The 144,179-nt window shown below is 29.3% G+C and overlaps 2 protein-coding genes across 4 annotated transcripts; one reads left to right on the top strand and one right to left on the bottom strand.

Moving 5' to 3' along the window:
* Positions 1 to 39,641: 39,641 nt before the first annotated feature.
* LOC129958713 (hyccin-like) lies at positions 39,642 to 56,863 on the bottom strand. The gene is made up of 12 exons (XM_056071367.1): positions 56,730 to 56,863; positions 56,286 to 56,371; positions 54,688 to 54,795; positions 54,160 to 54,294; positions 52,492 to 52,536; positions 52,325 to 52,405; positions 49,483 to 49,604; positions 49,306 to 49,401; positions 48,044 to 48,196; positions 46,889 to 46,976; positions 45,689 to 45,845; positions 39,642 to 41,804 (listed from the first exon to the last, which is right to left on the bottom strand). The coding sequence occupies exons 2-12, from the start codon at positions 56,325 to 56,327 to the stop codon at positions 41,257 to 41,259; spliced, it is 1,575 nt and encodes a 524-aa protein (XP_055927342.1). The 5' UTR covers positions 56,328 to 56,371; positions 56,730 to 56,863; the 3' UTR covers positions 39,642 to 41,256.
* A 15,788-nt stretch (positions 56,864 to 72,651) lies between these two features.
* Positions 72,652 to 142,126, top strand: LOC129961758 (coiled-coil domain-containing protein 13-like). Of its 3 annotated transcripts, XM_056075312.1 has the most exons (9): positions 85,267 to 85,383; positions 85,713 to 85,843; positions 88,840 to 89,016; positions 102,598 to 102,774; positions 104,566 to 104,769; positions 109,557 to 109,624; positions 122,314 to 122,508; positions 139,659 to 139,829; positions 141,904 to 142,126. In XM_056075312.1, the coding sequence occupies exons 2-9, from the start codon at positions 85,814 to 85,816 to the stop codon at positions 142,112 to 142,114; spliced, it is 1,233 nt and encodes a 410-aa protein (XP_055931287.1). In that variant the 5' UTR covers positions 85,267 to 85,383; positions 85,713 to 85,813; the 3' UTR covers positions 142,115 to 142,126. The 3 variants fall into 3 exon arrangements, with proteins under 3 accessions (XP_055931288.1, XP_055931287.1, XP_055931286.1); XM_056075313.1 differs by lacking the exons at positions 85,267 to 85,383; positions 85,713 to 85,843 and adding an exon at positions 72,652 to 72,724; XM_056075311.1 differs by lacking the exon at positions 85,267 to 85,383 and having other exon boundaries at positions 85,602 to 85,843.
* Positions 142,127 to 144,179: the final 2,053 nt, after the last annotated feature.

The following is a 144,179-nucleotide window of genomic DNA, read 5'->3' as shown; positions in this document are numbered from 1 at the left end:
TATATACGCATTTCTGAGCTGCTGCCAACCACATGTGATCTTTCCACAGAAAATGAAAAATTCATAATTCATTAGAGTTAAGCTGTATATCATAATGCACCTGTATGTAAAAACTGGCTTCAAGCATTCGCATTTCATTGGAATTGCCTGGAAATAACCCAAACTTTAAACCAATCAAAAATCTATGAAGCAGACTAAAGAAACTTGTTACACAGAATCGATCCAGCAATGAATACCAATTAAATGGAGTAATAATTCAATCATATATTTTAACAGCTGAGTAACTAAACACATTGGTGTATTACATAGAAAGACGTTGCCAGACTGTAACTGATACTAAAAATTATCCAAATAAATAAAATATTAACTACCACAATTGGGAATTTTTGTATATGCAATCATTTTTATGTTTCGTTTTACATCTTTTTAACAGCTGTTCTAATAATAATATCCACTATAAGAATTATTTTATTAAATTCTTGACTAAATTATCATGAAAAAGATGAATAACTTAATGATATTTCAATTAATAAAATTGCTGTTATTTGTTTTCCTAAAAGATTTCCATAATTTTAGCCACTACTGTGTGTATCTATACGTTTATATATTCCCATAACAAACACAAAAAACACGATTGCAAATACGAAACGGTAAACAACTTGCTTTCGTCAGTATGTCTATTGTGTTCTTAATTTATTTATTTGCATTTCAGATTCTTAGATGAATGTCGAGTCTCTAATGGCTTTACATTATTTAAATGAATTGCAAAACGTTATGCCCGTATTTAAATTGTCTGTCTTGGTGGGTGATCGAGATGGGTGGTAACTTTTAACATATCCCAAACAGGATTGAAATCCGATAAAACACTATTGTGCATTGTTGTCTTATTCAGGAATCTCTTGACTTTTCAAATTAAGTAGCATTTACAACATCAACTATGACCACAGTACTATTACAAGTAGGCTGGAAATGGTGATAAATTAAACCTGTTTTAAAACTTGCTGTAAAATTATTCAAACGACTTTATTATTGTTTTTGCAAATCGTTTGTGATGACTGATTTGTGATGTATAGAATTGCATCTAAATATACTCAAAATTCATATATAAATATCGTTTGATAATAATACCAATTTTTTTCAAAAATAAGGAAGATCATGAGTATATAATATTCTTCAAACTAAACGAGCTCAGTTCCAAAATATTAACATATATAACGAAATATTAAAATAGCATGAAAATTCCTGCTCCAAATTTGATAAAATTCATTTTTGTAATCATAAGAGGACACATTTCAATAAGTCATCTTAATTTTATACTAATCAATATATCCAGATCGAATTAAAATCCTTCCATTAATAATAATTTTAACGAAATCTTTTTTTTAAATATGTTTTATATACAAAATCTTTTGACTTACTGAAATAGTTTTTTTATATTAAAATAGGTTAATTTTTTGTATTAAAATTATAAGTTTAAAGTGAATTTACGCTCTCTTTTAAGCATTGTTAAGCCGCTATTCCAAATTTCTTATTACTCAAAATATATATTCTTCTCAAATATAGTATTATTTATTTGTCATATCTTAAAAAACGCAAACAAAGATAATAGATAAATTTTAGTCATAAAAATTGTTTAATCTAATTACATCGACAGAGTATCTTTTTAAATCTATAGATATATTTTAAATCTATATATCTTGTATAAAATGTCGATAAAATTACTTTAAAAATGAAACAGAAGCAATCAAAAAATTAAGGCAGAAGAATTCAAATTCTCACAATGGCATAGAAGTGGGGTATTTTTCAATTTACTTATTTCAAAATTGTCTGGAGTTATTCAATTATCTATATATTGTGAAAAAAATAATGTAAATTCAATAAAATATCAAACGGAAAGGAATTTACTGTAATTAGAAGAGCTCTCGCATTTATTGTAGATGAAAGTTTCATTGGTTTTCTCGATGTCTCCACTTGGAATGTTTTGACACAATCCCATCATAGTCCAAGGCCATTGCTATCGTATATAAAAACAGACAGCAAAGCCCAGGTGAAGTATGTACAATTTCGTAATAAACAAAACAACAAACTATCGGAACAGCACAAAAAAGTTCAAGGAGAAGTAGTAGGAAGAACACTTCAAGAGAGAGTTTACTTGACCTCTCATATCTTTTGACTAGTCTTGTCCAAGTGACTCCATCTCTCCGGGTTCAAAAGCCTTCCACCTTGAATGTTCTAATGCAAACACCGAAACTAGAATCTTATTGGAGCTATCCCCAAGATTCTCGAATGTTCTAAGTTCCTTTTCATTGCCAAATTCGCCACGAAGTCACCAAGGCTGGGTGTCATTAACTTGACATCCATTCAGTAATCATTACTGTATCAGTAGAATTATATTTTTGACCAAGAGATTTACTCCGCATAGAAGCAATATTATAAATTCGTAACAGTATCAAATCTGTTGATATAATTCAAGCTCCTGTTAATGTAGGAAATTTGGATATTGTTTATGAAGTCAAGACGAAATTTGTTCCAAACTAGCTTTCATATAATTTCAAAATGAATATTAATCCTGCTATCAAAGCTAAGTTCGTTTGTTGTTGTTTTTTTGCTAAGCAAATATTATTTCATACGTGACAATAATCATCACTAAAACAATAAATAGATTTTGGGGATAATTACTTTTATTAAATTTATGCCACTGGTTAAACCTAAAATTTAAATGCATATCACTAGGGACTAAGTTCTCTGGTGAAAAACTTTAACAATTACTTGTGCTAAAAATCTTCTTAACAATTATTTGTACCTAGATATCTTTATTTTCGAAATTCAATAATAGCAATTGGCTACTAAATCATTCAGAAAAATAATACCATACGTTTTGTATAACGTTTTCCATTAGGGAAAATACCTATAAAACTTATTCTAAATTAAAATTAGAAAAATCATTAAACAAATTTTTAGACTGGAACAATAAAATTAGAAACATATTGGTAATCTTCAATATATTGATGTAATTTGTAAAAACTCTGAAAAAAAAGGGAACGGCTAAATTATCAGATCATGCTGTATCTTAACATTAGTTTTATTTTCTGATTAATATGAATTGTAAAAGATTTTTCCATCATAAAAATAAACAATTTTAAAAAAATGTCTGCTATAAAAAAAAAAATATTATTTTGGTAAAAATAAATCTTAAAAAAATACATTTGACAAAAAAATTCCCGACATCTTGACTATAACTGGATTTAAATCTTATTATTCCTCCACTGTGATTGGTTCTCGTCACCCTAGTGGGTACAGAAATGGTTGGGGGTCGACTACCTCTTACCGATAACGGAACGGGCTTCCCAAGGGAAGTTTTGAACCGAGACCGGTTGCTGTCATGGCGATCCAGTCAATCATATTTAATCCGAATGCCTTTAATTAAGCGGTGTGGAGTAGACTAGTAAGGTTTTTATTCCTCCTTAATATCATGAATTTAACGTGAGGGGCAAACATGCAAAGGGAAGAGCCAGCACAAAATACTAAGACTCAGTAACGTGTAACGGAGGTTTGTTGGTTAATCTGTCTATTCGCGCACTTGATGATGATGATGATGTCGTGTCCGCGTTTGAGGGTAAAGACCCCCTGAGCACCCGAGGGCAGAAGTCTGACTTCTAGGTGATATGAAGATGAAACTCACACATTCGCTTGCACAACCCCTTTTTACAGGGGGGGACACATGCACACACCTCACAGATAGAACACAGATGAAGAACAACCATGCCCGAACCGGGACTCGAACCCAGAACGGGCAGGTCACGGGGAAGACGTGCTACCCCTATGCCAGGACGCCGACCTTTCATGCACTTGTAAAAGCGATAAGCAAACTCGTAAGTATCCTTGTTACAATTTGGACTTCTTTTATCTAAGTGAAAGGCTATCCTACTAAATTTCTTTAATATATTGTATGAAACAAGTTCTCAAATATTTAAACAATGCGATCTACTTCATCATTGGAGCACTGAAATCTTTTCTCCGTGTATGTGCAACACAGGTTTTTTTAAGAAGTTTTATAGGCCAAAATGAAACTTCCGTGGGAAAAAAAAACATTAATTATTTAAAATAATAAATCCTTACACGAATTACTCTGAAATTGAAATGCATGTAAACAGAATTTGTCGTTCATAATGAAAAGAAATGTCTGATTAGGTAGCGGAGTCTGAAGCACTACGTGGAAACATAGTTTGAAGAGAAACCTTAGAATCACAGGCACGCAACTTGTATCTTGTATAAAAGCATGTTCTTCCCATATATTCATCATACTTTAAAAAGGCACACATTTGATTAATTTATAATTCGACACAAGTCACTTGATTACATATTGCGCTGTTTCTTATCATATTATTATCATGTGGCTTGAAGAATATCTCAAAGCCAGATTATATTTTTTGCAAATTATGAGAAAATACATATAAATTCAAGATTGTGTCCCAATCTATTAAAAATAGACTGCTGGCCTACAATTTTTGAACTACTGATATAATTGATTTTTATAACATCTTCTCATCTAATTTGCATATATGCATAAAATTTAAGATTAAAATGATTTAATAAAAAAATTCAAAAATATATAATTCTTCAGTTTCCATGTACTATTATAATAAACGCAAAATATAAGTAAATGCTTTACATGGTGTAAGATGTAAGAAAGTCAAAGAAAGGACACTTCCTCTAAGTTTTTATTCTTTTGACCCTTAAGGAACTAAGGAAAATCAGTACAGTTATATCTGGAATTGGTCAATGCTGTTACAATGGACACGATTCGGGATTCAACTACCGCGTGGTGCTGCACACGCGTTGCCTCGAATATGCGTTAATTTACCAAACCACTTAATCACCAAGATCTAAAGAAGCATTTTCGACAAATGAATTAGCATGTGCGCTTTTTAAGCAGATTTTTTTTTTTATTGTTATTATTATCCTCTGTGAAAAAAAATTAATTAGAAACACAAGTGCTCTCTTTCTTCAGTGTTTGTGAAACAAATAAAAAAAATTATTATAATTATTTTAGCTTAAGGGTTGGGAGGAGTGTAACAAAACTTATGAGACAAGTTTTTCAAAAGAATAATAAAATTATCGGATTAGAGCGCTTAATACGACATCCCGAGGCAAATATTGCCAGGGATTGATTGTGATTCGATGAATCAAATAATGAACCTTTTATTATGAGAGCAAAATAATAATAAAAAATATCAGTTTATTATTATTCAGTCGATGGAACATGTTTATTTAATGCCTCGAGACCAAACTGTCAATGGAAGAACAATGGATTTCGGCAAAAATGAATGAAAATGAATAATAAAAGCAAGCTCCTTTAAAATAAGCAATTGTTTATAAAGGCTCGTTCAAACGTTTTAATTAGTCCTGTTCTTAAAAATAATAAATAATTTATAAGCATAATAAGAAGACATTTTTCGAAAAAATAGAGATTTTAATAATGTTATAACAATAAAATATCCCAATATTTCCATTTTTGACCTATCTCACGTTTGTTTTCACGTTCAATTATTGAATATAGTGTATATTTTAATTCAGATAGAAATGAAAACATTTCAAGCATACCCTGACTTTGATATTCCACAAAAATATGATTATTTACATTTTAAAACTTTTTCCACAAATTATTTATTTCTCGAAGTTCTGAATCATAAATATATTATTTTACCGATACAGAGCCTTGAAACAACATAAATTATGATTGTACAAATAAATAAAATATGCTTTTCCGTGGTATATTTTATTACTTCTGTATCACAAATATATTTTTCTATCAATCAAAAACTTTTTTCAATCATCATTTTCTTTTTTCGTAGATTTTTAGTTTAATAAAGCATTTTAATTCATTTCAAACCACAAGCATTAGATCGAATAAAGTCACTCTAATAACATTCAAGGGCTTCGTAACTAGAGTTTATTTTGAATTGAATCTCAAAATCTATTCTATATTCTAAATCTTGCATTTCTGTTTTGTTATTTTATATTATTTTCCAAATTTACTTGTCTTTTGAAATGCTATATAAATTAAAAAGGTTTGAAGTTGAATTTTTGAGTTAAAAATTAAATAACCAAGTGTCCGCTATAACAGTTATCAAACTATAAACAATCAAAAAAATTATATAAACATATATAGTTTTAAATACTCGGTCTTCATTTGTCATATAAACTAATTACAATTTCATTTCATTAAGGAAATCATTAATATGACTAAGTACTTCTAAATAAATACTTCATAGTTAGAAATGGCATTTGTGAATCATTATTTATCTATTTTTGTTATTATGAATTGCATTTTCTTACATTTCTGTCGGATTTTCAAACTTTTAAATAAGTTGAGTAATCAATACACACCCTTATAATGCATCAGAAAGTAATTAATGTATTAACTATGAATTCCTTTCCTATTGTTGAAACATTTTAATGAATTTTATGATAAATTTAATATTAATCAACAGTTGCAAACATTATTATGTAATTTAAACGACCATGATCATTTCTCTGTTTTCCAATTGTGTTAGGGCAGTGTTGCCCTGGTGGCAAGGTCTCGACTTCAGAGCCAGTGAATTTTAGATTTGGGACCTGTTTCCATCAGAGAACCGTCTTGTAATCGGGTTTGGTGCACGTTAAATTCGTCGGGGTCAAACGTCCTTCCGCTGGTGTGTTGTGGAAGTTTGAAAAGGGGATGTCAGCTCAGATGTCGTTCTCGTCATCTGACCACGGTTCAAAATTGAGAGGTCCATCCAAAATGGGCCAAGTGTTGCTTTAAAATCTGCACGTTAATGCAACTAAGGTAAACCAATTGCGTTTGAAATCCCCAAATCATAGAAGCATGATTAATTCGTGATAAAATTTTGATTGCAACCAATTCTGAAAGGAATAGATATGAAAAGATTTAATTTTCAATCATGCATCTACATTTGATTCGTGAAACACAAAATAAATAATCTTCAAGTATCCAATTGCAAATAAAAAGAATTGAAACAAAAACTTGTTTTTCTTGCTTGTCTTAAATCATTATCATTGCAAGGTGTTACAAAAAAACACATTACATTTCAACGTTTGATTTTTTTTTTAATTTTTGCAACAACCCTAATTTGAATGAATCAGTCATAAATAGATTTTCATCAAAGCTAATCTCGAAGCAGGCGCTCGCTTTCTAATAATCAGCTGTGACATAATTTTAAGGAACGCACCCACCTGCTCAGAACATCTGCATAAAAGGCAATGTCGCGTGAATCAATCAGATGTGTTCCAGACATGATTAGAGGCTTATTAGAACGCATGCTCAATTTAATTCCCGGGAAGTCCCAAGAAACTTGTCCGAAGGAATTCAGATGAATTGATATTTTATGATAATTGAAATATCTTTTTTGGCGAATAAATGGCTAATTTTGTCAGCCTAAGGTCATTTTAACATATTACTTTTGATGCCTTTGCTATCTCAATTAGCATGGCGACAAATTAATCTCGACATCAGATAAATATCCTCGACCTCAGCAGCTCAGATTGGTCGATAACTCTAATCAAATTAAGTAAGTTAAAGCCTAATCTCCAATAAATTATAATGAAAACTTTTACTACCATGCATATAGTCTTAATTTGATATTTTAATGTTTTTCGCATTTTTTTCAATCAAAAAATAAATTAATAAAAAGAAAATTAGTTTTAAATGCCCTTTCAATCGGATACAATATTTCGAAGCTGTTAATTTATATTGAATTCAAACGTTCTTGAAATATGTACGTAGGATTGTAAATTGAATAAAAATATATTATATTAATAATTGGGGTCAAATGGAAAAATGTTAATGATTATATAGTATATATCTATATAGTAATATCTATATAGTATATAGTAATATAGTTGTATATCTAGAAAGCCCCGGATATAAAGACATTTAGCGCAAAATCTGCATGCTAAATTAAAATCGTCCATCTTTTAATAATAATGTTCATGTAACAGATATGTGGATATTCCAAAAATGCCTTTCTCGAATTCAGAGAAGTTCAGATCATTAAAATTCTAACATATTCGAAGGAATTTTTTTTCTCTCCCATAAAGATATCCTTGTTGTTATCAATGAGCAAAATTTAAATTAAATGTAAAAAAGGAGAAGAAAGGTATTCATGATTTGTACAACTATTATTTAAAAAATAAATAATCTGGAAAAAGACTATGAGGTACAGAATACTATTTCTCTAAGAAAAGAAATAAGATTCCTTTTTGTCTGTTTATAAAATATATTAACACTTTAACAACTAAATAAACACTTTGCCTTAGCCAAACGGCCAAATTCTTATTAGTTTAAAATAACGTTGGTTCGCCATGATTTGAAATGAAATTTGCAAGATTGTCCGCTTTTTACTTATATGTATGTAGTTGAAATTAAAAATCATACATTGTCTACATCATCTGACCTCAATTCAAAATAACGAGGTTTGTCCCGAAATAGCCCTCTTTTCGCTTCAAAACGGGGTATTAATCTAGCTAAATTAAATTTGAAATTTTTAAAAAACTAATGAAACGTTAAGAAAAATTTTAAATTCTCCATTGTTAACTTTTACAATATTTAAAATATGGTCACTTTATATAAGATAACAGTGTACACTATTTCGATACCACATTTCATTTGAAAATTATTATTTCTGAATGGATACCAGTGGGGTATTAATGAATTATTAGAAGTTTACTGTTCTAGACAGTTTATAGTACAAATCCCCCGTTTTTTAATAATTTGGTCAATATAATTTTACATTTCAAAGTGTTAATTATTGATCATTTTTCTTTTCTTTTATTAACTTTTTGAAAAATTTATTTGTTTTCATTTCTTTGTATCCACTTTCTCACACATTATTATTGAAAAAATTCAGTTTTAATATTTTAATAAATAAGCGAATGTAATGAGATATACGGGGATCTAATTGATTATAATTTGTAACGTGTTAGTATTATCCTAATATCTCAATTTTTATTTTTTACATACATATTTAGCAACGAAAAAATAAAGTTTTTTTTAAGTGTCCTGATTTTAATCTAGTCTTCAAAGTCAGAGATCCATCATTGGTAAGTTTATGACGTCATTCGTAACAATGGTAAAAAAATTTGACATTTCAGTTTTTAATGCTTGTAGTCATTGATAATTATTTTAATTTATTCGTTTATTTCTAAATATAAAAAAGTTTCTTTTTTCTACTTTACTTTACTATATAAAGAGACAAATATACATTTTTTTAATTTCAATCACCATCAAGTTTTAAGAAAAATGTATTATGGTACAAAGAGTTTTCGAATTTAGGCATCGATTATCAGAGTGAATTAACTCACAAATTTCGTTAAATTCTGCTAGACATCATATTTTATAACTGTTGAAAAAGAGCCAATTCACAAAAGCTTCAATTTAATGTAAAGCAAAAAAAATCTATTTTAATCTATGCGAATTTGAAAGGAAACATTTTTTTTTCCTCATTCCAGTAAGAACCCTAACTCAATTCATCGAAAACTGTGGAATTATACACTCAGATTCTCGAAATTTCATTTGCTCTTCAAAAAAACTGAGGGCATACTTAGTTATTTTCATTTAAAATGATTTCCGCCGACTTAAAAATTATTTATAAAATTAAAAAGCATTTCCTAATTTATATTACATGCCTGAAAATAAAAACAAATTCGAAAATCCAAATGGAAAGTCCCTTTTTTTTTCCCTCAAAATTTTGTACTTTAAATAGAATCTGTAATTTAAGACAGAATTTTCCAACATGTGGTAAGCATATCCTGGAGATTTGCGAAGGTATTGACTTCAATGTGGGAGAAAGGATTAAAATTGAAATAATTAAAATTAAAGAAGAGGTTATTGAATTTTTTCCTCACACTCGACGAAAAGCTGAAGTTATGTAAGTCCTATGTATTGAGAGAAGATTATATAGAGGCCATCTTGTCATTTTTCTTTCACTGGTTTCAATTTATTGTTTTAATCTTATAATTTAATTATAATGTTAAAATAATTCCAATACTCTTTTATTTCCTGAAAATGGAGCTTTTAGGAAGAATGATTTTGCCTTTTGTGTATGGTATTAGCAAATAATACAATACGTTCGACTTTTCTCAGTGCATGGAATTATAACATCTGGTTTCAATTGATACCATAAAATTCTGCTCGTTGAAATAAGACCAGGAATTATATTAAAGTTGTCTTCCATTTGAATAACAGATTATTACAATGAATAATAATTAATATTAATCTAAGTTCTTTGAAACTATTTCAATGCTATCTTCAATTATTTTGACGCTGATTTATTACTATGATAAACTATTAAGAGGGATAAGACATTCGAAAAATTTTTTCACCTTCTTTCTTACACAGATTTTATCTCCCCTTCCCTCAGGTCTAAGTAAAATTTTAGACTTTAGGTAGTACCGCGAATGCCTTGTATAAAATTGACGAACAAAAGTAACGAAATACGGATCTTAGTATGAATCTAGCATTTTTACTTAATCTACTGTACGATCTTTGTCGTTGAATCCCTGGCGATATACAAATGCTCAAATATCGAATACATATTTTGAAAGCTTTTTTTTTATCTTTTGATCGATTTGAAATCAAAATTTGACATAAAGGTATAATCGTAGTCATAAGATCACATAAGGAATTTATTGTTTTAAAGTCATTGTGTTTTTGAATTATTGAGTTCATATGTATTCGAAAACACAAACCAACATATTGGTTAATTTTTTGAGATTTCGTAAAAATTGATAAAAGGAACTGCAATGCAAATGTAAATCCTGTGCACCAAATTTTATCTATCTTTGCATTCTGTAGATCTCATGTTTACCTGCACTCTGATAATCGGACTAACAGATTTCCTCTCAATGGATCTCGTTCAAAATTTGATAGAAATCTACAAATTTAATTGTAAATCTACATATCAAATTGTATCTATCTTTACATTCTGTAATTATCATGTTTACCTGCACTCTTATATTTGGACTAACAGATTTCCTCTGAATAGATCTCGTTTAAAATTTGATAAAAATCTACAGATTTAGTTGTATATCTACATATCAAATTGTATATATCTTTAGATTCTGTAGTTATCATGTTTGCCTGCACTCTGATAATCGGACTAACAGATTTCCTCTCAATGGATCTCGTTCAAAATTTTATAGAAATCTGCAAATTTAATTGTAAATCTACATATCAAATTTCATTTGACAACTCAAAGCGTTTCGTGCTTACAGACAAACTGACTGACAAAGAGGAACAATTGATTTACCGAAACCAAAAATGTTTTTTACTCTTAGGTATCTTTGAAATGTTGAGTTCGAATTTTTTGACGATTACTATTGATATATTTATACCAAAAAGACATAAGAAAATTAAAATGGAATAAAATGTGAAATCCAAAACCAGCATTTTCTCACCTTTTCTTTATAAATATTTTATCTCTTCCTTCTTAAGGTCGGAGAGAGAATTTTTTTCAGAACATTTTAGATCTTACATAGTGCCATGAATACCTTGCATAAACATTGGTGAATATCGGGCATGAAATACAGATTTTTTTTGTATAAATCTAGCATTTTTACGAAAACTATCATACGATTTTTGTCTATTAATCCTTTGCAATACGCAAATGCCTGAAAATCGATTATATATTTTTAGCGCTTTTTTTTTTAAATTCGAGTAGTTTGTGTCTTAACCTAATCCAAACTATTAATAACTTCTCTAATGAATAAAACATTTTTTTGAGAATTTTATTAACAATATTACAGAAATAGCTGAAGAGAGATATGACAGAAGGTGGCACTCAAAATTAAATAAGTAATAGAAAAAAAAATTTAAAAGTCATTTCCTACTTTCTCAACAATTGAACTTGCATTCTTCACCTTCACGTGAAAAATACTGAAATCCTTGCATTTTACCGATTGAGCTACTGCCTGTTGATTTCAATTCTCATTACAAACTGTTAAAACTCTATTTAAAGTATTAAAAATTAATTAAATTTAATAATTAATGAATTAATATTTGTAAAAATGTATTAACATCAAGTATCATCCACTACAAGTTTTAAAAAATGTATTTGAACTTGACTGGATGAATAAAAAGTATTTTATTAACGATTGAAAATTTGAACCAGGTATATAAATATATATAGGGGGAGTGTGAACTAATAGTAGGAATTGAAAAAGACAAACCGGGGAGATAGGGGAAGAAAAAAGTTGCTAACCACTGAAGGAAATGGCTTCTTATAGAATTTCCGCTCTTTAAAATAAAGAAATTAAAGGCTTATAGCGATATTCGCAATCAATTATTAACAATATTAGAGGAATAGTTGAAGGGAGATATGAAAGAAGGTGACACTCAAAAGTGACTCGTGACTTATCATTTCAAAAAGATAAGTTGAGGAGATAGGGGAAGAAAAAAGTTACTAACCACTGAAGGAAATGGCTGCTTATAAAATTCCCGTTTTTTAAAATAAAGAATATAAATCCTTACCGCGATATCAATTATTTTTACAACATAAGGATTGGGGGGGGGAGGATCCTTTTTATCATATCCTCAACTGCTGTAATAAACCTGCATTTTAGAATGTTCTACATCACCAAATGTGAACATCTCACAAATCAAATAGCTAGGCATCCCAGCCCAGTAAATACGATCAAATTATTACAATGCGATTAACTCGCCCATCAATTTGTAAACATTACGCTTACAACATGTATTTCAGCAATTGTTCCTCCTTTCCTGATATCAGCCCATAAATCAGCTTCCGCCACGCTAATACAAACCTGTTCTGATGCACGTAGCAGAGCCTTTTATCACTCCATACTTAAGTAGGTGACTTCTGGAGCTCAAAGCAATACCTGCCTCTTTTTTCCCTCTTTGTTTAAACGCAACTAATTTAAGTTTCGCATGTCAAACGCCCGCACAAAACATTTTCTTAAATCCGCAAGCAGAAAATATCGCCTTGGTATGAATCACTGTCAACCAGAACAGACTCGAACTACCATTATGCTGTTCCATAATTCAAATCCGAGATCTTCGCTCCAGTTTTTGAAGCCTGATCACGTAGATCGCCTCGTACAGCCCATCGATAGCATCATAAATTGTGTCTTCAGACAAACGCTAACGACTTTAGGTAGAAAAGAGAACCTCGTGGCACGATGTCCAATTTGGAGCACGCCGACAGATATCAATTGCTCTTTTATGCCTGGAGATTGCCGCATGAATACCTCTGGTGCAAAATGGAAAGGAATGTAAGATTTAGTTAATCCTGAATTTAGAACGACATAAATTTTAAACTTGCTTTCAATGCAGAAGAAACCAAGCTTCTGGAAAGATTACATGCCAATTTAAAAAGTATTTTAAACGAAAGAACAAACGATATATTCTTAATAGGTAGATTTATATATGTAATAAATATACTTTTTAGTCACCAAATTATAATATATTAACACTTTATAATAAATAAATATTTTTTTTTCTAAAACAAACAAATTTAACCCTTTACATTCTGAAAAGTAATCCGATGCATAATTATTCACCTAATAGAAAGATTTCTTCATTACACTAAGAAATAAATATATACAATTGTTTTAAATTGAATTTCCCTGAAAATTTAATATATATATATATATATATATATATATATTTACCATTATGTATGCATTTTTAACAATTAAAATTGAAAAATAAATAAATATAACGTCAAAATGATGCACCGTCTTGAATGGTAAGAGGCACCATCTGAGTGCGAAGGCTTAATAACAAGGAATTTTTATTAACTGTCGATTGATCATTAATAGTAGATAATCGGAAGAGATTGCATAAACAAATTATTTAGTACTACAGAAGCAAATTTAAACCATTAAGCAAAATTATGACGCAATTGCATCAAACATATAATACTAATACAATAACCAAACTTCAGTTATTTAATGCCGGCGTCCTGGTAGAGGGGTAGCGCGTCTTCCCCGTGATCTGGGCGTCCCGGGTTCGAGTCCCAGTTTGGGCATGGTTGTTCTTCCTGTTCTATCTGTGAGATGTGTGAATGTGCCCTCCTGAAAAAAGGGGTTGTGCAAGCGAATGAGTGATGCGTGAGTGGCAAAGTCGTACTCTTGGCCCTAGTTGGCGCTACTATAAAAAATAAGAGACGCTCCCCTCAGGCTTAAATCGCTGTCTTCGTAACAGCGGGCTTGTCAGTGGCAAGTGCCATAAGAAACAAACAAACAAACAAGTTATTTAATTCTTCGCCATCTGAATATGAGATTTTCCATTTATCTGTTTAAAATTTCATTAATTTAAACTAATCTTTAGCATATTACGATGTTTTTATTATCATATAAGACTTATCATGATAATTATATATATAAAAAAAACAGATTTAAAGGTTTCATAAATTTCTTGCTCCCATCAACGTACTAGATATAAAAATTAAGTACGTAGGTCACTATTTCCGTCGCATTTTATGGATATCTATCAGTACTATTTTCATTGAATGTTTTGTTCTTTGCTCGAAATATTTTGATTTACAATTTCTGTATTATAAAAACTTTTTTAAAAATTAGAAATTGGAGCATAAAAATGTTATTCATGTAAAATAAACCTACAGTTTTGTAAAATAAAGCACTTCTACACCTGAAAGCTTAGAATTTATTTCTAAGAAAAGTGCCTTGTTCTACTTAACTCCAGGAACTCGCCTCTGGGCATCCAAAGTTCGAGGGCTTTCATACACCTCCACTGTCACTTACACCAAAGAGTTAGGGAATTATTAACTAATGATTATTAATTAGGGTTAGGACTTTAAACCTTTTATATAAGAATTCGAAACGATTTTGCCGAAATTTGATGTACTTTGCTTTTACGCTCATACATATCGAACAAATAAACTCAGGCGAAGTTGCAGGTATAGTTTATATAATCTTATGGAAATAACAAATGTTCTAAATTCGCTCTTTTTTCATTCCTGTGTTGAATATTTTTAAATTTTAATGCTTTGAAATAACAGCTTCTTTTTTTTCGATAGACTTTGTTTAGAAAATAAATTATTTTCAACCATAAATTAAATTTGAAAATAATATACTAGAATGGTAAATTATTTCCATTATACCTGACAATGAAAACTTCTATCGAAAACGTTTTTCAAAATTTTTTTAGAAGGTATATTTAATATGATAAAAGTAGTAGTCGGAAAGTAGTCTCTTGGAAAAAATGCAAATAAATCTTTCTTTGTCATAGTAATTAACGTTAAATGCAATTTTGTGTTATTGTATAATTTCAATTTAACTGCATTGTCGAAGCATTTATTTGATATTAATTTTAAGAAATAAAATAATTTATGGACACTTTTTTTTTGTTAAGAGTGTATCTATGATTTATTTATATGATCATAACCCATTTTTATCTCTATTTCCTATGGAAATTCCTTAATAGCATATAGAACTACAGAAAAGTATCAAAATTTTGTGTTTCCATTTCAAAAAATTATCTATGAATTGGTGCTTGAATTTCTCAATAGTAAGTTTTGTCATTTTCAGACGAATGATAAATCATGAAAGATTCTTCAAAAAAGGTTTGGGAGGGTGGCATTTGGAAACTTAAATTTCACGTTGTGGTGGAATGTAGTTTATTATGATCCATGCAGGAAGCAACAGGATGTACGTTTTCAGGAACATTTCTTTAAAATCACATCCACACTTAACAAACACAAAGACAAAATAAGACACTTAAGCGCAGCATAACAGAACAGCATATTTAATTACAATTAATTTTCTAATTACAATCGCAATGCACTATGGGATGCGTACCTAATCAGGCATCGCCATCTATTATCCAAAAGAGAAGATAAAGTAATGCAACTGCTACAACGTTTATATAATTATATATATTTTTTTTCTGTTTTATTTTTATAGCATAAATGTAAATTCAGAATAATATAGCATAAATATAAATATTATTCAGAATGTAATTATTATATTTCATCAAAGCCATTTTGATTATTTTTTTTCCAATTGATGTCTCATCTCATTCTTTGGATAAACTCCACTGCGCATGTCTTTACTTTGCATAGCAATTTATTTAGCCATTTAAGTAATTTATTAAGCCATTAAGTCATTTTATTAGCCATTTAACTTTTATATATGTTTGTATATTTCGCATAAAATATTTTTTTTCTTTTTTTAAGTGACTCTGAATAGTAAGGGAGCAACGAATGCGGATCAAAATCTGAATTTTCGTCATAAAAATTATCCAGATTAGGTAATTTGCTTTTTTGTAATGGTATAACAGATCATTATCCTCATTTAAACATTATAAAAGAGACTTTTAAATTATATGTCCGAAATTCAGATATCACAAACAACATTTTTATTATAATTACTATGATGGTCCTAAACCCACTGTTTACAATGTCCGCCTCTATGTCTCAAAATTGTCTGGAAACTCTAATAGCACTCTCCCAATAGCCAAATTAAAATTCTTTTGGGCACAGTTGAAAGGAAGTGAATTTTAATTTAGCTACATTAATGTCTCGTTTTAAAGCAGCACTAAGGCTATTTTGGGACGAATCTCTGAATTTTGAACCGCGGTCAGATGAGGAAGACGACACATGAGCTGGCAACGCCTCTCTAAACTTTCACACCACACCAGGAGGAGGACGTTTGGCAGCGGCGGATTTAGCGTGCACCGGGCTCACTTACACGACGGTTCTTCGATGAATTTAGGTTAGGTCTCCTAAAGCCTCTGGTTCCGAAGCTGAGACCTTACCACAAGGCCACCGCGGCGCTGGAAGGAAATGAAGATTAGAATTCGAAAATTCGACATTAAAACGAAAAGGGATTTAAAAAAAAAAAAAACTTATGCTTAATAGAAAATCGTGGATTGTGTATTTGAGGATGAGAAGTTCCGTCATGGTAGTCGGTTCTCGCCACGAAAGTGAAGGTCTGACTCCACCCATCTATGACGGGACGTACTTCCTTAGGGAAGGGCTGTACCGTGGCTGGTGATGGTCGTTAGGACTCAACCACAGTTCCCGCCAGTGTTGTTGTTGTGGCAATCCGGCCATTCATGTTTTTCCATGTATCTTCCGGCGGGTCGGAGTAGTCAGTTTGTGGTTAAAATCGAATAAAAATACTATTAAAAAATCCCCTTGGGAAGTATTGCGTTTTATTTGTAAACCACCATTTTGACGAACTTTGAAAATATCACTTTTGGAAGACACTGTATAAACAGCCAATTAATATTATCGGTTTTTAAATCACAAATGGTAGGTTTTTCTGGAATAAATATTTTTGATTTAAATAAACAGTTTTTTTCTCACATTTGTCTTCAAATCTGAGTAATTCTTAACAAATTTCTGCGTTTTCCGTTTTATCTTGTTATTCATGCTTGCCACTTTCCGCAATCATCTCAAGTCGTGGATACTCGTTATATTTCATTTTAATCAAATTTATTTTGCATAACTTCATGTCCATGATACTGTCAATAAACTATTTTTAAGCATCAAATTGTCTTATAAGGGAAACTCAAACTGAAGTTAACGCAAGATTTGAATTTCCAACGACGTGTTTTTATTGTTGAAAAATATTTCAAAAATAATGAAAGCCTGGCGGCCACAGTTCGAAAATTTGAGAATTGGTCCCCTAGATCGTATGATTTAACACCACTGGATTTCTTTCTATGTAGTTATTTGATGTCAAATGTTTATGCCAACAAGCACGCGTGCATTGAAGGGGGAAATTCAACTCTGCATCAATGAAATTTAGCCGTACATACGCAAAATCGTCATGGAAAATTTCAACAAAAGAGCTCGTATGTGCCTACGAAGAGGTGGAGACCATTTACCCTATGTGTTATTCCATACATAACCCTATCCTGTGTATTTTCCTATTCAATAAAAATATTACAATTTAAAGGGGGAAAATGCGTTTTTTATTTCATTCAAGTCTAACGTTAACACGTTGCTTAATCGTGTAACGCACCATTTTTACTAAGCCTAAACTATCAGCTGCCAAAATTATTTTTAGTAATGTTGCTAACACTTTTCTGCACGATTGATGGCAAATTCAAACCTTCCGTTAATTTTTGGATACTCTTTATATGTTATGTTTATTATATACATGAATCTTTGTGATAATAACTCTTATCATGAGATCACAACGTTATTAATAACGTAATTCTACAATTCATCTATCATAATTTACTATAACATCTAATAAAGCGGCACTATAATTTCACTTTTTTTATTTATTATTATTATTTGTCACGTAAACTGCGTAGGTATTAAACAGAATCCTCCTTTCTTAGCTTTCATCAACGGAAGAAACTCACGCAGTTTAATATTTAATGAAGCAATAAAAATGGTTTGGTTTCAGAGAAACATTGTAATCTATTATTAGAAATTATGCAAGAAAAAATATTTTTAAAAAAATTAACAAATATTTAAACAACTATTACAGGCTATAAATTAACAATTATTAAAATAGTTCCAATAAAAAGAATTTTTTTTTAATTTGATTATGCAAAATTCCTTCTTGTACAGTAATATTTTCAGAAGTTATCACAGTAAAACACAAAAATTCAGCTTAATTTTTAGTCAATTAAAATTCTAACTAAAATTTTGCTCCAGTCTCTCCGATGAGCACGTATCTATCCTCTCAATAATATATATAACAAATTTTATGGCTCAAGAACAAATAATCTACCCAATATACATACATATTCATCTGTATTAATAGTAGAGTTAAGACACTTAATGAACATTCTCTAAGTGTTGAAGTCTGCATATTCTATTCTTTCAAATTTCAATGTATATGTTCCAGAATTTGAAAGTTTAAACAATGAACTAAGAAATTAAATCATTTATTATGTTACGAGGTTTTAATAAATTAACTGAGATTAATTCAAATTTCATTTATATTAATTATTTCATTCATTTATATTAAAGTGAATTAATCAAACTTCTATTAAAATTTGATTTTCCAACTATTTTTGCAAAAATATTTGTATATTTAGATTTCCATGTTTATAAATCAAAAAATTCATACGTGATATATATCGCAATAATTTGTAAAGACATAAATTCAAAATTTCATAAAATTAATGTCATTTTTTCCCGGTATATCTTTTTGTTAATCTTATTTAATTATTATATCTGGGGAATTTATATCAAATAACTTTCCTATTCATTCATTCCAAGTTTTTCTATTAGATTTGATTTAACTTTTTTTTAATATTTTAGAAATCTTCGAAACAGTATCAAATTAAAATTAAAAAGCAATATCTGCATTATTATATACATTAACCTCAATAAATCTGTACATGTTCATATTATATTAATTTATCCATCATTTCTTTTATATGTGAATTTATATTACGGTAAAACGTCATCATATATATATATATATATGTAATGATATTTTAACCTCTTAATTTAATCCAAATTAATTTCTAAAACTTTATCTTAATCCCATATTCTCTTATTTCGTGATCCAATTCCACTTTCGGTTTAATTAATCCCTCTGTAAAACTAATGCGCCATCAGTACTACGTCTCAAATGAAAGTGATCCCTTTATTGAAAAGGTGTTAAAGGTCACCACGTGTATTGAATTGACGCGTGACCGGAAATCCTAAGTTATATAAGACTAGTGATCATTTGTTCGCCCCTTCGTTTCCCTTCCTTCTTACTTCTGCTTTTGTGTCACACTGCATCTGCTTGTAAATAAATTATGCTTTCCTGGATGGTGGTAGAAAATAAAACGAAATTAAAAATACAATGTCTTCATTATTAAAATACTTCGAAATTAAAAATACAATGTCCATGTCTTCAAACCTGCCTTCTGCTTCAACCAAAATAATGTTACACACACACACACACACACACACACACACATATATATATATATATATATATATATATATATATATATCGAAGTTAAAATACCCTTGAAAACTATTTCATGTTTGCACATTCTATACATAGTTATTTTTGTTTTTTATACTGTAAATATTTTGGTATTGAATAAGATTGGTATTAATAAAATATAAATATGATAAAAGAACCTGTCCCATACCCCCGTATCCGTAACCATTCTGAGGATGACATGTTACGGATACGAGGGTATGAGACGACATTCCGTTATCATATTTATATTTTGTTGATGACTTTCTTATTTAACTAGTAATTACAAAAAGATATTTTTGTAATAATAAATTTTGTTAAATATAATTTTAATAGTATAAATACTTTAATAAAAGTTGTCTTTTACACTTATACTATGTTATAAGTATGCAATAAGTATCATGTTGCAAGCATAATATTTTTATTCATATAAATAAATGACAACCCGACAAAATCAATAACTGAAATACTGTTTTTGATTTTTTTTTTTTTAAATGGGATTGCGACTTAAAACAGTACCGACAAATATGAATTCATGGTAACATTTTAATATTAATATATGTAGGACTCAGAATCACTACTATTTTAGAACGCACATTTAATTACATTTAGGACGATTTATTTCCTGTCTCAACGGTTTTTTTACATGACTTATGTCGATTTCATCATAGTTTATCGAATCCGTTAAATGAATGAAGTATGGGAGAGGATGTGTATTTATTTTATTGCTAGTCTCAGCAAAAATAGGTGCCTGACTGTCTCTTTTCAGCTCCGAGGAACGTAGTGATACGACCTTGACCTCGTTTCTCACCAGCCCGGTGTAATTTATTTGGGCTCTTTTTTCATGAATGATAATTTGATTTTCTTGGAATGAAAAGCTTAGGTTATTTAATACGTCCATACCAATGATTATTTCGTTCGGCATTATTTCTAACACATACACATTAGTTGATATTACATATTCATCAATTAATATATCACAATAAAAAAAACCTAGAGTAGTAATGCTATCTCCACTTATACCAGCTAATTTAACATTATCAGTCGTTAAATTAGGTTTACCAATTTTCAAATAAAAATCATAATTAATCATAGTAATATCACTTCCAGTATCAATTAATGCATCACAATTTACACCATTTATTTCAACATTTTTACTAAGCTTATTTACAGTTTTTGGAGAGTTACGAGTATATACTTTATTAGAGAGAGACACTTTAAAATCTCTTTGCGGGCAGTTACTGGCTTTGTGGCCAAAGTTACCACATTGGAAACATTTCAATCCTTTGTTTTTAAACTTGCAATTAGTTGATTTATGGCCAGTCTCATTACAATTAAAACATTTATTATTACTCTTGTTATAGTAATTATCATCAGCATAATTCTTTTGAGCACGAACGAACGGCAATGGTGAATTTTTAGCTTCTTTCGCGATATCAAATTTACTTCTGTTTTCGGAAACACGCCAATTTCTGTTTGTTTCCTTTTTAAGGTGACTTCGTGCAGCTTCATATTCGTCCAGTTTATTAACCAAATCTTCTACTTTCTTTATTTTGGGCCAATCGTCGAGAAAATGATCGCGTACGTCATTTGGTATTTTACTCTTTAACTGGTCAACGACCATTAGCTGCTTTAAATCTTCAAAATCGGTTATTTCTAAACAATTTATCCATTCCTCAAAAAAGTTATTCAGTTCAAAACCGAAATCCCGCCATGATGAAGAAGAATCTCGTTTGTGAGTAAAGAACTTCTGCCTGAGTTGTTCGGAAGTTAATTTAAATCTTTTAAGCAACAGTTTTTTTATGTAATCATAGTCATTAGCTGATGGATCAGGTTCGCGAGCAATTAAATTGACTATATCCAATGGTAATAACCCGAGTAAATAAGAAATCCAGTTTTCTTTTGCAATGTTAGCCCTACTTATTTGTTTCTCAAATAACGAAAGGTAAACACTTATGTCTCCGCTATTATCATAATTCTTTAGCAATTTTAATATATCATACTTAGGCATATCTGATACAGTTAAAGTATTTTCTCTACTTTTTAACTCAAGTTCTAACTTTTTCAAAGTATATTCACGCTCATTCTTTTCGGCTTCTGCCTTAGCCTTTTCGGCTTTGGCCTTTTCAGCATCTAACCTTTCGCGCTCCTGAGTGATAGTTAAAAGTAAATCTTTTACGAACTTTTCGTCATAGTCTTTCGACTTTGTTATCTTTGTAACTAACTGTCGCACTTTGGCATCCTGTGGTGCCGTTAGTTCTAATTCGTCTACTAAAGTTAGTAAGTCGCTCTTTCGTGCTCGTGTAAGAAATGCCATACTTGAGAATAAATCAAAATTGTACTCACAATTTCTTCAACGTCGATCCACACTGCGTCAGTCCACAAGGAGTTGGTATCCAAAAGGTTTATTGTAGCACGTCAAATTGCTCTACGTCAAATTTCACTCCTGTTTGGCTCTTCATTAATATCTCGGCCGAACCCCCATATATGAAAAAAATTCAAAACTAAACAGAACTTTCAAAATAAAAATTGTTTGCTTTAATAAAAATCAAAAAAAAAAAAAATGTTCGAAACACTTTTCTTTATTTTCTCACTCCTTAAGAAGAAAAAAAATTGAGGGAGAAAGAATTTTCAACACCTGTTTTTCTTTAATACATCTGCAGAAACGCGGGAAAAAGAAAAGAAAACTACTTTTTTCATTTCTACCAAAAACAAGCAGAAGTACTTTCATTTTAAAACCTCATCACGTTCCATTTAAAAAGAGGGAAGAAACAATTTCTCGTTACTTCTAGCCTTCTATTGTAAAGACCTACATAGTTTCCAATTAAAAAAAAAAAGAGAGCTCCAAAAAACATTCTTTATCCTTATTTATTTGTTTTATTTCCGATTTTGGTAAGAGTCGCAAACTTGGCGTCTCGAAGGGTGTAATTTCAGATCGGTTCCTGCCCTCCTTAAGTCAATTAAGTCTTTTAAAACATTCGACTTAATATTTAATCGCATAAATATGTACTTAATAATAATGAGGGGCATAACTGGAATTTAATGTTTGAGGAAGGCCACGTCTCATCGTGTTTTGACATAAATTATTAATACTGTGTGTGCATTAATTAAAAATTGATTCGTTAAACTTAAGGAAATAAGTAACAAAGTTTAATCATTTACTATCAATTTAAATTGAGATATGCCGGACTTTAACTGATCACATTAATGACAATATTAAATTATTTATAACTTGAACAAATTATATAGCAAGTGAGCTCGTATTTTAGAATATTTATAAGCATCATCTAAGAGTTACGGATAATATATCTAAAAATAACTTAATCGCTAATTGATATTTTACGTTTTTACTTTTTTGCTATTGCTGATAAAAAGAAAAAAAACTCGCTTTGATTCTTTTTTTTTTTATAGTTTGGGGGAAATCCAGCACTCCCAACTTTTCTCAGTGCATAAATGTGTTGTTGTTTCTTATGGCACTTGCCATGGACAAGCCCGCTGTTACGAAAACAGCGGCTTTTAAGCCGGTGTGGGAGCGTCTCTTGTTTTTTCAGTAGCGTCAACTAGGGCCAAGAGTACGAGTTTGCTACTCACGCATCACTCATTCGCTTGCACAATCCCTTTTTACAGGAAGGTACACTCACGCATCTCACAGAGAGAACAACGGAAGTACAACCATGCCCAAACCGGAACTCGAACCCAGAACGCCCAGAACACGGGGAAGACGCGCTACCCCTGTGCTAGGACGACGGCATGCATAAATGTAATCATTTTTACTTTCTGATATACGAAATATAGAGAAAGTGTAATCGTCAAAAAATTCGAACTAAGATTTTGATGTATTTTCATGTTTTAGATTTCCTAAGTCCAAAAAACACATTTCTAGAAAATGCCTGTCTATCTGTCTGCCTGCCTATGACAAAAATAAATGAAAAACTCTTTGAGCTAGACGGACGAAATTTCGTCCACAGTCTTTACCCCAAATTTCCTGATTTCTATCACATTTTGAGTAAAATCCGATCAATAGAAGTTTGCTTTCCGACTATTCGACAATGAAGACTAGAAAATGAAAAGAGCTAGATGAATAAAATTTGGTACACAGATTTAACATCTATAGAGTAATCATATCACTGACTCATTAATCCGCCCGAAGGCACACGGATAAAGTATACTGAATGACCGGACCGCCACAACAGCAACATTGGCGGGAACTGTGGTTGATTCCTAAGGGCAATCACCGGCCACGGTACAATCCTTCCCGATGGAAGTACGTTCTGTCATCGATGGAAGAAGCCAGATCCCCCACCTATTTATGTACCCACCAGGGTGGCGAGATCCAACCACCATACCTGAAGTATTTCATCCTCAATTCGAGATGCCCCAGGGGGGGTCAATATCTAAAGAGTAGACAAATTTTGAGCCAAATCCAACAAAAACCTGACAGTTTGTCGGTCTGTACTTTCAGAAAAACGTGAACATGATAATTCAAAAGCGCAATGACTTAAGTATTTCAAATCGGATATGTGATTTTATGACTAAACGAGTAGTTCTTGTCAAATATTGGTTTCAATCGATTGGGGGGGGGGAGGGCTTCTAAAATGCAAAGTAAATTTTCGAATACTATTAATCACCAAATGACTCCCGAGGGCAAAACGATAGATTCAGTAAAAATGCAAAATTCAGGCAAAAAGTTAATATTTCGTAATTATTGTACGCCAATGACAAGCAAGACGTTCTCTGTCGTTTAAAGTTTATTAGAATTTATTGTATGCGAGAAAGTTTTGGGAAGAGACACACCTGCCTGTTATTTCAGTGCATAAATGGAATAAGTTTTTTTTTTTTTTTTGGTTTTGCTTAATTAATAAATAATATAAACTTTCGGCATTTCATTGTCATCCAAAAAGCAGGAATAAACTAAAATCAAGTGGGAGAATTTTCTGTATTCACAGATGACACATGGGAAAAATCCAGGAGGGACTTAGGAATCAATAAAAAGATCAAATCAGCCGCAAATAAGATGACTAAACAATGCCATTATCTGCCGTATGATTTCATTTGAAAGGTTAACACAGTGCTCATATAATTAAAAACATAAGTTGACTTCGTGGGAAATAAAAAGACTTATTGAAAATCATTACTTTAAGCTTCCATGACAGCCGATCGCCAAGATTACATTTACTACAAGCTTCGATCATATATATAATATGCTGAGTATGTTGCAACCTCTTTGGTAATATATAACATATAAACTCAATTATAGGCTGTTTAGAATATATTACATCTAGAGTTCTTAATAGTGACTTCACATTATAGTCCTTCACAGTTAATTGATCGGTCATGAATGAAATTTTTTACAATTATTTTTAAAAGATTGCATCTTTACAGCCACAAAAAAATGGATTATAAAGATAAACCATTTAATTCTTTTCTTTGATTAACAGGGCCTGAGTGGCCTGCTGTTAAGGTCTCGGCCTTGGAACCGGAGAGCTCACAGAAGAATCGCCGTGTAAGTGGTCTGGTGTACGATAAATTCATCGGGACCAAACGTCCTCCAGCTGGTGTAGTGTGGAAGTTTGGAGAGGTGAGTGCCAGTTCAGGTGTCGCCCTCGTCATCTGACCGTGGCTCAAAATGACGAGGTCCGCCCCAAAAATAGCACTAGTATTGCTTTAAAACGGGACGTTAATATAACTAAATTAGACCTAATTAGTTTCGGCCAGCCTTTTTTTAAATCAAACAATCTTCAATAACTCGACAAACTGCTCAAATGTGATTAGTTTTAAGGAAACTGTTCTTCTGGACTACAAAATGTCATCTAAAGTTTGGCAAAGGGGTCTGATCCTTCTATTGTGATCGCTCCTGATAGGCTCACAGAAAGAAGATGCATTAATGACATCAGATTAGGAGCTACTTCAATCTTCTTGACAAAATTTCGCTATGGAATTAATGAACTACTTGAAATATCTTCCAATAACAGGAATATATCTTAATATATATAAATTACGTGTCACGTTGTTCGTCCGCGATGGACTCCTAAACAACTTAACCGATTTTAATCAAATTTGCATACCGTATGCAGTTTGATCTAACTTAAAAGATATGATAGCCCTTTTTTTGAATTTTTAATTAGAATTTTAATTATTAATTAAAAACTAACTTTCCCCCCAAAAATCTTTCCATTTTCCCCACCGCCAAATGAGTACGGATTCAGTTTTTTTTTCTCAACAGTCATGAGGCTAGGCTTAAGATTTTTTGGCTGATTATTTGAAACAATTCTATTTATTTTCTTAATGTTTGATGCATTTAAAATTAAAAATTGTTAATTAATCGATCTTTCAGATTCATTCTGAAGTACTTTTGAATTAAAATAAAACAGAATAAAGGAAATTAAAAATTTCTAATCTGCGTAGCGTCACCCCAACTGGCGTAGAAAAACTCATGCATTTGCGTTACCGTAACTGGCGTTGAAAATTCACGCATGTGCATTGTGTTCTGATTGTTAACATGACAACCATTATCAACGGATGATTTAAATTATTTGTAGGTTATTTGCATGTTATATATTTTTATGTTAGTTATATATTTTTTGTATACGCTTATAGTTTTAAGTACATCGTTTTTTTTAGTTTTTTTTTTACCTGTTTTCAACCGATTATTTTAAACGATTCATTTTATTTTCTTAGTGTGTGATACATTTAAAATTAAACATTGTTAATTAATCTTTCTGGTCATAATGATTCTGAGAATATTTTGTTGACAAATTCTTGAAATATTACATAAATTAGGAAAGATATTCTTTAGTGCCCATAAAGTTTAAACGCTCAGTGACTGTTTTCAGTAATCATATTACAAAAAAATACTTTGTTTCAGTAAAAAATATTATTATATTAATTGCAGATTAATCCTTTCCACTTTAATTTATAAATTGTACGGGAACTAACAGAAAATTAGAGAGATACATATTACGTTATGACTGAAGGCGTTTATAATATTATGAGAGAATTATATGACTATCAAAATTTGAAGTTTTAAAATATTTTGATGAAGAAGCTATTAAAGTAGGAATTGCATAAAATATTTAATTATTAAAATTTTAACAAACAGTAAGATTGGCGAACCGGCTGGTCGCCAAAGGCGGCTAGTATATATATATATATATATATACACACCAGAATATTCTGTTGAAATGTTGTTAAAGAGTTACATATAATGATATAAGAAAAATTTGGAATATAAAACTCAAAAACTTAATAAAAAGTCTCAAATAAATCTCGGTGATCTATTTTTCCAATATGGTCTCCATGTAAAAAAAAGGATGAAATAATTACATATATATATCTTTTATATTATCTTTACTCTGAAATTTTATAATAAAAAAAGGCTTAAATTTTTTCATCAAAAACTTTATTATTTGTATATAGAAATGATTTTAAATTTAAGAGTAAAAATCATCTCTAGTTTAAACAGGGGACATTTTATTAAAAACTAAAAAAGTTAGGAATAATATAACTTACTATTAATGAATATATTTGTTCAAATAACAATATTTCACTTACTTCATCAAAATAAAAAACAAAATCAGTTGTATATGAAAATTTCTTTAAACAAATTTACGATTTTGAATAAATTTGAACAAAAATACCTCATTTTTAAATACCTGCTTTTATCTCACAATTGGGGATTGCAATACCGGACCAAAAGTTCAATACCGGTATTCGGTATTTTTTAGATCTTAATACCGGGATACCGGTTTTAATACCAGTATTAGAAATTTTAGAAAAAGAAAGAAAACGCAGGTGTTTCTTTGTTTTATTTGCCAGTTTTATTAGAGAGTGTAATATCATAAAAATTAATTTGTAACTTATAAATTATAACAGTATATAAAGATCACAAAAAAGTAAAGGAACATCTTATTTATTTAAATCACAAAACAGTGTAAATATCAGTATTCGGTCTGTGGTACTATTACAAATTTTTGAAATATGATCTTAAAAAACATAATCAATTGTATTGTCATTAAGCCTGAAAAGTAATTGTGTAAAAATTAACAGCTGTCGAAAACGCTCTTTCGGTATCTACGCTAGTTGGTGGTACTGTTAGCAATGCTCGATATACTTTTTCCTTCTTTCGGCATCTACGGTCGAATGGCTTGAATATAGCTGATTTCTGTATTGTATTTTGGTTTGTTGAAATTTTTTTTATTTATCGTTAATTCTAATTTTTGTTCAAGAGACAATTCCTTTTCACTATCAACATTAGTGTCATAATCTTCGATAACTGTGCCGAATTCTGAATGTGGATGGGTTTGTGGGTAAAACATTTTAAGAGAATTTACTATAAATTTGATCAGATTTGAATTGGTTAGTCTCTTTTCTTTTTCATTTTTAAAATCATTATAATTATGTAAATACTGTAAGACATTCTGTATTACTAATTTTCTGTAATGTTTACGTCTCATAAAACCGCGAGTCTTCATTGTTAAATGTAAACATCTCCTCCTTTCATATTTCCTCTCACCCCTATTTTGTCGAATTAAACCCATCTTAATGCATGAGCAAATGCGCATGTTTACTGTTTGACAATCCGTTGTTAAACAGTATTTTATCACTTCGCTTGATTGTACGATGTAACTTTGTATTCACAGTCTAATTAATTTCGCCCGTTAGGGAGACATAAAAACAAAAACGTATACTATTTTGTTATGTTGGCGATCCCTGAACAAATAGTGGAGACAATTTTAAAAATTTCTAGTAAATACCGAAAAAACGGTATTTAAATTTGTGAATACCGGTATTACAAAATTGTACAAAAGGCTCAAAATACCGGTATTACAATCTCTACTCACAGTTGATTTATACACACATATATCACATACATAATTCATAAATATATTTTCATACACATATATATATGTATGTATAGAGTGCCCTGAAATAAACGGACGATTTTCAAAATCGCATAATAGGAAAACGGTTAAGGTTTAAAAAAACAATTCTGGCATTAAATTCATGTGACAAAAAATACGTTTTTCTTCCCACAGTTTTTAATTTCAATACAAAAATGGTCGATAGATGGCACTGCAAACAGTAAACACGCAAATAAAGAAATAATTAAAAAAAACGTAATATTTTTTCAAAATTTTTTAATAAATAAAAATTATAGTATAATATCTTCAAAATTGTTCATCAGCCGCAATCGCAAGTCGTAATCGGAAGACGAAACAGCTACCAAATAAGCTGTCATCTGAAAATATGCTAAAATAAAAATAAATAAAATCCTATTATTTTTCTGAAGAAGTTCTGGCAATTTATCTGCGAATTTAACCAAAAAAACAAAATATGTCTGTAAGAACTCCATCATTACATACAACTAAATTATTTATCATGATGATATCATAACTGCTAAAAATAAGTGCCATTTTTATTATTCCAGCAGAATAATAAAAGAGTTTCTGAAATAAGATGTCAAGATTTTGTTTATGAACTAAAAAAAAAAAAGACTTTGCTTTGTATAAAGTCGAGCTATTATGTATCTCCATGAATCAAGTGATTAAAATGAAGGCAATGCTGTCTTTGTATCTGAATTGGTTGTAATGAAAATAACCGCCACAAAGAATATCTCAGCAAATGATAATAATTATTAATTGAACAACAAAATATACAATTATTGAAAAGTGAATGTGTAAAATCTCTTTAAGTTTAGAATGTTATTGCTAATGATGACTACCACATACGATTCTGAATTTTCATGCATTGAGGATTCAGACTTTTTAAGTGACTGCATATTAACTTAAATTTTAATTATCTGGAACATGATATTAGTTATGTTTTCTAAAGATTAAATATTGTTACGAACCTGTGATGCTGCTTCCCAGCGTAGCTGGTTCCATAGGAGGTCCCAGAGCTTGGCGACGAATCTGGCGACTTTGGCGCCAAAATAGATTATACCCGAAACATCGAGAATTTTCCCGATCCATCCAGTAGGAACCGAGTTACGCCTCGAACGTTCCTGATTGGTTGAGAGGCTCCTAGCCCCGCCTTCTGAGACCTATAAAAGGAAGCAGCCGCAGCTGCCGGGCAGTCGTGACCCAGTAGTGGTAGAGTAGTCGTGGACCAGTGGAATTGAAGAGTCGTCGTGAACCAGTGGAATTGAAGAGTCGTCGTGAACCAGTGGAGTCGAAGAGTAGTCGGAACCGACGAAAAGAACTGGCCTTCCAGAGATAAGCGGAGCAGTGACGGAGTGAAGCTATTGCTGAACTAAGCTGTGTGCTACTGTCTGCAGTAGAATCTGTTGTATGCTGCACGTCTCAGCTGAAGATAATCATCTTCTGTGCTGTATATAGTTGTCGTCTTTGTGCTGTCCTGTGTGTCTTCGTATAAATAAACGTCGTTGTTTTATTTTCTACTGCCGTGTGCTGATTGAACGTTCTTCACACCATATAACTTCCACTATCCAAACGAACCTCGGAAATTTCGTAACAATATTTTAATATTGTAAATATTCCAAGAGTCACCTCTTATCATGGTATAATAAATAATTCATAAACCGTTAAAGATAGACATATAGCTCTTCTATTTTCACAATATGTCCAACAACATCATAACGATATTGGGCGGCATTCAGAATATTCAACAATACCGTGGAGATATCTTGCAATATCTTCAGCTAATAGGGTTTAATTGGAAAAATGTTTTCAATGGCAGGAAGAATTATATTTTATGTTGTTTGAATCAATAGATATATTTCTCAGAAAACTTATGAAATCTAACTTTTTATACTGTCCCCTGGTCATATTTAAAAAATTATTCTTGATATTGTAACATTTTAAGAAAAAAAAAAAAATTGTTATTCTGTAACTGAAAGTGCTGATTTACGATTGAAAATCATCCTCTTAGAACAATTTTTCAGATAATATCGGAGCCTCGTAACTGATTTTAAGAAAATGTTTACAAATAGAAATTATAAACAGTTTTATTTTTTCATTTTTTTATCAATTAAATTTACATATGGCCCCTATTTAGGTTAAACTTCTACAATTCGATCAATTTTAATCTTAAAACGATGAGATTTTTTTTTTATCGCTCATTTTAGAGTGTCGACAGTTAATCACTAAATATGACTAGGAAAGAGGATCAGGATAAAACGTTAAATTTCGAACTATTTGAAAAATATTGACTCAAAGAATGTAAAATATATTTCTTCAAATCGTTCAAAGCATTATTTTGGAACTATATGCCTATATCTAACGGTTTAGAAATTAATTAATGGGGAAGAGAAAATTTGGGCTATTATTCTAACACGTAAAATCGTTAAAATTGATTGGATTTCCTTTTTCCTTGCGCAATAATTTATAGTAAATAATCAGAAAATATGAATTTAGACTCGTTTCGATCCGTTACTGAATCACTAGTAATATCGACATGCAAAATGAAATATTATATTTAATTATATTTTTTTATTGTTTTGCCGACTGATAACCGAAACTCAGATTCGATAAAATAAAAAATCTGGGGGCTGGAGGGAGATTGTCCCTTTTCCCCTTCGCCATTAGTCATATATGATACCGTCGATATTTCTTCTTTCAGTAGTGGTGGGATAGGCGGCTGTACACAAGAAATCCATATACGATTGGAACTTGCTTCAATATTTCAGAAATTTGAATGAATGAATAACATGACTGCTTGAAATGCTACAGGCAGTCCGTTTTATGACACCGTTATCACATGACAAAGAAATTCTACTCATTCAATTGTTTTTTAACGCATAACGGCACTTTTTTTCTGTAAAGATTATTATTTGACGTCATATCTTATTTGACGTGTATTGACTGTATTCAATTGCCACGTATAATTTGAATCAAGTATATAATAGGAAAATTTTCAAAAATAGTTTTATTAGTTTGCTAAAGCACTTAAATTCATTATCATTTTTATTGTCAACATTCATTTTCCTCAATTAATGCAAAGGCCTGAATTGAATATGGTAGTCTAATGTGAAGATAATTTACGATAATTCCACGATGCTATTCGATATTCTGAATGCTATATAATATTGCGAAAATATCGCAATATTATTAGGTCTTTTCTGTTGACTAAACAAATTAGAGGATTTTGTCGCCTTCTGAAATACATACTCAAATTAACTTATGACATAGCGTTTGTTTAAAATAATTAAAACAGACATTGTCTCATCATAAATGCGCGGACCTTTCTTTCACTTAGTCTATTTTACAATGATAATCGATATGAATCGTTTATAATTTCAACAACCCAATAAGTGTATATATATAAAGGAGAAGGGGTTAAAATGTGAAGTTTCACGCCAAGAAATCAATTTTTTCCTATAATCATTACCAGATGGCGCCACGATAACGGAATCAAAGTTTTAAGGTAGTTAATCAATTTAATTTAAATTCCCTGAAAATAATATGCTAGCGTATAATATATTAGTGTATAAATTTTCAAAGATCTAGCTCAAAATAGAGTGTAAAATCGAATAAAAAATTCAATTTTTGCAAACATGAAACCAGTGAAATAAAAAATTACAAAAATAAAAAAATTTGGCCCAATTACGGAAAGCTAAATATGGCATAGATAAAAAAAAAAAAAAAAAGGAACTTTAAATATAATTTTTCTTATTACTGAAAAATTCCTCTTATAAAAATAGTATTAAAAATCTTTTAGTAAATTTATTATTATATTTGCTAAGAATAAGAAAGTCAAAAACATGTGTGTAATTCCTTATTTTATTTATTTTTCCAATCCAACATACCGAACTTTTTCTAAGGAAAACATCCTTAGAAGAAACATTATCCTTTTGTTTTTTCCCTCATCAGAATGCACATCAAAAATTCACAAGACAAGAAAAACAATAAAATCAAAGCCTCCATGGGTTACGAATCAATAAGATTGACATTTAATTCGTACCAAATATAGCATTGCTGAAAGAATTTCTTTTAAATATCTGTAATATAAAGAAAGTTATGGACGTAATTCGTGTTCTGGTGAATTATGTTTGAAATTTCATTCATTGACATTCGCTCATAACAGCTATAAACCAAATATTTCATTATAGCGTTACGAACTGATAAACGCATAGAGTACTCAAAATGAATTAGAATTTTATAGATATGTAAAATGTTAAATCAATTTACGGTGTTAAAAAATCCTCATACCAAATGAACTTGAAATAAATATTTACATTTGCCGAGAACCACTGTACCACACAAATCTTTAGAAAATTTCCCAAGAACTTTAGATGAATAATTTCAACAGTTGCATTACTATTCCAATAAATTTGCTTTAGTTTATTTGTATTAACGTCCTGTTTTTTTAAGCAACTCTAGGGCTATTTTTGGACGGATCTCATAATTTTGAACCGCGATCAGATGACGAGGCCGACATCCGAGTTAGAACCCTCCTCTAAAAACTTCCACACCACACCAGCGGGCTCTATTCCAAGAAAATACGGTCTTTGTTCATTGCAGACACGCCATTTGTAACCACTGAACTTGATGTTCCTGCATGGCGGCCAACATAATCCCTGAACTTATTTGATTTGTATTGTTTGCTTGTCTGAGCTTTGACGAATTGCACTCTTGTTGAAAATTGTGGAGATATCGTAGCATGCATCTCTGCATCCATTGCAGTCCCAGTTAAGGCAGGAATCTTCCCGAACGAATTACGTTTGAAAAATATTACTTTGCATATCTCTAACCGATTTTGAAAATGAACCTATTGTTTTAAATAAAAATTAAGGTCTCCATTTCTGGCGTTCTATGCACATTAACACATAATTATAAGAATGTTGTTAGATTATATTAGTTTATGAGAATATGCACCTTTTTAACGACTGGAACCATTGTAAATTAAAAAACATAAAATTCTTAACAGCAAGGGGAGGAGAAAATCACCATGCATTTTTTCCCTACAAATATTGAATAACTATTTTATGACACTTAAATTGCTTATCTATATGAACTGTTAAATATAGTTAAAGAATAGTAGATTAGGATCAGAATTAAGAAAATAAATTAAAGCATTTTGTTCATAATTGCTAAATAGATTAAGGCACGTAAAACTGATGACAATCCATTAATATAGAAAGTCATGAGTTCAATCAACGAACTGTGCTGATAACAGGATTATTCAAAAACTGATAGAGCAACATGCGCTGTAATGACAAATTGCTCGTTGGGATCTGAATGCTGTTAGATGTTTACGGCAAAGATAAATGTAAGCCATTCATCTTAAAAGTTCTTTAGAAATGCACCCAACCACCATAAACACAGAAGCCAAATACTTCTATTTTAATTACTGCTTAGATATATACGATGCCACTAGGTCAATACAATTTGTCCATTAATGATAAGTCCTTGATTTATAAAATTGAGTAATCATCATAAACAAGCAAAAATTCATCAACAAAAAAAAAATGTTCACTGCTAATGTGGGTTTTTAAATCATTAGGATTTTAAATTAATAAAATAATTAAAGACAGTAAAATTTAAATAAGTATAAAAGTTTAAAAGAGCTACAGACAAACATATTGAAATAATCTTTATCTAGAAGTTTTATAAATTACACTATAACAGATAAAATCTCTCATAAGTATATTATCTTTCTATACAATCAATACAATATAAAGAACACCTGTACATTTGTCATTTATAATTAACTACACATTCAACATACAATTTTTAACATTTTTATAATATACATTTATAGATTTTTTTTGTATATTTTTACACCAGATACAAGATGATATTTACATAATTCTAAGCTACACTATTTTGCTTGATATAATTTAAATCACAAATATTAAGAGTTAAGGCATATGAATGTGAATGACAAACACAAAGAAGAAATTAGAAACCACCGAGTTCAGCAACACAAATTTTTCAAAATATCCATAGTAATGATATTTCCCATCAAATCGAGATCTGAGTAAAATAACACAGTAAACTGAGTAAAATAATTATTTAAATAGATGTAACTGATTTTTAAACATTTTATATAATCTTTTCCACAGTAACAATAAAATAACATGGCTGAGTAATCTAAGCACCAATAACAATATCGAGTATTATCTATTATAAACATCATTCATAAAACATGTTTTTTTTTCTTCTTTTATACTTGAGCATTCATTATTATTAACAAAAACAAAAAAATACCACACAAAAAATGTTAAAATATTCAATAATAGCATGGTTTAATTTACAGATATTTGCAATTATAATGACAAGGAACATGAAGTTAATCAAGTTCTAAGAATTAATAATTGAAACTACTACAATTCAAGAAATGAATAAATGTGATAGCAATGATTTTTTTTCCTTCCATAAAAGACAAAATTGCTATATACTGTATATTTCATTCATTTTTAATACATTACACTATGCATTTAAAGATATATATATATTACTTCATGATTTGTAAAAGACTGTGTGCCAATCTGTTTTCAAAAACAATATTTACATATATGTGTAAATTGTCCAACAAATACTTTGATCCATACTTTTTCAAACTTACGTGTTTAAACATTCAGTAATGTTTTCATAGCAGTTAATTAAACTATGATTTTAAAACAAATGATTATCTTGTTATTATAATTTAATAATTTTGCTTTACATCGTAAATATAAAACATTTTGCTCAAATGTGATTTTTACATAAAAAATATATTATTTTTGCTATTATATGTTAATTGCATAGCTAAGTAAAGTTAAGATAAAAGAAATGAAATTAGATGGCTCCAATGAGTAGAAATTGATAACCTTGATTTTTGTCTATATAGAAGTTAAGAAATCTTTAAAAGTTGCAACAAATAAAAACTGATTATAAATTTATATTACATGATCAATCGTCCTATAAAAACATGTTTTATGACCATTTCATGAACAAGATTAACAGCTAAATACACATACAATCATGAGCATTAAAATTAATTTGATAAGGATCTTTAAGAGGAGAGGTTCAAAAATTTACTATAAACCAGAATGAAATATTTCTACATAAACATTAAGCCTGTTACCCAAATCTTATTCCATAATATTGTGCTGTTACTTCACACAAGATCTGAATGAACAACAATATGAATGGTCAGACAAATATGATAGTACATCTATATCAATAAGAAAGTTAACAGTGGATAGAAAAATGTGCAATTTCTTTTGCACATTTTTATAAGTACATATACACTTGAAATATGTGAATACTTTAAAGATTAAATTTTAAAAAAGTTCCTCCTTCGAATCTAGAAAAAAAAAATCGTAATTTATAAGCTGCAAAATTTGATTTCCCTTGACTGGAAAAAGCAAAGTACAAATGTCAATCACTGAAAAAGGATTAATATTAACATTATATAAGAAATATATAAAGTTTGCTTATAAATAGTGGCCTATCAAATTTATACTTTTTGCTCAAATTTTTATGCACTTGCCATTTAAAGCAATTAAAGTTTTGATTTATAAAATTAATGTGTATTCATAAGAATTTTTTTGCCTGCTTCAAATTTAATTTCTCTTGCAATGAAATATATTTTACACTTTAAAGAATAGCAAGAATTGGTAAAAATGCACGATTAAGAATTTACAGAAATTTATTAATTTTAATGCGAATTGATCTCCATTCTAAAACGAATTTTTAAACATGCTCAAAAATACAAACAGTAAAATTGGGAGATCAATTACAATGCTAAACAGCAATAAAAAGACATTTCAAAATAGAAAAATGGAAGGATTTTGATAATTTTATCTAAAAAAATTAGACTGCATTGTATTATTATTTCTTCAATTACTGCATTTCAATATGAGAAATTGAAAATGAAATAGCACCACTTATAATAATATTTTGTACAAACACTTGTGATGTCATATCATGAATTTGTTTCAAAAAGATTTACATTGTAATAACTAAAATAGGATTTTTTTTTTTTTTTTGTCATAAAAAAAAGTAAAAGAAGAAACATTAGAAAATGATAAAAAAAAAATCTCTAATATATGTACAGTTGAAATTAAGAAAGTTAATCTTTTTTTCTATAAAAATATTTTGAACTGAGAAAAACCTTATGCACAATAAATGATTCTTGAAATTATATTTAAAGAGATTTAAACAAAAGAAGTATACTAAAAAAATTATTTATAAGATATCTTTTGTTAACATTATATTATATATTTCAAATTTAAGAAATGCTGCAGTTTAATAAAAAAAACTTTGTTCTCTTCAAAAAATGCATTAAAAATTAATTTCATGCATAGTAAAATTTAAAGAAAGTTGTTCATTTCATAAAAGAACACTTTCATAGCAATTATTCCTAATGGTTAATTCAAGAACATAATGCAAAATTAGCCAATAAATACAAAAAATTACATTTCATTCCCTTTTTCAACACAAACTGATCATTTGCAACTTCTTGAAATGCACTAATTTCACAATAAGGGGGAAGTAGTCATGTAATCAAAAGTGAAAATTACAAGAAAATAAATGTCAAACACATTTCTAATAAACATAAAAACTTTGAAACCAGCAATTTGTTATAGTATACAGTAACATCCATCATACATATCTTATGTACTAAAATTTGAATATCATACACAAAGTGACTATTAAAAAAAAACACATAAGACTTTTGAAGTTACAAAAATTTACAAGATTGTACTTAAAACAAAAATCGTATAAATGAACTTGGAAAGAAAATGTATTAATATATAAAGAAGGCACTAGTTTAGAAAAACTTCTTATTTTTCTCAACTATTTTGAAGTAAGTTTCAACTTCATATTTCTAAAGAAATGAAAAAAATATATATTCATAAAGTTGCACTTACATACATATTCAATAACAAATACCTTTCAGGACTGTTTTTTAACACTGGAATGAAAAATCAAAAAGATGCAAAATAATAAATACGTAGAATTAATTGTCTCAAAATTTACTAACACAGCACCATAATTATTGTTTTCAAATTCTAATATACATTGATATGATCTGAAATGAATTTTAAAAAATTCTGCTAAAATATCCTATGCCACGGAATTTAATGCTTGATATTCTTTGAGTTGCCATAAAATAGCCAATAAGGAAATTTAAAATACTTAAAGAAAGGCATATACAACTACAACATAAACTAAATATGATTAAAAAAATGAACAAAACCAAATTTCATTCACAGTAATTAATATTTTTTTTAACTCAAAATAATGAAAAACTTTTAATGCAAGGATTTGGGAAAAAAATTAATATATTATAATTTTTTTATATTAAATTATACTAAATGAATATTAAGTTACATTTATTCAGAATAAGAAGTATTTAAAAAGTTCCAAGCTTGAAAAAAAAATAGATTTAAAATATAAATAATTAAAAGTGAATTATATAGTTAAAACTCCTTTCATAAATTTTTGCAATAAAAAAGAATACAAAGAATTTTTGAATAATGAAACAGATAAATCAAATAATTAGTATTTTTGTTGAGCATTATTTTTTTAAGTGAGCATTTATAGATGAGTTTTAAACATAAAGTCATTTTGTATAAATAATCACTGCTTTAATTATAATGCAAAATAATAATAATAAAATTCATTATATCCAATGTATCATATAGAGCAATTCAAATTACACCTATAATTTATTTAATCTTAAATGAAATATTTTTGTGCAGAGTGCTATTATAATATCTTAATCAAAACATTTAGTTTCATGTAAGACACAAAGTACTGTTGCATTATAAGATGCATAAAAATTAATTAGCTACAAATTTATACAACTGTTTTATAAGATATTAAAATGAAATGTTTAAATATACAAATATTATTAAAGAAACGGCCTACAACCCTAAAATTAATAAATCTACATGGAGACTTGAGGCAGAGAATGCAATATTTTGTCAAATACAGATTTACATTATGGAAATACAACTTATTTTTAGTTTTGACATTTGACTTTTAACAAAGTTATTTAGTCCAAATAAAAGCCATACTTTTTTAATGAAAAATATAAGAAACTGCTTATTATCTTTCACTCATTATTAAAAAAAATTAATTTTTTTTCCCATGAAAGAAATATTATTACCGAGCCATACATATAAAGGGAAATTAATATTAATGCAAATAAAATATAAATTAAATTGCCCAAACAGATCCTACCGTCATTGAGAAGAAGATGGGGAGTTCATTGGTTGGTAAGCAAAAATAAAATAAAAGAGAAATTTGGCAATCTTATTTTTATATCTTCAAAAAAAAAAAAAAAATGGTGTTTATAGAATAAGTATGCCCAAGAATGAACATAAATCTGAGGTAGTTCATGTTGAATTAAATTGAAGATACAGAACTTTATTGATTGCTTGATTGGCCAGAGAAATGATAAATGGAAATTGTCCATTTTAAATATATTTAAAATGAACTGAAAAATGAAATGTGTGATGTCAAATCAACTGCGAGTATTCACTGAATATAGGAAGTTCATTAAAAATAATATCAAGTTAAAAATTAAACTTCATCAGCATAAAAATACTTTAATTCTTCATATTACCTTCATTCAAAATCATTTTGCTCAAATAATAAGAAATGTGCTGCTTAGAAAAGTTTTTATATTAAATAATTATAGAAATAGTTAAAACAAAGTTTCTCTAAACAATGTAAAATATGAAAGCCATCTTCAAGCTGAAAAATAATCTTCATTTCTTTAAAAGTATTAGCTCAAAATGCAAAATTGAATATTATGCCAAAAAGTAAAAAATTATATTTTTTATTCATTTCCTAGTTTTTTTCTAATTTGTTTTCTTTTAATAATATTAAATAATGCTAAATTATCTCCTAATATTATTCAAAAAGATTTTTCATAAAGCAAATCGGAAAGTGGAACTTTATAAAATAATAGTAATGCAGAAAGAACTAAAAGAAATTTTATCACTAATATTCATTCCCAAATGTGAAATGAAAATTTTTTTTCTAACAGAAGAAAAAAATATTTAGACTGAAAACCATTACATAAATCATAGAATGCTCATTTAGGCAGTGATGATTTAACTGGCATTTAGATTAACAATATTTGCAAAATATACAAGTTTTTATTAGAGTTAATAAAAAATATAATCTAATTTTTGTACTTAAGTATACAAAGCTCAATGTTTTATCTAGTTTTAATAATTGTAACATTCTGCCATATATTCTTAAGTATTTTAAGCACTTATCAAAGAGAGTAGGTAATTTTTATATTTGGCTCACTCTTATGTCAAAGAACATTATAATACATTATTTGATTTCTTTGCTTTTACACACTTAATTACTTATAATATAAAAAGAAACACTAATAGGTATACTGACAAATAAGTATGCACAAAAAAAAATGAATGCATGAAACAAACTTAAAATAGAAAGGTTTACAAATTAAATATTCCCCAAAAGAAATTGACAACAAAAGTTGATAAACCTGCCATGCAATATTAATATCATAATCTAACATATGTTATGGAAAATACATTATAGTAAATACGACTTGAAAAAAAAATAGATAAAATAATAACCATTCTTAAAGCACTTTTTTTTTTGTTAAACTCATACAAAATCTAAAATACGAAAAAAAAAATTAAAAAAATTAAAGGAAATCAACATATTAAATCATATTAAAGGTTAAATAAGACAATTACTTTGAACACCATCACAAACTTCTAGTAAAAAAAAAATTATCAATCATTTATAAAACTTTTCACAAACTGAAAGAAATGGATTTAAAAAGAAAGCTAATGCAGCATTTAATAGAAATGGTACAAAGAAAGCGAATAAAATATTACAAAAGTGAAAAATAAACAACACAGCATATAAATCTTAAATTATCAACACATTACATGTACAACAAGACATTTCAAGTCTTTGGATGAATTCTTAATTCAAAAAATTGCACAGCAGAAAGACCTTTCAGTCAAAGAAGACATAATTAGCCCAAACGGTTCATTAAAAAAATTACACAAAAGCTTCAAATAAAGCTAAAAGTAATATTTCAATTGAATCTAGCTCAGTTATTTGTTTTGTCAAAAAATTGCAAGTTTTAACTAAAAACTCAACTACTATACATATCTGTTGCTAATGCAAATGGCAAAAACAAAGTCAACAAATATAAAAAATAAATATCACTCTCATCAAACAATTACACCACTAACAGCATACAAACTTTTAATAACAAAATGCAGATTTAAAAATAAAATCTGCAGAAGATATCTTTTTATAATAAAGAAAATGTAAAGATACATTAAAAATAATTAAATCACACTCATCACACAAAATTATACATGCAAGATAAAATATGTAAACCTTATTGAAAATCTAGAACTTTTCAAACTGCAGTTTGCAGCGATGAATTTTGAATACCATTTGATGATTCAGACCGATGTAAAATTGATTTGAGGACACATCCTTCATTTGTTATAACAACTTCAGAGCCTGGATTTGAATGATTGACATATTTGGCATTATTTAGATCTTTGTAATCAAAACCATCTTCGCCTGGAATGCTACTTCCTAATGGGCTCTTGGGAGTTGGCAAATCAGTTCTGCATGGATATGAATTGCGGTATGATACTTGATCACCATTAGAAAACCGCACTTCCAGATCATCTGCACTATTGGATGCAAGTGATTCATTTGTTTTACCATTAACTTTACCATTATCAACAATATCGCCATTAACAGAATCCCTGTCTTTCTTTTTATCTTTTCCTTTTCTTAGCTGCAGAACACCAACTTTAGTCATAACTGAAGAACTACTGTTTCCATGCTTCTTGGGTTTTGGATTGGACTGTTGATTTTCAGTGTCTTCAGCTTCTTCGTTGATGGATGAGAGATGATTTTCATTAGTTTCGTGTTCTTGAATAGGGATATCATCTGCAAAAGAACACGGATTTTCAATTGTTAAGAAGAAAAAAAAATCATTAGCCAACAGATCATTCACTATTTTTGATTATAACAGCATTTTTATGTTAAAAGAAAAGCTTTTACTTTTTGTCACATGCAATACAGGCGTAGCTGTACAAGCAGATTCCCCCCCCCCATTTATAAACAGTCAGCATTGCTTGGAATCAGTATATCAGTAGGGCTTCCATCTCTAGATTCCCTGCTGTTACTGATGTAATTTCAAAGTTTAGTTGATTGTCATATACTATGTTTCCAAATTTAATACATCTATTTAAAAAATTTTTACTTAGTTGAAATGTATAATTATATATTAAATATATTGCAAATAATCAAAATACTCGTTGCCAGATTAAATAAGAAATTACATAAAATACAATTGTGTTTATTTGCTTTCACTACTAAAGCTGTTCAGCTAATACTTTATGATTTTTAAATTCACCAAATAATGAATCCAATTCTGCCATACATATAGACATAATGACTTCAGATATTACATTAAATTATGGACACAGGTATTTGAGTAATTTCACTGAGAATTTAATCAAAGAAATCAACAAGCTATGCATGACATTTCAATTAGGCTTAGTCAGACTGCAATATGTGCTTAGAAAGACTAACTATTAAAAATCAGCTAAGTGAAATAGTTTAAAACTCATATTAAAAAGACCTGTGAAAACTTCCAAATGGAATAAATAGAAAGAGAATAATAGATGGACAAATTGAGCTTTTGTTGCATCATCACATTCATGATATCAAAACTGGTGATCACAAGTATTTTATTTTACCAACTGTGGGTACAATTGAAATGACTACTTATTAACTTATAAGCCGAGATTAGTTTATGAGAAGAAGCAGAAAGATTTTGTCAACGATGACTACTCAAGTCTAATTTGAGTGGGCAAAATGAACAATTGCACTATAGAGCCGACAGAAATATACAACAGTGCTAAAAGTGTATGGAAGAAGTTTTGCTAAGTTAATGAACAGAACCAGTGATTTTTTTATAGAAAGAAAAAATTGGAAGATGACATAGTAAATTATATATTATATTGCAAAATTGCAAAGAAATTTCGGGGAATTAAAATATGCTACCAAATCATAGTCAGATCTCCTGTTGATGAGTGGAATAATGTCTATTCTACCATCAGAATATTTTGAATTCAAGAGAAGGTGTAAAATTCTTTCAATTGAAAAGTGACAGTGAATAAATTGACTGAGAAGCTTCAATTCATAGAAATGAGTACCTTTCTTCAAAATCAACAGATTGTTTAGTGCTGGTTAATATCAAGAAGAAAATGATCACAAAACTTGAGAAGAAACATTACATTTGTTGGAAATCAAGTTATATAGCTAAGAAAGTAGGTGAAAAGAAAACAAAGGCAAAAGTAATGCTCTTGAATGTACTGTAGAAAAAGTTCCAAACATTTTACTAAATTCACCTCAGCAGTGGTGGAATTATGACATATGGTTATGGAATGTGTATGTGGAAGTAAAAATCAAAGGTAAGTGGAATAGAACCATTTAATAAAAAAGTGGCAGCAACATCCTTTAGTTTGTGCTAGGCATGTTTCAATAATGATTTCACCAAGTACTGTAAGATGTTTTTAATCCATTCTAAGAATAAAGTGCCATGAAACTTCTTAATGAAGCAGAAAATGCTGATCATACCATTAAGCGAATCAGTAAGTAAAATTATTTCCTACAAAACTTAAAAGTGATAAGTGTAGCCAACTATTTTCTAGGTGTATTAATCGAGGAAAAATTTTATAATTCAGGGGACTTAATATATGAAGAACCTGAATCATTTTAATATGAGTTTTTCAAATCCAGTCAATAAACTCATTGAAAAGAGTACAATTACAGTAGATGATATTGCATCCTCTTCTGCTAAGATATTCTAGCATGAAGCTGTAGAAAACCTCATGTTCCTTCTACAGTCACAGGGTCTGATATATCTTATGCAGGTTTTGGATAAAGCTCAGCCAATGCATTGGAACAAGGAACAAACTGGATGCAATAGAATAAAGGAATCTTAAGGCATCTAAAAGGAACCAAAAATTATAGTATTTTGTTTCAATTTCAACCCAATGAGACCTTGAAAATTCTAGTGACTCAGACTGTGCTGGTGTTCCTTCAAGCAGGAAATCCATCACTGGAATAGAGTTTATATATAATGATAGTGTTATTACGAGAAGAAATCAACATCAAAATTATATTGCTCTCTCCACAACTGTAGCAGAATTTATTGCAGCAAGCCAAATAGCAAAAAGGCAATTTAATTGAACCATCTTTAAAAAGAATTATGCTGTGTGACTGTTATAGCGGCTCTAAAAATATATAACCAAAGTACCATCTGCTTAATTTAAAATCATGAGTGCTACAATGGACAAAATATATTGATATTTAATATAAATTTATGTTGTTATTGTTGTGGCTTATCTCACCTGGTCGACAGTAACATCAAACCAGATCCATGAGCCCAAACGCCTTCAAACAATGTAGCACAGCCTCACAGTGTGCTCATTGTCTCCTAATTGATGAGTCATGATAAAAGGGCTTAAAATGCAGCTTCAAGAAGTCAAAGACCTAGAGGCACCAAAGTCTGAAGTCTGACTTTGCCTCATGCCTGTATTGCATTTAACTGAGCATAATGGAATGGTCTTCACACCTTGGGTGACCCTACCAAGAGAATACTCTCCCTCGAGAGTATACCTACCAAGAGAACCTACCGAGGGACCCTACCAAGAGAATACTCTCGTACTTCACCCATTCCGAACAGGAGCACTCCCCCGCCCTACAAATTTATTCAGCAACAAGATGAAAGTAAATAATTTGAAGTCATAATGAAATTCAAGCTGCTGATATATTTTCAAAACCTATTTTTAAAGACATGTTTTTAAAACTCGGATCAATTAGAAAAATATGTAATCTATATGATTAATTTTGTCAGTGCATGATGATAAATATTTTTTTTTTTAACTTTGTGTTTCATGGTATTCTGTATATGACTTTTTATTTAATTCTGTATTATTCTAGAAAGCAGTTGGGATTATTTTGATTTAAAGAAGATATTTTAAATAATAAAATCATTTATAATCATTTTATATAATTTCTTGTTTAATTCGGCAATAAACCTGTGTATCTACTTTATTGTACAGCTGATAATTTTTTATTTTTATATTCATCAAATAATATATCTAATTATGCTGTACATATTGTCTTACTGACTTCAGATATTATGTAGTTGAATTAAAAGGAAATCCTGTTTCCTGCAGAAACTAAAAGAGTGGGAATTTAAATGAAATCCATCAAATTACATTGAATAACAGTATTTAAATAAAAACTGCAACTGAAATTAAGAGTAGCAAATTAAAAGATAAATTTTGTGCAATGCAATAATAATAAACATTTTACTTAAATTAACTGATAATTTTACAAAACTGGTATGCATTTTGCCACAATCGAATTATGAAATAAAGTTTTAAAAAATGCATTCATAATTAAAAAGACCATTTTCTATCTTTCTAGAAGATAGATTGGAGTATCTTAAACTATTCTTAAAGAAGGGAAAACAAATACTTTATTTTCAAAAAATTCGATATAATTCTAAATTTAAAAGAATAAATCATTTTTAAATTATTGCTTAAATTAAAGCAAAAGTTAACAAGCTATAAAAGAAGAATTTTTACATGTTATTGCCTTAGAAATTAACACATTTATTATTTATTAATTTTAATATTAATAACCTTAATGCTGTTATTTTTTTAAACTTTTTTAATGCATTTTGGGAAATTAAGAGCTTTGTTCTAAAATACAAATGTTAAAAAAATAATGTTAAAGGGCATAAAATTTACCTGGAAGTTTCTTTGCTCTGAATGAAGCATTTGTGATTGCCCTTGAAACACTGCTTACAACTGTAGTCGGAGACAAAGCAACACTAATGCCCATAGGACCATCGCTTGGCTGACCAGACTGGTTTGTCTTTAAAGAGTTTCGAATGGCATTTGTAACCTAAAAAAATATTAAGGGAAATTTAAATGCAGCAAGGATATAATTGATGATTTTATGGGGAAAAATATCCATCTTGATGAAATACTTTGATCCTAAATTTAGAAACAAATTTTATTAAATGTCTTCTAATACAGGGTTCCATTCTTACTGATAAAAAAAAGATTAAAAGAGCTTTACAAGGACCCTACTTAAAAACTTAATCATAAAATAACATATTTACTGCTATTATTTGTTTAAAATTTGAGTTGTTGCAACTTTTATTATAGTACATTATGATTAAAAAACAAACTGAGCATTATACACTGAAATGGAAGAATGGAAATCAATCAATCAGGAAAGTTCTCACTACAAAAAATCATGCAATTCTTTTTTGTTAGAAATGACATACCTGCAGTGTATTTTTTTTTTTATTTATTTATTTTTTTAATTTTATGCATGCCAAGAAAGTAATTTGTCGAACAGTTTAGGTAAAAGTGTTATAACTACAAAAAAATCTTGATAAGTGTACGTCACTGCTCATAAATAAAATCTAATAATTCTGTTTTCACTTTTTTTTTTTTTTTGCAGCAAATGAAATATTTACAAGACAGAGGGTTGGGGGAAGCGTCTGTAAGGGAAACACATGAAAATTGAATGGAACAAAGTGGCAATCTTTAAAAAATAATAAATGCAATGCCATTCTCATATTCTATATATTGGTAATATAATTCTATCATGTAAACATTAAATAATTAGTGAATTTCATGCTTCATTTTGTTTTAGTCGCTCTATATAATACTTAAATAAATTTAAAATAACAAGAAGAACAAAGCTAGGAAAATCATATAAGTGCTACATTATTAATAATAAAATAAAGTGAAACAATTTTATTGGTATTGCGTATTAAGAATTTTTTTAAAATAAAAGTGATGTTTGAAAAAAATTTACATATTGCAAAACCCCACAAACAGATATTTAAAATAGGAATGAATTTAATATCTTATTTTACAAATACTGCTTTGTGAATAATGTTGTTAGCATAATATATAAAATAAAAAAACTACCAGCAACACATCTGGCATCATTTCTTGCATGGCCCTATTATGAAGCTCCTCTAGTGACTGCATACCTACAGATCCAAAACCATTAAACCTATAAAGTATCCAAAAAGGGGGGAAAAAAGTAAAATTCATACATATTATCCACATATGTGATACATTATTTATGATACAATTGTTATTCAATGTTTTATTTCTGCAGTTCATATAGATTTTCTTTAAAATTGAATAGACAAGAAATTTCAAAATTCTTATGGTGGTGTACAATGAAAAACAATCAAATAATTATGATCCAATTATTATTTGATTATGCTTATCCAATTTATAGAAATACAAACAATCCACGATCATGGCTCTTTATATTACAATTTAGTTTAATCCAATTAGATTAACAACCTGTTGAAACTCCAAGGCTATTTTGAATTTCGATCATAATTATATGAAAAGGATGATATACGAGCCATCATCTCAAAATTTTTATAATGGATAAAAGGTGTCTGGCCCCAAAAAATTAATAAAAAAAATCTCTTCTATAGAATCAACTCTCTCTAGTCTTGAAGGACTCTACTATAATTCTTTAATAGCCTACAGGCATTAGAAATACTAATTTTATTTCTTGCTATTACAAGACTTCCAAGTTATGGAACTAAAACTTTCAAGACTTGCTCCTCAGTACTGACAGTTTCATAGCAGTAAGAATACAAGATTTAAGATTTATTCAGACAAAAATATTTTAAGCTTTAATGACATGCATAGTAACTATATTTAGTAATGCATTTGTTTCATTATAACTTTGAAATTCTAATCATAGTTTAATTTTTGATATAGGAACAATAATACTATATAGAACATTCAATGGAATTTTTTTTAATAATCTAAATACTGTATATATTTCATAAATAATATACAAAGTTAAATATTTTAAAACTTGAATTGCATGCATAATAATAAAATTCAGTCCATATAATCTACTCAATAGAAAGAATATTTGTTAAGAGTTTATAATATACAAAAATAATTTTAAAAATTGAAAAATTTTATATTTAATAACAACAAGGAAAAAAAGAAAATGTAACCAAAACTTGATAATTTCACGGCATGTAAATTTTCTAAGAAGTAAACTTCAAAAAAAATTAATGGAAAATAAATATTTTGACTTACATAGCAAAGTAGACAGCATGAATTACTTCCAAAAGAAAGGGCGAAGAAAGAGGTATTCTAGGAATAGGACGTGGATGAGGATTGTTATATCCACTTGAACACTCACTTCCATAATTAGGTCTATTAGTTCTATTGAAACCTTGTTTAACTATCCTAGAAAGGAAATGTTATAAAAATAAAATGACTGAAATCCCCATTGCTTTAACTTTAAAGCCTTAATAAGTTCATGATTTTTAAAACAAATGTGTTGTAAAATTATTACAAACTAGACCCTAATATGTTTCTGTATAAGAAATCAGAATTAAAAATTTTAATGCATTATTGGAAGCAAGAACAAGATGTTTTAACACAATCGATGATACCTTTACATAATTTCTCAAAATGAAATTCATCAGATAAGCTTTCTAATTCTGATAACAAAAATTTAATCAAAAGCATAAGATAAATAAATTATATTATAAACCAAGGAAGATTTCTTTAAATAAATAAGCCTTAAAATTTAAACAGAATTTCAATGAAAAAAAGCAATCAAAATTATCAGCTACAATAAACTATCAATAAGCAGCACATATTGAAAAAAGGCTTAGATTTAAAAAACTTCAATTTCATTTTTTTTTCTTTTATTTTAGAAAATGAGAAATTAGACAATCGTCCAATAACATACTATGACTAAAGAAATAGAAACAACTTTTAAGTCCAGTTAAGTCAGTAGAATGGAAATTTTTGACAGTAAAACTTGCTAATTACTTTATAAAAATGTTTTTTATTAATAAATATTTAAACAATTTTGTATATCTCTATGAATTAGGAAAAATTAAGCATCAAACTTGATCTTTGATTATTAAATTTGTTGAACTTACATATTTGTTTTTAAAGTCTTAAATAATAAGCACACTTCTTTGTAAATATGAAATATTGTGAAATATATTTCACTAGCAATAATTTATTTTTCCATTACAGCTTAATATCAAAATTCTAATGTTTACAAAATGTAAATTTTTGAAACTTTTTATTTAATAATAAATAAATTTATAGAAACAAAAATTGACATTAAATTATGTGAGTAAGTTTATACATAGAAGATTAATTTCATGAAAGAAAAAGATGGAAAATATGCATTTCTAGAATGTTAAGAAACTAAGAATACAAACAGAAGCACAGCATTTCATTATTTACATGCAATTTAAATAATCCTGACTATAAATTAAATTTGTAGAATATAAAAAAGAAATTAAATTAACAATTAAAAGAAATTATTTTACCTAGAACACATCTTGCAAATGGACATATGAGAAAATGTAGGCATACTCCCTATATTCTGATTATATAGCCACATCAATACTGTCATTACGAGCAACCTAAGAGAAAGAACATACAGCAATAAGTACAGGAATATATTTTAAAAGCACACAACAAATTTAGAGAAGATAAAGCATTACCTATTACTAGCATTAATTTTTTCAACTTCTGCATAAGGACCAACTGTAATAGTGCGAGTATCTGCATATTCTAGAGTTGATACTGCTCGCTCTGATAAAATGGTATGTGACAAGCTCATTGGCTGAAAATAACAATTATCAATATTCATTTCATATACAGAATCTTGTTAAAAATATAATTTGCAATGCAAATATACTGTGCCAATGGATATCAAAAATATATCATACAAATATGTTTTAAAAAGGAAAAGAATGACGTTTTTGAATTCATGTCATATTTTATTTATTTATTTCTGTCCTAAAACTATTCAGCAAAAACCAATATTTGTATTTGGCATTTCTAAAAGTTTTTCAAGGGAACAATCACAAAAACAATTTTCCCTTTTAAGCCATAGTGTGCTTCTTTTTATTAAAATGCAAAAGATTTTTTAATTCTTGAAAACAAAGTTCAGTTTATTTTAGAAATTCTGCCTATGAAGAAGTCAACAATAAATTTTATGACCCATTGAAAATTATTAAATCATTAAAGAATTGGAAGATTTTACTTCAAATTACAGACAAGAATTTTTATCTTAAAATTGTGAGGTGTAACAAAACATGAATAAGAATGAAAAAGTGAAATTCGGTTTACAGAAATAACAAAATGATGCCATTTAGAATAATAGTTATATCAGTTGAATGGTAATTTTAAGATGAAATAGTAACTAACACAGAATTTACTTCTGCAAAAATTGAATTTTGTTTTTTAAAAAGTTCTATATGCTTTTGATTTTTTTTTTTTTTTTTTTTTTTAAGAATTAAATATTTTCAGAAAGATTTTAGTCTCAAATCTGCATCAATCTTTAGACGAAAAAAAAAGAAAGTTCCCAGTGTAAATAAAAGCTTCCATAATTATTTGCAATTAAAAATTAATCAGAATTTTGTGAAAGATATAAGTTTAAGGAGATATGATCTCTAAATGAAATTTTAAAATAAAATAAATGTGAACCAAATGAACATTTTTATTGCAGTGCAGTTACAAATACATACTTTCCTAGCATAAAAGATAAAACAGTAGGCATCTTAAAGCATCATTTTCAACATATTTAAGCAATTTTTTTCATCACACAAAGAAAAGTTTTTTGTTGTTGTTTAACATAATGGGCTTTATACATAAAATGTAACTAACGACCAGAAATGAAAAATAATTGTGAAGAAAGTTTTCCTCCAAACAAACTTCAATAATCAGAAATAATATAAGAATGCACCACACTCAATATAAATGAAAATTATTGGTAGATCTCACTAGTGCTATAAAGACAATGAGACAAATATAAAGAATACAGTAAAAGCCGTAATTGCTTTTAGAGCCATTATCATTTAATGAGATTTTTTATATATATTATAATCCATTAATGCATTTTGAAATAACAACACTACAAATTCCACATTAATCTTATCAGAAGAATTTTATTATAATGCATATTTTTTTTTTAATTTAAAGGGGGGGGAGAAGAAAGAAAAAGTAAATAAAACTGAAGAAAAAGAATTACCGTTATTTATTTAAAATTTATTTTTTACTCTCCTGTAAAAATTATAATATGACACTTTAATGCATTTTCCCATTTTTCAGTCTTTAATTACACACACAAGATTTGTACTTCAAAAAAACTGTCATCAATAAGAGAATCAATTTTGACATAATATGATTCATTACATTTTTGCCTTGATTTAATATAAATGGTGTTTCAGCTATTTATCACAGATGCGATTCTTACATTTCATATATAAAGTTAGAAAAGTTTTACGTGAATTCTTAATATATGCTAATAGACAACAAACATTTTTTATGAATATTTTTTTTTTATCAAGCTTGGTTACACTAATTAACAGAAAATTATACAAAAATAAATAAAAAATATGTACAATCATATGTTCAAAAAAGATGAAAATTTTATTCTCCCATTTGAGTAAATCAGAATTTAAGTGAAATTATGTATTTTCACTGAAAAAATACATGAGAAGTTTTGGGTTCAGAAAATCTAACATAAAATCCTATAAATAAGAACTTTAGAGACAGTTAAATAAAATTCTTCATATTCAATGAATTGTTTTCTTTCTGTTAACAATTCTAACACTAAAATCTGATATCTGCACAGTGAAGTCATGGTCTCCTACAAAATTTTTGTCCTGTACTCAAATCTCAATTGTCACTAAGACAAATAAACAACAATTCCCCGAACTTAAACCCATAAAAGAAATAGAATGAGCACTATATTTTTAAAAAATTATGGGAAAGAAGACATTGCAATGAAATAATACACAGAAATGGGAATTAATGTTTAGTACATTTTTTTATTACCCTTTTATTACTACTGAGAGTTTCAAAACATACATTCGAATTTATATTAGAGGTTTCCTGTCATTGCAGTTTTTTGAATTTTTGAAATGGAGTTAAAATAAATTCCAATAATAATAATCATACATATTAGCACAAATTAAGAGTTTTCTCACATTAACATGTACAGAAAAAAAAAAAAAATGAAAGGATTCTTATAGAATATCTCAATAAAATTAGAAATATCCTAATTTTAAAAACAGTTTCATTTTATAATTTTCTGATCATTCAATAATTTATACTTTTTTCCCACAAAAATAAATAAGTAACACCTAAATACAAAACAAAATGTAATAAAGTATATAAATTGACATTAAGACAGTAGAAATTTAATGTCATTGATATTGTCTACGGTTTTTTGTTTGTTTGTTTTAAAGAAAATCTACAGACACTGAAATAATATCTACTAAAAAAATCTATTTCTTACAAAGAGAAAAAAGATACACAGTTGCCAAGCATTCTTACCTCATGATAAATGGAAGGTTTTGATAACAATGGAATACGGAAAGATAAGCAGGCTGATTTACCTGAAGAATCTATTACTTCCTGAAATTAAGACAAGGATATAGTTTAAAAATAAAATAATTCTCAAAAAATAAATAACAGAATGCACTAAGGAATAGGATTCTTACTAAATTATAAATTCCCAGTAAGACTATTTCAATACAATGAACATTCTGAAATAAAAAAAAAAAAACATCTGTTAGATTCAATTGACATTTTCAAGATAGGCAAAAATTATTGAATATAAAAAGAATGAACAGGAGCAAAAAATACTGCATATTATAAAAATTACTCGGAATGTATACATAAATTGCCATATATATATATATATTTAAAAAAAAAGAAACTTTATATATTACATAACATTCCAGTGGCCAGTTTGTTTTATGAAGAATATAGGTTTATTTAAACCCAGTTAAATTGCTTAAATATATTTTCTATTTCCATAATATTTTGCCAGTCAAGCATTAAAGTGATTACTTTATTTTCCTTACATATGTTCATTACATGCATGAACCTTTCTAAAGGATATTGGTCCAATGATTATTGAACATAAAAACGAAATTCACTGCTTCTAAATTTCACGGTACTGTTTTTTAATCATTATAAACATCATAAATTTGTCTTATATGTGACTTTTTATTAAATTGTTGCATTGATCTCACAAATGATTTACATCCCAGATTTAATACATTTGTGCAGCATATATACTGCTACTGAAATTTAATTTGATACTATAGTGATGACATTATTCTGAAGATAATATAATCTCTACCTCGAAACTGAAGTTAATCTTAGAGCAATGGCAAATTCAGAAGAAACACAAAATTGACTTAAAAACACTAATATATCATTAACAATAAAAATGAGCAGTCTTATTTTTAATTAAGGTCATCACTTACATAAATAGATACAGAAATTTTAAGATGGCCTTCACATGAATAAACTATTAAAGTATAATTAAACTGCTTAATTTGGAAAGATGTGATATAAATTATAAAAAAGATTTAGAATGTCATTATAATTTGATATCATTACTGTCAATAGAACAATTTCTTAAATGTGTACAATTAGAGTGGACAAAAAAAAAATAAAGGTGGAATTATTTATTTGAAATTTGTTAAGACAAGATTCATGAAAACATTAAAAAACTAATAGGAAAAACCAAGGAAGTGTTGAATTACAGAAAATAAAATCATTACAATGATTCTCTAGCAAAAATTATTACAAATTCAAAGTGGAATAATAAAACTTGCTGAAATAATTTATGTATTAATTTAAGTTATGCACAGAAAGTATGATTTTTCAGAATTACAAATATTTATTGACATGATTATGTCTATTCTATTAAAATAGGAGTGTGGAAGTTGAAGATTGTGTATTGGCTTCTGTTAAAATAGCCATGTAGAAGTTCATATAACACATTTGATTAAATTCATTTTAATGATTTTCATAATAATGGCCATTTTAATTATTTTTCATTTATTAAAATAGAATATCTTAAATGGGGTTAAACAGTGCATTTTAGGATTGAAAAATTTTTTTGTGATATTTTTCAGATTCTTCAACAATTATCAACAAAAATAATTATGGATAAAAGATTATAATGAAATTTGCTTAGTAGCCTTCTCAATTGAATTACCATTTAGTTAACATTAATTAATATTTCATTTTCTTATTTACCAATTTTAAGATCATGAAATTTGATATTCAATAAAGGGAGTTGTAAAAAAAAAATTTTTTAAACCCTTAATTACAAAAGATTTTTTTTCTTTTTTAATAAGTGTTGAACTTACTTTTCTATTTCCTTTGGCTACCGAACTTAAGTACAATCCAATGAGTGTAGGGATATATTGTCGAGCAAAATTTTGGAGATTCTCTTCCCTAGATCTGTAAAAGCTGAAGAACTGTTGGCACACAGGTTCAAGAAACTGGAATTGATATATGTAATATTGTTAATTGTTTACTTTATTTTATTATTGTTTACTTTAAAATTTTATTTTTTTCTAATAAGGTTTTTTTAAAAAAAAAAGAAGTAATAATATTTTTTTATTCTCTTACTGTCAAAACTAAAGGCAAATACTATAGAATCTCAAAATATATAAGAAAATAACTATTTTAAAAATGCTTTATTAAATATATAAACATCTTTTTCAAATAATGAATTCAAAAAAATTTTTATTTTAAAAAAATTATGAAGAAAAATTGTTTCTTTTCCAATATATTTTTTTTAAAAATACACTAATTTTCATAATTTTTATGTACACTTAAATCTAATATAATTAAAATGCAGAAGGTGCAAAAATTTAGCTAAAACAGCATACTTCTTCATGATAGCGCTTTTCTTCTAAAACTGTGAATACAGCTTGAATCAGCTCATTGTTTTGGGTAATGGTACAACTAAAACTATGTATTTCGGCAGAGCGCAAGGACTGCAAAAGAAATGAAGATTTAGTTCAAAAATTACAATTATAAAAAATAAAAAAAATCTATATTCATTGATATAAAAATATTCAAGATTCAAAATATAAAAAATAATTCTTTTTAAAAAATACAAATTTTCTGTAACACTTGCAATGATGCAAATTCCAACAGAATTTTGTATCTAATAGTTAGTTTACAATTACTATTTATCTATTACAATTAATGAATAAAAATTAATAAACATTTATATAAAATAAATAATGAATTTATTTTTAAATTAAACATGAAAATTATATTCAATTTAAATAAAATTATATGAATGTTTGAAAATTCTTTTAAATATGTGAAAATAATAAAAAGTTCATTATTGGTTACATTAAGATATGTAAAAGCAGTACATGAGCTATTTTCAGCATTCATATAAAATATATTTTGCAGTAAATAGTTTAACACTGTATTATACGTCACATTATGACAAAAGGTAACCACCTTTTGCAAGAGAATTTGCCTAAACCTTTCATGGCAGAAATTTTGATCCAAGAAATGATGATACATTCATTCTTTGTTTCATGTTAAGAAAGATTTATCTCTAGATTATGATCTTGAAAAGAAGCAGCAGACTCTGGTACAACAAGAGAAGAAGTGGTAAACATCAATTATACAAGATACAGAAAGAAAAAAAAGGTGCCCTCCCCCCACAAATGAAACAGAAAATAATTGACATAAGACAGTTTTCAATAATGTAAGCAGCAACACTGTATTCATGCTTTTCATTTTATTTTTATCTGCTTTATATGGTAACTCAAAATTTTACTTGATAACTAACCCACAAATACAATATATCAAAAAGTATAGTACTTCATTACACTGCTTAATTTCTCCTAGCTTAGTCAATGTAAATTACAAATTACTAAATGAATGACAAAATAATAAATTACAAAATTTACATTTTTCTATAAAAAAATGAATTCACAACCAGGAATGTCACATTATGCTAGTAACAACACACACGAAAAATTCTATTTCACATGCATTTAAGAAAAAATTGAAATCATTTGTATCATTGATTTAATAATGAATTAAATGAAATGCTAATTAATTAAACGGCAAAAAATTTTCATTAGGTAGAAAACTTACAATTTAATATCTATAAAAGAATGGAATTCAAGTGCAATCTTTTGTTAAATTATTAATCCACATTATTCTTGGAAATTTTTGAGATACACATAGAGCAACATTTTAAGAAAAAGCTGAGAGTCAATTGTATACAAATTTTCACATGCTTACAATCACATTTAACAACTGATAAAAAAAAATCTTGCATTTAGGGAAAAATAAATCTTTAAAAAAAATCTCTAGATAAGAGTTTTATATTCCCACAGAAACTATAAATTCTCAATTATATGAAAATTCTGGAATAAATAAAAGTTTACAAACAGAATTCATGTTTACGAGTTTTATTGGTATCATAACTTTACGAAAGTAAACATTACTATACCTTGTAATCAGCAATCCACTCACGGACAATTGTCTCCGCCATCCCCCTACCAGCATTATCGTAAATAAATATCCTTGTATGCAGATCTAAAAACAATTTTAAGTATATAAAAATTTACGTTATTTCACTAACATATATGATCAAAAAATGGATACAATTATAAATTTGTAATTATACTCCTTTACGCAACTAGCTATTCAAGTTTTATTATGATTTAGATTTTATTTTTTCAGAATACAAAACAGTAGAACAAACAGCTCTTATAAATCAGAGAGCTTAATAATAAATAAAAAAAAAGTGTTAATTTTTTTTTAAATTTTTATTTTAAATAACTCCAATTCTGCTTATAGAAAACCGAAACCATACAATTTATATTATAAATGTAACAAAATATTTAATAAAAATTAATCTTTTAACATTTAAAAATATTAATAAAAATCATACATTATTCAAAGAAAACAGTTTGGCAGAGGAAACGGCATCGTTTATAATAAGGACAACTTTATTTTAATTCAAAAGCACAGATTCCGTAGACCTTTCCTGCTGTCCTCTTATTGGCGATGTATCCCAATAATACAAGATAGACGAAACATTGCGAAAATATGTCGTTCTCTTCTTCGCTTCAAAATTCACAAAATAAGAAAATAAAAATTAATTTTCAACTAATTACATAATTTAAATGAAATAAAATCATATGGAGTTTAAAAATATTTTATAATTTTCTCAACTTTTGATGAGTAATAACTTTTGGTAATAACTGAATATAACTCCATTAATCTGAAATATAATATTTAGAGCATTCTTAATAAAATTCACGCAATATTCGGCATAAAAAGAACTTTTTACAAATGAAATTAATTCTTAATTGATATTTTTCAAGATTGAATGCATATAAGTTAGAATATATTGATTCTGCCCTTAAAATGAATTCAAGGATTTTTAAATCATCATTTTAATATCATTTGGAAGCGATTGTATGGCTCATGAAGTAGGAGTTTGCATAAAGGTTGAAATTTTACGGAAGTAGATCATAATAGAAAAAAATCAACAAGCAGCTTCTTTTCAACAAAAAAAAAAATCATTTAATAAACTAATGTGCTTTCTTTAAAGCATGAATCTTCTCAATAACAAGTATTGCTTACTAACTTTTGAGTGCACGAATAACAACAAGTTTGTTATCAACTCCTAACGTTCTCACTGTGTAATAAAATGGAACAACTTTTTTAATAGAAGGTATTCGTATGAAAATTAAAATACCCTTAAATACCTTTTGGAAAATATAAAGTTGTTAATTTAAAACGTACCTGATACTTTTAAGTCGCGATCAGCTAAAGAGAACATTATCTCAGCTCTTCCAATCTCAAACTACACCAGGACTAGATTCCTTACCCATAAACAGATTTCAGAGCAACAACTTGAAAAGATTAGAATGCAGTTTTTTCAAAGTCGTCATTTTCAAACGTGAAAAGTTCAAGAAATTAAAATCTCCAACGAATTAAAAAAAAAACTGCCATTATATGATTTATCATATAATAAGTAACTAATACAGAACTTAAGTTGATGGTGATGACAGGATATGCATGCTGTTTAAAACATTAGCCCTATATCATACAAGAATTTATCAACCCTTTTTATAAATTAGTAAAAAGTTTAAAAATTTAAACGAAGAAAGATATTTGATAGGTTTCATTTCTTTTTATCTCATATTTAGAAATATTTATGTCATATTTTATAATAAATAATATTTTGGTATTATTATTATATACAGGGAGCCTCAAAATTGAATATATACCTAAACTTCTTACGTATGTTTTTACCTGACGAGCTAAATTTTGCTGTAAGAAAATCGTGTTTATTATTGTTAATACTATTTGTCCTCCCCTTCCAAAATGTAAAGAAAAGAATTACAAAATTGAATTCATTTTTTAAAAAAGCGAATAAATATGACACTTGGAGAAAAAACTACACCACAAAATCGAGTATACACCTTTATTAATTTCCATAAAAATAGCAAATCAATATTTAGTCCCATATCCTTTTGCCTGGATCATAGCTCACAACCTTTTAGGCATGGATTCCACCAGCTTTTTTGTTTTTTCAACTGAAATTTTTGGCCACTCTTCTCTTAAGACCTTCTTTAGATCCTCTTTACTCGTACCATCATGTTCATGGACAGATTTTCCCAACTGAGCCTATAAATCTTCATTGACATTTAGGTATGGAAATTGTACAACAAATGCAATTTGACTATTTGCATCTTATGTTTCGGGTCATTGTTTTGCTGGAAGACGAAGCTTGACTCCAAACCTATTTTGTCTGCACTTTTTTGTACATTATTCCTTAAGATGTGAAGATGTACCATTATATCTATAATGCTATCAATGAAACTAAGTTTTCCTACTCCTCCTGTTGCCATACACTCCCTCCATATTTAACCATCTTTACGGTATTCCTAGGAACTAGATCTTTCCCAATTTCCCTCCTCACTTTATATCGTTCGTCACTTCTGTACAGATTGAATTAGCTGTTATCAGATAACAGAATAGTGTTCTAGAATGATTCTATTTTTGAAATATGATTTTTTTGCAAAAGAAAGTCTTTTTTTTTATTGATGTACATAATGAGGGTTTTTTTTTTATTGGAGTACGGTTGTGAAATCCTGCGTTATGAAGAGTTTGTCTAACAATTTCAACTGAAACGTTTCTACCAATTTCTGAGGACATCGACGATAGAAGTTTGGTGGCGCTTAATTTCAATTTTTTTTTTCAATTGAATTTGCAGTTTTCTTCTTTGCAGTAGTGCACAAAATTTCTTTACGCATCCTAGAGTATTGGCCCCAAATCCAGATTTTCGATACTTCTGAATTATTTTTTGAACACAACTATGACTTTTCCCAATTAACGACGGAATTTCTCGAATAGACTTGCTATCTTTTGACCATTTTATCACTAAACAACGCTCCTTTTAGAAACTCTTTTTACAAAATTGAGGAAAAAAAAGCAGAGTTGGAAAAAAAAAGCAGAAATTAATTTTAAGATTGAAAAGTAATAATTGCATTCATGAAAAAAATTATTACATTTATATTCTTCATGAGCAATTGTAATAATGCTTTAAAGAATTTCTTTAAAAAGATGTGGCAAAAAGCTTACAAATTCAAGTGTTTACTCAATTCTGTTACATCGTTTTTCGGCAATATTTCATATCCATTACTTATATGAATAAAAAAAAAAGCAGAAATTAATTTTATTGTTCACATAGCGGGGTAGACAGGGCAATAGTATCGACACTGGAAAATTCGGTTATTTCGAAGTAAAGTTTAGCTTTTTACTCATAAAATATTAGAAATTTTCAAAGTGTATACTCAATTTTGGGGCCCACTCTATATCTTCTTATAATAAATTAGTAATATCTTAATAATTCTTATAAAATCTCATATATATATATATATGTGTGTGTGTGTGTGTGTGTGTGTGTGTGTGTGTGTGTGTGTGTGTGTGTGTATCTTTTTGCTCATTACAATCTGCAATAAAATATAATGACGTAGAAGGAATTGATTTTTGGAATTGTATGTAATTCTAAACTTTCACTTCAGTTACCACTTTTTTATTTATTTATTTATTTCGTTTCCATCTAGAAATGATAAATTTTATCAGACACAATTTTACAGATTTATTTTATCTTTATTCTCTATTGAACGAAAGTTATCAATAAAAAAAGTGTAATTCTAAGGAGGCCAAGATAAGAATAAGTAGTTAATACCTGAATATCACCGGTCTAGATATTCTCATGGTTATGACCATAAAAGTTTTTCTAATAGTATGATTTTCACTATGATGAGTTTTGAACAATATATTTCAGTTTGGAAATAAATATTTCAAAATATCTTTCATTGTGAGGTCTGAAATGAATGGCTTATATTTTATCATTGCATGTTGTAAATTGTTAAATATTAGTTAAGTTAATATTTTATGATTACTTTAAATCAAAAGAATCATGATTAAATTAATTAATAAAGCTTATAAAAATGATTTGGACAGTTTCATACCATCAGATATATATCATTTAATAGCGAGAAAAGTTGATCCATTATTAGCAAGTTGGAGTTTATCCTTAAAATTTTCTCGCACATTTTCCAATGAAGGACGCATACTCCCTAATGTTTCACTCATCCGTTTTGTATCTCTTGCATGGCATTGGCGAACAATAGTTATAAAATATGGATGTTAAACATGGATATTACATTTTTACTGGATTTTTCATGTGAATATATATGTTTTAGACACCTTTACCTTAAACGACTAAAAGCAAGATTTGGCATAAAATTGCAATCACAAGACAATATGTCAAATTGTATTTATTTAAGTCTCTGCGTTTATTAGTTATTGCATTTACAGGCATACGAAAGTACAAACCAACAGGTGGTCCACCATTTGGCAAATGTTTTCTAAATGTCATAAGAATATGCATATTAGATACTATTCCGGTGTAAGTTTATTTATATAATTCTTTACATTCTGATGTCATGGAGTTCACTTGCATTTGATCAGTTAGATGGGCTAACTTATTTTGAATGGCTTTCGTTATAAATTTGAAAAGAATCTACAAATTTGGCCAAAAGTCCATGCACAAATTTCATCCATCTTTCAGTTATTGTGTAAAAAGGCTTTTTAGCTCAAGACGCTCTGATGAAGATTCGTCGAAATCTCAAGTTCGAATTTTTGGCGATTATAATAATTTATCTCTATTTCATATACGAATAAATAAAAAAAATCTGAATACGATTCCTCTAAATAATAAGCTAATATGATTCCTTTAAACAGAAAATAATTTTAATCATGATCTAGAATCAATATGGAATGGATTAGCACAAGATATTTTTAGATATATCTATGATACTATTTGATATTCTGAATATCAGACTACATTGCAAAGATATCGTAAAAAAGTTGTCAGGTATTTTATGGTTCCAGAGGTGGAACTTAAATACGCGAGCACATATTTAAAATATTGTATGAAAAGCAGTTTAGAATGAATTTAAATTTCTGCTCTTGGATTGTATTGTCTTATTAATACAACATATTTCATCGTATTGCATAAATATATATGCAATATCTTCCTTCTGCTATTTGATATTCTGAATCCCATTCAATATCACGAAGGTATCGAAATAACTTTACTGAATACTTTATACGAATAGGCTGGATCCTAGTTTAGCTATATTAACATCTGTTTTTAAAGCAGCACCAGGGCTATTTTGGGACGGACTTCGTAATTTTGAACCGCAGTCCAGTGACGAGGACGACATCTGAGCTGGCACCATTGGCCTTGAAGGATTTAGCGGGAACCAGACCAGCTTACCCGATGGTCCTTCGGTGGAATCGGGGCTCGAACCTGAAACCTTCTATTTCGAAGTCGAGACTTTATCACTAGGCCACCGAGTACCAATTCTCAGGGGGAGAAAAGTTTTATAATGTGCAATCTAAAATAATTTATCTAGAGCTACCAATTTTTCCAGATATTTATTGTATTAATAATTATTTCTTAAATGCATCGAAAAATTCTGTATTCAAAATTTGACACTGTTTTCATCAGTTCAAAAAATTATTCTTTCAATTACTCGTGATTGATTGCCATACTGCTTTTAATTAATTTCCACAATTTTTATTTTTAGTCAGTATTACTTCTGTACAAATAAATACCTTTAATATTCGATTGCATGTTATATTGGAAAAATACATAAAAGGAAACTTTATAAATATTTATATTTCTTCCTTGTACAAAATATATATTTAAGTCAATAGTTTTTAACTAAATTTTATATATAAATATATACTTAGGTGGTTTAAGGACCACAGAACATTTTCAATCTTTTATATTTTTGTATTTTGTTATTACTGTGTTTGCATCCAGAAACATATTTACTAAAAAAATTTTCTTACCAGATTTAGAGAAGTATAAAGCTAACCATGAAGCCAATATTTTTTTCACTAATATGACATTATTCCTGAAAATTTTCTTTATGCACGAGAAAATAAAAAATGAAAGGATTTCAATTTCCAAAGAAGTGAAAGATGGTGGGGCATCAGCTGGTTATAAGTAATAACTTACTGTTTTTGAAATTAATTATAATATAAAGTTTGAAATAACTTATTGTTTATTAGGTTAAAGATGTGAGAATGCTTATTCATAAATATACAGTTTATTTTTAAAAACGTTTTTTTTACATGAATTTTCAAACAGAATATTGAATACACATGAAAGCAAACTAAGAACCTCAGTTCGTCGATTAAATTCTTCATGGTAGATACTTTGTTCTAATTTTTATAGTTCCAAATCCATTCTAAATTAAGCAATATTCTGAATTGAATTCAGCAGAGAAAGGCAAACTCGAAATTTCTGCCATGGTTAGAGGAAACCAAACTATGGATGAATTTCGATTCTCCACAATTATATATATTCTTCTAGTAATAAAATTCGTTGATGAAAACAAAAAACAGAATCAGTAACTAATGACATTCTGATTTCTGCAATTACCATTTTGATTTATTCTTGAACAGAATGATATTTTTAGAACACAGATGGAAAAAAAAAGGACGAATAAGATAATTCATAATTATTCTGATGAGAATAATAGAAAAATATTAACCAGGCGTTTTAAGAAATTATAATCTCATTTGCTCTATTTTCTCAGGAACAAAACAAAACAAAACAAAATACCTTTTAAAAATCATAGTTTTTTTTTTAATTCTAAAAATTTTCTTCACAATCAAGTGAGCGAAAAATTAATGCAGATTATTAATTTTAAATTTAAAAGAAAATCATATTAAACGATATGAACTCATAAATAAGATAATTGTATAAAATTTTATTTTATAACAGGTGAATTCGACCTGGTCTTCCAAATGGAAGAGTATGATAAAAAAAAAAAGTTCATGTGAATCATAAAATACTTAAGCAATCTTGCCCTATCTCTTACTTATTGTCAGTTATGTCGGATTAAGCGATTACGGATAAAATGCTACCAATAGTAAAATTATAATCGAATTAAAAAAAATTTCATACAAACTTATATTCATAATAAATATATAATAAGCCCATATTTTGAAAGACAAAAAAAAAAAAAAATCCTTTAAAATGACATAATTTTCATTCGGATACATGGATTTAAAGCCGAGCTACAAACACTGAAACTTTAGAGAAATACAAAATTAAACTATCTTCAAAATCTTTATACTGTGAATAACATGCTAGTTACAATATGTCAAATGTATCAAAAATTTGTACATTTTACCGTCTTTTGTATGAGTGTCCTATAAACCAAAGCAGGATTTTAATTCAGAAGAAATTTAGTCTTTCGTTTGCGATACAGCGCTGAAATCGGCAGTCTTCGACAGAGATATTCGTCAGAATGTCCACAGATGAAAGGATGGCGGATAAATGTAATGTAATCAAATTCAAAATAGAGCATCATCTGAACTCTTTCAGATATGAAAATGTCTTTCGGTTTGTTTCCATTGTGAGCTTATAACTTAACAAAAAGGCCCATTTTTCTTTTATGGCTTTAAAAAATTGTTTTCTTTAGCCTAACTAATGCAACATATTAGAGCTGATGGAAAAACAAGAGTGACAATAGCCTTTCATTTCTTTTTTGATGAATGCCGATATAAGAGTTGTATTACAAGCGAAAGTCTGAGAACTGACGATTTATTGTTAAGTTCATGCAAAATCTGAAAAATGGATATGGTTTGGTACATTTAACATATTGTAGCTAGAAAGGAGTTTCAGGCATTCAATAATAAAGATTTTAGCGACAATTCGATTTCACCTTTACCCGAAATTTCGGCGTTTAAAGCGGCCATTTAAACCAGGTAAAGTGAAAATGGTTGTCATCGTATAAGACTTCTTTTCGGTTCTTACAAAACATGTGATGATTATTAATATAAGTTAGTCAGAAACTTTTTAAATTATGACTTTTCCTGACTGGTAACAGAATAATTTATCCATTAGAACTAGAAATGAAGCCTGTTTAAATACTGTGGAAATTTTTAATACTCTTAAATTTTTCAATATATAATCACTAATTTATTTAATTCTAAATGTATTATATAAATCCATCAACAATCTAACGCACTTTTAATTTCAGAACTTTAAGATCTTCAGGAAAAATATTAGGGAAAATAACACATTTATCTCCATAGAAAGAGAAAATATCTCAAGAAAGGATTCTTTACTGAGTATCGATCTCTTGCTGTCGACACGCAGAATAATAAAGTGCATTCTATTATACAGTTTGTGCAGAAAAGAATGTACTTTATGAGATTCAGTTCCAGAAATGGAAATTTGAAATGTTTATCGATTGCAAGAAAAATTCGCTCTACTTTAAAATTAAAAATAGGTAAGAAAATAATTGATAATGAAATATAAATTGATTAAATAATTTTATTCTATAAAATTTTTTATTTTAAATAAATACAAAATAAATCTCTTCTACATGTGTATTAATTTTAATTTTCTTATGATTTTTTTGCACATTTCGAATCAAATGGTGTAAAATTTTATAAACGAGAGAAAGGACTGCACGAAAAATAATTGAGAAAGCTTATTTTTATGTTAAATACTTAATAAAAGCCAGCGGGGGGTTTTCCCAAAACTTTCTCGCATACGTACTAATAAACTTGTCATGTCAGAGAACGCCTTGCATGGCACTGGCGTACAACTTATGGTGTGAATTTAGCATTTTTATTGAATTTATCTTGTCATACTTGGACAATTTCTTTGTCGATTAATCTCTGGCCAGAGATTAAAAGTATCCGAAAATCAAATTTGTGTTTTAGATCCGTTTTTCCAACCGATTGAAGAAAAAATTTAACATGTAACTTTAACTGTAGTTACAACTTATATTCGAAGTAAATATATAGTAACTTATATTCGTACAGACGAACTTCCTGTGAACATATTTTACACAAAATTTGATAGAAATGTACTGTAACGATAATTGTAGTTACAACTTATATTCGAAGTAAATATAGAGTTACTTATATTCGAACAGCCGAACTTCCTGTGAACAGATTTTACACAATATTTGATAGAAATGTACTGTAACGATAATTGCAGTTACAACTTATATTCGAAGTAAATATATAGTAACTTATATTCGAACAGCCGAACTTCCTGTGAACAGATTTTACACAACATTTGATAGAAATGCACTGTAATGATAATTGTAGTTACAACTTATATTCGAAGTAAATGTAGAGTAACTTATATTCGAACAGACGAACTTCCTGTGAACAGATTTTACACATTTGATAGAAATGTACTGTAACGATAATTGTAGTTACAATTTATATTCGAAGTAAATATATAGTAACTTATATTCCGAACAGTCGAATTTCTTGTGAACAGATTTTATACAAAATTTGATAGAAATTTGCAAAATTGGTGTAAAGATCATATACTAAATTTCAACCCACTAGCTAAAAGCGTTTTTCAGTTATCTTTGTCACAGACAAATAGATTTGACGATTACTATACTTTTCTCTATAGTATTAAAAATTAAGTAATTAAGTAGTAATCGCTGTTATAATTTATTTAAAATTGAGAGTATAATATTTTAAATGATCAAGAACACATATTGTGAAGCTCGGTCTTTATTTAAAATTTAATGACTGCTGTCATAATTTCTGTATTAAAACTGACGTTATCGTTTATTATTTTTTAGCCACTACTGATTAAACTTCCGAATACAATGCGTGAGTCGACAATGCTGATAGTAAAACCTCTGGCGAAGACTTTTTATAATCAGATAAAGAATGTCTTACAAAAAAATGCAAGATAAAGAAGAAGCGTTGCGTTCACGATTTGTAGAACTGAAACTTCTTATTCTCTGTTAATATTGCGTAAGCAGATATGAATGGAACGCATAAGAGTTTCCACGAAAAGTAATAACAGAACAGATAATTGCGAAAATCAGAAGTCAAGAGTGTGCACTTTTATATACATATAAAAGACTTCTGGTAAAAGGTTTTGAAATTGTATAATAAGTTGTTTCGTGCGGAACATATTTTATTTTTTTTTCCTAAATATCTGAAAGTGATTTTCTAAGCATGGTATTTTATATAAGAAAAATAATAATACTTTTTTGGCGTAAAAAGGCTGAACTCTCAAAAATTTTCAACCAAAGGAAACAAACAAGAGAAAACATATTATTATTATCATAATACATGTAAAACAGTATGTTTCGATCTCATGAACGAATCAATCAATTTCTATAAACAAACAAGAGAAAAAATATTATTATTATCATAATACATGTAAAACAGTATGTTTCGATCTCATGAACGAATCAATCAATTTCTATAAACAAACAAGAGAAAAAATATTATTATTATCATAATATATGTAAAACAGTATGTTTCGATCTCATGAACGAATCAATCAATTTCTATAAACAAACAAGAGAAAAAATATTATTATTATCATAATACATGCAAAACAGTATGTTTCGATCTCATGAACGAATCAATCAATTTCTATAAAAATCTATAACAAATCGAGGATTTCATAACAAACAATTTGGATAAAAACATTGATTGCATCATCAACCGACTGCATAGAGTATTTGTTTGAACGATTTGATTTTTGGTGATGTGATTTGTTTTGAAGTGATTTTGGTTTGACAGTTATTCAATATAAGAATCTTTCTATCGCTTTCAAATCAAGTTTTTTATGATACAGTATATCAAGTTAAGTGAAAAATTGAAAATAACTATAATTATTAAAACAATTTAACATTAAGTTTATGGCATGTTTCCTACCAGAATACGTAACTACATAATTGATGTATGATGAATATAACTGATAATTGCAAATGAGATTGCGAGAAATAATTATGAATTTCCTCGCAATTGCTTTAATAATCAGTAGGAGTCGTCCTTCCAAAACTTTTTTTATAGTCTCCAATTTTCTCCCTCATAAAATCTTGGCACTTGGGCAAGGCCTAAAAGCTTCAAGTGTTGAGTTAAATTTTTAGTTTAGTTTAGTTATATTAACGTCCTGATTTAAAGCAACACTAGGGCAATTTTGGGATGGACATCGTTATTTTGAACTGCGGTCAGATGATGAGGACACATCTGAGTTAGCACCCCCTCTCCAAAATTCCACAACACACCAGCGGCAGAACGTTTGGCATCGACGGATTTAGCGTGCACCAGACCCGCTTACACCACCGTTCTTCGGTGGAATTGGGTCTCAAATCTGAAGCCCTCCGGTTCCGAAACCGAGACTTTACCACCAGGCCACTGCGGTCCTTCAAGTGCTGAGATTTTTATTTTCAGTGCCCCACACATAAGAATTATGTGCTTTGTTATATATATTAAAGAAAGTCAGTACTCGCATATTAACAACAAGATAGTCACGAACAATTATAGCGGAATATCTATCTTTGGTATTAATCTAGCTTTTATTGAATCTAGAGTACTATCTTTGGCGATATTTTTTAGTGATTAATTGTTGTCTATGCACGAATACTTTAAAAATGAATATGCATTTTGGAAGTCTTTTTTTCAGACCGATTCGAACTAAAATCTGACATAGAACTATTACAATTCTAATTACAAAATTACAAATCAAACTTCATTTATTTGTCATTTTGTATTTGATTTATAGTGTTTATATGCATGTGCATGTATAGACTGACCATCTGATTGATTTCGTTCAAAATGTGATAAGAATTTACATTTTAGAGACTAAATGTTCTTTACAAAATTTTATATATCTAACTCTTTAAGGTATCCGAACACGTTGAAAAGATCGATTTTCGCCAAAAATGACATTTAAAAAATCTTTTATTGGATATACCAGTCTTTGAGCTATCCAAAACAGGTTTATTTTTTATCTCTACGTAAATTAGAAATAAAGATATTAATAATTTCGTAATGATCGGTAAACCGGAAGTGGATGTTTAATTAACCGGAAGTACCGATTTCAAGGTACAAAAAACATATTAAAAATTTGTATAAACACAAATTTAGTTTTAAATACGGAAAATATTTTGCACTGCAAAATGCCAGTGAGAGTTTCAACGGTGTTTTGGGGAAATTTGTACCTAAAGATGTTTTTGTTCAGCTCCGAACCGTCGTATTAGGGGCATTTATGTATGTAATACATTTTAATGAAAGTTTTATAGGATAACCGAATATCCTTAAGGTTACTGGAGTGTACCGTAGTGCAAATGCAGTTAGAGCATTTGCTGATTTCGACCAAGGCAGAATAAATAAATCTATGCGGCATTCACTGCCAAATGCAAAAATTGCCTGAAAAAAAAATATGATTAAAAAAGGAAAATTATTAGTAGCTGAGAAGGAAGAAAGTATAACCTATAAATGTGGGAATTTTAAGTATGTACACACATAATTTATTATTAAAACTTACTGTATAATTTAAATGCATTTTTTTTTTCAAAATGGACTTTTACTCATTTTTTGCTCACTTCAAATCAAATAACTCAATAACAAACTTAAGGCATCCGAACACGTTCGGATGCCTTAAGTTTTGTAGTTATTGAGTTCACTTGTAGGCGGACCGACATACTTCCTCTGATTGAATTTCATTGAAAATTAGACAGAAATCTACAAATTTGTTATAAAATCAATATATCATGCTTCATTCGTCCAGTTCAAAACGTTTCGGAGTTATCGTGATTCATAGATTAATATACAGACTTAATTCTCATAATGTGTTTTTCGAATTCGGAGAGGTCTTAAACATTAAGATTCGTCAAAATACGAATTTTTTAACCATTACAATACTTTCTCTTTGTAAACATCATATAAAAGAAAGTAAAAAATTGATAATCAAGTAAATACATTTTCATTTTTGTAGCAAGATCACGAAATAAAAAGATAAATATAATTTGTTAAGGCACTAGCCAACCATTCTTTTTCGGTAAAAGTTCTGCGATGGTCTTCAGTTGTTTTTAATGGCCTCACGAAGGACTGAAAATGTAATTCCCGTGCGACGAATTCAGCCTAGCTGTAAGACAAAACTATTCTTTTTTTTTCTTCTTTTTTTTTACTTTATTCTCCTGCACTAATGTGGCAACGCTTTCGTTGCGTGACCTTCTGCAGTTTTTGGAGAACGTGTACAAGCAGTTTTCTCTGCTCTCATCAATCACAAAATGTCTACATTAAAATTTCCTGCTGAGAGAAAGAGAAAACAAACGAAATTGAAGATATGGAATAACCGGTGTGAATAGTCTTTCCTAAACTTTCTCGGATACTTTCCATAACATAAAATTATGGACATTTAGTGAGGCCACATGTTTTGTTTAGCATTAGCGAATAATATTTACAAATATAGATTTTCGGTGTAAATTCAGTGTTCTTACTAAATCTGTCATGCGAATTTATATTTCAAATACCTTTTTGCTGACTGAATACAACCAAAATGTGACAGGAACTACAATTGCAATCAGAAGATAATACACCATTGATTTATATCATTCTGTTTATGAGTTACTGGCAAGCGAAAGCTCAGACCGGCAGACGGTCCACACATTGAGGAAATCAGCTCGAAATTTGAAAATAATCTATATTTTAAATGTGAAACCTGTGTACCGAATTTATCTGCTTAGTTCTTTTCCGTTTTGTAGTTATCAACTTGTATTCGGACAGCCCGACAGACAGACTTTCTGTGAATGGATTTCGTTCAAAATTTTACAGAAATCAACAAATTTGGTTGTAAATCCACATACCAAATTTTATTTATCAAGCTCAAAGTATTTGTGGAGTTATTGTGTACACAGATAAACAGACAGATAGATAAACACTGTGCCATTTTTACTTTAATTTTTTTTTCTTTTTAAACTCGGGGAGATGACGTCTGAAACCTGAAGATTTGTCGAAACTTCTGGTTAGGAAATTTTGCCGATCGCAATACTTCTATGCTTCGTGCATGAAAAAGTGAAAATTTTTTTTAATTACAAAAAGCACATTTTAATCCTTATGTGCAGCTGCATGTGTGAGCTTCTAAAGAGAGTAGAGCGCTCAAAAGCTGATTAAAATCATACAATCACCTCAAGATAAGAGACGCCATTATGCCAAGTTACAAGACTAACGATTTTAAATAGAATATCACGATTCTTAGAATTAAAAATAAAACAAAAATGATAAGAATTATAAAAATGTAATAAATAATATTAAAAAATATAAACTATATAAATAGATGCATTTATAAAATACAGTAATGTTGCAGATGTTTAGAACTGCATCTGAGGACAGATATTATTACGACATCGTCCGATAGGAGAAACATGAATATTCTTTCTCTAAGACATTACAGTAGCTACTATGACTTGTGGATAGCACTGTTCATGATATAGAGAAAAGATGGTACGATGAGGATGTAAGTAAAATGTCGAACTGGAGTTTTTACGAAAATTATATTTAAAAGAAGTGTGGAAATTTATTTCTGAGTAGTATCGTGAGAGGAAAATTATGTTAGACGACAGTCCTGATAAAGTATCATTAGTTTTCTAAGTCACTAATTACTCTCATTGGGCCAAACAATTTCCATCCCGTTATTTGTGTGATCCACAGAATGCTTTAAGTGGTACCCTTGAGGCGTTAGGTTATTGTTTGGAAAGAAACAGCGCTCTTGGTTAAGTACAGGGTGGTTATAATTAAAGTTTCACTTTGAAATAGTCATAAAAGGAAAACTGGACAAATGTTATCAAACTTGGTAAAAGTTTAAAAAATGTCATGGGAATTTCTTTTCCACCAAAAAAAAAGTTTAGAAACTCACCACCAGGGGAGGAAATGGCACTGTATGCAATATTGTTCTTTGGTGAAGAACAAAAAGAAAAAGAGAAAGAAAAAAAAAAGAAAAAGAAAAGAAACAATAGATATAAAAAGAAAGAAAAAGGGAACTTAATTTAAATAAAAAAAAATTCTTTTAAAATTAATCATTTAAGAAAAAAAGTTTTATTACGATTATAACTCTCATATTAAATTATTAAAACTAATAATAGAATCAGTTTTAACTTTTAAATTATATAGCCCTGGTGAAGTTAATAAATGCTGCCATTTTGATAAATAGAAAGTTCCAACTCGATTATGGGAGTAATATATGTAACCAATGGACACATCTATAATATAATTTCTGCCTTGAAAAGAAAACAATTAAAAAAATAACATCAATTAAAAAAATAACAGATCATCATTCTAAAGGGAATAATGCAATTTATGAACCAAACAGTTGTGTTAAACTTATGATTCATACTTTATTAACTAATAACAATTTAAAATTTATTAAAATTATATGACGAAATTGTATTTGTTAGAATTTTTTTCTATCAATTAGAATTTCATAGAAACGAAAATAGGCCCTATTCTCTGATTGAAGTATGTTTATTACTGTTTAATATACAAATTTGAATTTGTATTTGAAATTGTTTAGTGATATTTCGTAATACTAAGCATAAATCAGATTTTTCATAGACCTACAGATTTATTTATTAAAAAATCAAATTATTTAAATTTAATAAACTATTTACAGTTAATTAGATTATAGTTTTAATTAATATGCTACCTATTTTTATGAAAGGATAAATTCTTATTCTTTGAATATTTAAATTATTATTTAATGCTTAAAGGAAAAATAATTAAAAACGTAGCATTAATCGCTACAGATAATTTAACTTGCTTGCACCTTTTTCAAACAATTAAGTTTCAAATTCTTGGATTTTAATAATAATAAATTATCAATTCTAACTCAACGAAGCTGTATTTATATCAACAATTGAAATGAGCAGCTGATATTTGTTAAAATGTAAGCAAACTTCCCCAACTGCAATAATCAAAAGAAATAGTAGAGAGCAGGTGTTAATTTATTGAATGCGTAGGCAGATGGTTCACATTTTAATAATCATTTAAATTCGAACAAAGGCTTAGAAAGTAAAGATTTTGGTGCGTCTTATATCGCCCTTTAACTAACTAAAAATAATATGGATAGATTTTGAAGTTATAAATATCTGTGAATACGGAAACTGAAAATATATCTGAAATTGAAAATGAAATCCCGTTGGAATCACTATATAAAAAAGTGTCAAAATTGAGATTAAAAGATGTAGTGGTTTATTATCAAAGATTGTTAACTGAAAATAATCTTATTGCATCAGAATCTTCAGCTTCAATTTCTAGAGAAGCAATTTTGTTGGGTGAAGAAATTTATCAAAATACTCTTGACATGATCTCTGAAAAAATTATCGTGTGTGATGACGAACTTATTCATGCAAGTGAAAGATGTGACGAAGAACTTTTTGAAAATATTGAAGATAATGCTTCATCAGATGAGTATTAACCTGAAGGAAAAAAAGAAAAAGAAGTAGAACATATTTCTTTGGATTATAAAATCAAAGACGTCAACATCGTAAGACGCAAGTACTATTGCTATTTTTTAAATATTAAATTAAAATTTAAATATTAAAATAATAAACATTTATCCTTGTATAAAAATAAGTAGCATATTAATTAAAACCATCTGTAAATCGTTAATTAAATTTAAATTTTTTAAATGTATCTGTAATTATAATTTTTTAAAAAATTTAATTTTAATATTATGTATTTTGATAATAAATATTTAATTTTGGATAAAAAAATTAAAAACATGTTAATTAAAAGTATTTGTAAATTTTATAATTGAATAAAAATTATTAAAAAAGAAAAAAAATCCCATCCAGGTTCGAACCCTCACTTTCTGTATATGAGGCAGTTACTTAGACAATCACGCCATTGGGATTATCTAGACGATAGTCAAATTATCAGTATATAAGCTTTACGAAAAGTTTGAGGACTATTTTCTCGAAATTGATGGGGCATTGCATTTTAATATTTTCATGAATGAACATTCTAAATGCATATTATCATTATACAAATCTCATCCCGAACTCAGATTTCTATCCCGTGCTCTCCCCTTGTTAAGATTAATATATGAGCGCCAAATTTGCTATTTCTTGCCAAATATAATCGTCGCAATTTTTGTTGCAATTTTAAAGCCGTTTGTTAACATTTCTGGAATAAACCAGGACTGCAGACTTCTAGAGAGTTTTTATAGACGGTTGGCACGATTTTGAAGTGTTTGCCGGGAAATTGTACATTAATCTGAAGTCCTAAGACGATTGCTTATCTGGTAATACTAAACCTATGTTCACACTTGATTGAATTTTTTTTAAAAATCTATTTATTGATTTCATTTATATCTTCTTTCCTCTGACTCTTTGGTGACATGAGGAACTACTCCAGAAAACTTCTAACAATATTTTGCAGTTCCGGATCCTTTTAATGAGTACAGCTGTAAAAATATTCAATTAATGAAGCAGTCTGAAATTCGTATGATGTTTTATTTATATTTGATTGTTGCCATTCGACAATTAGTAATAATGTCACTTTCTGTTCCACTACGTTAGCGTTATATATGTATGTATGTATATATATAGAGAGAAACTGATTTTATTGTATTTTTTTCATTTGAAACACATTAAATGATTCGCTCATTTATAATGGTTTTCAAACACTTTTTATTTGATTTTGAATAAGGCATTTTCAATTTTGTTTCGTCTTAATTTATTAAATTTAGTATATTTTAAGATTTGTTCGTCTTATAGGAATTTTTATTTGGTTAATATTTAAATCATAAATCTTCTTTACTACCTTAACCATTTCATCACTTACTTTTTTCTTTTTGTGATATTGGTTAAATTTGGAAATCGTTTGGCGTTTTTGCAGGACAAAATAATGCTATGAAAGAACTTTAATCATCTCAAATTCCACCATTTTTTCCTCGTCAGATTTAAAGAAGAAAGTTTTAGAAAGCTTTGAGCCGGGTAATCATAAGTGGATAAGGAAAAGAATTCAAGACAAAGAAAGGACAGACTGGAGATCTTATCGGTCGAATGAAGCTACTTTCAAATAATTACTGGATAACATTTTGAAACTTGATAATGGCAACGAAAAAAGAAAGAAACATGCCATTATTGACATTAAAAATGTCTGTATTGAATTTCTTCCTCTAAAATGTAATTGCGTGACAAGATATTAAATATACTTGAACATGTAATTTTATCTAAAAATTCTTTAATGTACATTAATTGTAAAATCAAAAATTTTCTTAATAAGATTCTATCCTTTTTATTGAAGCGTTTAATTTTAGTTGACTTTTCAATCAATAAAACAAAATCTAGACAACTTATTCAACTGGCTTAGAAATAAAATGGAAATATGGGAAGCATTTTCATTGAGTGTTTTTCCTTTCTAATTAGAGATGTAAAAAATTTACTTTAAATAATGCATTTTTTAAAAAAAAATTCTATTAAAGTAAATGAACGATAAAATATTTTCACTGATTATAAGACTAAATTTTTTAAATAAATTCATGTAATTTGGAAAACATCATCAATAAATAACTCTGCAAGTGCAAACAAAAGGATCTATCAAATACTGTAACTATAGGATCTATTTGAAAAAAAAATCGAAATAAGTCTAGTGGTTTGGGAATGGTGAACCTAGGTCGCGAGTTTTCCCTATAAACTATATATAGTGAAAAGATGCTTTTAAATTTCTTTCAAAAATGGAGGTATAACGAATGCAAGCAATTACTAATGACACATCAAAAGTGATAAATTGTCATAAGAAATAATAATTGACGAAATCAGACCAATAATTGAAGTTGGAAGATTGGCTCATTGATTTACATTATTATTGCAAATATAAAGATAACATTGTTTGCAACATAATTCGCTAATTTCTTTATCTATATCACCTTTCTGATAGCCACTTCGTCTTCAATTATTTATTCCATTTTCATTTTTTCGTATGCGTAGCATAGAGAAAGTATTATAATCGTCAAAAAATTCGAATTCCAGATTTTTACGAATCACCACGTTTTAGGCCTTCCTGGGTTCGAAAAATGCATTTTTTTTTTGGAAAACTTTTTCATTTGTCTGTCTGTTTAAAAGATAATTCAAAAACACCTTTAGTTAGAAGATTGAAATTTGGTATATATTCTTCGCACGGAAGTTACAGATTTCTGTCAAATTTTGAGTAAAATCTGTTCAAAAGAAATCCATCTGTCCTGCTGTACGAATATAGCTTAACACGATGATTACAGCTAGATGATTCGGTACGATGAAATTCGGTTACACAGATTTCACGCCTATAGTGTAGAGATTTGACAAATTTTGAGCCAAATGCAATAATGCGTTGACTGTCTGTCCGTCTGTGCTTTCAGAAACATGCAAGCGCGATAATTCAAAAACGTAATGATTTAAATATATCAAATTTGGTATGATATTTTATGATTTCAAATGCATTTTTGTATCAAATTTTTTTCAGTCGATTCTGAAAACGCGTCTAAAACACAAATTCGATTTTTGGATGCTATTAACTCATACCTGGAGAATTAATCACAAAATAACTAGCCAAGCACGATACGATAGATTCAGTAAAAATGCTAAATTCTTGGCAAAGGTTAATATTTCTTAACTATTGAACGCCAGTGTCATGTAAGGTGTTTTCTGGCATGACGTGTTCATTAGGAAATATGCGAGAAAGTTTTCGTTTGTTTCATGTTTTATAAGTAGCCACAGTGAGAATTAGTTAGTGATATTGGAATTTTATTCATTGCAAGATACAAATTGGAGTATTAATCGCATTAATAAAATTCGGAAGTAGCTCATAAGTACTAAAAACCGTACAAATTGAAACTGTAATTAAAAAACTAAATTGATTGAAACTGCACAAAAATGCAAAATATTTTAAGTATTTCTAAAAATGTCAAATGCATCGCAAAGTGTACCCATTTTCACGGGTGCACTGTGAACAGCGAAAGAGAACTAAAATATGTGTTGAAGTATGCCATAAGGAATTTATTGAACTTAATGTTTCATTGTGTTCTTCAGATTAGATAAAATTCCCATGCATTAGTTTAGGTTTTATTCTGGCGCTTGCGATGAGCGAGAATAGAACCTGGTACCTTGTGGTTCGCAGTCCAGTAGCATGACCATGATACAAAAGCAATTACTCCTGCAGCGTAGTTGTTAACTGGCTTATAAGCTATTCACTACAGACTCTCCCTCCAGTGAGTCGGAGGTGAGACGAACGATATGACTGTTAATGTATTATCTGTTGATTCTAACGCGGCTGTACCCATTTGAGTAGCACCAAGAGTTATGTCGAGCGTGTGTGGGTGAGTGGTTGCTGCGTCAAGTGAGTCTGACGACTTTGGTTTTCTGTGGGTAGATGGCGCCACAACAGCTGTACAAAGGTTGAAGGTTCATCGTCCGAGGTCACCAATGTGGCGGTTTGCGATGAGCGAGAATAGAACCTGGAACCTTGTGGTTCGCAGTCCAGTAACATGACCATGATACAAAAGCAATCTCGTCTGCAGCGTAGTTGTTAACTGGCTTATAAGATATTCACTACACTATCATCCTCCATGACTAAAATGTCAACGTGTATTGTTGTAGCGGAAAGAGCCATAGTTCATAAGACCAGCAGAGTCACATCATTTGCTTATCTTTATGTATACTTAGAGAAATGGTTTGTTCCATTTAACTTAATATATCCGTAGCTTTTATTTATTTTAATATATTGGAAAATTCATTATTATTATATCGTAAATAATTTTAACTGTTTTAATTTAATGTTGTCCTTTGTCAATAATTTATACACATATCGAAATTGAATTAATCATAATAACATCCAAAACCTGCTGACTAACTAGATGAAAAATATCATGTTTAAACAGGACAGGATTGAAAGAAGAAAATTTTCCAAGCAATTTTCTATTTTTAAGAAAGGGCTGATTCTTAATTTAAAAATTAAAATGCCATCGTATGAGGCATTTAGCTTTTGATTTTTTTTTTAATTTCTCTCCTCTTATAGCCGGTATAATTTTTGCTCTTCTTTTTACTTCCAAGCTTATGTTTTAATATACCTTCATATCGAATTTCATTCGCTTTCGTTGAATGTTGCGATACTTATAAATGATGTAAACTGGCAAAGTCCTTTTATGACGATTGTATAAAAATAAAATAAAAGAGAAAGAAGCAGGTTAATAATGAGAAATGCCCATTTAATATACAGGGTGGTTATAATTAAAGTTCCACTTTGAAATGGTCATGAAAGGAAAACTGCTGGACCTAATGTTGTCAAACTTGGTAATAGTCAAACATTGGAAATAAAGGTCATAGAAATTTCTTTTCCGCCAAAAAAAGTTCAAACTCTCTCCACCAGGGGTGAAATGGCACTGTATGCAATATTGTTAAACAAAATAGGACATGAAGACATCGGTTTAAAATGTGTTTAACCATTTCTGAAACATGTTAAACATGTTAGAAAGCATATTCAATTTGGTGTCCACCATTTTCTGAAAGCAAGTTAAATCGCATTACTTCTTTCTCAACAGTAGTTCTTAGCATACCAGGAGGAAAGTTGCTCACGTGTCGGTGTATCGCTTCTTTAAGTTCCGCCAAATTGTTTAGATTATCACTATAAACAGTGCTTTAGAGATAACACACATTGAACATGCTTTGTAACACATTTCAGAAACGATTAAACACATTTTAAACCGATTTATTCATGCCCTATTTTGCTTCACAATATTGCATACAGCGCCATTTCACACTTGGTAATGAGTTCTTGAACTTTTTTTTTTTTTTTGGCAGAAAAGAAATTCCTATGACTTTCTTTAAATTATTACCAAGTTTGATAACGTTCGGCCCAGTAGTTTTCCTTTTATGACCATTTCAAAATGGAACTTTAATTATAACCACCCTGTGTAACAAGTAATTTGCAACTGTTACTTTATATATCATATATAGGTATGAGAAATGTGCTTTATTTGCATTTATTTTCTTTTGCCTCTCGTCTATAATAATAGTGCATTCTTAATATTTTATTATCAACGTTTTAAATGATTTTTAACTTCACAGTTTGAAATAAAATTTTAAGACCATGTATTCAAAAATTTTATGAACATTACTTTCGGTTCCTTCGAATGTTGATTCCATTTATCGAATGAATAAGAGAAAAATGCTTCATTCAAAAGGCCTTTTGAACCACTGTATCTTAAAAGACCTTTGATGATGCTAAGGATGAAGGAAATGACGCCGTTTATTTTCCTAATTTTACAATAAGGAAACTAGCTGTTCTTTTTTTCCCCCATTTGCCAACAATTTAAAACGGAATAAAATTATTGTCCATAAAATGGAGTGAATATCAAATGACCTTGAAATGACACAAGGAAAAGACGCCATTCAGTTTTTCATTCTTTGTAAGGAAAATATCTAACCAGGAAATAATTTTTTTTCCGTCTTCTTTCAGCAGCTGATTAAATTTCGACAATGAGAAAGCCGATTTGATGCAATCTACATATAGATATGCGAGGAAAATTTTAATCATTGTAACCAATTTTAATTGATTTTGCTAAAGAGATTTTTTTCTGAATATTGTTACATGCGATCAGTTTTGAAGTATATGATAATACTGAAAATTCTTTATTTAATTTTTTCGTGAATTCATAGAAAAGCTTAAACGATGCTAACAACAAATCGATCAAAATTTCTTTAACTAAATAAAAAGATTTTTCACTACATTTAAATAAGAATCATTAGAAAGACAACCTAATACTCGAAAGAATTATTTTAAATGAAACAGCTGAGCTGAATCATCTACAAACACACAATGTAAATTCAAAAACAACAATGTCTTTTTAAAATTAATTAAGAAATCTTTTGCTTTTCCAAATTTCAACTACTGACTCGGATTTTTCCCCCCATGAAATTGGCGCTCTACAGGCCAAATCGTTTAATCTAGAGCTATTAACATTGTTAATTTGGAGGGCTGGAATATACACCTATGAAAGAGTTTTTTTTTTAATTTTTAATTAGAATTTCAATTAATTAAAAATTAAGTGAAATGTTAGCGCTTTTCTGCGATAACTTTCGATGATCCCACATCACAAATCTGATTTTTAGAACGTTTTAAAGTTCAAAAATTATGTTTTCAATAATACCAAGTTTTATTCCATAAATTAAATTTCTATTTTTAATGAATTTCAAAAGATATTTTAATCGTATTTTTCAACAATTTATCTCGCACAAAACGAAAATAAAATTTAACATGCAAGGACTCGTTATGAGTGTGTAGGAAAAATTTTTTTATCAGCGTGTTGCCACCATGTTGACAAAAACTCGAACGCAAAGATTAAGTTAACTTTTATCGCAAGCTAAACCTAGGAAAGTGCAATGTTTAGCACGTGTCTGTATGAAATGAAATAAATATGAAATGTGATATTTTCTAAAAGAAAAAAAATATTGCTTCTAAAAGTTTTTTATGACACTTTAAAACAGTTATATTATTAATTCAACTATTAAGTTTATTCAAGACACACGTGGTTTAATATATGCAGGATATTAACTCTAATCAGGGTCCAATAGCTAATTTTTAAAATTTTATTGATTGGCATCTATCTATATCTATACTTATAATAAGGATGAATGTGTGTGTGTGTGTTGGCGTTCTACAGGCCAGACCGTTTGATCCACAAATTTGGCAAATGCATACCTTAGAGGATGGAAATGTGCACCTCGGAGTGATTTTTTAAAAAAAATTTTTAATTAGAAATTTACTCAATGCGTAGTACAGTGAAATTTAATTAGAAATTAAATTGAACGGCTAAATGCTTATATAACAGTAAAAGTGAATTATATGACTATCGAAATTCGAAGTTTAAAAATAGTTCTCTTTAAAAACTTATTATGAGACTAAGTTACATAAAATATTTAATTGAACATTTTAGCGAGGACTTATACTGGCGAAACGGCTGGTCGCCAAAGGCGGCTATTATCTAATAAAAAATGGTATAAATGAAATAAATAAATTTATTTTATTTCGTTTGAATCCATAAATGTTCTGATTAATTAGGAGTTTCAAATTTTTATGTAGATTCTCTGTTCAGTGAGTCATATTTAATGAAATATTCTTGAAACACTTACAGTTGAAATAAAAAAGTTCCACTCTTTTGCAATGAAAATTGATAAATTAATGAAAATTTGATTATTTCTATTCTATAAAAAAACGTGATTTTAGACCACCCTATCGATTGTCTTGAAGAAAATACGCCAATCAGCGCTTGAGTTTTTCCCAAGACTTGGATTCAAAATACATTGATGATTAAAAAAGGTAAAGTTTGAAGAATTTGTTTCTTGACTTGAATGATTATATAATTTTTTAAGCACTGTGTAGAACCTATGAGGGTTTCGGGTTACACTACACATTTTGTCTTAATAATTTCCTCTTGTTGTTTTATTGTGATAACGAAATTTTACCATGCTTTTTTTAATGCTTGATACGGTCCGAAACTGAAATGTAACAAAGGGCCTTTTTCTGAAGCAGCTGTTTCAATTTTTAGAAATTATGACATAAGAAATTTTACTACTCGGGAAGAATTGTTATTTGGTATTGTAACAGATTTTTTAATTCTTTTTGGAGGCCTCTGAAATTTTCATTAATGAATTTAGATTAGTTTTTGTCAATAAAAATCTTTGAATATTATTTCATAGCGCTGTTCCAATCAATCGTTTTGATCTTTCTCGATATTTCCCCGAGATGTAACCATGTTGTTACGATTGGATATGATCACTTTTGAAATTCGAATCTAAAACATACCATTGCATTTGATGAGAAATGGACGCTGAGCATAATTTGAGATCAAATAAAGAAATTGTTCCGGTATAAGTAGTACGAATAGGATTCGATGAATTGAGGAAAATTAAATTGGAGATTTGTAGCCAATCAACGAAATCGTTACGAATTGGAGTAGCTCTATTTGACCCCTATATAGGATGATGCAAATTAAAATTACCAAAGATAAATAAAGGATCGAAAAATGAATTTAAAAAAACCTTTCGTATTATTAAGATCTTGAGGAGCATATAAATTTATGATAATTGTAAACAACTTCAATTGCTAACACTTCTATATTAAAGTTATGGGGAATTCTTGTTGGAATAATTTTACGAAATAACGTCTAGTCTCTCAAAAAAGTATTGAGACACTTAGTGAGAATAACTATAAAGATATAAATACATTAATAAAAACTGTACATGAATCAAGAAATATTTTAACATTTGGTGTACAGTTTGTAAGGAAAATTTTATTGGTATTTCAGAATTATCATTTGATCTAACTTTTTAAAGATAATTCAAAGGCAAAGGGAGTAAAAAAAGTATTGGGTCAGTTTTGAAATAAGAAGTTCAACAAATGTATAGCACATCAATAGAACTGAATTTACGGCCATATTTTTAGATTATAATTTTAAACATAAAATTCTCAATAGATAAGATTAGTTATAGAAAAATTGGCGAGAAACAAAGATATATCTGTTGATGTGCGAAAATCTTGTGAAAAGTCATTGGAAAATGGAAAATCAGTTCGTTGTATAGGACATACATATCTTGAAATGGAGAAAATCTACTATTTTTAACATAATTCACAAGTTCAAGAAAACAAATAGTGTTCAAAACAAGCAAAGATCCAAAGACATTTAATGAACACGTAAAGAGATGGATTGTGAAACAAATTCACTTTAATCCAAAAACTAGAGCTATAAAATTGACTCTGCAATGTAAAAATATCACGGCAGAGTACCTCAAAGAAAGCCCTACATCAGCAAAGCAAATCGACAAGCTAGGCTGGCATTTGCTAAAATGTTTGTAAAGCAGCCAAAATAATTTTGGGAAAATGTAACTTTTGTTGATGAAAGAAAATATAACATTTTCGGGTCGGATGGCAATCAATATTTTAGCGAAAACAAAATACAGCTATGTATATGTCAAAAATTTACGACCTACTGTCAAATATGGAGGTGGTAATCTAATAGTTTGGGGTTGTATGGCAAGCACTGTTGTCAGCATCTTACATTTTATTGGTTGTACAATGAATAAAAATGTCTATCTTTACATTCTCAAGCGAAATTTAAAGCAAAGTGTGAGCAAGCTGGGAATCTCAAGACATTTTAAATTGTATCATAATGACCCGAAACATAGGGGACCCATCACTGATATTTATAAGTAATGGGTCCTCTACCACTGTTCTACTGTTCTAGAGACTCTGCACAAAGTCCTGACCTTAATCCCATTGAGCATGTGTAGGATTATTTGCAGCAAAAACTATATGAACTTCACATTTCTAACAAGAAAGGAGTTAAGAAAACATTTGTTCGAAGTGAGGGGCAAAATCGATGGATCATTTTGCAAAAAATTGGTCCAACCCGTAAAAAATAGACTACGAGAGGTCATAAAAAGCAAAGGCGCCCTTAACTTTTAAGTTTGCATTGTTTTTCTTTATTTATTGGGAAGTGTCCCAATACTTTTTTTGAACACGTTTTTTTTTTAATTTGATTTCTTTTATTTTCAATTATAATCATAATTGCATTACTATGAGTTTTCTTTGAATTATTATGATTTGTTCATATCAAAATAATATTTATTTATTTGTTTTGGTTTCATTTGTATATTTAAGGGAAATCTTATGATAAAAATCTGTGAGCTTGTGGTGTGTCCCAATACTTTTTTGACAGACTGTATATCCCCGGCAAGACGATTTGAACTAAACAGAAAAAGGTTTTTTTTTGGGCTGAGAAGATTGTCTTTTGAATTAAGAAAAGTCTCCGGAAAGATCCAGAATTCTGTTGTAGGAAAATGAGGAATGTTAATCCAATTTTATTTTTAAGCCTCTGCTTTCCCACTGATTAAATGCCATTCAGAAAATGTCAACCACACACAAAATAAAAAGGCAGAGAAAGCTTTGAAAAAAGAAAAGAATGAGAAAGAAGCCGAAAAAAAGTGAAAAACATGCTTAAAGAAAGAAGGAAGGAAAAGAATGCTCGAAGAAAGAAAATTTAAGATTATAAAAAGAAAAGAAACCATTTTAATGGAAGATTAAGTTCCATACTTTCCATCTTTATAACTCGCATCCAATTGCATCCGAACACCATTAGATTTGGCTTGGCATGGTTTTTAAGTCCTTTTTCTCTTCTGATAGGCTAGTCAGCTTTTTCTCCCTGATTAAACATGCTAGAAACGTTTTCTAGAAGAGTCTTAACTGTGCTTTCGAATATTACGAAGAGTTCTTTGATTGCCGTGATATTTTTGCATTAATAATTTGAAAAATATAGGGGTTTTTTTTTCGTCATTAGGTGTTTTTTCGATCTAGATAATTGGTACGTTTGCTTTGATAATTGTTAAACATTTTGTAATTGATTGATTAAAAACTATATGAACCTCACCTATTGCAATATTACATCGAAATTTTAGTTCCAATATCATCTGTTCTTTAATATAAAAGGGACAAAACTTCGCCGTAGATGGATGCATGCTTTGACAATTAATACATTTATGGTAACTGACATTCATCAATGACTGCGCTGACCTGGTGGTAAGGTCTCGGCTTTGGAACCGGAGGGTTTCAGGTTCCAGACCCGATATTACCGAATAACCGTCTTGTAAGCGGGTCTGGTACACGTTAAACGTCCGGGCCAAATGTCCCTCTACTGCTGTGGTGTGATGTGGAGAGGGGGACGCCAACTCAAGTGTCGTCCTCGTCATCTGACCGCGGTTCAAAATTACGTGGTCCGTCCCAAAATAGCCCTATTGTTGTTTTAAAACGGGACGCTAATATGAGTACCTAACTTACATTCTCCATTATGGGATGAGCCCCGTAGATGACATACATTTGCTTTATCGCAAAATTTCTTCTGGTGGACAAACCTCGACATTTTGCACATTGCTTGAACGATCGATAAAAGATTTTATTTTTTAACTTGAGATCCAGGTTTCCATTGAATGTGATAAGAAGACTTCAAGAATAGTGATAAAAACTGGTGAAATTTCCCGCATCTCATTTTGTTTAAAAAGAAAAAAACGACTTTCTGTTTCATTATGTTTGCTCAATTCTTACGCTATTTCTTCAAGTGATATTTTGGTCGGCATGTCAAATAAAAGAAAACAAGACGTTATATTCTCCAATATTGCATTCATTGAGAGAGATATATTCATATCTCTTTCTAAATTTAACAGTTGTGCAATACAAGCAGGATCTTTCATCTTAACATTATTTTCTCTAGTCGGGCAAATTTATATTTGAATTATTTGAATGAGTTATATGTATACATTTCTTTCATATATGCTTGCAGTAGAAAAGGATTCATTTGAGAACTTAACATCATAATTAGATAGGATAATATTTATTTCCTCATATTGTTTGTGATCCAATATTAGGACAAGTTATTCTGAGAGTTTAAAATTAAAAAAAAAAAAAAACTTTTCAATGAATTGTAGATGCATTTTTAATTTATCTCTGGTTGAATTCAATGAGCGTGACTCATCAAGTTTTTTTAGAATCACAATATTGTGTTCAGTTTGGCCAAAAGTAAAATCCAGCATTAAGCATAATGAAAACAATGGATAGACCTCACCTGTTCCCTTCAGGTAATAAGTAGGAAAAATCCAAAGGGCAAAAAAGAAATAGTAGCAGCACACTTTGCAGAAAGGATAAATTAATTTTAAAATTTCGTTTGTCAAAAAAATAATAATAAAAAAAAGAAAAGAAAAAGAAGCAAAAAAAAAAAAAAAAGATCTTTATTGTTGACGAAAATAATATCTTATCGTTGCCATATTCTAACTATTAAAAACATAGCTAAAAGTAATCGACAGTAAAATTTAGTGTTTATTATTTAGAAGAAAAAACATAATAATATAATCGTTTTCAATAAAACTTTTTCAGTATAATATAACTATCAAAACAGATTGTTTTGGTTAGGGCAATATTAATTCCATGGCCGTGTCTTCTCAACAAAAATTATTGCATTTGTGGCGTTGGCAACAGGAGCTCAAATTGTTCAGATTCTGGATTAAGTTGTGTGTTCATTCCGCCATTGCCAAACATCATATATAATGTGATCATCACATTTTTAACTTTATGAAAATAGTAAAAAAAAGAAAAAGCATCATACAAATTTGAAAAATTCGAGAAAAAAATTGGTAAGAACAATGATTTATTTGTTGTTTATCTGTAAGTAAATTTTTTGTTATTTTGAAAATGACAAAAAACAGCTTCATATTCATCTAAAATTTATTTTGTTAGTACGAAATGGTGAATTATTTATCAAAATTAACTATGAATTATTTAGTTAGCCACTTTCGTAATTATTTTACAGCAAATGACTATTTTTCTGGCAACTATCAATTATTTTGGAAAAATAAATTACAAAAAGCTCTTGCACATTGTAATTTATTCATCAGTTGTTCAATTCATAAACAAATCATAATGGATAATAGCAATACTTCATTAAAGTTGAAACTCTCCGTAGAACTAAAGAAAGAAGCAAATATAGATGTTACAGAAATTAAAAATATACAAGACAATCAAGTTGACTTTCAAGAATCAGTGAAGAAAAGTATATTTTGGAAAATGCACTTGAAAAGAAAAGCTGGATTAGAGGTAAAGATTTTTGAGTATTATGAAAACTAAGATATCAAAATACGCTATGTTCTAATTTATGAAAATTTATAAAGTAAAGCGCATGAATATATATTTATTGAATATGAATATATCCATATGCAATAAATATATTGCGGTATATAAATATATTTATTTATATATCCATAGAGAATTTAAATGCAAATTTAATCATGCAATTTTCTAGAGTAATCTATGCTTGTGAACAAATTATTTTAAACAAAAATAACTTTTAGTAGCTTTAGAATTACACTTATTTCATTTATTTAATAACAAGGTGAAGGCAACATAACTTTTTAAAAAAATCATGCAGATAATTTTCGATCGCGTTTCTTTACTAACTTTTTCAATATTTCTATTTTTTATTCATGTAAATTCTTTCAATTTTGTCTTGCATATCTGTATTAAATAATCAAGTTTACATTTAAAAAAAGTGTTACGGTGATTTCAATTTCCTGCCCAAAACATTGTAGTATAATATTTTAGACTTGATATAACTACTTTTATTTCATTTTTAGTTTCTCGTATATGAAATATATAGAAATTATTGTAATCGTCAAAAAATTCGAATTCGAGATATTTACGAATTGAGTTCGAATAACCCATTTTCGGCATTTGGTGTCAGTCTGTCTGTCTATGATCAATATAACTGAAAAAGTATTTGATGAAATTTGATATGTGGTCTTTACATCAGATTTGTAGATTTCTGTCAAATATTTCCGAAGATCCATTCTGAGGAATTCTCCTTGTCCGTCTGTGTGAATATAACACTATAAATATGAAATGAAGAGAGATAGGTGCATAAAATTCGATACACAAATTTAACATCTCAAGTGCAGATGATATATAGCAAATTTGGAACTAAATTCATTAATTGCGTCAGTTAATTATAATCATTATTAATAATAATTATTAATGATCATTAACTTTCCGTCAGTCTGGGTTTTTAACACAATAACTAAAAATGGTGGTTTTAAATATATGAAATTTGGTATATGATTTTTGTGACTTCAGTTATAGTTCTGGGTTAAATTTTGTTTTTAATCAGTTGGGAAAAAGTGTCTAAAACTCAAATTTGATTTTCATGTACTGTTAATCACATATTAAGGATTAATCGCCGACAAAAGCGCCAAAGTTCACACGATATATTCAGAAAAAAATACTAACTTCTCCACAAAGTTCAATATTTCTTGACTATTGTTTGCCAATGACATGCAAGGCATTTTCGGCCTTGCCCAAGATTCTCAATTTCTATGTGGAATGAGGGAGATAAGATCTCTATTAAAAATAATGTGATGAAGTTTCTGGGGTATTGTTCCCACTAGTTAATTTTTTAAAATAATATACCAGGGATAGTATGTACACAAAAATATTTAATATCATAACAGTACACTTGAGCATAAATTTAGTAATTAAAAAGATTTAAAGTATTGTTATAAAAAATATTTAGAAATACTTTTAAAACTTACTGAAATTAGAGACAAAAATTGTAAGGGAATGAAATTAATACTAAAAAGTTTTGTTTTTGTTTTAAAGAGGTGAAAAATAGTTTGTGTGCTTTAATGGGCTTCAAATTTATTGAGAGAAAACAATTAAAATTCTCTTGATTTTTAATTACAATTTTAAAACTCTTCCTCAAGGAGGACTTAACTACATGCTGAATTCGGTAGTTTTAGGTCAAACGGTTTGCTTTGCACCTTATCCTGAACGATGCAATACTAGTTTACAGAATACCATCGTTAAACTATAAAACGATGATGCAACTTTCGCTTTAAAAGAGACCCAATCATCATTTGTTATAGATCTTTTCAAGATAATTCCTTTTATATGATATTGATGACACAAAATTACACCAGAATGTGCAATGCACATAGAACACTGGCACAAATCCGCTAATATTGAAAATTAGTTAATAAAAGCGTTAATAATAACCTCTGGCGCAACATGGGGGGGACCGCGGTGACCTGGTGGTAAGGTCTCGACTTCGGAACCGGAGGGTTTCAGGTTCGTGACCTGATTCCACCGAAGAACCGTCGTGTAAGAGGGTCTGTTTCACGTTAAATCCTTCATGACCAAACGTCCTCCCGCTCGTGTGGTGTGGAGAGGGGGGTGCCATCTCGGGTGTCGTCCTCGTCATCTGACCGTGGTTCAAAATTACGAGGTCGGTCCAAAAATAGCCCTAGTGTTGCTTCAAACGGGACGTTAATATAACCAAATCAAACTGGCGCAACATGGTCAACATCATGGCTCTTGCGCCAGAAAACCCCTAACAAATGAAATTAATAATAACCTCGTTATCGAACCCATGTTTCAGATATCATCTGATCTGCAATAAATTTTAAGTCTCTTATTAATTCAATTGGAATCATGATAAAAATATTTCTTATGTAATAATTTATATTTGAAATATCTATATAAAGTTTTTGTTCCTAATACAATGCTTTATTTAATGACATTATTTAAAAATTGATGTCTAAAACCAAAAAAAGGGAGACCATGTTACTATTGGAAATTTAACAGAACAGATATTTTGGTAATTCGCTTCATATTAATCGAGTAAAATATTTTGCTGGGATATAAAATTAATGTTAAATAATCTTGCTTTAAATTTCCTATGAAAGTGCACAGTACAAATAATAAGCTGATAGTTGTTAAGGCCGCGGTGTGGAGGGGGATACAAAACAATGGCGTGGTTTTCATCTTGCCGGAATTCGAAAGTACGGCATCCCTTCCAAAATATCGTTAACACCTTGACTGCTGTGGGGGGTCACCGGTGACGGACGGGTTCAAATAAATTACATTGTCAGAAATTCTGCGTGGCAGTCAATGTGTTAATATTGCTTCAAAACAGGTTGTTAATTTAAAAACTTTTTGGTTTAATTACTTTTATTATCTTAAATGATACTATAATAAAGGAAAACGAATAATTATTTAAGTTATATGCATGGTCTGAACATTTCCCGCCTTTTTTTTTGTAGGAAATGAATCAATGTGTAGAGAACCTGGTAAAGGAATGCTTATTCTGGAAAAAGCAGTTGGAAGGTCTGACTTACCAAAATTGGTTACTAGAATCAGAAAAGCGGTCCCTCCGAGCCGATTATGAAGAACTTTTGGAAAAGACTAAACATGACATGGGTATAATCCTGAACTTAAAGGTGCGCTTTATAATTCTTAGAGTTAAAATAATATATCATTAATTTAGAGAAATATGTGCAAATATAATGTAATCATATGCTAAAAATGAATATGATACTTTAAGATACAATGCAAATTGAAAATTTTCTAAAGGCAACTTTTTAATCAAGCAAGTATCAATATTTTAAAAATAGCAAGAGTATTCATCCTTTAAGAATTTCTTGTTACATCCTCACACTACTATAGTGAGCATCAAAAGAAAGTAAACACCTATGACTGATATAGAAAACGCTTTATTTCAAATATATTATTTAGTTATAATATAAAGTAGATATACTATACAATTGTTTGCTTATGCATGTAGGATACAATTACTTGTAAAAGTTTAATTGAATTAAAATACAAAATGAAATAATTCCACTTAAACAGAAAAGCATCAAATTTCATGCGACAAAAAAAAACAACAAAAAAAAAACATTGATACAGGAAAAAAAAACAATGAAAGCTGTAATATTAATATTTTGTCTGCAATCCTTTAGATTTTATTACTGCCTTTAATCGTTTCGACATAGGTGTAACCAGTTGTTAGTTCGGAAGGGAATTTTTGCCATTCATCTGTGACAATTTGTTTTATATCTTCCTTATTAAAAACGGTTCTTGGGCGGGCATTTTTCTCAAGATATACACATAAATTTTCAATGAGGTTTAGATCTGGTGACTGTGGAGGATGGTTCAAATGCTTCACAAAACGATCGAGTAACCATTCTTTCACAGTCTTTGATGTGTTTTGGGGGACAGTTTTCTTGTTAGAAGATCCAACTTCATGACAATCCTAAATTCACAACACTAGGATCTTACTTTCTTTTGTCTCTCACTGTATATACTTTCAAATATGGAGATGTTACCTTCTGGGAAAAACATGTCTAAAAAGAAGGATATTGGATGCCTAAAATGTTTAACAATTATTTTTTTTTAATTTAGCATTGTCAGATAGCGAAAAGAATTAGAAAATTATTTTGAATAATTTGATCCAAAATTCAACCATGACCTGCAGCTTTACTTCCTGGTGTGGTGAAAGCTTATAAGCCAGTTAACAGCTACGCTAATTTGGTATTTTTGATTTTGACTGCAATTGTATTTTGTGAACCTGTAACCCCTAGAGGGTGCGTCCCCAGGTGGCGGATTGCGGAATGCCTCCATTGGTTTTTCATTTGGGTGGTAGAAGGGAAATAAAATACCTTCTCCGGACCAACAGGTAGAAGTCCAACCTCCCCGGTGGCTATGGCCCCTCTTCCATGAGTAGTGCAATTCGTACTATATCCACAATCATTGCTAGATTGAGGACTAAACACTTCAGGGAAATGAAAATATCTTCTGATGGCCATCGAAGCTACAGAAGTTGTCCTCACTGCATTGATACTGAACTCTCCCCCGACCCTATCTTTGATTGCCCAGCCATTTTGGCGAAGCTCTTCAAGATCCATCTCGATTCACCGCATCAACTCTACTGAGGTTATTGATGTGGCCAAAGCCGTTTTAGACGCTTTTGGACAGATCTAATCCTATTGCACTACCGTACAAGACAACAAACAACAACAACAACAACAAACGATCAAGAAAAAGCAGTCTAAAATATGCATCGGTTTTCTGGTGATTGTATGTTAACCCTTATTTAACACAAAACTCGTCAAAGATCGTATGCTAATAGGCTAATAGGGTCTTTCATAATTATTGTTCGCCAATGACATCAGTAAATAATACACGAACATTAATCAAAGAGTATGGGAGAAAGTTTAGTGAGACTTCTTCCTATGGTTATTAGGATTGCATGCTAAAATATTCTTGCATCCAATTAATTGCATTTTTGAATTATTGAGTACACATACACAAAGGCAGACTGATACTGATAATCAGACAAGCGGCTCAAAATTTGATCAGAATCTATCAGTCTAAAATTCCTTAAGCACTCTAATGTGCAAGCGCGATATTTCAAAAAGTGAAAAGACTTCTATCAGTCTATATTTTTACAAACATATAAACACTTTAATTTACAAACGCATTGACTTAAATATATAAAATGTGGTACTGTTCGTTTCAGTATCTTGAGACGACCTCTTTTCGACGATTCTATTCCAAGGGGTGAGATGCGGAAAGATGTGCATATTTCCGGAATTTACCTTATTGTTAAATATAACCATGTCCTTTTAGCTTTTCTCTTACCCTTATTTTGTCGACCCATTCCAATTAACCACTTAACTGCTTTATTTTCTTTACTATCTAATAAGATGACACCTTCTATTTTGGGAATATTTTCTTATTTTGATTCAAATGGAATACTTGAATTATCTATGTAATCCAAGTAATTTTAATATTGAGTTATAATCGTTACTAATGTTTTATTTTTTTGCTTACAACTATCAAAATCCGATAAATCGATGCACGTATGGCATTCGGTCAAAACAGTTAAGCTGATGAACCCATCCTAACGCATGCGCAAAAGCGCTGGGGATTTTAGAATCCGTTGGCAAACAATATGTGACTTTTGTGGCTACTATTATAGGTCTCGGTCAAATGTTGATTTAGTCAGTTGAAAACATTATTTCTAAAATCCAAATTGGATTTTCGGTTTCCTATTACTTAAATGGAAGGGTTAATTGCGAAAAAAACTCGCCAAGGATCACACAACTGATTTAGTAAAATGCTAAATTCAAGCTAAATATTTAGTAATTTTTCGCCAATATCATGCAAGGCATTCGTTACCTTAGCCAAGGTCCACAATTTTATAGAGGGGAAGGGGGATATAAATTTTATTAGAGAGTATGCAGAAAGTTTTGTGGAGACGACTCCTACTGGTTGAGATCAAATTAGCACGGAGAAAGAGACATTTTGAAGGATTTCGCTTAAAATGTGATAGAAATATTCAATCATTTTACTAATATCATGTCTAAATTTTTATCAATCCCACTGCGTTTTCGAGTTTCAATATTTTCAACCCTTTGCACTCGGATGGCGCCTCTCGCTCACCTTTCATGACTGTGCATCTTTTTGACGTTTTATTTTAGGTGTTTTTAACAATTTTGATTGTTAAAAACGCCTACAAAATAATAAAAGTATATAGATTAATTTTTCAAAGAAATTCGACAAAACAATTATGTATATTTATTCTTCAGAGCAATAAACAAATCTTTTTATTAGGTGAAAAATTATACATCGAATTACTTTTCCGAATTCAAAAGGTTATTATAATTTAAAAGAAATTGATATTCGAGCTTAGAAAAGACATTCTTCAAAATCTCGAGTTCCAAATTTTGTACAATACTTTTTCTTTATATATTTCGCATATACAAAAAGTGAGAAGAATTACAATAAATGACAAATAGGTTGAAATCATGATATTTTTTATAAAATATTAATAGGAAATTAAATGGAAAAGTTATATTCTTTTATTTATATTCAACCTGTTTTCATTAAGAAGTTTAATAATAATAATAATTTATGCTGGAAATTTTCCCATTCTTTCTCTCTGATAAATGTTAATCAAATTATTGGTCCACATTTTTTTCAAAATGTATGGAAATGGTATTTTGGCAGTCTCAAATTGTGTAATTATATTCTATTGCATTTTTGGATTTTAATAAATCAATTTTTATGAAATAATCAATTCAAAGAACTGCATAGAAATTAAATGAGATAAAAATATTTTTTTCTTCTGTATAGTTGGTAATGTTTCAGCTGAGTGCAATTCCTGTAATGAAGCATAAATAAATATTTTTAGAAAATTTATTAAATATTATACAACGCATTTTTGCTATAGATTCTGTCACCATTACAAAACATTTTATTGCAAATTATGCAACTAATATAAATTATGTTTTTCCTTTCAAAAATAAATTATTAAAATATAAAGGAGAGATATTTTGAAACGAATCTAGGAAATAATTACAAATGTTTATTTTGAGAATCATAGATTTTTTAAAAATAAAATCCAATTGCTAGTTTCATCGCTAAATTTGTATTGACTGTTAAAAAATAATAGACAATCTTTATTGTAATGAAATAAACTGCATTTAATTTATTATAATTTTAAAATTTATCATATTTTATCGAAACGTTGTCGGTCTTTTTACCTAATGAGTCTTTTTTTCACTGGTTTCACAGACCTTTTTCCAATAAAATAAATAATTCATGGAATAAATAATCAAGACAGGATTCCATGCAATTAATTCAATATAATATATATTTAGCAAGTATTGAGTAAGTGATAATTAGGTTTTGGTTATTCCATGCAATCGCAGCTCGAACATAACCGAATTTTCTAAATTTTGTAGTGTCATAAACACTGTTTTTCTGTCTGTAATTCTATAAAATGCCTTTTTTATCCACCTAAACATTTGAAAAATCCAATTAGATTGATGCTTTCTAGGATTTCCAACGGTATTTTCGAATTTAATAATTACGTAAATAAATCGCAAGTCTTTTGAATCGGGCCCTTTTTTCAATCTTCAGATTTTCCTACTTTTAGAACAATAGGAATTAAGTATAGAGATGCAGTTGGCAGTACCAGTATTGCAACTAATTACAAATTCAATCGATTTTATTCACCATGGATTATTTAGATTAATGCAGATCGAAAAGAGTTTGGATAAAAAGAATCCTTACAAAAGCGAACTCGGACAGAAAATTATGTACATGTGTGATTGAACAACCGGATAGAAACTAATATAAGATAATTTATTTGGATGAAATATAAAGACAGACATAAAACAGAGTAGCTATACCTAATAACTGATATACTTCAATTTATTTATTTATTTATTATTATTATTATTTGAAAAAAAGTGACTATAGCTTGAAAGCAAAATATATCTATAGTTTAGTTATATTAACGTTTCGTTTTAAAGTAACACTAGGGCTATTTTGGGACGAACCTCGTAATTTTGAATCGCGGTCAAATGACGAGGACGACACTTGAGTTGGCGTTCCCCTCTCCACATCACACCACAACAGTAAAAGGACATTTGGCCCGGACGTTTAACGTGTACCAGACCCGCTTACAAGACGGTTATTCGGTAATATCGGGTCTGGAACCTGAAACCCTCCGGTTCCAAAGCCGAGACCTTACCACCAGGTCAGCGCAGTCATTGATGAATGTCAGTTACCATAAATGTATTAATTGTCAAAGCATGCATCCGTCTACGGCGAAGGTTTGTCGCTTTTATATTAAAGAACAGATTATGAGAACGACATATGAGTTGGCGTCACCTCTCCAAACTTTCACACCACGCCACACCACCGGTAGGACACTCGATCCCGACGGATTTAACGAGCGACAGATCCGCTTACAAGATGATTCTTCGGTAGAACATGAAGACGAGACCTTTCCACTAGGCCACCGCGACCAAATATATCTAAGATTTCAAGTTAAATTGATTTTTCTGATAATAATAATTCAAAGTAGATGTTTCTAAATTTAAGTTCTTATTTATGTTTATATTATCATTTATCAGTTCCAAATTAAAAATTTAATTCTTTTAAAACTTTTTTTTGGTATTTTTTTAAATTTTCTAATCAGGTTAGACAGTCTACCCAGCAAAAAAAAAAAATCCTGTAAATAAGAAATTTCAGAATGGCTTTAAAGATTTCATTTTAAGGAAATGTTGGTTAACTTGAAACGCAAATCACCCATATGCCTGTCAACCAAATTTTCCTTATCAAATAAAGCAAGAAGAGATTCCAGGAATTTCTCAGACTTTGGCATTAAACAAATGTTCCAGGAAGCTAAACTGTCCGAGTCGGATAGTGACTTAAAAAATCAGTAGCTAGAGAAATTTTCGATGTCTCCTCCCAGCCCAGCCGATGTAATCAGTTCTGGAATTTTTTTTCTTTTTTTTTTCACATTTCTTCACCTTTTTATTTGTTGATCGTTATTTGTTTTCGAAATGATTATGCGTTTGACCTTTAGCTGTTCAACAGACAAAGAGGAAAAGTAGAATCCCTTGATTCTTCTCTGAGTTACTACTTCTTAGAAATTAGCACTACAATGGAAATTCTTTTTTAACTTTGTCTAAATACGGAAGTGTATGTGTCGACGATCAGTATGGTCAGAAAAACCGATTTACAACAGGAAATCAGGATATGCGCGTAAAGCGAGAAAATAGTTCTGTTTATGAAAAGTTGAAACAAACATGTTAATTAACCAATTAAGTTATGAACATATTACAAGAAGTTAAACAAAAAAAAAAATGCATTTAATAAAGAGAGTATATTTTTAAAAATCTGCATTACTTTTATAATATACGCACTCATTTGTGATTACATTGAAAAGATTTCAATTAATGTCCCAAGAAAGATACTTGTAAGAGTGCATATGACTGCTTAGATTCTATGTAAAGTATTTCTAGTAGTCCAAAATAGAACAAAAAGTATTTTTCTTTACAGGAAAATATTTTTAATCGAAAAGATAGGCATTAAGTTTATATAAATGCAAACATATGAAAAATGCGAGTGGATTTTGATAGAAAGGATGCAAAAATGTTTACAATTTTTGATTTCTCATATACAAAGTACAGAGAAAGTATAATAATCGTTAAAAAATTCGAGTTTCACGATTATTCACATACTAAACCTTTTCGGGGTTCGAAAAACAGATATTTTAAAAATGTACGTCTCCCTGTGTGCGACAAAGATAATTCAAAAACCCTTTAAACTAGACGAATGAAATTTGGTATACAGGCTTAACAACAAATTTTTAGATTTCTATCAAATTTTGTGCAAATTCCGTTCAGAGGAAGTCTGTCTGTCCGGATGTATATTATACATTACCACGATAGCTACAAAATGAAGAGATCTGGATAGATAAAATTTGGTACACAGGTTAAACACCTTTAGTACAGACGCCTACCAAATTCTGAGCAAAATTCTATAAGGGGTTGACTGTCTGTCGGTCTGTATTTTCAGAAACATGTAAACGAGATATTTAAAAAATGCTCTGAATTAAATATATCAAATATAGTACGTTGTTTCGCGACTTTAAATTTAGTTTATCAAATTTTTGTTTCAATCGGTTGGAAAGAATACTTCTGAAACCCATATTTGATTTTTGATTACTTTTGAGTGGATGCCAAAGATAAATCGCCAAAACACTCGTCAAGGATAAAACGATAGATTCAGTAAAAATGCTAAATTCACTCCAAACGTGAATATTTTTTAATCATTTTACGTCAGTGCCATGCAAGGTGTTCACTATGGATAATATTTTGATTAGAGGGTATCCGAGAAAGTTTTGGGGGCTGGTTTTTCTTTGGTCAGGAAATCGAATCCAATAAGATTATTTGGCTCTTTTATTATTATTTCGTTTAGTTTTGTATTTCTTTTAATTTCCGTGATTATTAAAACACTATCCCTTCGCATCTTATTTCTTTTCTAAAATACATTTAATTCAAATGAAAGTATTTTCAACAGTCCGGAGCCTAGTGCAGTTTGTTCGTACGTTAAAAATCGGCGCATTCAGCATTAGTTTTGCTACCGAACGAATAACAGAAAGATAAATTATTAGTCTTGTAACTTTCATCTTTGGAGAGCGATAAGTCACTTTCATTTATCTTCATATCGTAATAAATGATATTTCCAACATTGGATAGAGTTCTGTATTGTCAGAAAAAGAAAGAAAAAGAGACCGTTCCATCAACCGTAAAAGCTAAAAGTCTATTCTCTTTCTTCATTGATTGATAAAGTTCGTGGTTCGGCCAGACTGCAAATATTGGTCAGAAATCGATTTTTTTAAGGGAAGATTCTCATTTCTAGAGAGTGCAAAATTATTACGCCTCATGCTTTTTTTTTCTTTTGGAAGAACATGATTTTAGAAGAACGAGATTTATCTTCTACAAACATTAAAAATAATTCTCCTCGCAGAAAACATTTTATTTGCCAATTTCTCTTATCAACAAGAAGATAATGTTGAAGCGTAATAAATATGAATCTAATTTTCGGTGCCTGAATAGTTTTAAAATGAAAATTAAATTTCCTTATTTGGATTCGAAAATAAAACTATTATGCACTTTATATCTTATTATATTGCATTTTAACACTTTAAAAAGCCATTTTTTTCCTAGTCATATAATGTTAAAATATTTTTAGGCTTAAAATTAGAATAAGAAAAGGGATTCGTTTAGCTAATTAGATAAATTTAATTGGCTTAATTACTTAATTTGGTTAATTAATAATTAAGTAACAAATCAAGACGCATCATTTTGTCTGAGATAAAGAACTGAAGCATCTAAGTTTCTGACTTACTAAAAAAAATTGTCAGAACTTATGCCAACTTACATAATTTCATATAAAGATTGATAAATTTAGTGGGAAGCATACTTCCCACGGCCCTAGAGAGGGTTAAATTTGAAAATTATAAATAAGACTAGAATACTGAATGAAAATGATTTGTATTCAATACAAAAGTGCAAAATTTTAACCAGATCTTTAAATATATCGAGAGCCACGAAATCTTATATCATTGCAGTTTCACAAATTTTCATCGCCATATTCAGTTTCATAAACACTTTATCCAGATTTGTCTATTCTATACAGCGTTTCCAACTTTATACAAATTCTATACTAACTTGATGAAATAATGTTTGGTGTATATATAATCTTAACAACTGGAAATATTAGCTACGCTATTAAAACATCGCCTTTTCTTAAAAGAAGTTACATTCCAGTCCAATTCCATTGAAGAACCATATTGTAAGCGGATCTGGTGCACGTTAAATCCGTCGGGGACAATGGAAGTATGGAGAGGTAGGTGCCAGCTCAGGTGTCGTCCTCGTCATCTGACCGAGGTTCAAAATAACGAGGTCAGTCCCAAAATAGCCATAGTGTTGTTTTACAACGGGACCTGAGTATAACTAAACTAAACTAAACCTAAGAAAAGTGGGTAATTCTGAATAATTTTTGTCACAATTTCACCGCAATAAAATATTTTTACACTGTTTTACAATTGGAAAAATTAATTTTTCAATGACTCATTTTTGTGCAATTATTTCTGAAAGTTTTAAACAAAATCTTCAAATGGAGTTAGTTTAAAAGCAATTGGTAAAAATTTCATTTTTTAATTAGAATATTGAACCTATTTCGACGCACAATCTATTAGTAGGACTATAACCTCTATCATTCGCACACTTTTTTCGAAGTTAAAGATGAATTGTCTTTTTCGGACATTTTTACTTCATAAGGTAAGCCTCTTTTAATATGTGTAGGCAATAAATTACCACTAAACGCTCTTTTAAAATCTCTGCAATTTTTACTTTTTCCTATACTAAGTATAGAGAAAGTATAGTAATTTCAAAAAAAAAAAAAAAAAAAAAAAAAAAAAAAATTCAAAATCGAGATATTCACGAATCTCCACGTTTAAGATCATTCTGAGTTCGTAAAACATATTTTGGAAAAATGTCTGTCTATCTGTAACAAAGATAGCTCAAAAACGCTTTGAGCTAAATGGATTAAATTTGATATACGGTATTTACATCAAGTTTGAGGATTTCTATCAAATTTTGTGAAAAATATGTCAAGAGGCAGTCGGTCTGTACTGTTGCACGAATATATGATAACACTATAAGTACAAAATGAAGAAAGCTAAATTGATAAAATTCGGAAAATTCGATACATGTATTTACCATCTATAATGTAGACACATATCAAATTTTGAATCAAATCCAATAAGGTATTGACAATCTATCGATCTGTATTTTCTGAAACATGCAAATACGAGTAACTCAAAAATACAATGACAAAAATATATCAAATTCGGAGTGGAATTTTGTGACTACAAATGTGGTTCTATATCAAATTTTTGTTTCTTTTTCTTAGAGAAAAACTCGTCTAAAACACAAATTCGACTTTCGGATATTATTAATCGTATATCAGGGATTAATCGCAACTACCCTCATTAGGGAGATTCAATAAAAATGCCGAATTCTTGCCAAAGCTTATTTTATAACTACATTTTTTCATACTTTGTGTTTTTGTTTACTATTCCTTTTGATTGGAGAGTTAAAATAAAATACGTAAATAAATAAAATAAAATTTAACATATCTGAAGGACTTTCATTGTTTCTCAAGAAATAAGAACAATAAGGAGGTAACAATTTCATTGTGCAATATATTGTTCTTTATTATAAATTTGCCAATTTTTATTGCGTTGTAAAACTATTTTATTGCACATGCTTTAAAATTAAACTTTTTAAAGCGCATCAGCTGAACATTCCATTTATTGTTTTTGTATTTTATACTTACTGATTTGTGACCCTTTAACATAGCAGTTCCTAGAATCATTTTTTTTCTGTCTACTGTTACTATTGTATTATCAAATCTGAATACATTAAATATTGGAATATAAATATTGGATCTCTTTGCTTCTAAAACTTTTAAGAATGCGATTACGGATCACAAAATGCGAACAAAAGCAAAAGTATTTAAGCAAAATTATTCACAAATCAAAATGTTTAATTTAAAAAAAAATGTTTATTTTTTTACTTGTTGGCATTTCGGCGAATTCACATTGCATTCTTGCTTATCTGAATTTCGAACAATACAGTTCAGCATCTTTGAATTTAGCTGAAACTGAGATTTCTGTATAAATACAAGCAAATCATTTGATAAGGCAATTATCATACAAACTTGTAAACATCGTTTGGGATAAGGATACAATGCCAAACAAAAGGGTTTTTGAATCATCAATCAATTTTGAATGATTTTTGAAAAGGCGGTATAATTAGGAGAGCATGTATTGTCCTATTATGAGATGAATTTTGTCAAATTCTACCTGTTGTTTTAAACCCCCTCCCCAATAAACGAACTTCAGTGTATGACTGAAATCTGGGAATTTAGGGAATTTGTCCAAGCACAATAAACTGTTCCAGGATGTACAATCTTTTGTGATATTATACCATTTTATATAGTATTTTATAATATTATAAGATATTGCGTATTTTGTACCACACTATAAATCCTGTAAAATATTTTTTGCCACAGTAGAAGGAAAATTTTAATGCCTAATACCCGAATTCTTGTAGGGGCCCCCGGTGGCCTGGTGAAAAGTTATCGGCATCGGAACCCGAGGGCTTTAATTACGAGACCCGATTATACCGAAGAACCGTCATGTAAGTAGATCGGGTGGACCAAACGTCCTCCAGCTGGTGTGGTGTGAGTTTGGAAAAGGGATGCCAGCTCAGGTGCCGTCCTTGTCATCTGACCGCGGCTAAAAATTACGAGGTCGGTCCTAAAACAACCCTAATGTTGCTTTAAAACGGGACATTAATATAACTAAACTACGTGTATTCCCTTAACAACTTCGCAAAACACTGTTTAGCTTGGATATCGGGAATCATCCCCCCCCCCCAAAAAAAAAAAATTAATTTCTTCTTCAATTAATTTCTGTGTATCAATATACTCTCTTTGAAAAAAATTTGAAGATATTTCAAATACCAATCAGTAATTTTTGAACTCTTATTAATTTTAACTCTCAAAAATGAAAATTATCAATGAAACAAAATAAAACTATTCTTTAAAATACGTCAAACAATACTAACACATATTGATATTATAGTGGATGAAGATTTAACTGTTTCTATCCTACAGAATTTTTAAATTATTTGAATCCATCTTAAATGCTATCGTAGTCTTTGAGTCAACGTTGTGTTGTATACAACGTCAATGTTGTAATGATTTTAAATTGAATCAAATTATGCAATGAATCAAGGTGCTTAACTTATGGCAGGATAATGATAAACGTAATTTATGAAACCTTGCTTACGATAATAGCAAAGGGTAGAATATTTACATTCTCTTCATTCTACTTGCCTTATGAGATAAGCCACTCTATTTTCATTTGGAATCGTCCTAAATGAAAATAGAGTCGAGAGTATCGTTTGTTTCGGTGGCGCAATAACAATGAGCAAAGTAAAAGGGGATCTTTTAAAACTGTTGGTAGCAACTTAGAAACTCCATTATTTTTTACCTTCCAAGAATCTGTTTATTGTTCTCGAACAAAAATTGGAACTGTTTCTTTTTTCGGGAACAAAATTTTGTTCTAGATCTAAAACTGTTCAGAACTTGTTTTAGAACAAAATCTGTTGCTTCTTTCTAGCACAAAATTTTGGGCATATATACAGGGTGTTTATAAAGTCCCGGACCCATTTTGATGTTTAATAACTCATAAAATAATAAAGATAGATTTAAATTAATAACAAAAATGGTTAAATAGACTCAAAAAGTTTCATGACCCTTGTCAATGAACTTCTACGTGTGCCCTCTTCGCCGCACGGAGAATATCAAGTCGATAGTCAATTTCACGCCAGGTAGCGACAAGCATGTCGGCATCCACAGAGCCATTTGCGCACATTATGGCGATTAACAATGCCAGAAACATGAAAGGAGGCTTCATCGGAGAACATTATGCTCTTCAGAAAATCAGCAGCATCTTCTATCCTCCTTAGCATATCTGTTGCAAAGGCCATCCTCCTAGGCCTATCGTTCGGTTCCAAAACTTGAACAATTTGAACTTTGTATGCATGCAGTCTTAATTTTTTCTTAATAACCTTGTACACCGTCGAAATTGGCATATCCAATTCTGTTGCCGCTGATCTCACAGATATTCTAGGATTATGTAAAAATGTCTCTCTGACACGCTCAACATCAAAATCACTTGTGCAAGGACGTCTGGAACGTTTCTTATCTTCGATACTTCCAATTTCTAGAAAATTCTTTTTCCACCACAAGATGCTGTTTTTGGATGGAGGATATTTTTGGTAAATTCTTCTGAAATTTCTCTGTGCTTGCACTATCGATTTCATTTCTATGAACCACCATAAAATCTGTGCTTTCTCTTGTGGTGTATGCATTCTCCTCAATATCCGCTCGAATAAAACATCACATACAAAAGTACTACATAGAACAAACACATAAAAAGTAAACATAACATTGCAATAGTTGCCAAAAACAAAAGAGAGAAAAATGCAATTAATAAGCAGACAATATTTAGAAAAGTACAGATATTTAGACTGGAAAATGAAATTATCTGAAATTAACCACACGCGCAGACGATATTTACAAAAGTAAAAATATTCAAACCTGAAAAAGAAAATATATGAGTTATTCCATCAGTAAATGCCATAAGTGTGTTTATATCTTTATTATTTTATGAGTTATTAAACATCAAAATGGGTCCGAGACTTTATAAACACCTTGTATATATCAAATTGAAAGATTAAAACTGCTGTTCATCCGAATAGTAATTATGTGTTATTAATTATTCTTAGAATCCAAAAACATATCAAGATGTTGAATATTAAAACAAGAAAACTATTTGATGTAAAAGTATGTGTTTTTCTTTAAAATGTTTAGAATCATTAAACGCGATACTACTTTTGCAGCAAAAAAAGTAAAAAATTTAAGTTTAATAACATTAAATTAAAAATATATTGCTATATATTTTTGAGATAACATATAAAAAAAAACAGAAGATAATTGCAATTGTTTATTTCTTATATATTTTCTATTTTATTAATAAAAAATATTATGTTTTTAATTAAATACAGTATTTTTTAAAGGACTCTAAAAAGAAATTGGATCACGAAACAAAAGAATACATTAGGACTGACAGGGAACTCTCAACATTATATTCCATCAATACGGATTTGACCTCGGATAAATTGTTACTTGAAAGTAAAAAGAGCGAATTATTGGATTGTTTGAAAAAGAATACCGCAAATATGAAGAGAATAAATGTAAGATTATTTTCATTAATTATTTTTGATTGATTTAATTGCGAGCTTTTCTTTCTTCTTTATTAATCGTTACAAAAAAAATGTCGAATACCAAACGTATATGTAATAACTGGTTAAATAATTTTTATAGAGGTAAATTTATTAAAAAGTATTGTGAAGCAGCAGTATTAGATTAAAGAGTTTTCCGAAATTGTTTAATTGTTAATGATTTCTTTAAGATATAGTATATATATTTTTGAAATCTAAATATATTGTATTAAGAAGTAGCCCTTTTGAATTAATTTCATTCAGATATTGAAACATCTTCATTTTTCTGTTCATTTCATGCGTGAAAAATATTTGATTTCGAAAAACTATTTTAATAAATATTAGAATAAATACATTTTCTTTCTTGGATAAAGTGAAGAATTGAATGAATTTAAGCTTTTGGTAAGTCATTTGTATGATGAATTTAAATTTAATTTTCTATCTTCGAAGAAAAAATTTGAACTCGAATTCTCAGATTAATTATTTCATCATATAATTTATTGGCTAAAAATGAAGTTTTTCAGGATGAAAATATCTCACTGATTTGTGTGCTCTTTAATATCGCGAAATTTTGATGAATTTTACTATCAATCATCCTTTCAATAATTGCTCTTCGAAACTTTAATTATAGTATTTGCTTCCAGCTATCCTTAATTAAAAAGAATTCTATTTGAGCACAGAAAAATCGAAGAGATTAAGATTTCTAATATCGTCTTTCATTCAAGTTTCCGCTTTCAAGTTTTAATCATTCTTTTAAAGACTTCTTTGGAAAAAAAAGTTTTTAAAGTAAAATATCTGAAATTCAGATGGAAGTCCTTCTGATGTACTTTTTTATTTGCACTTTTCTAGATAGTTCTTAAAATTGGATGTCGGAATTGTATGCTAATGGGGACAAAACTTTTATTTTTAGAGAAACTTTTTTTTGTATTTCTAGAAAAAATAGTAAAGTGGAATGTAATTTATATTTGAAAGCACAAATGAAATTTATAAATTTAATATTTCATAAATGAATTGTTTAATTAAAATTTTAAATCTAAAAAGTAGTATTGTTTTAAATATCGTCGTTCTGTCTTGAAAATATTTGAGTTGTAATCGTGGTCTGTGACTAGTATAGTTCAGCTGAATTATAAATGTTCTCTAAGAGGGTTTTCCATATTCACATTTTTCAAATTTAAACTATGCTGCATTTTAGAATTTAGGGATACAATAATACATCCATGAGCAGTGTTGTATTATGTTATAACAACCCCACTGGCCTGCCACAAGATAGTTCCAGTGCCATGAAAATTCTATAGCATTGCCTAAAAGAAAATTATCTATAAGTTTAAAATTATTCATAATTTCAAAAACCTCAATTGAAAATGTACCTATCGATACCGTTGCCTTAGAGAAAACTATTGATAAAATCTAGAAACATATACTATGGGTTGTTTTAGTAGATAATTCTGAAACAGTTTTGACGTCTACCAGCTTCGTTTTGAAAGTATTGATAATCCATTTGTGATTGAAGAACACTATTTGTATGCATTTTTCTTTCTAAAAACAGAAAATAAACGTTTTTTAATACCGTGTTTACCTTCAAAAATAAATCTGAATTTTTATTATACATGTTGAAAGATAGCACAATTTAAAAAAAAATTGCAGTTTTTAATGTTCGCATAGATAAGAAAAAAGCGCACTTTTGGAAGCTAAATATTTCAAATCAAATTCTTTTTTGTAGTAAAATATTTTATCAAATTGCTTCATTATTTTTTTCTATAAAAGAAACTTCACAATTGGATACAAAATCTTATTGAGAAAGAGAAGAAACGTGGCGAGAGGAACAGCAAAAGGTACAAAGAAGAAATGGGAAAGCTGAATAAAGCATTGACTGCCGATGATGTTGTGTTTGGAAATTTCAAAGAAATTCTTGCAGATCATGAACAGTTGATTGTAGATTTAGAATCGTTTCTGAATATTGGATTAAAGGTAACTTAATTCCATCAAATAAGTATGTAGAATTTTATATGTAGTAAAAGTTGTTTCAAATGTTTATACTGAAAAAAAAATCACAAATTTCACAATTTTATTTATCATAAGCTTGCTATTCATGTTGCGTTTTATTCGCTTTGTGATTGGTAGTTTATAAGTCACCTGATCAATGACATTTGAGGTTTGTTTTCCCAGTATTGTTGGAAATATGTAACGAAAATTATTATTACAACGTAGTAAGTATTTATATTTTACTTCAGGATGAGATGGTGACAAAAAAAAGGAAATGTAAAGATTTAATTAAAATCGTATTAATAGCAAATGAGTTCTAAACTGTTATTTTTAAATCCTACTTTTAAACACACTGTTTGTGGTAACACTAACGAATAGCTTTCTATTTTCTTTGCCATTTTTCAAATTACGGAATTACCTTTTTTTGAAAGCAAGCAGGAGACGAAGATCCCCATACATATATATATATTAGCAGTATCGTGGCCGAATAGAAGAAACTTTTTAAATTTTAAAACTTCGCTTTATTCTATCCCGGGAGGCATACTTTGTATAAGGAGTGATCATAAAAGATATGTCAGTTTACTTCGCGACACAACAGCAGAAGAGACAAAACTTTATCCCCTCAGTCATTTTACTAAGATATTTTTATAGGGATTTCTTCGACACTTGTAGTCTTATAAAAGAGAAATTTAGTTATCTTGAACAGAATGTATAAGCATTAAAGAATTTTATCCTTTCACTCGGAGTGTTAGAAGGTGGTGAAACCAACAGTTTTATAGAACGAGTGTATAATTAATTTAATTAAATAAAAAGTGGTAATTGGATCAGAAAATAAGAAACCCTTTTAGAATGAAATTAATATGGCTTAAATTAAGATAAAAATAAGTAAATTAATTAAGACTTAAGTTAGATTAAGATATATAAAATATAAACATTTATCTGGACGCAAAATTAGGCAAAATTTATTAATCATTTGGCAACAGTTCGCATCTTCGGATTGTTGCCATGTTTGCCTCGGCGAAAATGCTCTATTTTTGTAATTGGACAATACAAAAAAAATTATTTCGAGTAGTTTCTATTATAATCGAAAATGAGAAATTAGAGCAAAGAATCATTCATAAGAATTAACCAGAATGAAGAAGCATCGCCGAATTTCATTGCCAATTAATTTCGCTGCTTTGATGAATACATAAGCATTCATAAGGCTCTATCATTATTGCTCAAGGATAATTTAAAATCTTATGTTCAAAATAGGGTTATATTTTTATCATAAAATGTAGTTCATCAAAATTTATTGACAATAGTTTATTAATCTTATTAATACCCACCTTCAGCAATTATTTCAATGTTATTGAAATTATAGCGATGAATTTTGACGAAATATATCTTATCAAAATTGGGCGGGGGGGGGGGTGAATTCATTTTGAATTTTAAACATCTTAGAATTACATATTTTCGCTTGCTAACATATACATAATCTCTTTCTGCTTCCAGAAAATTTTAATTTTAGAAATTTGATGATTTATTGTTTAGTAATTGTTGAAAAATTAATATTAATGTAATTTGACTTTAATTTTAGTAACGAATGCGTTTCTATCGTTTATTATTAAGAGAAACATATAATTATACGGCGAGCGAGCGAAAAGAGTTGGCATCATAGAGAGAACATAAAAGGATCGCATTGTAATACTTGGGAAATAATGAACACGAGCGAGCAGCGATTTTACCAAAACAAACAGACAAACAAACAACGTGTTTTAATCCGAATTTCAAAACGAAAATTATCTAGAATTCCGAACCATTCGTAAACAAGAGAGATATGAACCAAGATAATGATATAGGCCAATATACTCTATCCATTTGTATTTATCTATTTTATCGAAAAAAGTGGGAGCAAGGATCGATAGATGAATACAACATATAATCACTTATTTATTTCAGCTTCAGCAAGGAATGGTAGTAAAAAAATAATCAGCTGTGAATTTGAGTAAAATTTTATTTCTTTGAGACTTGTATTGAAACTACCGATTACAATTAGTTAAAGAGAAGTACATTTGTACTACTGTTGTTGCTTTAATAACGGACGACGACTCCAATTTGGAGGCAAATACTTTGTTTTAATTTTAAAAAAAATATTTTAAATAATCAAAAATATATCTTTTATTGAGCTGCTATAAACAAAATTTATTAGGCGATGTAAAACCAGAAAGTAAAAAGCAATCGATTTTTAAAAAAATTTCTTAAATTTTGAAAAATAATAATCGATTTTAATTTTTTAAACAACCCAATAAAAGTTATAGATACATATTTTAAGATACAAATCATACTCTGACATATAATTCTAAATTTTTTGTATTAATATAGAAAAAATTAAATAAATTTTTTTTATCGACTTTCATGGCAAAAATGTGGATAATTATCAGATAATTTTTTTAACCTTATATTTGTCAGTCATTTCAAATCCCAAGAATAAAATCTTAACAATTATCAAGATTGTGATGCAAATTTTATTTCAATAAAAAAAAATTTCAGATTTAACGACTTTTTTCCTAAGAGGACTTTTTTTTAAAAAAAACAAGGTCTTGGTTCATAATAAAGGTATTAGACATTCAATGAAAATTTTATAGCCTTATATTAAATATAGAAATTATGGTAAGTCTTTTATAAATTTGTTTTGTTAAAAAATTGAGCCGCAAAATTTTTTTTTGTTAAAAAATAACACAAAATGAATCATTTGAAAGATTGAAGATAATTAGAAACTGTTTGTTAGATTGTAAAAAGAAATGATTTATGATTGATCGTACTGTAAATTCTGTAAACTTTTTGCATACAAATGAACTATTGACGGTTATAGAAAACTGCAATTCGAGAAGTTTGACATTTTATGCTTTTTATTTGATGAATTCTCATAAAGAATCACAAGATATACTATCTTTCTAAAGATATCTATTGAAAAAGACATTTTCAATATCTAAGTTATTTGAATATCTAATTTTTGTGAGATGCAAAATTTACTTTATTTTCTAATTTATGCTGTTTCTAGAACAAAGACTTCGATTTTCAATGCTTTTAAATTCTTATTTAGTTAGAATTAATTAATGTTAGAATTATTTTATTTTTTAAATTTTCTTCTTTTAAAATTACGTAAGAATGTAAGTTAAAATTTTCAGAATCTTAAATTTACATTATTTATTAAATTATAAACTAAACACCTAGATACAAGTAGTGAAATAATATAAAAGTAATAAATGGATTTCGTAGTTAACACGACTGTAATTTTAAATATATTAAGTACGTAAATGTTAGTGTATTAATTTTTAAAAATTGTGTTAGTTATATTTTAATGTAAAATTCATTACGTTTCAGTAAATTCATTAAATCTGTATATTTCATTTTTGGAAATCTTTGTCTGATATTCGAATAGTTATTTGTTCCATTAATATATTTTTGTTTTTGATAATTATATATCTGAACTAATTAATCTTTCGAAAATTAGAAACAGTCAATCAGTTCTGTAAAATGAGTTGATTTAATTATCAATAAATCAATTTTGCATTTGCGATGTCTTATTGTTTTATTTAAAAGACCACGAACATCAGTTTGTTGTATTTTGTTTTCCGTCGATATTTTAAATATCGTAATTGATTAAAAATGCATTTTTTTGGTTATGCTATTGAAAACTTGAAGATAGACTTCGGAAGTTTCAGTTTTCTTCTGATATTAAGAATAACTGCTATCACTGACTTTCTATGTAATCTTCACTTTTCTGCAGTAACTCAGTATGAAGATCTTGACGTTTCAGTAGATTTCGGAATTAGCATATACCTAAATTGGGCACATACAAAATTATCAACAATTCGAAAAGACAGACGATTCAACACGCTTTCTCGTACCCTCCATGTAACAGAAATGCTAATTTATTTTGCAGTATTTTATCAAAAAATTCAGTCGTAATCGATACGAACTTCAAAAAGCATTTTCATATTTTCATATTGTTGCGTATTTGCGATTGAACTGGTTAGGACAAATACTATTGGTTTGAGAAGTGGCCGCAAGACGTTCAATTAAAAAATATGATTAGTCAAGTTTCCTAATAAATAAATTTTTTAAAAAATACGAATTCTTTGAATTACAAAATATAAGTATATAATTTTAAGTCTTTGTCAAAATCATATTATTTATTAATCAGATTATCATATTATTATTGTATGAACACCAAGCGTCGGCTTAAATATAATTATTACAAAAGTGAATGTTGCGCAGTTATGAATAATAATAATAATTACAAATATGCATTTTCCAAAAAATAAAAGTAAAAATTTGAAATAAATCATTAACAAGTTGATTAAAATGTGAAATAAGTTGGTGATTTTTTTAAAATAGTGTGACCTCGTAATATCCAATGCATTGGGCCATAAAAATACCTAAATCCCTGTCTGATGTTCCTATACCGGTGTTATGATTGATTATGAAGCCTTATATATATTAAAAGAAATATAATAAACTGGCGATATGTGTAATTCAAAATTATTGGTGAATATTCTTATTCACCAATAATTTTAGTAGTGATTATGAATAATTATTGGTAATTATGCATAATCACTGCATTAATAATATTTACCTTAACATCTATATACATTGATAAATCTGACAGTGATTTGCAACAGTGATATAATGAAAAGTGCTGAATATATAACCTCAAAGAAAGTATAAATGAAGTTGGTATTATTACTATTTCTTTCCAAATTTATTTAAATACCTTTCTTCTTCAGGAATATTTGAATCCTGTTTCAACAGAAGACGATGCAAAGGAGTCATCCAAACAAGACACAGAAAACATGTAAGAATCAGTATTTGATTCATTCCAGCAAAACTATTTTTTGATATGTTTGGTATGATTGAGAAGTTTTCCAGCGTCTAGTATGTCCCTGATACAGATGGATGAAAAAAGACAGGAAAATTGGCATTAATGTTCTAAGGTGTTTGAAATCTATTGTTGAAAAGAAAATGTATAGTATATATAATTGTAAAATATTCGGCACCAGTCTAAAGGTATCCAAAAATAATGGCTTATACCAAGTATCGATAGTTATTAATATTAGCTACCTATGTAAGGGGAAAGTTATTCAAATTGATTTGCTTTGGCATGTTATTGAAATTCAGTATGAGCACCAATAATGATTCTGCGAAGTTTGAAAAGGCATTCAAAAGATTTCGAGATGTTATTTATTAGAATGCTAAATCTGATAGAGAGGGAGAATTTCACTGTTTACAAAATCGCGTTGCTTGCGTTTTACTTTCCCGTATACGAAATATACAAAGCATTGCAATCATTGCAATATTCGAACTCAAGACTTTGACGAATCTCCTCCTTTCAGACCCCCTTTGAATCAGAAAAATATATTTTTGGCATTATAACTGTCTGACTGTGAATACGCTAACTCAAAAATATGTTGAGCTAGACAGGTGAGTTTTAGTATACCGAATTGGGAAATTTCTATAAAATTTCGAACGAAGTTCAATAAGAGGAAGTCTATCAGGCTGTCCGATTACAAATAAACATGCTATTTACAAAGCGTGGAAGTCATAGACAAATGAAAAAATACTTTAGCATCTGAAATGTAGATACATATAAACTCTGGAGCACAGTTCGTTAAGGGATTGCTCGTTGGTTGGTCAGAAATTGCATATGCGTTATAACGTGTAAAAAGTTATATATGCCTTATAATGTAAAAACCTCAAACTCAACTCACAAACTCAATGACTTAAAACTAAATTAAATTTGGTTTGCGATCTTGTGACTACAATTTTAGTTATGTGGTAATTTCAATTCTGACTATGGTAAATTTTCGCCATAATTTTTTTTTCAGAATAGATATTACTTTTGTTACTATATTACAAAACAAAGAAATCTGATTTAGGAACATTAGAAATAAAAATCTTAACAATATAAAATTCGTGACCTTCAACTAGATATATCATTTTATGCAGGAATAGGGTAAATTATACTTTTTTTATGAAAACGCACATGACAAATTTGAGAGAAGATCACTTGGATCGTTGGATTTATATGGCAATTTAGTAAAATGATAGTGCACCAAAAAAAAACCGCAGTTTCTATTTTTTTTAACTAAGCTGTTAATTTAATGCTCCCGAATGGGAAAAGATCTCTTACTATTACGACATCTGCAAACCACTAACGGTGCTCAGATAGAGCTTAAATAATCCACATAGAATGAAATCAATAACAGCTGTGCGTGATTCTCGCAGTAAAGATATTTCTTATGGAATGCTTTCACGTGGAGACGCTGTAATTTAATTTTTTTTTTCGTTCGACTGCTATGAATATGCGATACCATTTATCCAACTTGAATTCAAACGAATAAATATTTTCGATTATTTCCAAAAGTGAAATATCGAAATCATGATATTTGTTTTCCAGATTTTCTCATTTATGTAGTCACTATATTATGTTAAAATACATCCTATTTTAATGCTTTGCTTAAAATAATACCGAAAATTTCTGTAAAAAAAAGAAATGAGCTCGCCTTCGATTTTCCTATCTTTGCCGTGAGTGGAGTAACCTCATAATTTGATCTCACGCAACAACGGTAGAAGAAAACTTTCTATAATAACAACCTCGAATAGGGGATAAAGAAACAGAAGAAAAAAAAATTGAAGACACGCCTCAGACTATTTCGCATGCATCCGTTAAAATACTCAGAAGAAAGAAAGCATCACAGCCTGAAATATTTCTCTGTCAGAAGCATGTCCGTGTTCCTGTCCGAGCGCTTCTGAAAGATAGCTCATAAATCATCGCAGTTTCTTTAAGAACCCAGTTTATGTTCCGTTATAAAAGACGAAACAATTATTTTCGTGAAAGATCAGGCGAAAGAGGTGGTTATGCAATGGGCCTGCACGCGTGAATTGCTGTATCAGTGTCGCTACACTTACCAGTTGATGCGCGTTTTAAATAAACAAATTTGCTATGCATGAATTAACAGTATTTTTCACCATGAGACGTATTCTGTTTTTCTTTTCATTTACTTTTTTTCATTTTTTGATTAACTAATTAGTTAAAATATGCATAAACAGTATGAGTGTTTCATTATGTAGAGTTTCTTTTTCATTTATTAGAATGTTACTTAATTAAATTCTGATTTATCTGTTTTAAATCTACTTAAAAAAAATCTTGATTTTTTTTCCTTAGTATTTAAATACTTTTTATGGTAATGTATGGCTGCATTATGCTTCTATTTATTTATTGTCTTCATTTAAAGGAATATTTTTATGTTTATTTTGCATGTTATTTTTACATATCACAAATTAATTTTCCTATTTTATTTGAATATATTTTTTCTTCCCTGTAAATATTGTAAACTACTAATTTTTTTGTTTTTGTTTTTAATATTGGAAAAATGTTATCAAAATGGCAAATATTAAATGCATATATTTTGTAAATTTCAGAGATAAGTAATTCTTTTCCATTTATCCTGTTGATTAATGATTGTTATTATTTGTCCTATAAACAAGATGCCCTAGTTAACTCATGGGAGTCTTAAAAATCAAAAATACATGATTTTAAATTGAATTAAAATAAATGTTGGCAAAATTTTCACCTTTTCTTCATTTAAATTGTTCAGTTGTTTAAAAATTAACTATACTTTTACAAACGGAAATTTCATTTCTCGATTCCTATTCCTTATTGAAACCATGTTAATAATATATTCATTTTCTCAGAAATATGTAATGTTCAGTGTTGTTTTTAAGGTAAAATTACAGTTGCTATAGAAAATTTCGATTTCGAAATTTTGCTGTATCTGCAGAATAAGGAATTATTAATGAGAATTCGAAATAACTAGGGAATTTTGATTGTGATAAAAGTAGCTGAAAGGCTCAACGAACTAGAATATTAACTTTTTATACGTTGCTTTGATATCGAAATTGTAGATATTTATCAAATTTTTGACTGAATCCGTCAAAAAGTTATGCATGCGAACTTAATGCCGCTTCCTGGCCTAGTGGTATTGCGTCTTCCCCGTGATCTGGGTGTCCAGGGTTAGAGTCCTGGTTAGGGCATGGTTGTTCTTCACTGTGTTCTATCTATGAGGTGTGTGAAAGAGCCCCCCTCTCCCCTCCCTGTAAAAAGGGGTTGTGCAAGCTAGTGGTGAGTGTCATCTTCATATGAGCTAGAAGTCAGTCTCGGCCTCGGGTGCTCAGAAGTCTTTACTCTCAAAAGGTACTGCACCCCCCCCCCTTTCCGTTGTAACGCGGACACGATATCATCATCATAATCATGCGAACATAATGTCTGAAAAACGTAACTTGAATGAAATATTGTTTTCACTCAAAAATTGCATCTCTTTATCAAATCAAGGATCAAATTCATCAACGAGTGGTTATAATTAAATTGATCCTACTAAGACTTGCATAAGGATCATTACGGTTGACGAATTTTGTTTAATATGGGTATATACGTTATTTTGACCTTGGGAAAAAGAAATCTGCAATAAAAATTAATTCTTTAAACTTTGATCATTAAGCTTAAAGGCGCGCATAAAGAACAAATAAAAAAAAATTGTTACACAAAATTTTATTTAATCGCAACTTTTGTTCAATGTTATATTCCAACTACGCCAGTAACGTCTCCAAAGAGTGTTAAGTATGTTCAATAGTAGCTTAATGTGTTTCTTGAGGAATTCCAAAGACATGGTGCATTATTTTTGCATTCGTTTCAGACATAATGTATATACTTTCTCCATTTATGCGATATTTCAGGAATCCCTACAACATGAAATTACAGGGATTCAAGTTTGGAAAACAAGGAGGCCAGGAAATAAGGAAGTGTTTTGAAATTACTCGTCCTACTTCAAAGTGAGCACGAAATAGTTCCTTTGTTTGTCTGGCAATATGGAATATTGCACTATCTTGCATGAAGGTAGTAGTCCCTAAACATTCGCATCCATTAAGGAAGGAATGGCTTTCTGCCATATATCCGGGTATCCGTGAAGAAATACCTTTTCGGTTTGCGCAAGTTTGAGGTTCGAACTTGCAACGTTAGGATTCGTAGCCGCGTAACAAAGCCACTAGACAAAAGTGTACACTCTTCTCCGGAAGTTGTTATCCGGCTTATGATGTTACCACCACAATAGTCCCCAGTCGGTAGAGTTTATCGAGCCAGTTATGGCGAGCGACGAACGTGATTATCGCGCCAGGCGTTGTGGCGAGCGACGAACGTGATTATCGCGCCAGGCGTTGTGGCGAGCGACGAACGTTGTTATCGCGCCAAGTGTTATGGCGGGCGACGGCGAGCGTGTGTGAGTGGTTGCTGCAGCAGATGGAGCCACGACAGCTGAATGAAGGATACGGTGGTTTTCAGAACCAGGGTCACCAATGTGCAGGTTGAGGTTCGAACTCGCAACGTTAGGGTTCGTAGCCGCGTAACGAAGCCACTAGACAAAAGTGTAATCCGGAAGTTGTTATCTGGCTTATGATGTTACCGCCACAGGTTCTTCGGGAGTGTGCTGTTTAAAGAAAAGAGCCAGGAACCGAAACAGTAGTAAAATCTCACTGTACAGTAGTGTAATCAGAATGCAGAAGCTGTCTATGCACAAAGTTGGAACTAGTAGTATCCCATATGCGACAGTTCTGACTATTCGCTGCTCCATCTAGAATAAACTATACCTCATATGACGACAAATTATTCCACTGCCTTGCACTGTAAATGGTTATTATTAGAAACCAGCAAGCAAAAGGAATGCTTTTGTTCCACATGAACTTTTGCATGGTTGCCGAATCTTTCTTGTCCAGATACTACTCGAGTATTTGTCGAAGAATATTGGAAACCGCACGCACTGTCAACGATAGGAAGAGGGATTCTTCCTCTTTTTCATTCGAAATCCGTTTTCGTTCTGTTGCTAACAGCACACCCAATTCAAGGATATTTCAAATTTAATGATCAGTTTTTCAATCCATTTTTCAATAGTGACTCTCTTCACAAGCCTTTTAAGCATCTATATTCTCACAATGTAGCAAAATAATCATCGCAATTCTGTTAAAACAAATTAATCGGTAAAGCTCAATATCTAATATATAAAATTCTCGTGTCACAGTTTTCGTTGCCATACTCCTCCGTAACGGCTTGACCGATTTTGATGAAATTTTTTGTGCTTATCCGGTATCTATGAGAATCGGCCAACATCTATTTTTCATCCCCCTAAATGTTAGGGGTAGTCCATTATTAATTAAAAACTAACTTTCCCGCCAAAAAAATCTTTCATTTTTCCCAACGCCAACTTTTCCGCCAAAAAAATCTTCCATTTTCCCCATCGCCAAATAAGTAAGGCATCAGTTGTTTTTTTCTCCCAACAGTAATTAGGCTAGGGTTAACATTTTTCGACGGATTATTTCAAACGATTCTGTTTATTTTCTTAATGTTTTATGCATTTAAAATTAAACATTGCTAATTAATCCATGTTTCACATTCATTCTGAAGTACTTTTGAATTAAAATAACACAGAATAAAGGAAATTAAAAATGTCTAATCTGCATAGCGTTACCCCAACTGGCGTAGAAAAATTTACGCATTTGCGTTGACGTAACTGGCGAAGAAAATCCACGCATGCGCATTGTTCTGATTGTTGGCATGACAACCAACGGACGATTTAAATTATTTTTAGGTTAGTTGCATGCTTTTGTAAGTAAAATGTATTTATGTTAGTTATATATTTTTTGTATATGCTTATAGTTTTAAGTACATCGTTTTTTAAGTAGATTTTTTTAAACCTGTTTTCGACCGATTATTTTAAACGATTCATTTTATTTTCTTAGTGTTTGATGCATTTAAAATTAAACATTGTTAATGAATCGATCTGTTCATGATGAATCTGAGAAATTTTTGTTGACAAATTCTTGAGATATTACATAAATTAAGAAAGATATTCTTTAGTGACCATAAAGTTTAAACGCGCAGTGACTCTATTATCAGTAATCATATTATTAAAAAAAATGCTTTGTTTCAGTAAAAAATATTATATTAATTGCAGATTAATCATTTACACTGTAATTTAAAGCATAATTTCTACGAGGGGTAACAGAAAATTAGAGAGATATATATCACGCAATAACTGAAGGCCTTTATAATATTATGAGTGAATTATATGACTATCAAAATTTGAAGTTTTAAAATATTTTGCTGAAGAATCTATTAAAGTTGGAATTGCGTAAAATGTTTAATGGTACGACCGAAGTTTTATCCCCTGCTTGGCGAAATTTTTAAAAATCGCAAACAACGGCCTTGCGAAATGTTCAAAAGCAAAGAAGCAGATGTTCAATTATAGTGCATAATAAAGATTGCCAGCTTTGGTGCGTTATCGCAACTTGGCGAAGAAGGGGGTTAAACTCCGGTTAAACCTATTTAATTATTAAAATTTAAACGAACATTAAGATTGGCGAACCGGCTGGTCGCCAAAGGCGGCTAGTTTTTTCTATAAAAACATTATGAAGAATAATTTTATGAAACTGACTACTGATGTTTTGGGATGCTCCTTATCTGTACAACGACCTCTCTACATTTCATGAAAATCGCTATATAGGGGTAAAAATTTCTTTTTACCCCTATGTTTACTTTTCTGCATAATCTCTAAAATGCATTACCCAAGTTTTAGTAAAACATTTCAAGTAGACTGGACTTTAAATATTCTGAGTAGGGTTAATCATAATCAAGTGGTTATAACCATTATAGTCACTTCATGCGCATGTGGATGCTATAATTTGTGACAATCAGCACTAAAATTCAACAACCGTGTTTAATAAATTTTAGATATCTTTGCATTATCAAAGTAGATCTATATAAAGTTTTTAACATTACAGGTTAAAGAGAAGGGGTTTACTATGGGTATTTTGGGACGGATCTCGTAACTGTGAACGGCGGTCAGATTTCGAGGCTGACACCCGAATTGGCACCCGTCTCTCCAAAATTCTATACCACACCAGTGGGAACGACATTTGACTCCGGCAGATTTAAAGTGCACCAGACCCGATTCCACGATGGTTCTTCAGTGGAATCGGGTCTCGAACTTGAAATCCTTCGGTTTCGAAGCCGAGACCTTACCATAAGGTCACCGCGCCCCTTTAAAGGCAAGGGGCAAAGTCTCAAAATGCGAATATCGAATATCGTCGATATCGATATTTCGAAATTCAAAATTTTGATATATCGATCGAAGTTTCGATATATTGATATTCGAGATCGAATATATTGAATATAGAAATTCGAAATCGTCATTATTTAGTATGGCAAAGCAGAAAGCACGCCATTTTGTAGACGCATACGAGGAGAATACGTTTATACAATTTTGATCTTTTCAAGCAATATAGTGGAAAAACTTATAAAAGTCTTTGCTAATGTATCAACAATTTCAGTGTTCTTCCGACGGAAAATGTTCTAATTATAGATTTATAATATGAAAAAAAAGCTAAAATTTGGATTAAACATTTGCCAGTTATAGTTCATATATATCATTTTGTTCATAATTTCCCTTTATTTATCATTACTATAAAACTACAATATCACTTTAGGTGGAGAAAATTATTAAAAAAAACAAAGGTAAGAGCCAAAATTTAAGAGCCTGTAAAGATATTTCTAATCAATAAAACTTTAATTTCTGGAAAAGCATATGGGCCACGGTGGTAAAATCTCGGCTTCGGAGCTGGAAGATGTTGCGTTCGAGACCCGATTTCACCGAAGAACCTTTGTGTAAGCGGGTCTGGTGCATGTTAAATCTGTGGAATCAAATGTCCTTCCACTGGTGTGGTATGGAAGTTTGGAAAGGGGAATGCTAGCTCAGATGTCATCCTCGTCCTCTGACCTAGGTTCAAAATTATTAGGTCAGTCTCAAAATAGCGTTGCTTTAAAAACAGGACGTTACTATAACTTAACTCGCTAACAAAAAAGTATTTTTCCATCTTTCTGCAAGCTTGTCTGTTTAGTTTTATCTGGATTTGAGACGTAGAGTATGTCCCATCGCTATATAAAAATCAAGTTCAAACATTTTAAAAAAGAAAATAAATTCGCAAATGTAAATTCATGACAAATAATAATTTTTAGTGTTGATCTCATCTGTTATTTGCTGTACATGAATCATACTCTTAGCTATTTACATATTCCGCAAGCTTAAACTAACCAAGCTTTTCAAATGTGTCTGGAAGAAACTCACTTCTCTTTTATGGAATTCTTAGAAATCAAGGCCAACGACATATCGCGCGTTAGAAAAAATCAGCTCCGCATTGTGTAGGATGTTTTAGTTGTTTTTGTATGCCAGCTCTTTCAATTCATATTTTATGCGAAGCCGCTATTGATCCTGTTGTTTGTCTTCTTGCGATGTTTTGAAATATGAGGATTGTATCATTATTTTGTTGCTAATTAATACGCCTCTATTATTCTTGCTCGTTCTTTTTATTCGTTGATGATGCTATTGAATTGTAAAAGACTACATTGAGGAATGTTTCCTCTTATTTTTAATGTTGTATATTACTGGATTTAAAAGCGATTCCTCGAAATTTAATTCTTGTCACCAGTTATTTAGTAAATGAGAAATAAACAGTATTTCTATTGTGTTTTAACATAACAAAGCGAAACATTTAAATTTTGGCTCAATAGCTAATTTCTAAACCTTAGAGGAATAAAATAAAATTCGAAAATGCTTTAAATGATGTAAATAATTATAGTTTGTTATTACAGTCAATTAATATATTTTAGGAAAAATTATGAAATATAAATTTTTAATGCCATTTTCCGGTGCTAATTAGTCACATTTAGTAAAATATCTTTTGTTTCACTAAAACTTCCAATAAAATATTTCACTCCCCCTCTATTAAAACTGTCCGAGTTATGAAGATTTGAATATGAACATTTTAGACCATTTCAACGGCTGCCTCTAATAAAGAACCTTACCTCGAAGAAATAAAGTCCGTTGATTAGAGGCGACCTCCTGTATATTGTATCTGTGTGATAATAGACATGAAATATGTTACAACCCAGAAAACTAGGAAAACGTAGCAATATATCATTATTAACATTTTAGAGTAGGCTATTGTCATGCATTATTTGCAAATACATCTTTGAAAGTTTCCTAGCTATATGAGCTATATTTCCATGAACATAATGGGAATGGATGCACGTAGCTTAGAAAGTTGTACAGTTTTCTTACACCTTTTGAAAAAAAAGCATTCGCATATTTTTTTTTTCTTTATTAGCTAATAAATAATAATATAGATCCCTTGTATCAAATACATATTGAATAACGATATGAACGAAATACAAACCAAATATGCAAATTTTTAGAAATAAAGTTAATTGTACAATTTTCTGTAATACATATTTAGTTCCTATTCCTGCTTGTTATGCAAACAATCAAAAATTAATGCTTATGACTTCAAATATAGTATAAATTATTCGTTTATATTATATATAATTGAGCGTTTATATTAAATATGTTTTTAAGTACTTTATAAATATGTACTTACTATTTAGATATGAACTCTTAAAAAAATTTAGGCTCGTATTAACAAAGAGTTTAATTTAGCAGGCGAGGTAAAGTGATGAAGAAAATATTTTATTTCCTATAGCAATAAGGAATGTGAAATACATTAACTGAAAAATTAGAGGTAACCATCAATATCTTAATAGAAATGAAATCCAAGCCTATTTCAGACAATATTTGCACTTAGTGTGTTTCTATTTGTTGTATTTTTTTAACTCACGTACTCATTCTGTGAGTAGAGAATTGCAGATGGATAAGGAAAAGTTGCTACCAAGTATATGAAAGAAAGAGCTAACATTTTATTCAGTGGTAAAGTTCTTGATGAAATTCCAAATGACGATAAAGACAGATGAATCAACAAGATCTTCAATCTTTTAAGAAGTGCCATGCCTTCCTTCAAATATAATATTTAACAGAGTCAATAATTCTTATATTAAATGAAGTCTGATATGGATGATCGCTTTCATCAATCCCGCAGAGTCATTTTTTGTAAAATTCATTGCATTTTTTTGGTAGAGGAAAAAAGACATGGCATGAAGACAAGACAGTATGCAGTTAGTAGATGAATGACATACCCAGTTGAGCTTTTCATATGCTTGGAATGAAATACTTACGTGAATTGACCCTAATAACAAGAAACAAAAAAAAATAAAGTCAAGTAAAAATTAACACTAAATAAATGGTTGGAATAAAGAATTAAATTTATCACATGTTGTTTCTTGATGGAGAAATCTTACTATAAAAAGCCAATATAATGGAATTACGAAATAAAAATTTGCTTTCTTTAAATAAGCGACGAATGTAAAATATATGAAAAATTATAATATAAAGCAGAATATGTGTTAATTTATTTTTGTTGCAAGACCTTCACCTTAATAATGAACAGTAGTGGTGTGAAATTTAATTATTCCTTTCTGGAATTGTTCCTAACTTTCCAAATTAATTGTTTCGAACAATATTTAATTGAATAATAAAAATTAAGCTGAATTTCAGCATTTTATTTTATTTCATTCTCCCTGAATAACTGCTGAAAAATGAGTTTCATATATCTTAAAGACCAAACCATTATTCTTTTAATAATTTTATTTAATGGTAAGACATTTTTTTATTTTAATAAAATCTTCTAATATGATTTTAACAGAATTTGTAAAGATGTTTTCTATTGTTATAAATAACTTCAAATTAATTTTATTGTTTGATCATTAAACCATGTATTTTAATTATTGTAATTATGATTTAAAGGCTTTTCGCAGCATTAAATTCAAGAATGAATTTTTGCAGCCGCTTTTATTTCGCTGCAAACTCATCTTTTCATAACGCAGGTAATAACATGACGTTATTTCTTTTCTCAGCGATATTTAGTTTCATTTTCACAATGCTTCTATGTGATGTTAGTCGAAATTAATATGTACATTCCAGGCTTTTGAGTCTGTTTCTTTATGAAAGTAAAAGAAACTAGTGAGAAAAAGAAGGTGCATTTGTCGATGTTTCTTCTGTCAGGCACATAAGCATAAAAAAGAAGAGAATGATACTTTGAATCACGATGATAAAAAAAAAAAAATCATGATTTGAAAGAACATCTGTTTTTTTTGTAACACTGAAAGAAAGAAAAAAAATGGAATTCCGAGTACTAGTAGACTTGTATCTGGAAGTTCAATGTACGAACATATAAAAAGTAAGTTTAAGAATTAGCCAAGGGTTAAATAAGAACGGATGGAAATTAAAAAACTATTGTAATTAAAATCTATTTTATTATGTTCAAATAGAATTTAAATTATTTTAATAAATTGCTAAATTATTTTAGAATTTAAATTAATTTTTGTCTCAAACAACGTTTGATGTATTAGTTAGCATAGTATAACCGTAAATCATAATTCATCGCATAATTCTTTCTTCTGGTTTTTTTTTAAGGTGTACGTACACACTTGAAGATATTTTTAAAAATTTTAATTTTAAAAATCCAGTTTTTTCACAGGAGGTTATTAATATATGTTTAAACTCATTTCAGTGAGAAAAAACCATATTACACTAATTATTGATTAATTAAATAATATTTAATGAGCTAATTAGCCTATTTTTTGAAACATGGTATCTTAAATTCTAATTTGTACAGGCACACAATTCTAGTTGGAAATGATGCCTAATATGAGTCTTCATGTTGTCTGCCTCAAACAAGTTATAAAAATGTATAGTTTTTTTAAACAATTTTTTTCATCAACAATGAATAGAAAAAGCAAGATTTTTTCTGTAATTTTAACTTTTAAACAGCTACTAAAAATTTATTTCTATAAATATAATTTTGATTGAAGCACAAAACATCCGCTATTTCATACAGATTATTTTGATATATAAATAACTGTATTTGGTTCATTTCTTGTTGAGTTATGATTGTTTGAATGAAGCAACATAGTGGAAAAATATCATTCTTCATAAAATGAGTTTTAAAGACACCGTAACTATAGTTTTTAATGAAAGCACTTCAAGAAAAATAATTATAACTCGAGAAATATTTGGAATATTGGCAACATCTTGGTATCGTTTGAAAGCTAAAGGATCAGAGAACATTATTAAGCAATAAAAAAAATATTCGATATTTTGAACGATTTTCGAAGTTTCAAGTGTGTACATACACCTTGAATAGTATAAAAAGAATTTATCTTCTTCAAAATGATTACTTTAAATTAAAATACTCGAAGTCATTAATCACCTAAAACAAGATGGATATTTGGCCATTTGAAGTAATATCAGTTTTTTTACGTATAGAGATCATATTCATTTTTATTTTAGTTTAGATCATTCGAATTTTAGTTTTTTTGTCAACCAAAATACTTTCTCTTTGTTTATTTCATGCTCGGGAAGATAAAGAACCGTATGTTTAAATATAATGTGTTCCTCTAAATTTGTTATGTAAGACATTATATGCAATGCAATGTAAATTAAAATAAAATTTAGATATATATTTCATTTAAAAAAACTTCTATGATTTTAGATCCGAAATCGATACTCTAAACGAGACAGTGGTGAATGAAAAAGTCATCCCAAAAGATGACGAGCCAGCCTCAGATAATTTGACTGCAGTGGAGAAAAACATTTTTGAAGAATGGCGAAAGAATAAAATCAGCTCCGTATTGATTGAAAATGAGAATTATCATCTTTTAAGACACTATGAATATCTTCATAAGAGGTAAGAAACTCCTGATTCTGCATCATATAGATACAATGTTGGCAAAAACAATACAGCGGCATTGTGCAAAGGCAAAAACAAATCCATAAAAAAATGACAATTTCAGCAACTTACATTGATCTTAGTAACAGAGCGAAAAACTCCTACACATCTTATTGTCATCTGAGAAGTTAGCGGTTGCTATTTATTCGTTTTTCATGAGCAGTTTCTGTCATAAACGTGCCATTTTATCGATCCGTTGCTGGTTTTATTCCAATTTTTAATTTTTTTTCTTTCATGCGGATCTTTTTCCTTTTCTGTTTGTTTTTCTTTAAAGATTTTAAGCTCATGTTGAAGTAAACAAACTTATTATTCTTTGAAGATAAGGCCTTGTAATAACACGAAACGTGTTTCATAACTGTTAAATTCGAAATAAAATTGTTTTTACGATCGTTACAGCTGTTTACCGCTTTTATTTTAAAGTTGCATTTTATCGGAATACATAAAATTGAAAAAAAAAGCAAATTAACATTTGATAAAATCAAACGCATACGTAATAATGACTGCCCTGACAAAAATATATATTTCTAGTATTTTATTTCCTTTTTGAGGTGTTTTTTGTGTGTGATTTCGTGATTTTTTTTTATTAACTCACTCACGCATTGAATCACTAAATGTTTCACCTGAGATTAAGTGAAAGTACTAATTATTTTAAAATACAAAAAAATCGCTTAGAAACACTTTAGTATTAAAAAATACACTTCTTTACATTGCTTTAGGAATTGCAATAACATTAAGTGCTTCAGAATTAATTGCAATAACAATGAATGTTAGAATGTGTCATTTGATTAGGATGTTAAATAAATTCGTATATCAAGAGGTTAAGGATATTCGATCCTCCTCGTTTGTTATTTTTTTATGAATCTCCAATATTATTAATCTATTGATAGTCTTGTATAATGTGTAAAGAAGAGATTTATAAAGTAGACACATTTTTTTACTGAATGAAATTAATTCAATCTCATGTGATACATGAAAAACATGTTAAGCTATTGTATTTTGAAATCCATTGAGCATATTACAGGAAAAACAACGGAAGAGTATTCCGAACTTGACTTCTTCGTATTCATATAGAAAAATGGCGCCTTTTCTGTTTATGTGATATAAGGAGTGAAAAATGTCTTTTGCACCTCTTTCCTATCATCAATTGAGTCTAGAATTGATAATTATTGCGTATTGATTCGGAAAGAAAAGAAACGATAATTTTTCTGCTATCATTCATATATCAAACTTCTTTTATCTAGTTTGTTACCTTTTTAAGTTATAGAGTTTTAGATAGACAGACCACAAATGTCACCAGACGCTCTATAGGATGGAATCATCCTAGAAATAGTGCTAATAGAGAAAAACAAATAATGTATTCCTTGATGTTGTGGCGAATTGAATTGAGCGATGATAGAACCTGGGACCTTGTGGTTCGCATCCGAGTAACATGACCACAATACAAAAGCAATTGCCTGTGTAGCGTAGCTGTTAATTGGCTTATAAGCTTTCACCACAATGTATATAATAGTGTATCAAATGAAAATGAAAGAGTAATTATAATTTCGTGCATTTTTATTAAGTGTGAAGAAAATGATATATAGAAATCAAGCGAAAGACTACTCCTGTTACCGAATGAACTTGCCTTGGGTCATTATATAGAATCACTCAGACAACCTGTAAACAATATCGTCCAGCAAGCCCTCTGTTGTAATTTTACAATTTCCTGTTTCATATTTATAATCAAAGAAAAGTGGCATGATTTTATTAGATTTTTAGTGGTAAAAGATGTTGGATTTCGAGAACTTCATCGACGAATGAAGAAGTGTAGAATTTTTTTTTTTTATATTGGCTAAGAGCCAACCTTGGCTAAACTGCATCAATCATATGTTTCAATAAGAAGTGTAGGAAGAACACTCATTGTCACGAATACGTATGCAGAAGTGGCAAAACTGCTTCGCACCCTTTAAAATAATTTTGCTCCATGATTATTCGCACATTGGACAAATTGATGGAGTTTTAATGGACAGTTTTGGAAACACACATTATATCGGCCAGATATTTCACCATTTGACTTTGGTGTTTGTTTCTTTTTTAAAAGACTTACTCGGACAATAAAGTTATGGATATTGTTTGAAACTGACTCATCCAAACCATTTTTACTAGCAAAGCACGTTTGATGAACCAGTAGAACAAATGCTTGTGTAATTTTAGATATTTTCTAAAATAAATAATGCTATCTCATGCAATCTTTTCTGTTTCATTTTTATTTGCTCTATCTATATACATTCCAAAATTACATTCTGCTGTAGAATTATATAAAAGAATGTGTAAAGAATATGAAAAAGAATGAATCGTCTTAGTCCAGCGAAATATTAGGTGCAATAAAATAGTACAAGGGGTGTTCAAATGAAAAGGTACGAAGCGATACTATGGGTATAAATGAAGACTTTATTCAAAGCATAACCATAGGCTTGAGCACAACGATCCCATTGATTAAAGAGCCGAAGGATTCCTTGTTCCCAGAATTTCTGTGAACCGTGACGAGACCCAGTCCTTTCACAGCGTCCATGAGTTCGCCGTCCGAGTTGAAGCGCTTCACTTTCAGATGTTTTTCAGGGGACAAAACACATGAAAATAGGAAGGCAACATGTCCAGTCTGTAGGGGGATGGTCGAGCTTCTCCCACTTGAACTTGGCCAGTTCCGTGTGTGTGTCCCTGGAGCCGTGTGGACGCGCATTATCATGGAGCAGAACCACACCCTTCGGGAGTAGTTCCGGTCTTTTGTTCTTGATGGACCTGCGTAGTCTTCGGAGTGTCTCACAGTGCACATCGTTGTTGGTTATGAACAATCATCTGAAAGTGAAGAGCTTCAACTCAGACGGTGAACTCAAGGACTCTGTGAAGGACTGGGTCTCGTCACGGCTGCAGGAATTCTGGAAACAAGGAATCCTTCGGCTCGTTAATCGATGTGATCGTTGTGCTCAGGCCTATGGTGTATACTTTGAAAAAAGTCTTCATTTATACCCACAGTGCCATTTTATATCTTTTCATTTCAACACCCCTTGTATTAAATGACATTCACAGTTATTTTATCAAACGTCTGTAATATCATATCTTACTTCTTTGCACAGCTATATTTTGCATATTTCTGGATATTCTTCCTTGGTTTCCTTATGGTATACCTTTAAGTTTGAAGGGAGGATTAACTAGCGATTAGAATGGCAATGGTAAAAACTACCTTAGTGAAACAACTTCATTTATAAGAATAAGATTATGGTCAGAAAGCCTCTAGGGACTCGCTGACAAATATTTCATGATTTGGAGTACGTGAGATGGAAGCAAAATAAAATACTTTGACAACTTTTGAAATCTTTCCAAATTGTAGCAAAATGGCGATTTTAATAACGCTTTATCCAGTTCGAAATGTTGGACGTTGTTGCTAAAATTCGATAATTACAGTAAAGGTTAAGATGTTTCGTGGGAAAATCTAACATTATGTTCTGATCTAATTACTGTCTGGCAACTTTCCAGGCGATCCGCTGTTGCTTATTGTACAAAGATTTATCGTTATTTTATATGATGTTAGCATCACAATTAAATACTGTCAGTGATTTTTGACTCAGAACCGTTGAGTACATGACGTTGATTGAAAATACTCTGTTTTAGCAAATGAAACGAATTTCATTGCAAACAATTATATAGTATTATTGTCTACAAACAGAATTTGAATTTCCATTATTAAAAACTTAAATTTGGAAGGAAAAAAAAAAAGATCTAAAGATATTTATCTCCCTGTGTAGAAGATGTATGTTTGTAACTTTGTAACTTTGGATGTTTTTTTTATGTTTAATGTTTTAGGGATGTTTAAAGGATGTAACTTTGTACGTTTTACAAAGTTATTAAAAACAAATATTGTGTGACTGAAAAGATAATATTCAAAATATAAAGACAATAAAAAAGGACGAAAATGACCTAGCAATGACCTCAATGTTTCCTAATTGATATTTAAGAAAAAATTATTTGGATACTTTTAAGAACAATTAATATTTTTTAGCAATTTGTAATTGTTTTTGCACAATTTTGTCAACTGATTTGAAAATATTTACGACTATCTCTTTTCAATAATTATTTCATGGTAAATATACTCTGAAATTTGAAATGCAAATTAACAAAAAAATATAGTTAACATATTTCATAAAAACATTTAAAAAAACATTTTCGTTTTAGTTTTTGCTTGATAATATTTGTTACAAAATATTTTGGCACAACCTTAAAGGCAAAATATTGCTTATAAATACAACAGCATAAAGGAAAGATAATTTATATTTTGTGCCCATACTCATCATCACATTTACCAACCAATGACAAAAAAAAAAATTTAAGGCCTCTTCCGAATAAAGCAAATAATAATAATTCCATGTATTTATAAAGAAAAATTACAAATAAGTGAAGAAAATAGAAAAAAAATTAAATTCCTTCATGCAGCCATCTTTATGATGTCATATCAGATAAACTAGGCCTCTAAGACTTGGATTGAAGGGGGTTTTAAGTCAGAAAATGGTTGAAAATTCGGCACCAAGAAAGGCATATTTTCTGCTTGGATTGAAATATACTTCCATTTTTACAAATTTGCCATTTGCATTGAAATGGAGTTTTGAAAAACTAATAAAAACTATTGGAATAAAAAACGACGAAATTAGAGTATCAGTTTGCGTTAGATCAGATTTTTCTTTGCGTTAAAGTATGTATTTTCGGGATGAGGTTTTGGCAAACGCTGTAAATTTGCAATAATTTTGAATGTTTGCATAAAACAGATTGACAATTTTCAATGAAATCAAAATTTTCCAAGGAAATATTCAAAGTTTCTTTTTTTTTTAATTTTGAAAAAAATGTGGGGAGTTTTGACTTAAGAGAAGTATGAAGCAAACTCTTTTAATGTATCAAATGATTTACTCATAATCATGCTTAAGAAATGCAATTCGTAATTCCTGAAGTAAAAAATAAGCTTTTTCTGTCCTGTCTTTAAATATTGGTTATTTAATATTGATAAATAATAAGAAAATTTCACTCTTTTTCGCAATATGAGATTTTGAAACAACTGCAGAATATTTCTAAATGTACAGATTCCTCATTTTCTGCTGTAACTGTAGAACATATTAAGAAATTATTATAATTGAATTACTAAATTTCAACAAAAAAACATGCTTTAGAATTTAATTTACGATACATTTCGTGGAAAAATTCTTCCTAAGATAAGAATTTGAGAAAAGTCGCATTCAAAGAGGTAAAATAGCATTAAAACATGCATAGTGCAAATATAAAATAAATCAATGTAACATCTCAACAAATAAGCACAGAAGCACAATTCAAGCGGTTTAATGAAGAAGATTTTCAGAATTTAAGAATACTAAATAAAATAAAAAAATGCTATTTTTACAAAAAAAAAAAAAAAAAAAAAATGATTTTTCAGCCTAGATATCTTAAATAAAGATTCAAAATTCCTATTTCTAAAATTTTGATGCATAATTTATGTAGTGTTATTTGCAATTTTCTCAAAATATTTAAAAGTCTAAATGTTAAATACCAATTTTTAATTTTCATCTTAATAAATGTACTTTCTATAAAAACTTTAAAAAATCTCTACAATCAAAGAAGGCTCATTTCAAGTTATATATGATTTGCATTTAATTACAGCAGAGCAAAATGCATCGTGAAAAGTGAAAGTTAACTTGGTACTTTCACTTTTCATCAAGCATTTAGCGAGTAGACTTCGTAAATGCGTCATTCAAGTGATATGAATTATCTAAGAATAACCGATAAATCTAAAGAACGGAAGCATTAAGACTGGAAGAATTGAATTGCTTTTATAACTAATAATTTTTCTTGTATTCACTTGTTTATAATAGAATCACCGGGTTGTTGCAATTTTTACAGCCATATTTTTAATTAATTAACAATTTTACTTTTACCGAAAAGCTTTTAATTTTTATATTCCTTTTTTTATAAAACCCAGATCACAATATAATGTTTAGTTATAATTTTTTTTTCTAAATTGAATTATGAATATACCACATTATTTCTTATCCTCTTTAAATTCCTATCTATAGACTATAAAAGTGACCTTTAAATTTATTTCCGACTGCTTTCATTGTCAATTTAAAAAAAAAAGATTAATTTCTATGTTAGCCAATGCATAGTCATATAATGGATATCAAATGCCAAAAAACATCAAATAGAATCCATTTGCCACTTGAAAGGCATAGAACAAAAAGAAATAAAAACCCGACTATGTGAGACAGCCCCAGTAAAATTATAATAAATGAAACGTGCATTTATCTTGTGATTTTGACGCTATTTGAATAACTTAAGTTTGCAATGCATTTGATGTAGAATGCTGCTTCTTTCTTATTCATTTTTCAAGACAGCTATTTAAATTCGGAACTCAATTTTATAAATGAGACTTCTTAAAAATTTCCTTTAAAAGCATGATGAATGCTGTGCATTTTAATTTAGATCATAAGTGAATGGTGATAACTTATTGATTGGAGGAACATTTTATGCAGAGTCAATTAATAACATTGCAGTTAAATATTCCTTTTTATTATTGGACTCAGACATTAAAAAGACATAATTACTAGACATCAGAATAAATATCCTTTTTCTGGCGCATTCAAAAAGCGTTTGCGTCATGTGATGCGCACTGCCATACAAGGCGGCGCCAAGCAGGCAGAACAGTCCACAGCACATGTCGGAGGTAAAAAGGATGATAATGAAGCTAATCCAACAAGTGGTTCCTAAAACTAATCTTTTATAATATATGGTACATTATTTTATGTATAAAATGCCCACCAGAAATTATTTTAAAAGGAATATACATTTCTTTGTAATTTTAAAAACAGGTAAAATTTATTTAAAACAAGTGTCAAAACTCAAAAAAAGAAATCTCATTATTATGTAGTTAAAGCTTTTAATTGTAATAGAATTTTGAAATGAACTTTTTTGTTAAGTATTTCAAAAATTGTTTCAAAAGTTTCGTAATAGCTACATATATATTAAGTAGAAATAATTTATCTGTTCTAGAAATAAATAAAGAATACAAAATACAAAACTGCAAATTTTTTAACTTCAGGGATTTATGAAGGAATATATTTTAATTTCAGGCATTTTTTTAAATTTTAAAACTATTTTTAAATTGTTTTTTAATAGCTTATATTGCGCTTATGAATGATTTTTGACTGATAAAAACTTCAAGTATCTGGAAAACGAAACTCTATCGTAGTAGGAAATAAATTAATAAATTTTTGTTTATATTGAAAATTTATTTCAAGCTAGCTTCTGTTGTAAGGAAGAATTTAATTATTTAAGGTAAGAGAATTTTTAAGAAGAAATTGCTTTTTTTTAATAATCAATTATTTTAATTATTTTGAGAAAGGTTTTTCTTGGCATCATAACAAATGAAAAAAATAATTAAACGTTTACTGATACTAATAAAGCAATTTTATGTAAAACAGTATGCAATTTGAATATATTTAGGAAATTAATCAAATAAATGCATTTTATCTTTGAATATACTTTCATATTCATTTAAAAAGGATAAGAACTCAAATGAAATGCCTATATCGCGTTATCCATCTCTTCCTGGTAATTTTTTTCTTAAGACAGATGGATTTATATTACGTCAAGAATTATGATGAATATTTTGCATCATCAATTTAAAAGACGTAATAAATCTACTCAATGCCTTTTGATAAAATGAAATTTAAAAAAAAATACCTTGAACTATCATACATACTGTTTTTATTTCTTTCCCAGGGCCAACTTTTGCCGTGAAACTTTTATCTTTTGATTAAAATTATTTTTTTTCTTTTAAATGTTTTTTTAATAGAAATTTTTTTTTCTTCTTCCGTAACATTACAATGATACCGCTTAATAGCGCGTTTAAGGTATGCTATTAGGTTCAGGATATATCTTTTGAATAAAAGTTATAAAATTCTTACAAGTTTTAATTTTTGTGTAGAAACGGCTGATAAAAACACATATAAATCCAAAATATAACTGTTAAAAGCCAGGGAGAACTTTATCTGCGCAGTTCTCTTCGTTTTGTAGTTATTGTGTTAGATTATATTTGAACAAACTGGCAGCTTTTGAATGGATTCTGCACAAAATAATTAGATAGAAATCACAAATTTGGTGTAATACCGTATACTAAATTACATCTGTCTAGCTCAAAGCGTTTTTGAGTTATGTTTGCCAAAAAGAAACAGTCGTATAGACAGACAAATAACTGTTTTACAAAAATGTGTTTTTCGAATTCGGGGAGTTCTAAAATGTAGAAATCAGTCAATCTCGAATTCCAATTTTTTATTACTATTATTATTATTATACTTTCTCTATACTCTGCATATGAGAAAGTAAAACTGAGTAAGCATTCGCCTCTTTCGAATTAAGTTTGATTGCACAACCATTCCCTCAGACAAATATATTTAAAAATTTCAGAAAAAAAAAGAGCTGGCACAAAAGTCATACTCTAAAATATCTACATCTAGCTTCTTCCAGTTTTCAATTATGGATGACTAAATAGATAGACAGGCAGTTAACTCATCGTTGAATTCGGTTAAAAAATCGATGCAGGTTTGCAATTGAGATAGTAAAACCATTTATTAAATCTCATGCTCCGGGTTAGTCTGGTTGGTAGGTCGTTGGATTCGCATCCCCAGGGTTGTGGGTTCGAACCCCGCCGGCGAAAGACTCTCCGTGTATATAGTGACTGGTGCATGTTTGAATCTGTCATAGCCACAAAGTCCTCCAAGTCGAGAATATACCACTGGAGGTACTGGATCGAAGGTACAGGATCCAAATTTCTATCTGTGGATGAGTGGATGAAATTCGCCCCATGAAAAGGGCTTTGTCTCATGAGTAGCTAAGATATACTCTTGGCCCTAGATGGCGCTACTGAAACAAGAGACGCTAAAAATAGACTTATAATCGCTGACATTGTCAGGCGGCTTGTCTATGATAAGTGCTATAAGCAGCAGTAACAAATCTCATTGGTTGAGCTAGTAACAATTTTGAGCAATTTTGTCCATAAGCATATAGTTTTCTGTAGACATATTTAGATAAAAATTTATAGAAATTAGCATTTCTTACTTTAAATGTATAAAACCAAATTTCATTCTTCTAGATTACTATGTTTTTAGATTTGTTCGCTCACGGGTAGGCCAGTAAGCACCAACAATAATATTCTTCTTTTTGAATGAGCGTTTCAGAGCGGAAAGCCTATAATACTTTTAAACCACGAAGTTGAACTTTTTTTCATTATAAATTTTGAAGAAGTAATGGTTTGATTACAGCTTTTTAAAATAGAGGGCTAAAATACAAACCAAACTAATCAGAAATGTTCTACTGTTCTTTATAAGGTTCTTGGTCTCATGCTTTATCCATTTATTCCAAGAATTATTGCATTATGTAGTATTTCGAATTTGAGATTGGGGTAACAAGCATTTTATTCTCGATTTCGTTATTCTCTGGATTTGTAATACATTGAATCCGGTTCTTGTGTAAACTCTTTTAGTAAAATTGCAATTAGTATATTCCATGTTATCTGATATCGTTTCAAAAAACTATCCTCGAAAAAGCCATTATGCAGATCAAAAATGGCCTATTGTTCTAAAAATTCGAATCATGTAATTTTTGTAACACAAGATCGATCGAACCATCGGTCAAATCAGTGATAATTTTAGAAGTAGTTATTTTCATTTCAGCATACAATTCCTATGAGACATCCTCTCTTTAATTTATATGGCCATTTCATTTCTGCAACTTTCTTCACTTTTTATTGTTGTGAAGAAGCAAATTGTTATTAATTTTTTATTAAGAATTTTGCGTATCAAACGATTAAATTTTGCGCAAAATATCGTTTTTATTATTTATTATCATTTCCTTTTTATTTTGTGAATTGCTATTTCTTTTGTTCAAATGTCTCTATGATGGTTTGTACTAATATTCAAATTTCGTTAATTTTTCTTATTATCAATATATGTCATCATAATAGAAAGAAAGTACATTTTGTAAGCTTTTTTTTATCATTCTATTCTATTATCATTCTTTTTTGCTTTTTTTAGTGAATGACAGTAGAAAATACATTTTATAAGATTTCTTTTTATCATTCTATTCTATTCACATTCTTTTTTTTCAGTAAATGACTATTATTCCTTTTTTTTTAAAGCAAAATATAACTTATCAAGGTTTGTTCAAAAGCATATAACATCTATGCAACTTTTGTGAATTCTTCTTATCAGTAAAATGCAGAGAACAAAAATACATTTTATAAACCGCTGTTACTTTCTGATGTCCTTCATTCGAAAATTTATCAAGATTTTGAATCGTTTTCAGATGACTGTAGAACGATTTTCTTTCTAAGAAATCTCCATAATTTTACGAAAATGTCTTCGGAAAACTCCTTCAAAGATTATGAAGATTAAACTTCTATCCATTGAGGAAACACATAGAAAATATAAGGAAAATAGCATTTCATATTACTCTATCTAAACGTACCAGAAAAGATAAATTTATGTATTCGTTGCTAAAAGTGAAGAAAACTTTGATCTTTTCGAATATATTTTGCTTTCGATATCGTATTAGAAGCATTAATATATTTTTAGTGATTCATTTAATAAAAATCAATCGAATAAGTAAACTAACCTCCAGGCGTATATTTTTCTTATCTAATAATAAAGATGAATATGTATGTGGGCGTATATGTGTGGGTGGAGGTGTATTTATGTTTTGGTTGTTCTACGGACCAGAGTGTTTGACCTATGCCTTTTAAATTTGGCTTAGATACGACTTGGAGAATGGAAATGTTCACCTGCGTGTGAAATTTTTAAAAATGTCTCTTTAATGATATAAATTTAATAGTTGTACAATTTTTTTTCTAAATCTTAGCATTTTTTTTTTACATTTTTTTGCACAGATTACATTTTTGCTCTGAAATTCAAACCGTTTTTACTGTTTCATCAAATATTTAATCGCTTGATTTTCTTCCATTCATGAAAACAGAAGGATTTGCTATCTGTGTAATTTACAATGCGAATCAAGAAGAGAAGAAACTGTGAAATCAGAAGACAGATGAATCACACATTTTTATTTTAAAATCTTATATTGTCATGGAATTGGTTTCCATTATAAAGTCTCATTTCACCGACATTAACTTTTTAAGAGTGCTATAATGTCATAAAACTGTTTCCCATTATAATGTCTCATTTCACCGCACATTTAAGTTTTAAGAGCTCTATAATGTCATGGAAATGCTTTACATTACAAAGTCTCATTTCATAACGAAGAGAACATATGTAAGGTTGTTGAAATAATATGACTTTAACGTCTATGATTATTTAGTGCTTAAAAATACTTTGACGAATCGTGGACATAAAGTTACATCAAACGGGTTTTTCTTTTCATTGAAATGAGATACAATCAATAACTCTGGGATCCAGCTGGTCACCAAAGGGGGTTAGATTTTACAATAAAGACTTTTATCAATAAATGGTAATTTTACTGTAAATCGGTATATATCAAAAGATTTTAGTAATAAAGGTATTTAAAATCCGTGCCTATGTACTCTAACATGACAAAAATTTCAAGATAATTTTCATTCATTAATTGGTTATTCCTACAAACTACCTTATGTAAATTTAATTTTGCAATTTATTGAAAAAAGTGTATTAATTTAAGTAGTTTTGAACTTTCACCAAAGAGTTTATACGATTCTTGAAATAGTGAGTTTATCTCTTTGAGCCAATGACTTGATTCTCTACTTAGTTTTTTCCACTCAATCTGATTTAATAGATAGCTTTTGGACAAAGGATCCAATTTGTTTATTGTCTCAAACTTGTATATCTGTTATCTATTCCAGAGGTATTGAGATGGCAGGAAAATGATTATGATGCTTTTGGCCGCATTATTCATACTAAGACTACAGTTGAGAATTTTATTTCTGTTCTTGCACGTTAAGAAAAGAAATGCTAAATACTTTTCAGTTTTATTCCACCGGAGGGCACCTCATATATGGGGATGGGGAGCGTTTGGAATGATGGTTGGTTCTCACCTCCTGGGTGGGGGTACAAAACTGCATAGGGTCACCTACTTTCTATCGATGACGAGACATACCTCCTATGGGAGAGGATTGTACCATAAAGTCCTAAGGGGCCCTTAGCACTCAATCTTAATTCCCGCCAATGCTGCTGTGGCTGTCCAGTCATTCAGATTTTTTCGTGTGTCTTTGAAGCGGATCAAAGTAGCTGTTAATAGTTAGTGTTCAGTTTTCATATTAAAGCTCATAGCAATAAAAAGGAATCTGATTGGGATCGACTTTGGAGATATATTGAGTTATATCCATTCTTGTGTAATTTGCTGAACAGTCATTGTTCACTACTCTGTTAACTGAACGCAGGCTTGGCAACAGGGCTGGAACAGCAAATATAAATGTCCTTCATGGATGTCTGACCACTATTCAATTCATCTGCAATGCTTACCTCCTGACTCAAGCTTAGTGGCAATCAGATCAACACATTTAAAACAATCCTACATCTGTTGAGGATAAAACAGCGTTAACGTGGGAAGAATGTTTTTCATTTTAAGAAATTGGAATCGTTTATATATGGACAACCCTCTTGTTCCATTCCAGCAAAATATCGAGGAAAACCTTTATAACCAGCAGTATCAGATGACATCAAAGGGCTGAATACTTTTTCAGCGGAGATGATAGACATCTTTCTCTTCTGACTGGGCATGTAGTTGTAAATCAAGGAACATATTTTGAATATATTTTAGCTTCCAGGAATTTCACCTTCGAAGATATATCACAGAAAATATTTCATGTTTTTGAACATTTAAAGTGAGGTAGTGGAGTTAATTCATTTCTGGTCAAATGTACTAAGAGAAACAATGAAATCCTTGAATATTCGGAACGAAGACTGTCATTCAAGATTCGTAAATTTAAGCATGGCGCAGTTTATTTAAATTCAGTTATTTGAAATCAGCACCTGCTCATACAATTATCGCTGAAAAAAGCCTTTTTTTCTTCATTGGATAATTTCTAAGCAATGGATTAATCCTTCTCATACAGTAATTTGAAAATCAATAAACAAATTTCTAAAAAATTATTTAAAATGGTATCAAACTAATGCTATTTTTCCCGTCAAGGGAATCATGTTCTTCGATCAATTGTAAAATATTGAATAATATTTGATTGATTGTGTTGATTATATGTGTAAAACATCAATTGCTCTATGTATTTATAACCGTACTAAAGCATTATATGTAATCAAAATATTTCATCTCAATAAAGGAAAAAAAAGTATGAGTTTACTAAAGAATGTTGAAGTTTAAAAACATGAGAAATATTTGAAAATAAATTAAAGAATGTGTGGATTAATCTTTATAAGAACTTCATAACAGTTATTTAAACATTAATTTTAACTAAATGATAACAAAATTAGAATTTTTCAGTTCATAAGTCTTATTTCACCCAAATCTGTCCAATTTTTTTATTTATTACTAGCCTGCAATGAATACGAAATTTAAGCTACAAAGAAGAGGAAAAAAAAGTGTATTTTAAAATCTGTAAATTAAATAGTTACTATTTCTTTTTATGAAATAAAATTATGAACTGAACATAAATACAACAAACAGACTGCATCATCTATAAAAAATAATACATGAGGCATGGAGAAATTTAGATATCGAATAGAAATAATGAAATGGCAATAATTGTTTTAAAAGTAATTATGTTGATAGGAATTAATAATTTTTTTTAAAAAATGTATCATATTTTAATAAAATGTATCATTTTTAAATTTCCTCAAATTTATTTAATTTTTAATAAAAAGGAAGAAATAGTGCAGCTTCAAACATGTTTTTACAGTTAGATAGTATTTACTGGTTTTACACACTTCATATTGAATATGCGCTTCATTTTCGTTAAATGAAAGCTTTTAAAAATGAAAAAAATGTTAAACTTTTGTAGAAAAAAATACAGGAGAATTAATAAAAAAATTTCTACATCACGAAATAATTGTCTAAAATTGAAAAAAAATTAAACAACAGCAAATAGATCTCATTATTTTGTTTAAAAATGTCTGTAGAAATCATTAACTGAGCTAAATGATTTCATTTTTTTCTTTATAAGTTTTCAAAAACTAAAACAAAGGATGAAATAGTCATCATAGAGTGCTTCAAGTTATAGAGAAAAAGAGAAGACTTCGTAGAAATTTGTTAATTTAATATTCTGTTTAGTCAAGTATAAGTAGCACAAGTAGTCAAAGGTTGTTGGAGAGAGTTGTAATTGTTGCACTCATGTTAAAATCTCATAAATGACCCTCAAACTCATGTACTTCAGATTTTATAATCCTTCAACTTCAATAAATAATTGTACTTTATATATATATTTATAATTGTACTTATATATTATTTCTCAAAACTAATACTTTTAAGAAAGTATTAGTTTTGAGAGCTTTCTGTAAATAAATAGTGTCCTATATCATAAGTGAGTTCAGAAAAGTTCTGATAGATGGCAGCACAAAAGTATTCCGACTTTATTTGTTCATTTTACTTTTTTCCCCCCCATTTAATTTTACCTGAAATAAAGCTTACATTTTTAAACAGCAGATAATTAATTTCTTTGTGCAATTAACTTTTTCAGGGGGTGAAAAATTTAGTAAATCGAACATTTTTTAATAAAAATACTATAAAGAAACCACAACTAAAGAAATCAAATAAAAATTCATATATGTAAATTTTTATTTGATTTCTTCAATTTTGTATTTTATCTTGAGTCATTTACTCTTAATAAAACAAATTAAGAAAGATATTCACTTCCAACTATTGCAAACATTTTGGAAAATATTTCTTTTTGTATTATTTTTCAGCTGTCACAGATGTATTGATGTCTAATAAAAAAAAATACTGTACACCTAATAACAATTTATAAATGTACTTTTCTTATTTGTTAGAATAACTTTCCATTCCTCCTTTCTCCATTTTTGTATTTTTTTTCTTGAATGGATTTTTCATCAATTTGTGTCGCATTTACTTCTACATTTTAGAGAATTTGAAATGGAAGAAGTTTGGAATCTCTGCTTTATCGTGATGCCTTTACATAATTCTTTTTTTTATTATTATCGAATATTTAGACTGGAATTTCGTCTATTTTCTTTTAATTTCTATCAATTGGAGAAAAAACCGGAAAGGCTTTTTCCTTTAATAAAAAGAAATAAGTCATCATTAATTTTATGGAATTCATTAATCGTCTTTTAATTTATTAATAAGTAAAAACATATACTGGTTTGTTACTGTTTGATTCGAAATTTATAATAGATATTCAATAATGTTCAGCAAAATTTATTATGATTTTGATATTTCATAATTCTGTTGTTGAAATCGCTAAACAAAGAAGTATTAAATTTGGCGATTAACTGATAAGGTAAAACCAACGGGAGTGGTCTGCCCAAAACTTTCTCGTATATTCTCTAATAAAGTAAAAAAGTGAACGGCATAACATTGACGCTTAGTAATTACGAAATAATAAATTTTGATTTGAATTTTACATTTTTACTGAATTTATCATGTCATTCCTGGTTTTCATTTATTAATCCATGGCATGTGATTAATAGTATCAGAAAATAAAATTTATGCCTTAGTCGCGTTTTCCCCAACCGAGTAAAACAGAAATTTGACGTAAAACTACACTGAAAGTCTCAAAATCACGTACCAAATCCGATACATTTAAGTCATTGCGTCAATTTAGCATTTTCACTGAATATATCGTATCATCCTTGCCATGTGTTTGATAACATACGAAACTCGAATTTGTTTTTTATAAGCGTTTTCCCTATCAATGAAAACAAAAATTTGTTATAGAAAATTAGTTATAGTCACAGAATCATATATCCAATTTGATATATTAAAGTCACTGCGTCTTTGAGTTATCGCGTCTTCATGTTTCTGAAAATACAGACGGTTAACCCTTTGTTGGATTTCGCTAAAAATATGGTAGGTTAATCTGCGTGTCAAATTTTATCTATCTAGCTTTCTTCGTTTTTAAATTATCGCGCTAACTTATATTCGAACAGCCGGATACACAGACTTCTTTTGAATGGATTTTGCTCAAAATTTGACAGAAATCCACAAATTGGTTTTAAACTTGTGTACCGAATTTCACCCGTCTGTCTCAAAGTGAGACGAGTTTTTGAATTATCTTTCTCGAAGACAGACAGACATTTTCCAAAAATGTGTGTTTTGACCTCAGGGAGGTCTAAAATGTGGAGATTCGTCAAAATCACGAGTTTGAATTTTTTTGACAATTACGTAAACGAAAAAGTAAAAATTGGCTTTAATCAATATATTTTCCTAAATACCACATTATTTTTCTACAATATGCTGCTAAACGATACAAAAATCTATATCTAACATCATCCGCAACAAATTCTTTTCCTCTCATTTATTTAAATGATGCAAAATTTTACACAGTAAAGACAAGATTAAAACTGATCTTCTTACTTTCGTGTATCTGAGGTATACAAAGAAAATACAGCCCCAAGAGGTTTGACCTCTAGATTTTGACAATGTTCCATATTTCCCCTTCTTTTTGAGTCAGAAAAAAATATTTTTGGAGTTGTGCCCACACGTCTTTTGATCGGTCTAAATAACAGCTCAAAACGGCAAATGACTATACTTATGAAATTTGTCTTTACACTGAAAGTATAAGTTTTAGCAGATTATGGACTAAATCCGTATAAGTAAAATTTGCCTGCCTATCCATGCTTTTGTCAACTCGTCTCAATTCAAAATTAAAATCCACTCTCAATAGTTCCAGATCAGTATCAAAACGGAACTTAAATTTGACAAAACAGCAGGCAGTTTTACTGATGTAATATAAACTTTTTTGTATTTTTATTATATAAATGCATTCTTTGTTTTGCAAGATCTCTAAACTGAACTCGATATCATACTAAAAATGAACTACACGCTCTTTGGCTGAAGTTCATCATCATGCAATAGACAATCGTCTTCCAGACCAAAATCTGTGCAAAATTCGATTTCTAAAAATATTTTCCGTACTTTTCCAGGATGAAAGATCTGAATGAACGATATATCGAAATGGCCGATCTTCGCAATATGAAAGAAGCGGAGCTGCATCGGTACATGGCGAAAGCTACGGATCTGTACCATACAGTGACGATGAAAAGAAAGAAGTTCGTTATTCCACCAAGAGATGAACGCGAAGATCTGAGAATAAGGTACTCTCGTTCTCTTTCAGTTTGTTTTTGGATTGTGAGCGTATTCTTTAAGATGCTTCTTCGGTATTAGGAATTACAGTTTGTATCGTCACTTTCTTTTGACTATATAAAAATTTTTAATTTAGAATATGATATTTTTAAGAATATTTATTAGGTATCTATTGTTTTGTTGAAGAAAAAAATATCATAATGATTATAAAAAGAGTATTTAAAAAAATGCACTTTAAACGAGCGATGTTGTAACACATGAAACACATTCGTTGATTGAATTTATGTATCAGGACATTACATAAGAGTTCTTAATTTTACTATCACGTATACGGAGTATACAAAAAGAAAGTAATGTAATCCTTCAAAGAAAAAAAAAATCGAACCCGAGATTTTGACAACTTGCGCATGAAACCTCACCGAGTCTGAAAAACACAATTTTGGAATTATGTCTGATTATTTGTTCATGAATCATATAACTCAACAATGAATGAAATTCAGTATGGTCGAACAAATTTTGATTATACTCAAAGTCTGTCTGGCTGTCCGGATCAAGTTTAACGCGATAACTACAAAACGAAAAGAGGCGGATGGATAGAATTTGGCATAGAGATTTAATATCTAAACTCTGGATATCTATCAAATTTGAAAACAGTCTATTGCATGACATCTGTCAATGTTTTCACCCTCTGTCGGTCAGTACATTCACAAACAATAGATGTGAAAACTGAAAATAGGTAATTTTATAATTAAAACTGTAATTATGTGTTAGTTTTTTTGTTTTAATCGATCGGAAAAAAGGTATACAAATATACATTCAGTTTTCTGGTAGCTTTGTATTAAATACATTCCCACCGAATAATTTCCAAAGATCGCACTTTAATAATCTCTTGCATAGCTGTTGCTTACCAGTGGCATAAAGGTATTAATATAAAAGTATATTTATTAAAGAGTATGCAAGAAAGTTTCGGTGAGACCACTTCTATTGTTAAAATTTAGTTTGTAAAACTCGCATCTAATTCCCAAATGCAATCTAACTGAAATTTGCGTGCGGCGATTAAAGAAATTCGATATCTATTGTCCATTAAGGCGGTATTCTTATCCGGTATTAATGATTGAAAATTGATTCAGTAAATGGAAGATATTTTTAAATACAAAATTGTATCAAAAAGTTTTCGAAGAGTACCACGTAATACTCATTCTAGTAGTGGCAATGAACACCATTTTTTATATAGTTATCTTATTATCAATAGTCATTATTATAGTTATCTTATTATCAATAGTGTTTGTTATAGTATATAATTATCAATAGTTATTGTTATAGTGCATAATTATCAATAGTTATTGTTATAGTGTATAATTTTTAACAGTTTCAACTGTTATAGCTATCTTTACTAAGATAACTTTAACACTACTATTGATAGTTATACTATAATATAACTATTGATATAACTACCAATATAACAATTGATAATTATTATCAATAGTTATTATTGTAGTATTTAAATATCAATAGTTATTGTTATCTTATCAAGTTATTTTGTGATTGTCCATACGAGATAACCTATGGTTACCTGATTAGGGATGTTATGATGGAAAAAAAGAATTATTGTTGTTAATACAGTGTTGTTATTTGTCATCCTGTGTGCCGAAACTCCTATGCATATTGGAAATGTAAGCTCCAAAATGTGTATACCATGTGTTGGATGGAATTTCATAGGAAAATTGTATATAATCTAGTAAAACTCTGTTATATAGTATTTTCTTAAAATTTTGACTGTTATTCTTCAAAAAGTTATTTTTATGAATGTTGAAATATTCAGGAATTACATAACTTCACAGAAAAAAAATGGATCAGATTCAGATCCTTTTCAAAATTCTTTCAGAAATAATATGAACAAGTCTCTAATCCATTAATTCAGAAAAAAATTAAATGCGTCCATTTTCAATTAGGTAGAAAAATCAATAAAAATACGAGTCAAAATTGCTTTAGAACTAAAACAGTGCAGCTTTTTTAGTGGATTTATTAACGATTCTTTCTATTAAAAATTAAATAGTAATAAATGTTGGATTTTATTTTCTCCAGAATTCGAACTCAAATGAACGAAAACGAAGCATTGAGAAAATTTCTTTCCCTGAGCTTTTCCTACACGAATGAGGATTTACAGTTCCAAGAGGAATTCACTCATGACCTGAAAGAGTTTTATACAAGACTTTTCCATCAAGAAAAAACAGGAACAAAATCTGCCGTGGATAGTGACGAGCAAACTACTCCAGAATCAGTTAAGAGCGAATGAACATATTTATTTCAAAAGGAAAAAAAAAACTATGTGATTTGCTCTTTTTGTTTCGGACTTTCCAATAGACCATGATAATCCGTACATCGTTTAATAATATTGTAAAATTCAATAGTGTTCGTTTATTTTTCATCTATCTATACTCATTACAAATCAGTGTCCCAGTTTTGATCATTCGAACTACATTTCCTATCATTTATTTAGAAACTTTAAAACCCAAAAGTCAGATAAATGTTCACGTCAGTGACGTATTTAGATATTTAGAGGCACTAAGCAGTGTGCATTATAAGGCCCTACTTTTAATGAGACAATTAATTTATTTAAGACTAGCCGCCTTTGGCGACCAGCCGGTTCGCCAATCTTAATGTTCGTTTAAATTTTAATAATTAAATATTTTACGCAATTCCTACTTTAATAGATTCTTCATCAAAATATTTTAAAACTTCAAATTTTGATAGTCATGTAATTCACTCATAATATTATAAAGGCCTTCAGTCATAACGTAATATGTATCTCTCTCATTTTCTGTTACCTCTCGTAAAATTTATGCTTTAAATTAAAATGGAAATGATCAATCTGCAATTAATATAATAATATTTTTTACTGAAACAAAGCATTTCTTTATAATATGATTACTGATAACAGAGTCACTGAGCGTTTAAACTTTATGAGCACTAAAGAATATCTTCCTTAATTTATGTAATATCTCAAGAATTTGTCAACAAAATTTTCTCAGATTCATCATGAACAGATCGATTCATTAACAATGTTTCATTTTAAATGCATAAAACATTAAGAAAATAAAACAGAATCGTTTGAAATAATCGGCTGAAAAATGTTAACCCTAGCCTCATTACTGTTGGGGGGGGGGAAATGAAGCCTTACTCATTGGCGTTGGGGAAAATGAGAAGAGTTTTTGGTGGGAAAGTTAGTTTTTAATTAATAATTAAAATTCTAATTAAAAATTCAAAAAAGGGACCCAAGGTGCACATTCTCGACCTCCAAGGTATACATGTATCAAATTTGGTAGCTGTAGGTCAAATGGTCTTTTCTGTAGAGCGCCAACACACACACACACGCACGCACGCACACACACACATTGAGCTCTATATATAAGTATAGATTGCTATTTTTTTATTACCTTTGTGAATATATAGTTGTTTTTATTTATTCTTGTACAAGAAATATAAAGAAAGTATAGTAATGGTCAAAATATTCGAACTCATGATTTTGACGAATCTCAAGATCTCTCCGAGTTTTGAAAAATGTTCATCTGTTTGTCTATGATAACTCGGAAACGGTTTTAGTTAGACGAATTAAATCTGATATACAGGCTTAAAACCCGGTGTGATTAATAAGAAATATAAAGGAACAATTATTCTTGAGAAAGAGTTAATATTATATAAACATTTTATCATTCATAGAATTTGTATTTTTTTTACAAATTTAATTATTTTACAACTAGAAATATAAGTTTTTTTTTAATCTATTGCTTGTTGACCTCTGTCAGACTAGCGAGCCTAGGCAATTGCCTAGTGAGTCAAGTTGTTTCGCTGCCTGAAAGAATTTAAATCTAAAAAAAATTATTATTCTAAATTGTAAAAAAGAAATTCTTTCACCGATATTTTTTTCGAATGCTTTAGGTAATAATCAGTTAAAGATTTATAATTTAACCCTTTCTAAGGCCGTGGGAAGTCTGCTTCCCACCAAATTTATCAATCTTTGTATGAAATTATGTAGGTTGGCATAAGTTTTGACAAATTTTTTTAGAAAGACAGAAACTTAGATGTTTCAGTTCTTTATCTCACACAAAATAATGTGTCTTGGTTTCTCACTTAATTATTAATTAACCAAATTAATTAATTGATCAAATTAAATTTATCTAATAAGCTAAATGAATCCCTTTTCTTATTCTAATTTCAAGCCTAAAAATATTTTAACATAATATGACTAGAAAAAAATGGCCCCTTAAAGGGTTAACTAAAATTCTATATGTTCTTCATTGCAATGTGTGTGTGTGGGGGGGGGAGGTGTAAATAATAAATATGTGCAGTGTAAAGTCAAG

The sequence above is a fragment of the Argiope bruennichi genome, chromosome 2 (genome assembly GCF_947563725.1).
Source record: "Argiope bruennichi chromosome 2, qqArgBrue1.1, whole genome shotgun sequence".
Taxonomy (NCBI): Eukaryota; Metazoa; Arthropoda; class Arachnida; order Araneae; family Araneidae; genus Argiope; species Argiope bruennichi.
This window is presented reverse-complemented; position numbering and strand designations above follow the sequence as displayed.

Bases quoted from the DNA above. Each gene is read 5' to 3' on its own strand.
- LOC129958713 (XM_056071367.1), bottom strand. From the start codon at position 56,327: ATGGCGGAGACAATTGTCCGTGAGTGGATTGCTGATTACAAG. The intron at 49,402-49,482 runs GTAATGCTTTAT...TCTTTCTCTTAG, and splicing joins AAAATTAATGCTAGTAATAG to GTTGCTCGTAATGACAGTAT. The intron at 41,805-45,688 runs GTAAATTTTATG...GTTCTTTTGCAG, and splicing joins CAGAGCAAAGAAACTTCCAG to ATGATATCCCTATTCAAGAA.
- LOC129961758 (XM_056075311.1), top strand. From the start codon at position 85,670: ATGGATAATAGCAATACTTCATTAAAGTTGAAACTCTCCGTAGAACTA. The intron at 85,844-88,839 runs GTAAAGATTTTT...TTTTTTTTGTAG, and splicing joins AAAGAAAAGCTGGATTAGAG to GAAATGAATCAATGTGTAGA. The intron at 89,017-102,597 runs GTGCGCTTTATA...TATTTTTTAAAG, and splicing joins GTATAATCCTGAACTTAAAG to GACTCTAAAAAGAAATTGGA.